The 130,025-nt window shown below is 39.5% G+C and overlaps 7 protein-coding genes across 11 annotated transcripts; 4 read left to right on the forward strand and 3 right to left on the reverse strand.

The window, feature by feature from the left end:
• Window positions 1-33,543: 33,543 nt before the first annotated feature.
• On the reverse strand, window positions 33,544-51,567 carry LOC101465444 (uncharacterized). 2 transcript variants are annotated; one of them, XM_076889811.1, is made up of 9 exons: window positions 51,348-51,567; window positions 50,463-50,823; window positions 47,991-48,148; window positions 46,541-46,797; window positions 44,926-45,013; window positions 42,336-42,448; window positions 39,616-39,765; window positions 39,417-39,504; window positions 33,544-33,798 (listed from the first exon to the last, which is right to left on the reverse strand). In XM_076889811.1, the coding sequence occupies exons 2-9, from the start codon at window positions 50,647-50,649 to the stop codon at window positions 33,760-33,762; spliced, it is 1,080 nt and encodes a 359-aa protein (XP_076745926.1). In that variant the 5' UTR covers window positions 50,650-50,823; window positions 51,348-51,567; the 3' UTR covers window positions 33,544-33,759. The 2 variants fall into 2 exon arrangements, with proteins under 2 accessions (XP_076745926.1, XP_004571183.2); XM_004571126.6 differs by having other exon boundaries at window positions 39,417-39,507; window positions 51,348-51,564.
• Window positions 51,568-52,432: 865 nt separating this feature from the next.
• LOC101466119 (leptin receptor overlapping transcript like 1) lies at window positions 52,433-59,866 on the reverse strand. The gene is made up of 4 exons (XM_004571128.5): window positions 59,721-59,866; window positions 59,012-59,087; window positions 56,881-57,067; window positions 52,433-55,286 (listed from the first exon to the last, which is right to left on the reverse strand). The coding sequence occupies exons 1-4, from the start codon at window positions 59,734-59,736 to the stop codon at window positions 55,170-55,172; spliced, it is 396 nt and encodes a 131-aa protein (XP_004571185.1). The 5' UTR covers window positions 59,737-59,866; the 3' UTR covers window positions 52,433-55,169.
• Window positions 59,867-60,253: 387 nt separating this feature from the next.
• srp72 (signal recognition particle 72) lies at window positions 60,254-69,211 on the forward strand. The gene is made up of 19 exons (XM_004571129.5): window positions 60,254-60,385; window positions 60,840-60,960; window positions 61,174-61,294; window positions 62,855-62,998; window positions 63,157-63,268; window positions 63,367-63,398; window positions 63,702-63,826; window positions 63,969-64,026; window positions 64,132-64,263; window positions 64,349-64,477; window positions 64,984-65,056; window positions 65,321-65,385; window positions 65,533-65,628; window positions 65,801-65,904; window positions 66,050-66,127; window positions 66,516-66,653; window positions 66,824-66,861; window positions 67,172-67,331; window positions 68,184-69,211. Exons 1-19 carry the CDS (start codon window positions 60,286-60,288, stop codon window positions 68,362-68,364), a joined length of 2,007 nt encoding a protein of 668 aa, XP_004571186.1. The 5' UTR covers window positions 60,254-60,285; the 3' UTR covers window positions 68,365-69,211.
• A 918-nt stretch (window positions 69,212-70,129) lies between these two features.
• On the forward strand, window positions 70,130-71,777 carry LOC143421054 (snRNA-activating protein complex subunit 1-like). Of its 3 annotated transcripts, none has more exons than XM_076889828.1 (2): window positions 70,130-70,670; window positions 70,809-71,777. In XM_076889828.1, exons 1-2 carry the CDS (start codon window positions 70,570-70,572, stop codon window positions 71,665-71,667), a joined length of 960 nt encoding a protein of 319 aa, XP_076745943.1. In that variant the 5' UTR covers window positions 70,130-70,569; the 3' UTR covers window positions 71,668-71,777. The 3 variants fall into 3 exon arrangements, with proteins under 3 accessions (XP_076745943.1, XP_076745940.1, XP_076745944.1); XM_076889829.1 differs by having other exon boundaries at window positions 70,135-70,670; window positions 70,864-71,777; XM_076889825.1 differs by having other exon boundaries at window positions 70,133-71,777.
• Window positions 71,778-73,086: 1,309 nt separating this feature from the next.
• arl9 (ADP-ribosylation factor-like 9) lies at window positions 73,087-78,626 on the forward strand. The gene is made up of 4 exons (XM_004571131.4): window positions 73,087-73,572; window positions 75,094-75,271; window positions 75,419-75,594; window positions 76,673-78,626. The coding sequence occupies exons 1-4, from the start codon at window positions 73,285-73,287 to the stop codon at window positions 76,847-76,849; spliced, it is 819 nt and encodes a 272-aa protein (XP_004571188.1). The 5' UTR covers window positions 73,087-73,284; the 3' UTR covers window positions 76,850-78,626.
• Window positions 78,627-78,691: 65 nt separating this feature from the next.
• On the forward strand, window positions 78,692-92,636 carry spmap2l (sperm microtubule associated protein 2 like). Of its 2 annotated transcripts, XM_004571132.4 has the most exons (8): window positions 78,692-79,058; window positions 79,150-79,180; window positions 80,705-80,761; window positions 81,207-81,341; window positions 84,916-85,044; window positions 88,169-88,310; window positions 88,805-88,939; window positions 89,632-92,636. In XM_004571132.4, the coding sequence occupies exons 1-8, from the start codon at window positions 79,040-79,042 to the stop codon at window positions 89,761-89,763; spliced, it is 780 nt and encodes a 259-aa protein (XP_004571189.2). In that variant the 5' UTR covers window positions 78,692-79,039; the 3' UTR covers window positions 89,764-92,636. The 2 variants fall into 2 exon arrangements, with proteins under 2 accessions (XP_004571189.2, XP_004571190.2); XM_004571133.4 differs by lacking the exon at window positions 81,207-81,341 and having other exon boundaries at window positions 78,712-79,058.
• Window positions 92,637-98,871: 6,235 nt separating this feature from the next.
• On the reverse strand, window positions 98,872-105,909 carry hopx (HOP homeobox). Its single transcript, XM_004571134.5, has 2 exons — window positions 105,596-105,909; window positions 98,872-99,154 (listed from the first exon to the last, which is right to left on the reverse strand). Exons 1-2 carry the CDS (start codon window positions 105,743-105,745, stop codon window positions 99,077-99,079), a joined length of 228 nt encoding a protein of 75 aa, XP_004571191.1. The 5' UTR covers window positions 105,746-105,909; the 3' UTR covers window positions 98,872-99,076.
• Between the last annotated feature and the right edge of the window lie 24,116 nt (window positions 105,910-130,025).

Consider the following 130,025-nt stretch of genomic DNA (forward strand, 5'->3'; position numbering starts at 1 on the left):
ACAGTACATGAAAAAAGTATCAAAATGTATTTCTGTAAAAGAATTTGGTTGCTTACACAAATTCATCTAGATCATAAAAAGTCTTTAATTTGCAAAAATATATATAATATTACAAATTATAATTTTTTCTTAAATATTTTGGAGGCATCTGTAACTCAAATATGCACCATGATTTGATATTTATATTTTCATATTTGTCGGCAACCAGATGTCGTTGATTCCCGCCCCTCCCTGACCCTGGTTCTGCTGAAGGTTTCTTTCTGTTAAAAGGGAGTTTTTCCTTCCCACTGTCGCCAAAGTGCTTTCTCATGATGGGTCATCTCACTATTGGGGTTTTCTCTGAATTATTGTAGGGTTTTTATCTTACAACAAGAGCCATAAGGCAACTGCTGTTGAGATTTGTCACTATATGAATAAAATTGAAATTGAAATTACACTTTGTAACATGAATTCTTGCTAACAGCTGGCACTCATTATTAACAAAGTTTCATGATCACCACCCTTAAGTTGTGGATTCATTTGCAGCTGATCAGTGTTGCTGACTCTGATTGCAACATGTCACTAATCTGTTTACATTTAAACATTAGATTGTGATTATTTCCAAATTTTCTGCAATCTGTCTGAGAGTTGCGATTGTTTGGAGTCAAGTTGCCTCCAACCGGGTGACCTGTGCTAAACCTCTGGGCAATCATCACCACAAGTACTTGCAATCAGTTGGTAGCAGTACAAAAAATCCGGGCAGTCACTGGATAACCAATGATTTTTTCCTGGTCACATGGAGAGTGCCTTCCTATTTTTACTCTACTGTGACTGAGCCATAATATATATATTTTTTTTTTTTTTCAAAAAACTTCTCTCTCCAACTACAAAAACTATCCGTCTTTTGCGAATCCCTGTGCTCCAATAACTCTGTTGGATTCTGGCTCGTTTGAGGTATCAAGGTTTACATGGGGATCCAGAAGGAATTATTCTACCTTCATATTAATAATTCCCTTTCTGAAGGTTCAGAGCAGAGCCTTACTTCACTTACTGGTCACACAACACAACACACAACACACAAGTTAAAAATAATTAGTATTGTTTGGTATTGTGAGCAAGAATTCTGTAAAATAGCAATCACAAATCTTTGGGGGCTTTACGCTGCAGTAGAAACAAATAACAAAGGGCTAAAGAAGACTTGTTCATGAACTTGGAAACAAATTCGATTGCGACCCAGCCTTTTGTCCTCTTGGAGGACGAACCCAAGTGCCACAGAAAATGAACAAAAATGCATTTCAAATGTTTTTCAGTGTCTACATCTCTATGTTAACCTCAGCCAAAAGTTTTTATTCTCACTTAGAGGTTCACCCCATTGAGCTCTTTCCTAACTATAACAGAGACATCACACATGTCTGAGAGCGCCAGAAACCCCAAAAACCAAAATTTGATTTGCGACATTCATCAAGTACTATACAAAAGTAGAGTTATAGAGTTATGAATTCAAGGTTAAAAAATGGAAAACCCATAAGCTGTCATCTCTCCCAGCTTCAAGCATTTTTATTTTTCATCAGACCTGCTGAAAGTTGGGATATTATCTGACTTCATTTTTCTTTAAGTTCACCACACATGAGCTAAAATTAATTCAATAATCACGGTTAAATTTATCTGCTCTCCAGTTTGTATTCCAGGGCCTTTAAATGGAAAATCTTATACCGGTTTCATACACATTGTCTCTAATGGGGGAAAATTTTACAGAGAAGGACAAGGCCACCCTAGATGAATTCTCACTCTGGCTTTATTTCATTCTCTCGTTCTTGAATTCTCTCTTCCTTATTGCACACCTCAGCTCACTCTGGTCGGCACACAAGTCGATACTTTTGCTCAGAAAACAGTGGAAGCATGTTCACCACTGCTGCTCACTAGCTGCTTTACAGCACAGCTGAATTAGTCTTTAGATTAGCATAGCACTGCTTTTCTCATTATGGTCTGGTGGTTCAGCTCATTTAATTGCTTCCGGGCTCCTGCCTTTTGTCCAGGGAGCCTTTATATATAACTGGTTTTGCAATTGCATCACCTAAAGAGGAGTTTTTCTTTTTTAATTACAGACTTTTTCAGAAATGTTTAACATATGACAAACGTCTCAGATTTGGTAACACTGTCAGCCTTTTTTCATTGTTGAGAGTGTGTATACACACACCAAGAACAAAACTTGCAGTGGTGAAACTACCAGAAATACCTGCCTTTGTTTAGTCTTGTACAGCTGACTTACTGTTTTGCTTTGTAAAAAGCTGCGAGTCAGAGTTTAGATACATTTCATGCAAGTGTTGCTTAACAACTGCAAAGATGTCATTATGTACCTGGAGAAACAATCGAGCTTATATATCGATGTTATCCTGAAATCTTATTTAATATTATTCAATGAATGGGAGGGAGTGGAGCTAGCTAAATGGTTACATTTAGCTTCTCTATAAACAACTGGAATGTAGCAATTAAAAGACTGGTGCTCTATTGTGCCCACTAAAGCATTAGTTTCCTGTTCTTAGGTGGCAGCAGTGGCACCCAGTGTGGTTTGCTGCTGCTGTAGTCCACCTGCTCCAAGTTCAATCCCTTTGCATTCAGAGATGCTCTTCTGCAATTCTTGGCTTTAATGATTTGAGTTACTGCTGCTGTCCCAACAGCTCAAACCAGTCTGGCCATTCTCCTTTGACCTCTGGCGTCAATGTCGCTCACTTGAGAGCTTCACACATTTTTCTAGAGATAACTGAGTGGGAAAATCCGAGTAGATTTGCAATTTCTGAAATTTTCAGACACCAACAACCATGACACATTCAGAATCTCTTAAATCGCCTTTCTGCCTCATCCTGTTTCATTTGAACTTCAGCAGGTCATCTTTCCCATGTCTTCATGCCCAAATACATTGAGATGCTGTCATGGACAAAATTGGCATGGAAAACTCACAAATTTTACATTTTTTAACTACAGCTGTTTGACTTTATTAAAAACCTTCAACATTTTTGGATCCATAGAATCCGAAGCCTAACAGTTGGTAACTTTATTAATAATTCATATCTATTATTCAGGCTTAGTCAGGACCTAATGGAAAATCACGATCTTTTGTTCTTTTTGCGCTGTCAAACAAGGAGTCGCATCTTCTCATTCGGCTGACATTCTGCCACAAATGCATAAATTATCCTTGACTTATGCTAACTACGGCAACACTTGTTAATGCTGCCTCAGTGTCACTGTGGTTAAAACAAAGCCTTCTAACAGAGAACGAGTAACAAGGAAGTAATTTCAGACTGAGTTTACCCAAGAAATATCACAACACCAGTTTGGATTTCATGCCAGGAAACATACCAACCAGTCTGAAAAGGCAACAGCGCAGGAAACGCTATTAACAAAAACAGATTTGAAGGGGAACATTTGGAGATTTTGCTGCCCTTGTCAGTAAGTCATTGTATGGGGTGAGTATTAAAATTCCATCTGATCACTCGCCTTACAATAGAAAGTGGAGGACAAATTTTCCACTGTTTTTCATCCTTCTCCACACTCGTTGACAGGACGTTTCCGCACTGCACCTGCCAATCAAACAGGACTGCCAATAGTCTTAAAACCTTATGTTGATTAAAAAAAAAAAAAGAAATGTAAAAAATCCCGTAGGCAGCACCGTTGACTATCACAGGTCATTTTTCTGTTCAGTGCAAATAGACTGGAAATGTTAATCACATCACTGTCTGTCAGCCAGTGCATTTTTCATGAGAGAAGCCAATCAAACATTGTGTGTTTGGAACGGCAACAATAAAAAAGCTCCCGTGAACTTGCTGTATTTTGAGTCACAATGAGTGTTATAGCAATCAGAGAGTAGCTATATATCTACATATTTATTTGAAAATGTCATAATATATAACATTCATCTGCAATCATTCACTTATTTCTCCTGAAATCTGAACTGCCTGTATTCCCATATTCACTCACAACACACACACATGCTCAGTGTCTGGCCCAGTCTCCTGAACTTTGTGTTGCAGTTCTTTTCTGCAAAAATCAGAAATGCAGTTGTTTCATTTGTTCTGGTCCTGTGGTGTATGATGTACATTTTTGGAACAAAACAATCAATAGATCATTCTAAGTTGGACAACCGTGTCTGCCAAATGAATGTAATCTGATGCAATATTATCATTTTGTCTTCGTGTTTATATTCCATTATCACCTCCAATGTTTTTATTTGGCACAAGCAAAGCAGACCCTTTGGAATTAAAAAAAAAATCAAATCAAATTGTGATATAGTACTTGTGGCATGTCCAGATGAGTCATTTGTTGAATAGATTACTGTGAAATTCATGTTCCCTGAGGATATATTTTCATTTCATTTAAAGGTATCGTCATGTCACCACTTTAATTTGTACAACGCTTTGGTTTAGCTTCAGCTGGACTTTCCACTTGAAGTTAATTAGCATCTGTTATACCTGTGGTAAAACGGCAAACTAACATAGTGAATCTAATCATTTTCTTTCTGCTAAACATTGGTATGTTAGCATTGTCATTGCCTCTTTCACCATGTCTCAAATTATATTCTTCCATACTTACATAAGTGATGCATAAGTGTCTTCCCACTGACAATTAAGGCAATATGCACTATGTGCACCTAGTCGACTCTCTGGAATCATGAGAATCAGAATCAGAATCAGAATACTTTATTGATCCCTGGGGGAAATTATTTTTTGTTACAGTGCTCCAAAGTGCTTGCTCATAGGGGTCATATGATTGTTGGGTTTTTCTCTGTATCATGAAGCGCCTTGAGGCGACTTTTGTTGTGATTTGGCGCTATATAAATAAAATTGAATTGAATTGAATAGAGAGTTTCATTTAAGACTTTTAATTGTTTTTTGGTGTAGTAAAATATCTTTCTGTAAGTATTAAGGACTTGTGCGCCAGGAGAAACTTTATGTCTTCCACATTGTGATTTCAAGCATAAAGTTAGTAGCAGCTATTTTGTAGCGGTCGTCTTCAACTACCAACACCAGCTGCTTTAATATAATTTTTTTTTTACAATCCCTTTCCCTGCCATTTTAGCTCACTTGTGACATATTATCAAAACTGCATTTGTTAAAAACATTTTTTGTTAAAAACAAAAAAAATGTAGGGTTTTTTTCTCTGGAAAAAAGTTGCAAACAATCATTTTAACCATTTAGTGCCATTCATGCCTATTCATTGAGGACTGTCTTGAGTGCACTCCTGCTGTGCACCAGCTAAATTTTAGCTAATTTCACTGAAATTAAAGGGAAGTGGAACAGCTCTCATACATCATCTCTTTTTTTTTTTCCTTTTTTTCTTTTTTTTGCCTGTCCCGTTTGGCTCTTTTGCCATCAGAATTGTTGTCTAAAGGCAAAGAAAGATGCCCAACGGATTTACTTTACCAAATTGACCATCCCAGCCTTGCCGTAATGGTCCATTTGATTCACCTTTTATTGTTTATTTTATTTTCACTTACTGAATACGGGACAGACTTGACTGGGGGAAAGAAGGGGAGAAAGAAAGAGGGAAAGAGAAACAGCTGAGAAGAGGGACGGGGGAGAAGGGCAAAAGACAAAAACCAACAGAACGGGCAGAGAAAAAAAAATGCATATATCAATCACCTGGATCACCTGCTGAGAAAGAAAAAAGAAAACAAGCAGAAGAGAACAAGAGTAATAGAATAAACAACATCACAATGATATATGGGAATATGACAGTAAATACTAAATATTAAACATTATTGTGCAGCACATAAGATCAACAGAACACAGTGTGCTTTGAGGTAGGAGCCAAAAAGGGTGTAGTTTGTGGGTGTGATCACCCGTGTGTACACCTGTGAGCATGGACGCGCTTGTTTTTTTTTTGTTTGTTTTTTTTGTTTGTTTTTTTTGTTTTGTTTTTTAAAATGTTCCTTCATGTAATGATCTGCTAGAGGGTGTGTCTTCCACATTGTGATTTCAAGTATAAAGTTAGTAGCAGCTATTTTGTAGCGGTCGTCTTCAACTACCAACACCAGCTGCTTTAATATAATTTTTTTTACAAACCCTTTCCCTGCCATTTTAGCTCACTTGTGACATATTATCAAAACTGCATTTGTTAAAAACATTTTTTGTTAAAAACAAAAAAAATGTAGGGTTTTTTTCTCTGGAAAAAAGTTGCAAACAATCATTTTAACCATTTAGTGCCATTCATGCCTATTCATTGAGGACTGTCTTGAGTGCACTCCTGCTGTGCACCAGTTAAATTTTAGCTAATTTCACTGAAATTAAAGGGAAGTGGAACAGCTCTCATACATCATCTCTATTGGAGCTCTGTACACAGAAGAGGCGGTATTGTTAGCAAATTTTCACCTGGCAGGAGGCCGGTAAATTGTCGGCACCACATGATGCTAATTAGCTAACAGAGTATTTTGATACAGGTTTGACGTTTATGTGTGGTAAGGTGTTGTCTTCACTGTATAAAAACTGTTGTATTTTGTCCTGCTAGAAACTCAACAAATTATAAATATTTGCAAAATGCAGCTGCTAGCATCACATCTGGCAAGTGTACAACTTATTAACTTGTCAAAATGTACACACTACAAAGGTAAGTGCATAGGATCCACAGTAAAAAGGTTTTAAAAATCATGAGAACAATTAATAGTAAGCCTTTAAAAATTCCGTAATACAATGCTGTGGTCTCTTATTTTGTATGACTTTAGTTTAAATAGAGTTCCTTTTTTTACTTTATTTTCCTTTGTGTCACTTTTGCAGAGTATAAATATGAATCTGTTCAAATTCAGCAGTGATTCATTCTCACATGTAGCACACAGCAGGAAATGGCCCTCTTTAGGCGTGTTAGCACTTCTGGTAATACTCTTTGTGGTTCAGGTGAAGTAGCTGCCAGGACACATCACAGCCACTCACTAGCAGTACATGCATCAGAATATTAACTGTGCTATTTGCACATCACCCCAGTCAGCTATCACTTGGTGTTTGGACTTTCTCACTAGCAGGTAAAAGACTGGCTGGTGTCCAATCTGACTGCACTGGACATTTGCGTTCTCACAGGTTGCTCTGTTAGGTAATGTCTCGAAAAGTTCAGGGCTGCTCTACATGTTTGAAAACATCTTTATTGAGTTCATTGGGTTCAACGTGCTCCCGACACATCGGACCTGTTAAAAGCAGAGGAGTAGAATTGGTCAGATACATATACAGAGAGAGATATTAGTTGCAAATGAATGATTTGGACCCAAAAATATAAATATAACATAGATATCAAATGTGAGTGCTGCATCATCTCCAAGCATTTGTGCCAAAACATTCCTGTGTCATTTGATTTTTCCCACTGACTTTTAGATTTGAACTAATGATCTTCAGCTACTTTACATTGTCCTACCAGCCTTCTGTTCCTGTAGTCCAACTATAATCAAAACATTTTCTGTTTTTTTTATTCCTGTTCTAGCATGGTATAGGTTTGTGAAACCAACAACGCAGATGTGCTCGTCATAGAGGTCACGTCATATTTTGGAGTGCTGTCATGCCTAAATCCCCTCCAATCCAAGTTGCATCAAAGCAGCATGTCCTCTCCCTCTCACCAGTGTACAGTATGCTGCAGTATGTGCTGGCCTTTATTCAAACCCCAATAATTACCTCACTAATTAACTTAGTGGGGATGGTCTGTTGTTTGAAAACACTTGTTTCTTTGGCAACTGTGTAAGCAATGTATGGTGTGTGCTAAAATAAACTACACACAACCCACTGATCGATGAACAACTGTAGATTACAGATTGTAGGAGAGATTGTGGAAATTGCATTCTGTGCTTATGGCTTTGTAATCTGATTTGAGTTCAGTTCAGTGTGTTTTTTCAGCAAAAATGCTCCTTGAAGGGTTTTGGAAGGAGTCCAAGTGGAGTACAATTGGAGTTCATTGCCAGAATGAGAATATTAATGTTATCAGTACAGTTCTCACAGAATCTCACGATGAAACACAGATTATAAAGTCCTGCACATCTAAGAACATGAAAGCAGAGCTATCATGGTTACCATGAAAGAACAATGTACTTTATCTGCATTTTTTGTTTGTTTTTGTTTTCCTGTGCTGAAATAAAAGTTTACACTGCTGTTTATTTCTTTTAGGTCTGCAAAAATACCTCAAAATTTTAAAAAAAACCTTTAAAGCAGCGGTCCCCAACCCCCCGACCTCGGACTGGTACCGGTCCGTGAGTCGTTTGGTACCAGGCCGCGAGAGTTGAGGCTCAGGTATGAAATGTATGGTTTTTATCGGTTTTCAGCGTTATTTTGTTATCGTTTTTATCGTTAACTCGGTTTTCCTGGGTCTTTTCATGTGTGTTATGAATAAATCTTCTTTTTTTCGGTACCGGTACTAGTTTTATTTTGTTGTATTTATCCGCGACACCTTAAAGGCCGGTCCGTGAAAATATTGTCGGGCATAAACCGTTCCGTGGCGCAAAAAAGGTTGGAGACCGCTGCTTTAACGTACTGCCTCTGAAAAAAGAAGGACGGTATAAAAGCAGCTGTAAACTCACTTTTCAAAACCCAGAAAGTCCCAGCTCTACACCCAGACGCCTCTTCCTCTCTTTTACAGCCAGACATTCTGCAACCTGTCTGGGGTGCAGAAGTCAACCACCACCCCTTGACACCAATCCATACGGGTTAATTGACAATGAAAATATCTAGGAGGGGGGAACCGACTTTTTTTTCCAAATCAAGATTTAAACCTCACCATATAGGATTATTTAAAAAAAGGCACAAGCATGCCGCAAAGAAAAATACCTTGGTCTGCAGATGAATAGGTATTCTTTCTTCTTTTCCAATGTGCTGTTTTTCTTTGGGGAGCTTGCGGTCCTGAAGTGCTTTGGACCTCAACTCGGAGGCAATTTAATGGATGTACAGCAGCAGCACTGTGCAGAAAAGAGTATTAAAATATGTTCCTTATGTTTTGATACCAAATTCAGACTTTAGACTGGTGCACGTATTTAACTGGCATTAAACTTAACTGTTACAGTGGCATGCAGGGCAGCCTATTTGTCCACAGCAATGTGGAAAATGGGAGCCAAGCACTTGGACCAGTAGTGAGAATGGGCATACATATATCAAAATGATGAATATATTCAAAACTGTTTTATAGACTATCTAAGAAAGGTCTACATGCACTTAAGGTGACTGTATCAAGAATATTTCATCTGTTTCTTACAAACTTATAAGTGCATCAAGATGTGATTTTACCAGATCCAGAGCTCAACCAACCAATTTTTAAATGCCTAGTATTATGCAGTATGATAGTATGACATAGTATGATACTTTCCCTGTTCATGACACCTCTGCAGACGAGGACCTTTTCTTATTCATCCCCACTTTAATTGACAGGTAGTTACTAGCTATCTGTGTACATATATAGTTTGTAGATATACCCTATGTCAACCAAAACACTGGGCCAAACCAACATTACACCTACAGGAGTTGCTTGGCCATGGGACTCCCTTGCCATGAAGCTCCTGGCACACAGTTTTGTGCTGATGTTAATACCAGAGGATGCAAGGAGCACTCGCAACTTTTACAAACTATTCACCTCAGCACCTGGGGATTCTGTAAATTTACATGGCTTACTTGCTGTTGCTCCAAAATACTTCCGATTTGCAGTAATACCAATGTTGATTGTGGAATATTAAGGAGGGAAGATATTTCATGGACTAACTTATTGCAACAGTGGCATCCTCTTACAGTAGTGAGAGCTCTTTAGAATGACTCAGTCTCTGATAAATGTTTGTAAAGGCAGACTGGTGTTTTGTTTTATGCATTTGTGCCAATAGGACTAAAAAAAGAGCCGAATTCAAAGATTAACAGGTGTCGCCCAATACCACTACTATTAACAAAAAAAAATCCCAAACTGGCAGAGGTGAAATCAGTCATTTTGAGCAGAGTCCAAAACCAATGGTTTTGGTGGCTACACAGTGGCTACATCCATCCATCTATATACATCCACAGCACCAACCTTGCTGTGACCGGGGTAGCAGAGAGACGCCATCATTACCTTGCATAAATCACTGCTTTATTTATTTTACTCAGGCAGCATGTGTAATACACGTAAGGTAACTGCTAACTTTAATTTATGTCTGATTTCAGTACTGCAAATAAATCAAATTCCATAAATAAAGGACAGCAAATCACTGAAGGCTGAAGCTTTACCTTTTTACAGATTAACACTGTGTTCATGGATGAAACTGACAAACCTAACACACCCACAGACACACCCATAAAGTGATGTAGAAAAAGAAAGACAAACTAAACTCGTGTTTATTCTCTTCTTACTCATCTGAACCCATCTTTTAGAAGATGGATAAACACAATCTAAATATGTCACTAAATTACATCTATTCGCTGTCATGAGATTCTTCAGTGTCACAAACTGGTGAATGACACTACACCACTATCATGTTAAGCGTATACACAAACAGTATATCAAACATCACCAAAAGGGTTAAACATGAACTGTCTATTAGATTAGATTAGATTAGATTAGATAGAACTTTATTAATCCCTCGGGTGGGTTCCTCTGGGAAATTCGATTTCCAAAAAAGCACAGCACCGACAGAAGTTACAGAGTTACAGAATATTATATATATATATATATATATATATATATATATATATAATACACACACACACACACACACACACACACATATATATATAAATACAGAGACAATATAAATAAAATATACGAAGGGGATAAATAGAATAAATAGGAATAAAAATAAAAATACAAGTGAATTGCACATTTCAAGTATTGAGGTCTATTGCACCGTTGACTATTACAAAAGTATTGCACAAAAGGTATTGTACAGTGAGGTGCAGAGGCACTACACCTTAGTTGTTCCCCCCTCCTTTGTCCTCCTGTCTCCCCTCCCTCTCCCCTCCAGGGAGGAGTTAAACAGTCTGATGGCGTGTGGGACAAAGGAGTTTTTAAGTCTGTTAGTTCTTGTCTTGGGGAGAAGCAACCTGTCACTGAACAGACTCTTCTGGTTGTTAATGGCCGTGTGCAGAGGATGTCTGGCATTGTCCATAATGTCCATCAGTTTCTTTAATGTCCTTTTCTCTGCCACTGTCACCAGAGTGTCCAGCTTCATGCCGACCACAGAGCTAGCGACCATACATTAAATGGGGACTTGTGAAAGGGGTTTGTGAAAGAAAACGCAATGATCCCTCCCCACTTCGTCCGACGACTGGGTGGTTGGATGGAGGGCCACTGGAGATGCACGGGCCACCGCACGTCATGCGCAGTCCCCATTCCCCTTCCCCGTCTCAGTCCTCCTCCTTCTGTCCTTGAGAAGTGACCAGCTTGCCCCCAGGAGACCCTGAGACAGCACTTTTGGCCACTCCCCATTTATATGGTGCCCTTCATTTACACACTTAACCTATTGTTTAAATACTTTTCTTAGTCTGAATCCATGTTCTTTTCAATCCTTTATTATTTATTGTTACGTTTTCTTTTTATTTATTTTATTGTATTATCTTTTTATTGTCTCATTAATTTGACATTATTGTGTATTTTAATTTTTTAAGGTAATATTTAAGGACACATCATCAGTAGTGGACCTTGGAATCATTGGGTGTTTCGGCCATTATCACTAGACACCCTCTTCCAAGGAAGGCCCTCCCAAGGTTGATCACGCCTTGGAGTGTGTCATCAACTAAATAAAATAACAGTAATTAATTAATGCCTATCTGGGCTTTAATTTTTAATTTTTAATAAAGAAAACGCAATGATCCCTCCCCACTTCATCCGACGACTGGGTGGTTGGATGGAGGGCCACTGGAGATGCACGGGCCACCGCACGTCATGCGCAGTCCCCATTCCCCCCATTAACCCTTTAGAGCCGATCGGAGCGGGAACGCTCTGTTATGCGTAACTATTTTTAAATCCCAGTAGCACTGCAACCACGTAAGCTAGCGCAAAAATTTTTTTTGCATATGAAACCGGAGGAGTTGTACTTACATCTGATGCCATCAGCGTGTCCTAGGTCACGGTTTCCTTCCACATAAAGCTTTGCAAAAACTGCATAAAAAGCGCTTGCAGGAACAAAAACATAATATTCCAGAAACACGCTTTACCGATCTGATCAGCTGTTCAAAACACTTCCTATGTTGGAATAGACGTCAGCGCGAACTTTTGCATTTCCGCCATTACCTGCCCGAAACCGGAAGTGACGTCATTTTCGCGGAAATGTAGTCTTTTTTGCGATCAGGGCCTCAGGGCCTATACTGCTCTTTTTAAAAGTTATCTTTTACTTTATGACTTTCTGTGTCGTTTCTGGGATTCTTAGGACTCATATTGCACTGCTGGAAATAGTTTATTTTGATGCATATGCTGCTTTTTTGCAAATTTGCAGTATAATATTTATTTTCATTTTTCCTGCAGTGTATAAAAATTGGTGTATTTCAAAAATAAAACTATGAAGACACTCAAAATAAATTTCCTGTGGTGGGAAACTATTTTGTGCAACTTTTTTGTATTTACAGTTTTGAGGGATAAGACTCTTAAATTTCTCTAACTACAAATATATGTTAAAAAATCAAAAACGATTTTCAATTTTTTTGTAGTTTATTGCACTTTTTTGCAATTTATGTAATTACTATGCACTTAATGAATACATATTATTAAAATCTGGGCTATAATGGTTGTATTGATGTATAGCAACTTGAAATGCTCCCAAAAATGGCTCCACAGCATGTAAAAATATAATATAAGCTCTGGCGGACTTGGTTCTATGGTAGGTCTTAAAGGGTTAAAGCGACCATACAGCAGCACGCCGGTCTTTGTATCCATAACAATACTGCAGAGACGCATCACTTCCTCTGTAATCAAGGATTTACTCACAGCTGCTTGTTTTGACAGCCTTACATCAACTGTTTTGACAGCAGCTCAGCTCAGTTAAACTTTTCAACCATTCAGCTCTTTTTTAGCCATTTGCTAATGTCTCTGTGCTGCTCATCACACAACAAACACACACGTATCTTTATCATTTAAATTTTAGAGCACACGGGCAGCTCCAGAAACCCTAAACATGACACGTTTGAACTCTCAGCACAAGTTTTTTGCTTCAACTTATGTTCATTGCACTTCATAGTGTCTGTTAAATAATAATACTATAGGTGTTAAACTCAATTACTCAAAAGCCATTTTTTCACTCCACTCCACAGGGTATAAAGTTTTTGTTTGGTAGAGTTCCTCGATGTCCTGAAATACCTTGAAGAGCTGCTTTAAATGTGAAATCTCTATTCAGCAAAACAAAGAGTCCCATAGTCTGAGGACACAAAGAACATGAAGAGGGTTTGTGATAGAAACCAGAAGGACAACCTGAGTGAACATCAGGTAAGCATTTACTCAGTCGAGAGCGCTCTAGGACTTATGAGGGTTCAGAAGCTCCATTCAGTTGGCTTTATGTCCATTAGATCATTCAGCAACAAAATCTGCCTACTTGTTAGTGTACTGCAAATAAGACTGGAATGCAGTCTGTTCAAACAATGATTTTAGAGTTATCACAGATATCTACAGTTCAGTGCAGGAGAAAAGAAAATAAGGCAGATTTCACGTTCACCTCAACGGACTACAGGCAGGCCATGGTTGGAAATATTTTGGTTTTCATACTTTCACCAGTTCTTGCAGCCCAATTTGGCCTCAATATGCAGAGACCTGTTACAGCTGCACAACACCCAACGTTTTTGAATGTAAAGAAGTACATTTAAAAGAATATCAGGTGTGGTTGCATGTCTTATTGCATGTGCATTACAGTTCCATTCATTCGGTTCACAGAGCATATATAAAAGTTTTACATGGGTTTTTGGAGATTTGTTTTAACTTTATGTCATAACAGAATAGTAATCAACAATAAAGCCATCTTTATATGAACGTGCCTTTTTGCACTCTGCACAGCAGCAGCAGTTCTCCACCTGCTGCAGATTCTGCTTAAAGCATCCCTCCGGCTTGCTGTGGATCTCCAGAGTGGAACAAGGACTATCGTTCCCAGTTGGAGTTCAAAAAGGTGGCGCTGGTGTCTGTCTAGTAGCTGGATTCAAGACAGCTGAACGACATCCAGCACCGCTAAAACTGCAACTTGGTGTCCCTGCCCTCAAGATAAAACTAGATGAAAAGCTGGTTAGAAAAGACTGAGATCAACTCTGTTGTTTTGGATGGACATAGAAAGAAAAACACAAATATATGAAAAAACCCAGGCAAGTGAAAGGTCCATGTCTGAAAAACACTGCTGCATAGATGAAGAGAAACAAGTACATGCCTTGAACAACAAGAACTGATTCAAATTTAAGGCTAAACCACAGAAGCATCCTTTGCATATGGGTTAGCTGTAATGTTAAGTATTTGTGAGTCTTATGATTAAGTGTTGCTGTACTCAGTTGCAGAGGGAAAGACTGTTTTTAATTTTTCCAAGTCCTTGCTGTCCAGCGCCAAACGATAGAGCCCAGCCGCTGTGACAGTGACATGTGTAACTTCAATTTTATTGCCTTTAGCTCATTTCACTCTTCATGTTCCCCAGCTATTGTAGGCCTGCTGTGTTTCTGACAGTACTGACATGGAGACATCATGCGAACACGCGTTAAACCTGCAGTCCTGTCCTGCTCTGCAGAGGCTTCTGGTGAGGTTTTCTTTTGGTTGAGTTTCTGGAGACGAGTCACTGAAAAGAAGTTAAGATGGGTAGCTTAAAGAAAGCAGCATCTTACATCTGCCTCGTCTCATGTCGTTCTTGTTTTTTTGTTCGTCCTTCATTCTTTTGTATCGCGGTTGCCATTCCTACGGAACGTCTCGGGATCGTCTTTTCCATTCCCAGACAGCTGGAGCGAGTTACTGGCTGTTTGGCAATCGGGCCAGCGGGGGAGAAGCAGATGGTTCAATTCTCATGTCACCCCGTCTGCTTGGCAGAGATGTCGAGGAGCAAGTGGAGAAGGATTTACTCACACATACTGAACATATACTGTATATACATGCATACAGATGCACACACAAATAGGATTCAATGCATACGCGGTCACGCATGTGTGTGTTGAGAGCTTTTGCACACATTTTTTCCATTTACATTGGAGGCTTTTCCTTGACGCTCTCATCCAGAGACACTTTAACCGAGCTGCAGTTTAAGCCATCAAAATGAGAAAAAGAAAATGACTCAGAGCAATAACAACCACGCAGGACATCACAAACATACAAAAACTGGTGGAGTGGTCCCAAATGTTTATTCTAACAGTTCTGTACTTGAGGTGAAAAGCCAGACAAAAAAACAAAACAAGGAATACTTGCAGATGGATTGCTAAAAAAGAATAGTTTTCATTTACTGCTAGCTATTTTCTAACTTTATGAAAAGTTTTGTTGATAAGATGTTATAAAATGATGATTCCATGATGCTACCAATTATGCTGTCTTTAAGCTGCAGTCCAAATATTCAGTCCCTGCAAATGTGTCATTTTTAATTATTTAGGGAGCTGGGTGAGTGTTTGGCATTTTCATATTCATATTGGTTATTTTTTGTCTTATTTGTTATTCCCAAGGTTATTAGCAGTCAGTCAACCCTCATATACTGATGAATTAATTCAGTTGTTGAACTTGAAGGTTCGTTGTTGACTTTGAAAATAAGGACTTTCGGCTGCTTGATTGTTTCCCAAGGGGTTGCCACTGCAGATGGATCAGCATGTGTGATTTGGCACAGCTTTTACATCGGATGCCCTTCCTGATACAGCCCCAATATTTATCCCGGCTTGGGACTGGCACTACGACTACACTAGCTTGTGACCGCCTGAAGCTGGGTTTGTGTCTCCTCCTGATCTCGAATCAGTGTTAACAACTACGCCATGAAACCAAAATGGACCAACAGTTGAAAAAAAAAACTCGTAGCTACTGGAAATTTTTCAGAGCTTTCAGTTTACACAGGAGGTGTCAACCACCATTTTAGATGGAGTACACTTCTTGTTATTGAGGTAAAGATGTAGGAAACAATTATTTTACATTTTTTCTTGCCTTATTTTATCTGTATCTATTAAATGAATAAGCAAAGCCTTTGTTCTATGCTCTGATAGCATGAGCAGTGAGACTGTGTCAGCATGCTGTATTGAGATGCTAATTAATGCATAATTGCTCTGAAACTGCAAAGGAGTTCAAGGACAAAAAGATCTTTTAACCCTTATTTTGGGTCAAAGTCACCAGACTTTTGTCTGTTATATCCCTTTAGCTTTAGAAATGAAACATCTGGATCGTCCTGGTCATATTTTTAGGAGTTTTAAGTTAACACCTGCACCTTTGCCCAAATTTGCAGCAGAGTCAGAATCAATACAGTGTGGCTGAAGACTCCAGAAATGTATTCCTGATCCTGAAAATCCATTTACTTGCTTCACAGGTTATCCCAAAATGTACTTTTGTTTGTTTGTTTAAATGTGCAGTTTCAAAACTTAAAGGTGAAAATATTCTGAACCTCATGGCCACTTCCTGTTTTGGTCTGACAGCTAACTGATAAAGTACCCAACCCTCTACTTTGTGTGTTCACCAGCATGGGCATGCCCAGTGTAGCTGAAAGGTCATGTAACCCTTACCTCTAAACCTGTTATAAACTGTTATTAACACTGTTTTTTATTGTTTGCTTTTTAATGAGAGTATTGTAGGGTGGATGTAGCCTTATAATAAGCAAAGCCACACATCAAGTGAAAAAAACAGTACATGCACACACACTTACACCAATGCACATCTGTTTTCGGTTGGACCTTTTTTAAATGATCATCTGCACATTTGCTGTGTTGTGTTCAACCTTCACATTTTTCCATATTTTGCAGAAAATATACATTTTCTAGTAACAGTTTTGTAAATGTGAGAAATATCTGAAAGAAACTGTGATACTGTGGAAAAAGTGGAAGAAAAATTCATCTTCATCAGATGAAAGCAAAATCAGAAAATCAACTCCTTCACTCACTTTCCTACACAACTAGAACATGAGCGGGCTTACTGTTTACACAAATACACAAAAAACATCATGTACTCCCAGTCATATTAATATTTACCTCACCACAATCATATTTTTCACGTTGCTACAACATGAGTGTGCCACGCGCCACACTTGCACTTTATTCAAAACATACTGTTGGCGGTGATGTGGCTGCCTGGGAGCGATACTCTGAAAAAGCCCCAGAGCGAAAAAGAGCTTCAAAGGTGTCGTTTTCTACTTGAATAACTTCGTCTTCTCTCTTTTTCTTTTTGGCTTGTTTGTACAAAAAGTTCAATTGAGTAGTTTTTTTGTTGTCATACCTAATTTTGGTAGAAAGGCCATCAGCATTCCAGCGGTGTGCGACTCAGCCTTTGTGCTCATCAAGGTCCATCTCCGGCTGGGTAGGAGATGACTGTTGCTCTGTGTGACTGTGCGGGTTAACTGTGCTGTATCTGTAGCAAGAAGGTCCTGCTGACAGCTGCAGACAGGTGGGAAACCTTGCAATAATATCACATTAGAGTTAAGGGAATGGGTGTTTGTGAGGAAATGAGTGCATACGTGCTCCGTTCGCATTTTCACATTGAACGACAGTGTCAGACTGAATTCAGCTAGTTTCAGCTGATATCTACTCATCTAATATCTAATATGATAAAATGAGCGGATATCAGAAATGATAAAATCTGCCTCACATTTTTTTTTTGCAATTTTGAAGCTGCTGTTTGCTTCTGCATTTTTACATGTAGGGGTAAAACGCAGGAAGCTAGCTGATTGGTTGGCATCACATGTCTGACCCAACTTACCCTACCATATAGTGCGTTCCAGATTAAGCTGCAAACTGGAATTTTCAAGTTTCCCCCTCATCTTGGAAAGTCGGAGCAGCCCCGCCAACCGCTAGTTAACAATCTGAGATGGCGGCAGTGAATGTAAACAGTAATAAAACTTAAACTTTGAATCTGTTCGGCCACTGTTGTGTATTTGAGAATCGCTAAATAATCCATACGTAGAATATTGACCAGGCACACACACAAAAGTATTGCACTGTTGTTAGTGACAAAGTAGCAAAACAAATCCTGTATATCTTTGCTTTTCCAACTTTGCTACCAGAACGGACTCAACGTCACATCTGAGTTTCAACTTCCAAGGTATCTGGAATGCAGTAGTCTTCCTCATCAGGGCTGTCTTCATCCTTGACAAAACTAGAAAATCCTTTTTAAAATGGTGATCTGCAAAACCAAGTAGCAACATCTGGAGACAAAAAACAAATGAAGTACCTGTAACTGCAGTTCTTCTATTGGTCACTTGAGGCAGACTTCAAAAGTGTCACTCCAATATTAAAGTACCCACTAAAACTGAATCAAAAAGCATGTTATTGGCTCATCTAAGTAAAAGGTTTTGGCTTTTATTGATATTTCTTTTTGATTGTAACCCACTCATCCGTTTGGTTACTGGAAGCCTTTGAGGCCTGGCTGCTTCACTGATGTCTGCTAGGCCTCAACCAACTAATCTAAGTGTTTGTGCTGTTGTTTACTTTTGCATTTTTATTTAATTATCTCACCATCCAGAGGTAAACTTTGCCATTTGGATTATCTTTAGTATCAGTTGGGATGTCCAGCTCTTTTCACTGTGTATCTCTCCTCCTCTGTCTAACATCATTAGCACATGACATTACAGTTAATGGGATACATTTCCATACAGCTGCAGGACACACTATTGAAGTTACTGCTCATGCTGAATGCCACTAAAATACCACACTTTTTACTACTACAATTTCTACAAGTTTTTTTTTTTAATTAAAAAAGAACAATATCCATTATATTTTATATCCCCCTCAAAAAAAAAACCCAAAACATTTTTTGTTTAGTTTTAAAACAAGTTGCTTTTTTGTTCATCCTAAAATAGTTTATTGGTCTGGATCTCGGTGACTGGTTTTGTGTCCTATGGCTTTCCCACAGTAATGTGAACACTGAATTCTTGTAATATTTGTGGATTTAATTTGTCAAATGTGTGGATATTGAATATCAGGACCTAATATCCGTAACTGTCTTCAAAGTCACTGCTGGTCGAACCGTAAAACATGCATGTGTTTTATCCATACTCCCTGCTGCTAAAGAATCCTCACCTGTGGACCGAGTTCATCATTTTATCTTACTCCCTCATTACATGACAGCCAAGCAGCCTGTGCACAAGTATTGCAGCACCCGCCAGCCTGCACACACTGAAAGGAAAACTTCACATGCAAGATTACACAATCGTGCCAACATGAGTCATATCATCGAAACTGAAGTGAAAAATGAAAAGCTCTTAGAAGTGGCTTTTTTTGTTATCTGTGACTCTGGATCTGCTTTACAAATGTGTGCAGGACATCTATGACTGAGCTGTCCCTCGCTGGGGTTTTTATGGTGAGATAAAAGAAAACCGAGGAGGTTATCTCCAACTCAGCTGACATTCCAAGTCGGAGGATGGTGTTGACTGCAGATCGCTAATTGAAGACACATTTGAAAGATGTTGCATTGCAGGCTGAATAAGCTTTCACTGTCTTGCAATCCTGGTGCAAGAGAGACCTCCAGTGGCTGTGGCACTCACAAATGATATACTGCTGCCTGTCAAAGTATCAAATACGATGTAGAAATGACAATTATGATTGAGTGGAGTTCACAAAAGATCGAGCAGATGAACACGTACAGTAACTGTTCGGATTGTTTCAGTAAAATGTTTGGATCTGTTTATTAATAATTTATCAGAATGTGATACTTTTTACCTTTCAGTGAATGTTTTTACAGCTAAAGCACTTTGTGAATTTAGTTTGCAGTTCTTCTGTTTAAAAAGATGTACTTTAAATGCAATCATTACGTTACAATGGATCTGTTTTTGTACAAAATGCTTTTTTTGATTTAGTTTTGGAAAAAATGTTTTGAAAAATACGTAATCTGAAGGAATGAACCAGAACGTGGACCAAACAAATATGTGTAAAACTGCTGATTCTGGATCTGTGTTGCTGCGCCAACATTTTCTTCTCAGTTTTAGAAATCAAGTTTAAAACAGGTTTCATCAGGTATTCAGGTTCATCCTGATTAAAAGAGTCCCGACACAGACAACATGACACACACCCAGCAGGAGTAAAACTGTTGCTTTAAAGGCTAAACAAACAATGGCCGAAGTAAGACGTCGTTCCTTCACTAATGATGTCTGACACAAAGCTCTGAGTTTCTTGCCAGGGTCTATGACTTCTTGTCTTTTAAGGTGCCAAATGAAGGAAATACAAGAATTGGTGACGTTAAAATGGGAGAAAAAGAAGAAATAGATTGAGTTTGGAAGAAAAGTAAAAATACTCCTGCCCTGGCACACAAAAGCCATTTCAGGTCTGAGGGAAAATAGATTGCAGCTGTTGGAGCCAAAACCTGAAGAGGAAATGTTTACAACCTCGGTACACCTTGTATAGCATGTCGGTGCCAGCAACAGGACTCAAAGTCTTGCTGGTTTTACACTGAAGGAGAAAGTCGGCCCAAACAATTGTCCAAAAACGTGACAGAGGCCATTTCTCTCCTCTATGGCGTCATTTTCTCATGACATCAGATCTAAATCACACTCTGCATTCCTGAAAGGAACGGTTTGACATTTGCTTCGACATGTGTTTATTTGCTTTTTCACCGACATGACAGATACCGTTCTCATGTTTTTTGTGGTAAATACAATGCCAGGGGCAACAGACAGTTAGTTTACCACATAGAGACTGGAAACGGGGAAACAAGTCTGACTCTGTACAAATCAGGTCTCTGCAATGTGGCCAAAAAATAAAATGTCTTTATTATTTTTATTATTTCACGTTTTGCTTCCAGCAAAATACAGGAAAGCTAAACTGTGATTGAAACATCATGTTTTTCAGAACTTAATGTTTTAAACAAGCAAGCAAAGATCTGCGCTACATGCGAGGCTGTCACCCTCAAGCATGTTTTTAAAAAAATACAGTCCTGTAGTTTATCCTTCTGTAACTTAATATTTATGTATTTAATTCACTCAACATTTTGCAAGAAATACTGTATGGATTTCATTCCCCAATAAATTGGGAAAAAATTGGCAAAAGACTAAGAATATAATATACAAGAGAATAAGAATAAGTTAAACATAAATAATAGTGTGACTGACAACAATGAGATTCAGTTTTTTTCATGGAATTAAGACGCTGTTTCTTGTTATTAGGATATTTTTCTATTCGTTTTTTGTCTGTTATTCTACTTTTAAAGAGGGCTCGTTATTATTATTTTCTCTACAGATCCAGTAGGAAAGTCAGCTAATAAAGATACAGTATGTGCGCTTGTTGTTTGTGTTTCCTGACTGGTTGTACCTTGGATAATTCAAATTGCTCCCCGGCTGCATGAGCCAAGTCTTCAGGCTTCTCGAGATTTGCTTTGTTCGCAGGTTCCTGCAGCACTCGTGGTCTCCATGAGGCAACTAAACTGTAACTCACTGGTGAGTGCTGGAAGACAAGTTTGGAAACGTCCTGTCAAAGGTTTTTATAGACAACTCTTCATGATTTAGTTCTCTTGACAGTGTAGTACAAAAGACAGATGTAGCCACTGTGACATCACCCACTGGTTGATGAACTCTAAGCTTCAGGCTGAGCACCATCACCATCTTGTTGTGACAATAACAAGGATCTGACTATGAATCTGTGTCACGGTCCTGGGTCGGTAACCCAGTGTTTTGTATTTTTTTATTTATTAAATAGTTTTTGAGTTCATGATTTACCACTGCTAGTTTCTGTCTCAGTATTTCTAGCTCCATAGTTCTTTTGTATTTCCTTATTTCTAGTTTTCCGGTTTTGTTATGTGCCTTCCCTGTGTTCCGTGTTGTGTTTGCTCTTTGTCTTCCTGTCCCACGTTTCAGGTCTCTATGTTCTCTGTGTCTCCTCGGTCATTGTGTTATCTTACGTGTCTTGAGTTCAGCCTGTGTGTTTCCTGTTTTACTTTGATAGTCCTGGTCCTTTGTCAGTGTAGTCTGCTTTACTTCCTGTGTCTCGTTATGTCCGATTAATCCCAGCCGTGTCTCCCTCCTGTTGTGCATTCCTGCCTCGTTACCTGGTGTGTATACAGTTTGTGCTTTCCTTTGTTTAATGTTGGATCGTCTGTGTTTTCATCCATATTGCCTCTGTGATTCATCCCCTGCATACCTTTGTGAATCATCCTTGATATTTTCATGTCTCAGGCTCCTCATTCCTGGTTGTCGGGTTTTGCTATGTTTTCTACATTTCACTTGTTCCTTTGTTTAGCTGTTCCCAGTCTAGGCTTTGTTAGTGTTTTCAGTTCCTCATGTTGTTGTTGTTGCTTTGTAATGTTTTTTGTTGTATCTGTAAATAAACACCCACTTACAGTTTAACCTCCGTTTGTCTGTGTTTGGGTCCACTCTCCATCATCTCCACATGCTTTGCCTCACAAACTGTGATAATCTGCACTCTCATCAGCTAAAGATGTCTGTATAGATTTTCAGTTATCCAGGTCATAGTAGTTTGAGTTGAAGGTAAATTGTCTTTTAGGTTCTTGAGATGTTTTATCACTTGTTCGAAATGCTTCTTAATTTCTGAAAGTTGATGGCATGTCAAAATACCACCAGGATGACTCGTCTCCTTAAGGTTATATACCTGAATTTGCCCATCAAGATTTCTCCAGCGACTTAAAACATCTTCAGGAGTCCAGAACGAGTCCAGCTGCCTCCAGTTCAAGCACTTTAGACACTGGCTGATAGGTGATCGACAGGTTGTTAGCTAATTAGCATATCATGGATAATCCCACTTTCTTAGACTTAGAATGATCCAAGCACAACACCAGTTCACACCAGTAATGTGAATTGGTGTTACGCAGCTGGAATCATAATTTCCCTGAGGGGACCTCCCCAAGGGGTTAATAAAATTCTATTTTATTCTAAATGTACTACTTAATTAAAATTTTTATTGAGTATGATCTGAAATATGTGACTGACCACATGTAAAATCTGAAAATTATTTGCTGACAACTTATTTTTCTTTTTTGCCCCTCAGTAAGTACTGTGGGGAGCAGGCAGTGCTCCCTGCAGACCGAAATGGAAAACTATTTCCTGTCTTCAGTTTCCATGACCGTACTTTAATTATTACGTAGATATGCAAATTGACAGAGAATCCCATGTTTTTCGCTGCTCAAGTCCAGAAGAAAAATCTGTCAACTAACACCCATAAGGTTTGTTAAACAACACTTAAATTTCAGCATAGATGAAATGTATGAAACGGATGTAAAAGTGGGACCAATCTTCTCATCTGACTCTCAGTAAGAAATTAGATAAGCCTACTTCCCAAAACTATTCCTCTACAAAGAATCACAACTTCTCCAGATTTGTATAGTCGCATGTCAAGAATAACAAAATAAACGGCTGAATGGGAATCATTCAATAATCACGTGGACTCAATAGCTGAACCTTTACCCTTGTTTTCACAATTTATGTCGCTAAGGGGCTGAAGAAAAACTTTATCTACATCATCTGTGTGTGAATGAGATCATGAAAAGTTGATTTAATAGCTGAAAATCAAATTAAAGCTTTAGCCTCCATCCATCTGGTCAACGGGTCATCCTGAAAATCTCCCTAAAAGCCATTTATTAAAATCTAGCAAGAACTCTGGCAATATCGACAGAGCAATAACAATGAGAAACAGCCACCATAATGTCAGTCAAACAGTCTTGCCAGTGTAAACACTCAATAGAGTGGAAAGAACATTTCTCAACATAAAATACATCTGTACTCCAGACCACTGATATTTAGTCTCATACGACAGCGAAGGGAGGCTGTTCCTGATCGACCTCGTCGCTGTGGTTCACCTGTGCACTCGATGGTCCCAGTGGCTTTGCCATCCATCTGGTGTTCATCGCTGCCTCCACACACGCATACACACAGAGTCACCTTTCAGTCAGTTCACGGGGTGTAAAATAAGCCACTGCCACATGCCAGATAGGGGTCAACTGCATGTCAGCGTCTTGCCTCTGTCAAGCAAGAAGACGCAGCTACACATGCTTATATTACTACACTAACGTCAAACCAGTTTCCTTCCAGCTCTACATGCAAAACCACAACTTTTACCTTAAATCTAACCCAAGTCCAAACCTGTAAATGCTACTTGAAGAACCACAAAGACCTCACCAAGGAGGGGAAAAAAACACCAACTCAGACACTGTTACACCTGACGTCACCCATAATTCGTGTGCAGAGACTCAATACAAAGGGGCATTGAGTGAGATAGTTTCCTTCTCCTGTTAAAGAAACCCCTACCTTGTCAGAAACCTCAGATACTTCACTCATTTGATATCTTTGATATTTCATACCATATTTCTACCATCCTGTCACCACATCAAGAAATCTTCAGCTCATTTATCAAAGAGCAGAGGGTGTCTTCCTGTACATTTCGCAGGGTAGCATTGCCATCTCAGGTATGCTAAATTTAAAGGACTATCATTGTCTTTTTTAAATTCTTAAGCTCTATTATTTAATTCAATTCAATTCAGTTTTATTTATACAGGGTCAAATCACAACAACAGTCATCTCAAGGCGCTTTATATTGTAAGGTAGATCCTACAATAATACATACAGAGAAAAACCCAACAATCAAATGACCCCCTATGAGCAAGCACTTTGGCGACAGTGGGAAGGAAAAACTCCCTTTCAACAGGAAGAAACCTCCAGCAGAACCAGGCTCAGGGAGGGGCGGCCATCTGCCGTGACCGGTTGGGGTGAGAGAAGGAAGACAGGATAAAAGACATGCTATGGTAGAGAGAGAGAGAGATTACTAGAGCAGTTTTCCCTGTTAAGAAATCTAAAGAATATATATGTTCTTTTAGTTATAGTGGTCCTACTGCAGGCCCCTAGTCAACGTTGCCTAAAATGTTGAACAAGTGATTTTTGGTAAGACTACCTTCCTTTTAAGTCATCTTTCTTGTGATTGGCTGCCCCTCCCAAACAGATTGTTTGAATAGCTGGTGGGCGGGGCTTCTGTGTCTCAGTTGACCATATTACGAATATTTGTTCTCCTTGATATCATACAGCGCCTAAAGTTGAGTTTTTGGTTTACTGGGACTTGCTAATACGCTGACCTCATTATTTGTGTTTAATATAAATGAATATACACTGTAACAGTATACATTTGATAATAAAATAAGTAAAAGCTTAGTAGGGCTAGCTGTTACGAAACTCAAGCCCCTTTTGATTAAAATTACAATTTTAGGTTTTGTATCATTTTAAACTATATGTAAAATGTATCTATATACCACTGTGGTAAATATAAATGTGGTTTTATAAAAAAAACTGTATAAAAAATATGAATAGACTTTACGGATCATGTGATTTCAGTATATGCCTAACGTAAGTGGCTAGTTGTTTTCATATGAACAATGTCACAGTGGTGAGTAAGCAGAGAAATATCAGCTGAATTTAAATCTACTCTCAGATTTTAAAGTGAAATGAATTAGATGTCCAAAAGCCCTGCTTTACAGTCTGGTACGTGCTCATAACCATAGACTTGGTTTAAGGTTAAAGCTAAAAGTTTAGACGTCAACTTTTAATATCAAGCGGCATTGTCGAAGACTGAAAAAACAAGTGGAGGTTCTAAAAAGTAGGGTGTAGTTCCTTTAATGGCCAGTTGGGGTTTCCTCATTGCCCATATTTTTCAATTTTAAAAATACCTGACTATAAATATGAAAAACGTGTTTATTCTCTGGTACAAAGACAGATGTGGTCTGTATAACTTTTTTAATGATTATTTTATAAAACATTTAAAGTTTTATTAGTCATCCATCTGGAATTCGTCAAGGCATGTTGACACAGGCAGCTACTAAATAGACTTTAGCTAATTGGAGTTGCTGAACTGGACCTCTTGGTCATGTTTGTTTGTTGATGCCTTTTGGGTCGTCTTTAATATATATCACACATAACACAGCCTGCTGTGAGGTAGAGACCATTACAATGATCTGTGCTCTCTCTGTGAGCTGTGTCTCTATTTTTGTTGGTTTTTCCTCATTGTGTTCTGCTCTATGGTCAGTTCTCGCTTTAAAAAACCAGAGTGTTAGCAATAAGATTTAAAGATGCCCAGTCCAGAAAGCACAAGGTGACATCAGTCATTTATTTACAGTCTATGTTTAAAATATGCCAGATTTCTACTGCTCCCAGGTGGCCAAAAAAAAGTAATTTCAAGATTAAATCTACAATCAAGACACAGACATCCTTGACTATTGCCATCTAGTCAAGGCTGTCTGTGTCTGTAGAGAACTTCTATTATGCCTCTTCTTTGCATCCATATTTGAAAACACAAAGCACACTGGTCATAAATGCCTAAAGTGTGCTGTTTGCTTTTCTTTTGCTGCCAAACTGCTAAGTAAAGACTGCCTGTTTGTTACACTGCTAGCTTTGCATCTTAGGTATTTGTTTGGTCTTTGAGGATTCCTCTCCATGTGACATCAGTGTTTCTTTAAGGCAACGATAGCTTCGTGTTTACATGACGCTTTGTGCTGCGAGGTTGCTCGCAAGTACTCGGCATTGGTTGTCAACAGCTGCCAAACAAGGCCCTCTCAAATCCCGACACCTAACCTTCATGTGCGTTTACTCACGCCACTATTAAACATTTACATACTCGTCCAAACAGTGTCAGCAGGAGAGCCGAATCATCTCGCTCTGTTTTGCATTAGCATGCGACCAAGCAGTTTGACTCTTCCTCCAAAAAGGAGTCCCAAAGCATCCATAGTAATCAATCTGAAGAAACCAAACAGCTATATACACAGAGGATACAGGGGTAAACAACTTCTAACGCCGCTGGACTCGAGTCTCATCTCCATGAGAAACGACAAAGTCGTGACTCCGTGTTGAACCAACTCTTTGTATTTTAGTTTATGCTCCAAACCGCAAACAACTTTTGTGTGTTTTGTGAGTGGAGACATTTCTCCAAATGGACCCCAGCACTCATAAATGTTTAATAAACACTTTTCTATTTGCAATAACCGAACCATTTCCAAGCCCATGTGGTGCTCTTTATAATCCACATAAGCTATGGACACCACATGCTTGTTCCCAATAATCTGTGTTTGTACAAGCAAGTGCACAGACAAAAGTCACACGTGGAAATACAAGTCTCCCGTTCTGCGTTTTAACAAGCCTCACTTTTTAATGGGTATATCCCGGTGTTAAATGTCTGTAATGTGTTTTCCCTGGCTGTGACGACGCTCGGACATAAACATGCTATTCTTGCCGCACCTATAATTGTTCTATTAATAACACGTATAACGTCTGAGTCTCGTTCTGCATGGAAGGGTGCAAGAGTATTTACTGTGTGCAAAGGCGACCCGTTTCCAGCTGCCACACGTTGTTAATCTCTGGCTACACCTCGGCCGTTCACAGCCCATTTGGGTCAGACTCTTTTAGCGCTTTGCAGTCAGAGGGCAGGCTGCTGCCGCTGCCACTGATGTCCCTCGTGGTAAAGGGCGCCACCGCAAATCCGGGGCCACACCTTTCTGACGAGACGTACGATAAATTGAGAACAGCATCACCTCGCCGGAGTTACCTATGCCCTCAGGTTTCGGTATTACAAAACCCTCCGATGTGCGCACATTGCTTTCCAGTGACATGCACATGGTTTAAGTGGCAGGGGCGCACATGGACCACCTGTACTGGTACTCGACACAGTTGAAATGTAAGAATGTGTTAAGAATTTTTGGTTTTCAGGAGAAGTTATCGAGTGTTTAAAATCAGGCTGAAGAGTACTAGTCTTTTTCTATGCATGTTTTTATTATAAATGACTGCTTGAAGGTTTGTGCTGTGAGCCACACAGACAGTAGTTTCACAAGCTGCCTGCAATTGGCTCTGACCTACAGACAGCAGGGATGTAATTGGATTATTAATGTATGACCCAATAGGTTTGTTTATTAAGCTTGAGAGCTGGCCTGTGTATACTGCCGGCAACTATCCTGAATGGATTGGGATAGATGTATTAGGGAGAACTGAATTCCAGTTACAAGATGGCTACTCATTAATTTCAGTAAAAAAAAAAAAAAACTGCTGAGTGGTGCACAGGCCAAAAAAGTTTGCAAAAAACATTCAGGTACATGATGATGAAGAGAGATTGGAGTTTCCCAGTTTTGAGCCAGAGCATGCTCATTAGCATCTTTGTCAATCACGAGAACATGTGTGAATTTGTTGCATGATTACACATAAATAAGCTTAAGTAAAACAAGAGCAGTCCAAGACCACATATCGCCGCCAAGGCTAAAAATTCCCACAAACCAGACGGTTGAGAGCAAGATTACTTCATTTCTTGATAATAATGAAGATGATGTCTTCCAATTTCTCTCATTTCATTTTAATATTTGTGAAGTTGGCACAATGTGTCCAGTGTTGGAGATCCTGTAATGGCAAAGGATCTTTCCAAAAACCTGCCATAATTAATCACAACCTGTAGTAAGATTCATAATTCACAATTTCTTAATCAAAAAAGAAACAAACTGAATAAATGTCCATCTCAGTTACAAAAGCCCAAAGACCAATCAACGACCCCAGCATCCACCAGTTGCTAGGTAAAAATCTGTATTCCCTGACTGGTTGTTTGTTCACTGTCATGGTCTGGTGACCTCGTGTTTATGTTTTGTTTATTTAGTGTTCTGTTATTTAGTGATTCTTCATGAATATGTCTTTTGCACTTCTAGATTCCTTAGTTATTCTTTAGTACTTTAGTGATTTTCCAGCCCTTAGGTTTTGTCACTGTGCCTCCCTCCCTTTCCTTGTGTTACGTCTAGTGCTCCTGGTTTTGATGTTCGTGTATTTCCTGATTTAGTTTGACAGTCTCGTGTCCTGTGTCAGTGTATTCTGTTTTGCTTCCTCCCTGTCTCGTCTCATCTAGTTAGATTCAGCTGTGTCTCCCTCCTGTTACATATTCCCTCATTGCCCTCTGCGTTTATACAGGGAGTGCAGAATTATTAGGCAAAAACAAAACAAAAACAAATCAGTGACCAATATAGCCACCTTTCTTTGCAAGGACACTCAAAAGCCTACCATCCATGGATTCTGTCAGTGTTTTGATCTGTTCACCATCAACATTGCGTGCAGCAGCAATCACAGCCTCCCAGACACTGTTCAGAGAGGTGTACTGTTTTCCCTCCTTGTAAATCTCACATTTGATGATGGACCACAGGTTCTCAATGGGGTTCAGATCAGGTGAACAAGGAGGCCATGTCATTAGTTTTTCTTCTTTTATACCCTTTCTTGCCAGCCACGCTGTGGAGTACTTGGACGCGTGTGATGGAGCATTGTCCTGCATGAAAATCATGTTTTTCCTGCAGGATGCAGACTTCTTCCTGTACCACTGCTTGAAGAAGGTGTCTTCCAGAAACTGGCAGTAGGACTGGGAGTTGAGCTTGACTCCATCCTCAACCCGAAAAGGCCCCACAAGCTCATCTTTGATGATACCAGCCCAAACCAGTACTCCACCTCCACCTTGCTGGCGTCTGAGTCGGACTGGAGCTCTCTGCCCTTTACCAATCCAGCCACGGGCCCATCCATCTGGCCCATCAAGACTCACTCTCATTTCATCAGTCCATAAAACCTTAGAAAAACCAGTCTTGAGATATTTCTTGGCCCAGTCTTGACTTTTCAGCTTGTGTGTCTTGTTCAGTGGTGGTCGTCTTTCAGCCTTTCTTACCTTGGCCATGTCTCTGAGTATTGCACACCTTGTGCTTTTGGGCACTCCAGTGATGTTGCAGCTCTGAAATATGGCCAAACTGGTGGCAAGTGGCATCTTGACAGCTGCAGGCTTGACTTTTCTCAGTTCATGGGCAGTTATTTTGCACCTTGGTTTTTCCACACGCTTCTTGCGACCCTGTTGACTATTTTGAATGAAACGCTTGATTGTTCAATGATCACGCTTCAGAAGCTTTGCAATTTTGAGACTGCTGCATCCCTCTGCAAGATATCTCACTATTTTTGACTTTTCTGAGCCTGTCAAGTCCTTCTTTTGACCCATTTTGCCAAAGGAAAGGACGTTGCCTAATAATTATGCACACCTGATATAGGGTGTTGATGTCATTAGACCACACCCCTTCTCATTACAGAGATGCACATCACCTAATATGCTTAATTGGTAGTAGGCTTTCGAGCCTATACAGCTTGGAGTAAGACAACATGCATGAAGAGGATGATGTGGACAAAATACTCATTTGCCTAATAATTCTGCACTCCCTGTAGTGCGTTTTTCCTGTGTTCCTTGTCATCTGCATGTCTTCCTCCGTGTTGCCTCTGCGTTTCCAGGTTTTTTTCTATCTATTTCTATGTCTCAGGTTTCTTGTTTAGTTTTTCTCATTTAGGTTTTTTTTTTGTTTGTTTGTTTATCTTAGTTCCCCGTCGCCTTTTGTTTTGTAGTGTTTTGTGCAGCCAACAATAAAGGCTCACTTTCTGTTAGACATCCACCTTCATCTCTCTGTTTTCTGCATTTGGGTCCAATTCATTCTCTCCACACTATCTGCCCTACACGAAATCGTGAGAGTTCACTTGCACATTGCTGCAGTTTGCCTCTAACACTCTGACTCGTCTGCAACACTTGGAAACAACAAAAAGCAGGTGACCACTGCAATCTGCTAGTGACCAAAGCAATCACTGTATATCGCTTTGCTACTAATTTCCCCTTGTGACTGTCAGCACCCACTGGCCAACCATTGAGGGAATCCACATTTTTACCTAGCAACTGGTGGTAGGAGGGTGACTGACCTGTCTCTAAACCTGTGTTACTGAAGTCAAATGGCCTTTTAAAAAACAGCCTGAAATTGAAAAACTTTTCACTATCTACTGTAGAAATTTCAAACCTTTCTCTCATATTATTGTTTCTATTACTTAGTTACTGTGGTGTAGTATTAATGGCCATCGGAGGAGTTTTTATTAGTAGGAATAGCTGCATGTACACAGTTAAAAGTCCAAAATTTATAAGCCATCCAGTGGATGAAGGAAAACTTTGACCTTGAATGCCACCATATAAGATCCTCAAATGGAAATCTGCCTAATTATCACATGGATAATAGAAAAAAAAAGACAGACTTGGCTGAAGTGTTCATAAATATTCTTTCATCATTTAAAATGACAAAAAGACTTTAATGCCTGAGCAATGAGTATCCATCGTCAGTATTCACTCCAGTATCTCCACTTTGTGTAAATGTGTTTTCACAAAAAATCTGCCACTTTGTTAGGAGTTGATTCTTTTCCTTTTCTCTGGTTTGCTTTTCATTTTTTTCAAGGTACTTCTTCGAAGATATTTACACTTTTGTGACCCATCAAACTCCTCTTTAAATCCTCACATTCCCCTGCTGTTGGGTGCTTAATAGATGTGTGACCCATCTGGCATCAGTTGGAGAGTAAATGAAGAACACAATGATTGTGATTCAACTTCATGCAAAGTCAGCCTCAGTGTACATCGACCTCAATATGCAGGATTAACTTTGGTGTGTGGTCTAATTATCACACAGGAAGAGGTGATGAAATTCAGTGTTTTGGTTGATGACTAAGATGCTGAACTAATCTTCAGACTGAAAAATAAAGAGTCAGTAGAAAGTATTTGCTTAAAAAGTTTTGGTCGGCCTCGAAGGTTAATCGTATTACATCCCCTGAAAAGGTACAAAGTGTTATCCATTATCCACACACACCCTTAAGCATTAATATAGATCTTACTTATATATGGTACTGTCTTTAGTTATCTGCCAGGTGTGTCTTGGTCCTTTCAAATTCAAACAATTACATCCAAAAAGATTACATAATATATATCTCACAAATATGTAAAAAAAAAAAAATGTAATTGAATGTTAGCAAAAGTATTTGTGATTTATTTATTTCCATAAAGCTAACCTTTTCGTAAGTTTCTAATTGACACTGATGTTATCAATATCATTATGTCAGTAGCTAAAATTTTAGTGGCAATGTTTACGTGAAACCTTAAATTGTTTCTACTCTTATATGTTGAATACACACATTTCAGTGTAGATTTTAACCTCTTAACATCCCTACATACATAACCTGCTTTGGAATAGGTTATGGTCGCAGAATAAGTTACCACCCTGGAAAGAAGTGAACCAGAAAACCCAGGGTTCCCTAAAGTTACCTGGACAAAAGAAAGTCCTGCTTCGTAGTACTGAGGTGGATGTTCAGAGGTTTATTTGCTGTCAGACAGGCTTGTAACCTGTTATAAATTCATTTTTAAAGAGCATAAGTTCATTTGGCAAAAGGAAGAATTCTATAATAGCATAAACTACCAAATAAGTCACTTCCTTTTCTGTCAGTTTGTTACCATAACAACTAAGCAAAAGAGTCAAGAAACCTTTCAATTTGGGGGTTTACAATTAAGCAAAGGCAGAGCTCCAAGATGGATGTGGTCCTGGTGTGATTTAGTTGAATATGTCCTCCAGTTCTGAAATATAGAATTTCATTTTTATAACACAATTTATAGGTTAATGCCCAACTATCTCTCCTCTGTAGTACACCATGTAAAATTTATGGTCTGATAGGCTATGGGCCAACATAACTTAATCATGTAAGTTAATCATAACTTAATCATGTAAGTTATGAACATACATACATATATATATATATATATATATATAATTTTTATTTCACATAGAGAATTAGTGATATTTCCAGGCTAAAAATTGATTACCTCAAATACTGGATCAAGCCCTGAAACCAGTAAGTACTTTAATGGTTCACTCATCATGAAGTCAGCAGGTTTTTGGTTGTGAGCTTTAAACATAAAATGTGTAGCAATATACCCAAAGTTTTAGTTGTATGTTTGATATTTGCAAACAAATGTTTGCTATTCAGCATCATCGGACTGAGTGCAGGAGCTTGGTGGTCGTGCCATTAAAGCTATGAGACTGTGGTGTAGTTTGTGTAAAGCCTGTTGAACAATGAGTCAAAACTTAAATCACACATCTTGTCCGCTGTTTGTCAAACGAACCCCTGTCATGCTAACAAAAAATGTTGTCCCAGCACCGCCGATGAAATATAATGATGCTTCCTGTATCATTAATGGTTTAGTGTTGTTAAGATTTTTTTATGCATGTTGAAAGTTTGCTGTAGTCCTGAATAAACGTGTAGCTCCTCATGTTGATTGCAGTGTAATGTTTGTGGTGTGACAGAATGCATACTTTAAATGTCTTGGCTCACCGTGTGTAAACTGCGTTTGCAATAAGCATGTATCATATGGTTCACATATGATAAAGCGTCTGAGTCACCGTGTTTAATCTGAGCCACATGCAAATTGATGAATGAAGCGATCTGCTCATCAGAGTCAAGCAGTACCAGTGGGGGGATAATCAGTATTGCTTCATTTTGGTTGAAAGAACATTTGTTGCTTCCTCTGCACGCCAGCTGCTGGTTGTCCTGCAACGTTTCATTGGCAAAACAACAAAAGAGAACATTTGCAGGTGCTTGTGCTCTTGTTAGTGGTGTTGATTACAAGGTTTGAACAATGGACAATTACTGAAAAATGTGACCAGACAGAGTCGAGGCACATGTGATGTGCATGTGTGACACCAAAAGCGGGACAGGAGCACATTGTATTTTAATTCGGTCATATATCACGATGAACAATAGTGGAAACAAAACAATGCGTGTGTGGTTTCACGGGTGTGTTTTTCCAAGGGTGTTTGGTTTTTCAAAACAATGACTGGAAGGTAAGCTAACCACAAACACATAAAACATTGCATCTCCTGGCTTGCAGAAAGTGAGAAAAGAAAGCAAAGACATCCAGGCTTCTGTCCTCATGGAGGTTTTTGGTATCCATCGATAGGGCTCCCTGCCTGAGGGCAGAAAAATAAAATGTAAGTGAAGATGACCAAAGACAATAAACATAAGAGTGCACAAGAAGGGAATTGAGAGTGAGAAAAAACCTCAAAGAAAGTAAGTACAGGTCAAAGGATGGCTGGAAATGAATGCTACAAGTGAGATTGAGGGATATTTCTATTTTAACCAGCTGTATTTTCCTGTTAATGTGACTGTCATAACTCTGTGTATTCTCCACACCGATTGTAAAAAGCAAATCTACTTGCAAGCAGCATATATTATAGCAAAAAGTGCAAGCTCTCTGCAGCTTTCCAAAACACGCAATTGTACATATAACAGGTTAGTCTGCTTTGTAATTTAATTCAAAACTCAAAATGGCACTCAGCACTTGTTCCTATGGTGTCCTAGGGGATCTCCTCCCAGATCTAGACAGGGCATCACTGAGCTCCTGAAAGTCTGAGGTGCAATCTGGTGCGTCAGATGGACAAGCATAATGTCCCAGAGGCATTCTATTAGATTTAGGTCAGATGTGCGTGGGGGTCAGTGTTATCAATTCCTTCATCTTCCAGGATCTGCTTGTAAAGTTTTGCCTCATGAGGTCGGGCTTTGTCATACATCGGGAGGAAGCCCAGGGCCCACTGCACCAGTGTATGGTCTGATAGTGGGGCCAAGGATTTCACCCCGATATTTAATGGCAGTCAGGATGCCACTTGCTGAGTCTGTAGAGGTCAGTGCATCCCTCCGTGGTCCCTCCCTGAACGATGATACAGGCAGCATAACGTTCTCCACAGCTTCTCCAGGTCCTTTCAAATCTGTCACATGTCTTCAAGGTGAAGCTGCCCTCATTTGTGAAAAGCACAGGGCACTAGTGGTGGACCTGCCAATTATGGTATTCTGTGGCAAATGCCAATCAGACTACATGGTATCAGGTATATTCTGTGATCTTGAGACTGTGCTGGGAGACACAGCAAACCTTGCAATGGCATGTATTGACGTATTGATACTGAGCAATCGGAAAAAATGGTCGGTGGCTTCCACCTGTAAAACCATTCCTGTTTTGGGGTTGTCTCATTGTTCCACATCTAGTGGACCTGTTGTAAATTTAATTAACACAAAAGAACCAGAATTTATTTAACAATCCTCTCTGTTATTCAACTGAACAGATCAATATCCCAGAATTTTAACTGAGTTGATGCCATACTCTGATTTAAAAGGGTTTCTTTTTTTAAAGGCAGAGTATCTTCTCCTATATTTCCAAAACTACCCAGAGAACCAGAGTTAGACTTATTGGTCTCTCAATAAGTTACTTAATCTAAACACTAGAAGAAGATTCACACTGATATTTAGCCAAGAATTTGAGACTTTTTTATTCACCTGTACTTCAGCAGCACCACTCTGTCTGAAATAGCACATCTCTCTATCTCTGCAGATGTCAGCCCAATGAACAGTAAGCGTCCTCCTTTTCTCTTTCTGTCATCTAACAATACTTATGTCTACACAATGTGAATCTCCCATTTGTATAAATCATGTCAGAGCTGGTAATGTGTTTTTTCATGGCTGTTTCCTCTATGACTCCGGTGCTCCCTGCTCCTCCAGCTAAATTTCTTCCCTCTCTCAGCTCAGCAAGGACTGCAAAAAAACCCCACTCTGCATCATCTGCACTCAATCAGAATAATTATCCCAAGAAATGCACTGCAGAGTCTGTGAGAGGTGAGGGGAATGAAGCACAGAGGCTATTGGCAATCACCTCCCTCCAGTCATTATTAGTCATCTCTTTGCTGCTTTGGAAAAGGACTCGAATGGCTTGGGAGGAAGCCATGTGCAGCCGACAGACAGACAGACAGTGAAAAGGTCTGATGTGAATCCGGAGCCCAAAAAATATCAGCCACCTCTGAAGTCTCTGGCAGCCTGGCAGCTCATCTGGGGGACTGGCAGCCATCCGCACACGATTATTAGCCTTATGTTCTGTCTGTCAGGCTTCCTCTTATCCCCATTTTTTAAAACACTGAACTTGTCATTCTGAAGATGTGAGGGCTTTGAAAAATCCCCAAAGTGGCCAGGCAGACACCTTCCACTATAAAAATCCTGCAGGAGGATGAAGTGTTTGAGGTCCTGTCAGGATTTGTGAGCTCTTCCTGAAGGACTTCTTTGTGAGACATCGTGGGGTTCCTATTTGATTGCAAAATGGCTTTGAAACCTCAAGTTCCTCAAAGCCCTCTAACTTTTTAAAGCATGCTGCAGACAGAAAAACAAAACACTGATTAGACTCTGGCACCCATGAAGTATCAGTTATATGAATGCTCTGGCTGTTCTGCAAGTCCACAGGGGACTGGCAGCCATCCTCGCATGACTATCGCTGTTTTGAATGTCTGTTTTGCTCTTGAGTTGTGCATTCTTCTTTTATCCAAAGATTTTAAAACATTACACTGGTCACTCTTACAGAATCCTTTCAAACAATCCCAAGGCTGCTACTATCTGCACACTGCTCTTCAAATGAATACACTCAGGAGAAATATGGTTAGTTTAGCTTAGCATAAAGACTGGAAAAACTAAACTGGAAAAACATAACGTTCTGGTTTTATGGGCATTAAGCAGAGGACTTTTCTTGGCTTGGAGCAGTGACTCACTGGTGAATCTGCTGAGTGATGGAAAACATCCCAGTAATGACATATTTGTTGTTTTCACACTGTTTATTTTATAGATTAAACAACCAATATAAAACACAATACTAAGTAAGCTGAAAAGCCAGTGGTAGATTATGCTACCTGCGCACAAAACTAGACTGTTTCCTTGTATTTCGGTTCTGAATGCTAAGCTAAGCTAACTAGTTGCTCACTCCAGCTTCATATTCAATAGAAAGAGGCTTCAATGCTTTCAACTAACCCTTGAAAATAAACCCATTAAGCTTATCTCTCAAAATGTTAAACTTTAACAAACACAACACGTCAGACATATGAATCCTCCTGAACAAGTTTCCTCTTTCAATTCAGCTTTTCAGCGATTTGCATCAAAGACATTTCAGAAAATTCAGCAAATGTGATGCCCCTATCAATGCCATCACAGCAACAACAACAGAAAACTGTGTGTACTCAGTTCTGAGTGTAGCATACTATGGATGTGTATAAATAAAATAATAAAAGCCCCAGTTATACAAAGAATTAAAAACTACTAACACAATCTAAACTGGTACTTTGATTAAATCCAATATGCAATGAACATGTCATAAACTAAGCTGCAACTTTCAGTGCATAAAAATTAGGTAGTGGGAAAGAAGAACTCCCTTCCAACAACTGGTTTGGTGATTGCATTGCATTTTTTCACATTTTGTGACCAGTTTTCAAGCAGATGTGGCAAATAACTGATCGCCCAGAGGTTGAAATGCATCATCTTCAGACTCTAGGTGACTATTGTCGATAGCAAGGCGACTGCATGGGTTGCCTGGTGGGAGGCAATTGCAGTCTGTCTCAAACTGACTACAATCACTCTGAGACAGACTGGTGAAGGTTTGAGTGAGTTTGTGTCAATGAATGCAACTTGTCTGCAATATTCAACCAAACTGGTTACCAACTGGTAACCAGTTTGTGGTTATATTCCTGTATAAATACAAGGGTACCAAGCACCTGTGCCGTGTTGAAGTTAAATTGCCGCTCTGCATCAACTATGTCACTATTTGTGGAGGAATTTCTGTTTCAAAATCTATGAGGTCTTACTGGACTCCGGTGTGTTAAGACAGTGATAAAACACCAGTGAGACAGTCTGCTGCCAACTATTTACATTCAAAGTCGGTTTGACGATAACAACTGATTGCAAGTGGTTGCACACCTGGTTCCCATCTTAAGAGCAAGTTACAAGGAGATAGCTTAGATGGTTCAACAACATCATTTAAACAAAAACAACATGGCAGTGACCAAAAACACTAAAGCTGATGGTTCAAAATGGAAAAATCCAGAAGTCAGTGGGTGAGGTCACTGTGCCTACACCATCTTTTAGATACCGCCTATAATCATAACTAATTTATTTCTATCTGTTTTCATCTGTTACATTGGTTATGCTACCCCAACTTTTTCAGATGTGTTTCACTATTGGATTCTCCAAAGACCTAAAAAGTCAACGACTGTCATCAGTTATTATTGGAAGCAGTCCTGCAGGGTGACTTTCTAAAACTTTGAATGGTTCCACTTTATGTGCTGAGTGGATATTTGTAAATCCAGTTTTTACCCAGATTGTTATTTTTTCAATGTTCTGTTTTTTGGCTTATTTAGTCCTCCTATATGCATGCAGTCTGCTGTACAGACTCGTGTGTCCATGTTTAAAAACACTGATGATACTTCAGTGCACATGAATGTTCAGAGTCTTTTGGAAAACTCTCTGGCACTGCAATGAGCCCACAGCGGACTGGCAGCTGTGACCAGATGAATATGGTTTGGATTTCTAATATTTCAACACGAGTCTGCTCTTGTTTTTGATCCAAATATTTCGAAACACTGAAAAGATGGCTGTAGAGATAGAGGTGACATTGGAGGGGGGAAAAGGGGGGGAACTACAGACTGGTTCGTGAATTCTAAGGCCAAAGGAAACAGCCGATGTTTCAGGTGTCCCAAAGAAAGCACAGCACGAGCCGATTGTTCAAACAGCCTACTTTTACGTTTAGCAGCCAACAAGAACTCCATCTATATGATTAAATTGGACCTTTTTCTGTAGTTCCATACAGAAGTGTTAAAGCAGAGATTGTTGACCTAGGAGGCAGTACATCTGACTGCCCCCACAAGGGTCCCAATACAAGGATTCAATGAAGGATGGTGCTTTGGGTTGAAATACGCTGAGTTACAGTGTATTATTAGATTAGAAAGGTCAGTAAAAGTGACAATACAAGCACACATTTACATGCACATATTATGCCAACTGTCACAGTTTCTTCATGAAGAGGACACTAGAACTGTATGTATGTAAACTTGGTTATTTGGGGAACGCGCAGCAGTTACTCACTGAATACTTGAAGACTACTCAACCATAAAAAGTAAAAAAGAAAAAAACAATTATTAGACTGTGAGTCTCCTGGATATTTGACAATTCCTTCAGGGACTGGCAGTCACATCCAGATGAATGTTAGCTCTCTTTTTTCATGTCTTCTATTTCAGTCCTGAGATCACCACCAGATTTCTTAAAATAAAGGTTCATCTGAGGGCTGCAGTGACACGCGAAGAGAGCCAGCAAGCATTCGAAACTTCGAGCTGCCACGAAACTTCAGTTTCTCATAACATTATTACAGAAAATAATCACCGCCGTGCTCCACACATGAGAAGTAACAGAGCCACACAGGTACCTTAAAGTGTGCCCTTTAGACGATCCACAGCAGAGATGTTAGACACGTTTATCCAAAGCACACTTGTAATTTCTGGAAGAACTGACAGCACGGCAGCTCCTCTGGGGACTGGCAACCATACTCGAATGAATATTGGCACTGTAATGAAGGTCTAATGTTTCACGTCCAAGGTTTCCACGTGTCATCAGAGATTTCACGAGACCGAACAGGCGTGGAGACATTTTGAGTAACCTTTAAGCTGCCGTGAGAAGATTTCTTCTGCAGCAAATTTCGATAAGAAAACCATTCAGGAAGAAAAAATTAAAGTGATACCTGGTCGAGGAGCTCTTCGCACAGCATGTTTGACTTCTCCACCTGAGACTCCAGGTTGGTCACTGTGTCTGCCTCCCATGATATTATACTGCTTTAAGAGACAGGAAGTTTAAATGTGTTATAAGGTGAGTAAAAGTTGAAAAAGACACTCAGATAATAATGAACTAGTTCCTCATTAAATCTGTTCATCTATCACTACCTGTCACAGCCCTCGGCGTCCTGAAGGGGGCAGACAAGTCTCCGTGTTGGACTGCCGTCGTGTGAACGCTTTAGTTTCTCAGCTTTCTTTTCCAACCTGCTGACCTGTCGCAGCAGAGCTTCTCTCTCCTCCATGAGGCAGTCTTTGAACCTGTAGAATATGATAACTCAGCAACTCTTCGAGCACAGCGTACATAATCTCACGAGTTTCTAAATATTTGCTAATTAATCTATAAAGGAAGCAGCAGCAGCATGTAGCCTGGCTGGAGGAGGGGGTTATAAATTGTAGGGTTGATTTCCAGACCTTCCTATCCACATGTAAAAATGTCCTAAAGCAAGATGTTGAACCCCCGTGTGCTTTCTAAATTTTAGCTGCTTTGGATACGAGTTTGCCAATGTGTCTAATGCAATGTGCATAAGCAGGGCCCAGAATATGAATTATGTGCACTACCTGTACTGATTGCATTAGAAATTTCTGGAGCGGGGCTTGTAATATATCAATGTATCAATTTGAAGTGAAAAGATAGGGGGGAAAAATGCACATTTACGCTCTCAGTCAAAATTCCTCTGATGTAAACACCAGACCAACAGAACAATACAATTTAGTTTCTTACCCTGTCCTTGACAGACTGTCATACGATCCAACTTATCCTAAACATGAAATCTGTATTAATCTTTTGGAAAGTTTAATGTGAGGAATTCTGGGGCCTAAGGCTGGGACACTAACAGGAAACATTTGGGTCACAGAGGGGAGATGTTTGAAAGCACTTAACTTTCTTCAAGAATCATCAATTTCTATTTTTTTGTATAAAGTTGATCTAGTGACTCACGAAAACAGATTTTAAGTGATTCCTTAAGGCTGCAATGTTTCTTGTTTCAGTTATAAAGGCGAAACATGGGAGATGCTTTAAAAATATCATCCAGTGTGTTAGAAGGGCCTCGGGGATTCTAGCAGAGCTTTCTGACTGATGAACAAACATTGCTGGTTAGTTTTAAAGAAACTTATGGTTACTTCTGTGACCTAAATGCATGATGATGAGTGGTATCCTACCCACATACACTATAGTACTTAGTTAATTTCTAGCAAACTCAGCTGTCAGACCTCTATCTCAACTTATTGGTCTTTCTTTAATTACAAGAGACATATAAAAGTATTAAAAAGAGGTTTTTGTGACATTTTTGGAAGCTACAACACTCTTTCCAGATCTCTTGTCCGTAACATTTTAGCACCTTTAAGCATGTTGTTTCAGTTTTACGACCTGTAGCAGCTTATGTGCTGTGGTGCACCCTCACTGCTGTTTCCAGCTGGTGCAGACAGCTGTTTTCAGCTGTGACAAACCAACCTGCATGGCAGCACAAAGATGCAGTCAGAGGCTTGTTGGGAATTGAATTTTGAAGTTTTTTTCCCCAGAGAAGATGGTGAAGACGGAGTTAAAGTAAATAAGATGGGTAGAAAGCAGACTACAAAGTCAATTAGGTCCCTCTGTGTCTGCTTATTGTGAGTATGTGTAGCTCATACTAACACAGTGCTACCAGTAACATCATAACAAGGCCAAATCATACCATGGGAATTTTAGGTAGCTTTGTAGTTCTGCCACAAAGAAACAGACAGATCAAAGATGTTAATGCTTAAAAAATAGTTTAAAAACTTTTTAAATTCATCCAAATCTCTCAAAAACAGCTATGATGTTACATCTATTGATGTCTTTGTATTGTGTTGCAGTGATATCAAGAAATCAGGATGGACTGTGCTCTCTTGTAATACCACTTTGATCCACATGATGGTGCACTGAGTGTCTAATCCAGGGGTGTCAAACTCAAATACACAGTGGGCCAAAATTCAAAACTGGAACAAATTCGCGGGCTAACATTAATATTTATTGAAATATATTTATTCCTCCAGATATAAGAATGAATCTTTTCTTATGGACTCAAACATGTTTTGCTGAAAAACTGAATATGGAACAAGCAAAGCTTAATACTAAACAATATATATATTAGCTGTATAATACCAGTAGGCCGCTCTAATAGTAATTTGGTATGGCTTCGCGGGCCAAATGTCATTAGGCTGCGGGCCAAATGTGGCCCGCGGGCCAGAGTTTGACACCTATGGTCTAATCTGATTTAAGTCCAAAAACACCCATTACAGCAGTATTCACGCAACATTTTAAAGAATTCTTGTTACTATCACACTTTTGTTGTGTTTTAGGTGGACAACTACACTAGAACCTTCTGGTAAAACACTGCCATCTTGTGGTGAAATGTTTAATGACATTTGCAGAAGGTAATTGCAAAAAGTACCTTTAATCACTGTTTAGAATAAATCAAGTATTTCTATACAAATAAAAAATAATTGTGTTTGAGTAAATGACAGTCAGTTAAACAACTGGAATAGTTTGCTTGTTTATTTTAATCACATTTGACATGCATTAACTCTGGTAGATGCTTTGTATATTATAAGAAATCAGAACTTTACTCACTTCCAGCTAGATAAAAACGCAAGTAGATAAGTCTCCTTTCCAATAATCATTTACAAATGTATTTTCTATGCAGAACCACATTATTTATATTAAGAAGGGGTTTTCAGGGTTTCGTTTACATCAACTTTGAGCATGTGTGCAGACAATAAAGACTTTAAAATCTGATCCTGTTATGTTTTTTGGTACACACAGCTGAGATATATTTAAAAACAAAGCAAAACAAAAAAAGAACCCTACTCACCTCTTCACACAAGACATCCAGTAACGCTGTTGCTGACAAAGCCACTCGAACTGCTCTGCCGTCTCCTGAAGTTTCCTCAGGCTTCCCTCATTTTCCTGCTGCAGTTCCCTCACCTCAAAAAAAAAAAATACAAATAAATAAATATATTTCTCCCAAAACCAGGATGTGACCAAGACAACAAAATTAGAAAATTATGATGTGGGCGTGTAAATATAAATCAGGAAAAGACGACATGTCATGTGGAAAGATGAGCGGGTCCAGTGGAGTCAGACTTAATCTTCTGCTCCCAGGCCTTTCACAATAATTTACAGGCCTTATCCCCTGCAAATAATTGTTCTCATGAAGTTTCTCACTGACTCTGCAGTCTGTTGTTCTCTTCTCTTGGCCTTGTGGAGATGTCTCAAAGGAAAGATAATTGTAGACCTGGATTGTTTGCTGTTTGATGGACTGGATGAAGCAGACGCCAATGCGGGAGTGAGTCTTTGAAGCCGAGTGTAAATAAATGAGGAATGTTCCGCTAATGCCTGGACCCAACACACCGACACACACCAATGCAGACCTAATGCCAGCAACATCTGAATTAGTGCTCTCACTTGGGTGGTTGTAGTTTTTAAAATTTGGACACAGTACATAAATTTGAACCGTGAGGTTTTCGGAATCCAGCGGCAGATCATTATTCACAGCTGGCACTCTGCCACACTGACCTGAACTAACCTGAGACCGCACAAACAGTGTTAATCCATTACTTCTGATTGGAGGAGCCGGCTACAGAGAAATAATCCCCGTTCACGGCAAATTCATTAAAGCTCTGTCACTCATCAACAGTTTTATTTGTGTTTCAACCCCAAAAAAAGGCCAAAGCAGTGTTTAAATAAGTGTCTGATCCTGACATCTGCTGGACAAAATCAGCACTGCAATCACTAAACTGATGATTTTATTGAACCTCCTCATTAGCCAAAGTCTTGCATTTTACACTTTTTTTCTTTTCCAGCAGCATTTGCCTTGATGAAGGGATGTCTCCCCCGGTGCTTCTGCTGAGATTTCTCCCATCATGTACAGCTAATAGGTTGTTTTAGAGGGTGGTTCTTTTCAGGGTCCAAGAATAGAGGATTTTGATGTTATATGTGATAGTCCTGAGCCCTCCTTGTTTTGCCTGCATGCTGCACCTTTCAGGTACAAATGCTTGACTGCTCTTACCTCAATAAGGAAATTACTTTACTTGCTCGATGTGCAGTTTATAGTCAATTTTGCTTATGAATTTTCCTAATTGAATGAAGTGACCCATGAGTATCTGCGTAGCAGCCATAATAAGAGCTGGTCAGAGTATATACATACTAAGGAATGTTGCTCTGATGCTTCCTTTATTACCTGCTTTACCACAAGACACACTGGCTCATCCTTTATGAAAGGAAATGCAGTAAGGCTATCTCATAAGTCGAAGTGACACACTATCTGAAGATCATTAAAAACAAACAATCAACATAACTGACAAAACCCATGAGCCTCTCAACGTTCTTTTTTTATTGTCTTGCAGTTTCTTGTTTAAGCCAGAAATGTTTGACTTTGTTAAATAAATGTTAACGTAATTAAAATTCTTGCCGCGTGGGTCCAGCATCTTTATAACATCAGAGTGAGCTTATTCACGATTTGAACCTGTGGCTTTGCGCATACCAAGCAAGATCACACTCAACAATGTCCAAACACATGGACAGTTTCACACAGGAAACTTCTTGCCTCCTTTATTATTTTATTTAAATTCAATCAGTTTAATAAAGCACTGTGTACTTTTTGTTATGATGCTATGGACAGTTTGCTTTTACCGACAGCAGTATTTACTTTATTGCTTCAGAGGCCTGATATGAGTTTGTTTCTTCAGCAGTGTTTATCTAACAGTTCTCAGATCACAGCAGAGAATCATTTTAAAATACTTTTGCTTTTTCCATAAATCCTAATCATCAGTAAGGACGCGTATCAGATCTCCAGACGCAGTGCAAACACTGCAGCTCTCTCCGCTTGGCTCATCCTGAACTACTCATCAAAAACATGGTGAAGCTGCTCAAATGTGGAACAAATTACCAAAGGAGCTCAGGCTGGTGCCGACTACTTTTAAAATAGTTTTACATTCAAAATATAGACCTGCACATTTACCAGCGATTTCAATAAAACGTACTGTATCCAGATTTCTTACAGCAGATTCCCCTCCTGACGCAAACCCCAAAGAGATTTGGCAAATGTGTAAACTGCTACACAATAAAGAGAACTAAAAGTATGGAAGGTTTTGGAAAGTATGAGTAGCTTGTTGAGTGTTACTAACGTCATGAGTGTGCAGCTTCCCCTCACTGCCCCCTCACCTGTGATATCTACTTTCAAAGAATGAAGATGACCACCCTGAAAAAGTCGATGGTTCAAAACAGGACCTCGCAACACAGTGGCTGTGTCCATCCTTTGTATACAGGCTCTGCATGACTTTTCAGAGACACTTTTTAAGTCTTTGCACCACAAATATTACACCTTCAGCCTTTTGTTTCGAATTTATATGCAGTAAACTCTGAGCTTTGACCCACGTCACTCCTAAACTCTTCCTTCTCACCTCCTTCTGATAAGTTCTGCGGAGATCCGTCAGCTCTTCTTTCAGCATCCTGTTAGTTTCTTCTAGCCTTTCCAGCTCCACTGTCTTACTGTTGATGACAATTAGAAAAATGTCTTATTTACCTGTGTCAGCACATTAAACTCTGCTTGTAGCCAGTTTAATTTTAGTATCTTTATTTGATCTTTCATCAATGTAAAGTTTACTGTAAGATAAACACTCATACTTAAAATTTACATTACTAAAGTAACTAAAATACTCACTCTTATCGTAGTGTGCTTAGATGTATTTTGTTTTTTCACACTCCATTTATTCATTTCTTTGTAGCCATCAGATAAGGAAACATGTTGGTCTTGATAAAAGTTTTAGGGTAAATATTTTGCTCTCTGCGAACGCCCAAATTTCTTTCATCTGCATTTCTGGAGTCATAATGTGATAACAAACTCTGACACTAAGCCGACACTCTGCAGGGATTTAACGTCAGCAGACTGAAGCTCGCCGCTGCTCGGAGGACTTTTCAGCTGATTTAAAGTCGCGGGTCCAGACTCGATGTTTTTGTTCAGCCTTGAAACAACAGTCTGAGACAATTTTCTTCTCTGTGCCGGGCAGCCCGTGACAGCTTTACTTGGCTTCAGTTTCCACAAGATGGTAATCAAAAGTCAACCGTTTTAATGTTTTTTCTTTTTCTGTCTGCAGCCTTATCTGGGTTAATGTTCATTGTGTATGTTTTAATGTCGATAAGGTTTTAATCAAGTCATTAACAATTCAGCAATACAGAGGACAGGCGGCTATTTTAGTTTCTCCAGAGCTATGCAATTTTTAAAAAATGGAAACTGTACACAGAAAGGTCCCAGACGGGGTTTAAAACTCTTCTTGCTGTGAGGTGACAGTGCTAACCACTGTACCACTGTGCCACCCACAGTAATTAGTGGATTAGTCCACTTTTTTTGTGTAGAATACGAAGTAAGAACACAGCATTATAATGACGGCTTTAAAGCCCAGAGTAGAGGTCCTGAGCCTCTTACATCTAAAGTCAAATGTTAGTATGTTAAAAATGGCAAAAATGACTCCAGACAACCACAAAAAGAAAATAAAGTTAAAAAGTAATCCAAGATTTCTATTAAAAATAACAACAAAGAGTTTTGAAACAATTACAAAGAGCAACAAAATGACCACAAAGAGACACAAAACGTATAAATTGTTTCAGAACTAGCTGGTGTCAGTTACAGAGAGATGCAAAACTACCACAGGAGATGCAAAATGGCCACAAAGAGATTTAAAAGTTAATACAAAGATACCTTAATATAATATAAAAATGGCACAAAGAAAATGTAACAACGTGAAAAAGACGCAAAACTACTGTCTTCATCAAACATAAGGAGGTGCTTTCATGTCTCCGAACCCCTCCACTGTCTAAATGTGCGTCTGTTTTGGAGCATGTCAGAGTATTAACTTAAAGTTAAAAAAATGTATTCCTATATTACATGAACTCATTGTGTGTTTTGCGGCTTACCTCTGCAAGTTTTTCTAAGTAAACGTAAACCAAATTGTGCTGTGTAAAGTAAAGAAAGAAAACATGATTCCGTGTTTTGTCATACTGGAGAGACTGAAGATTTACCTGCGCAGCTCTGCGTGGAGGCTCTCAGTGAGTGTAGCTCTGTGCTGGGCCTCAGCGTACAGCTCTGTCTGGAGATTTTCTGCCACCTCAGTTCTGTGTTGGGCCTCAGCCTGCAGCTCCTCCACCAGGCTCTCCAGCTTCACCTCAGAGCTCTGCAGGCAAAGCAGCTCTGCGCCGACCTGCCGCAGTAGCTCTGCATCCCGGGAGCTCGCCTCCACTAGCAGGACCACGCGCTGCCGAAGCAAGTTCACCAGGTCCTGCGGGGAAGATACGGACATACTGAGAATACTGCAGATGTGCTCACGTGAACACTTCAGCACTTCCTATCCTTTTCAAATCTCACTGGAGACATGCTATGCTCCAATACAGTCTGCATAAGTGATATCAGACACACCTTTAGGTCAAAGAGTATGGAACAAGCCTAAACCTGATACTGTCTTTGAGGGGAAAGTGAAGGAGTCAAGCTCTCCAAAACTGTAATAAATACCACTGATGTCTCTAAGAGGCCTGATAATTTGTTACTGTGCAACCTTAAAGTAGGACACAGGATAAATGCTGAGCTGTGCCCTGCTGAAAAATGACTTGTGTCTCTAAAAGCATGAAAAATAATCCTTCTGACCACTTTGATAAGCTGCTGAAACAACTTTAACCTAATTTTAGAAGTTCCAGGGAAATTAATATGACAAGAAAGCTGTTTTGATGCTCATTAGATTTCTTTAGTTCAGTGAAATGTCTCTGTGGTTCAAAACTCTTACTTCTTGTAGCTCATACTTATGCAGTTTGTAAGTAACCAATGCCAAAACATCAGCATTTTCCATGTGCAAACACATTTACTGTAAACTTAATTCCACTGTAACTAACAGACAGCAAAGATGAGCTGATTTGTTGATGTCAGAGGTACAGATTATGTGGATAAATGGAAAGTTTCCTATTCATTTCATAAGCTGTATTTATCCACTACTTCTTAAGAATATTTAAACTAGTTTAAGTCTAGTTTAAATGATTTAAACTAGACTTAAACTAGAAGCAATATATTTAAAAGAGAGAGATTTCTGTACAGAAACCAACCAATAAGAAAATCTATAGATATACACAGATGTCACTCAGCAGCAACACTCAGTGGCAGTTTAAATTTCAACCAAGTAACAAATACAATCCAACAAATACTTACATCCTGCAAAATGTAATTTATTTCCACTTCTACTGTAAAATGAGTAGCGTATGAATGAGCAAGAACTATTGGGAAGTGGCAGTGATTACAGATTCAACTAAAAGCGAATACCTCAGAGCTTTGTGCAAGTAAGATGTGAAGGTAAAACTTTACGGTGTATTTATTAGTAAATTATTAGCAACTTACTCTATTTGATCTATGTTGAATATATAAATGTAACATTTATAGCAGACAGCCTTGTTCTGTCTACATGTAAAAGATAAGTCATAATCGGTCCACCTGCTGCTGCTGGATCCTGCTGATGAGTTGGGTCTGGTTCATCCTGAGGTCCATATTGAGCTGGTCTTGCTTGAGGAGTTGGGCGGTCACAGCTTCCAGATCATTCTGCAGCCTTCTCTCCCTCTCTCGGGACACCAGAAACTCTCTGTCCAACACCGCTGAGGCCACAAAACCAAGAAGAGTTAGTTAAACTGAGCACATTAGATGTAACTGTGTGGCTGACTTTACTTAAATACTTAATGTTAAACAGTCAATTTTGTACTGCAGACATTTATCACTCCAAAGACATTAATCACTGATGGTTTCATTTCATTAACTGATTAGTGCGGGAAAAAAATAAAAAACAAAAAAGTAAGTTAACTAAAAAATAAATCATATTTTAAAAATAAAATATGAACAGTGTATCAGAACTTCTCTGTAGTTTGTATAACAGTTGCCAGTATGTCTATTATAATACTTAATGCACTTAATGTAATAAATAAATTCTGCTTAAAAACTGATACATCAGTTTTACCAAGCAGAAAATCTACTGCATAGACTACTTTTGATACTTAAAAATACCGATTCCGTCAGTTATACTTAATTAGCTCAGTTATTTAAAAGTTCTATATTTAAACCATTAAGTAAGTAAACTCTGAATTGTTGTAGTTTTATTGATGTAGCTGCTCAATAATTGTTTTTGCTGCAACAAATTATTTTTTATTCAGGATTAACATTTTCTTAAAGAATAAATGAATATAAATAAATAAAATTTAAAAACAAAGTTAAGATGTGAACTTTAACCACTGATTGTTTTAGTTTTGCTTGTACTTATTTTTGTGTGTGATATGTTTAATTAAGGAGTAAAAAGTTGTAATGTAGCACAATTTTGTAGAGTATAATACTTACATTCTGATTTTTTTCTATAGTATATTTTTCTATAATACAGTACTTGAGTAAATATACTTAGTTACATTGTTAAGTTTTTATGTCAGTACAGCTCTAAATCCTTATGATACCAAAACAATAAACACACAACCAGAAAGGCTCTCAAGTACTAACATCAGTACTAATGTAGGATTTAGCCTGTTACAATATTTTTTAATTTTATAACATGGAATAAAATTTTAATTAAACATGGAATTTAATTGAATTAAAAAAGTAGATAACACCACTGTCACCACTCGCTACTCTTACATCTTATTACAGAGGTAAATGTGCATTGTAACTCAGTATGGGCTTTAAGTAGATCAACACTGACCCAGATTGCAATAAAAACAGATAATACAAACTGTAATTATATTACATGTTAAAAAAAAACTACCAGAAATTTCTGTAAATAAACTTTGCTCTAGTCAGATACCCTGTAACTGTGACTGCATTGACTTGGAAACTGTTGCACAATGACTATAAAGTTGATTCTGTTAAAGTGTAATCTGCTGCAGGAAACATGCACTTTGTTTTCTGTTTATTAAGAACACCGGGCTCAAACTAATGCAGCGACCCTGCAATAAAGCCTGTTTTCATTAAAGATCAGTGTTTTAGTTCGTCACATTTTACTTGACAGCGTAAAGATGAAAGTATTTCTTTTCACGCAAAACATGTGTGGTTCTTCTAACAAATCTGTGACCTTCGATTGAATTTGATGTTTATTTGGCAAGCGTGTTTTTCCATTCAGGAAATTTGACCCTGGGTCAAGTGGATTCCAATGCACACACACAATGCAACAGCACATAAAGAGATATTTACATATAAATAGATGAAACAGCAGGTCAGACTGTTCCTATACATGGAATGCAGAATGTATTAATATGCATTCAGCATATGCTCTTTATCATAGTGTAAAATAAAATTAATACATTTTATAAACTGAGCTAAATTAAGTTTAGAAATTAAGCTAAACTGAAGCTAATCAATTTATATTTTGAAACATGTTTGCCATGTTTCATGTAGTTTTTCTTTCTTTTTTTCCAAGACATTTTTCAAATTATTATTACTTTATTTTTCAGATTTATTAGTAAAGTCTAACTATGGACATTTGTGACGGGCATTTGTTTATTACCTTTACTATTTTTACAAACAAAGCAATCTTTAAAAACTCATGAATCTATAAGTAAGCAGCAGCACTTCCATTTTCAACAGTCACATAATTATACTAAGCAACTTTTTCTGTGCAGGACTTTGACTTGTAGCAAAGCATGATAATAAAGCCAGCAATACTTTGACTAAAGAAAAGGATGGGAGCACTTTCTGCAGTTCTGATGACATTTTAAATATTAATTTCCATCTTATTTAAACTGTTAGCTGTATAGACATTGTGTGGTGCTCATCTGATCTACTACTTGACTATAATCTGAACGCCTCAGTGGACTCAACATTATAACCTTCCTGAAGGGAGAAGAGGGTTTTTTTTCCCTTTGTAGTAAACTAGCAGTTTTCATGTAGATAAGAGATTAACAGTCAGCTGAACCCGTCTTGACCTTTGTGACTTACCTTTGTCATGAGCTAGGCGGGTGCACTTGGCCGTCAGATACTGGATCTGACTGAAGTCCTCGTCCCGGTGTGCTCGGAAAAACCGCCTCATGATCATCTGTCTCATCTGCTCCCTGAAAGACCTAAAACCGCCTTCCCATGATCCTCGGGGCAGGGCGGGTGTGTCCCACATGGTCTGAGAGGACATAGCGTGCACATTTCCCGCAATATTTAACCTTACCTGAAGGTCTTAAAGATGACTCCTACCTGGTGCACACCTACAAGGGGCAGGTTTCAGCATTAAAACAAGCTGCTGTTGTCACAACATGGAAGCGAGTGCTGCTGCGGTGTCTCTCTGTGGATTTTCTTGCCATCTGGCCTGCTACTTGAATAAAGAGGGAAAACTAAAGTTTGCATCATGCACAAAGTAAAAGGCTGATCTTATTTTATATGCAAATTGTGTTGTGAAGTTCTCCCCCGAGGCAGTGGCTGAGCTGAAGAGGTTGGGCATGTTGTATCTAGCAGACAGGAGTCTTTATGGCAGCAGCCTCAGGTTAGTGCTTTATTATATATGACTGCATAAGAGGTTTAATAAAGGAAAATCCCATGAATGTGCATTAAAATCTAGAACTTTATCAAATGTATTCTGTTAAAGTGTCTATGTGTTGGTTTAGGTTTGATATATTGCCATGGAGATGAGCTCACTATGTTTTCAGTATTTTGTTGCTAGCAAGTAAAAAAATCCAGAGGACTGTGCAGCCTTGGTGAAGGTGAGCGTGTTCAGGTCACTGACTGTTATTTACTTTACAAACAACATGGAAAAGCCTTCTCTGTAAGTGATACACAGCTTTTCCATTTATTTGAGGTCATGTACAGGAAGTCTTGAACTTTTTAGGACAAATTTACCTTCAGCGGTGTGAGGCCACGGCGCATTGGTGCTCATAAAGGAGACGCTTTGTCTTTATTTTCCTAAATCCTTTCTCCTGCTTTATATAATAGAGCTGGACACCTCGAGAGGGGACTGTGGTTCGCTCTCGAACCTGTGGTCCAGTTTTTCTGCCACCAGAGGGAGACACACTGCCTCTAAGAGCCACTCCCCTGTGTGTACAATCGAAGACATTTTTTGGATTAGGTTTACATTCATGGATATTTAAAATGAAGACAGCCGCAAAGCTTGTTACAAGCCCAGCAAAGGAACACGAAAATAATAAATAATAAAATATTGAAATTATTTTAAAAAACATAATCAAAATAAGTTGATATTTTAATTAATTAACTGGTACTATTATTTATTTAGTTTGCTTTTTCTGGTGACAATCTGCACATTTTCCACCATAATGGAGAACCATGTCCCAAAGCAAATGTAGCAGATAGCTATGAGGCTCAGAGATCTCCATTTTGGATCTACAATCAGGCCTAAAAAGGCAGGAGAAGAACAAAGTGATCAATGTGGAGCACTGATAACCACGCATGGATCGCCATCAATCAGGATTTGATTATCTGAATGCATCTGAATAAAAAGTGAAAGTGAAACAAAAAGTTCTGCCACTATCAAAATTTGTGTTCATAACTGCAGAGCTAGAAAATTAACTGGGAGATTTTTTTTGATAAGTTATTAAAGCAAGCAGGAGATATTTACCAAACTTCTGAGGAGTGACACCTTTCTTCTTTTTATTATTTTACACAAGAGTGAACTGGATATTTGGGGGATTTTGTGCAGTAGGTTAGACAAAAATAAGACACTGGAAGACATCGGAGTCCGTGTTTCTGTGTCTTTAAAAATAACTATGGAAATGTTAAGCATATCAGAATACTATTCTTGCAACCTACAGAGGGTTTATGAGACGTTTTCGCTGTTTTTTTTCCCCTCACACTCATGAGCGTCTCTTAACAGCATCACTAACTCACTCAGTTATTCCCTCTGAAGACAAATCAGCATCTCTCCACCTGATACAGTTGTGCTAAGTGCATCTGTAGTCATTCAAATGAAGAAGACTTTCAAAAATGGCGTTTATTAAAAAAAAAGAAACCACCATGCTGACTTCCTCATCTTCAACATAACAATTGAGATAGAAAATGGCGTTGAACCTTGACACAAAGCATTCAGTCAAATAAATAAATACAACATCCTTCAAAGATCTGTGAGAGAAACCTAAGAATAATCCCACATCTTCACGCCAGACTGACAGTTCAGAATTAACGGCAGACTACAAAACAGAAAATCTGAGAACATTTAGAACACGTTTAGCTAAACGTGTCATACAGATGCGCACGTCCCAGAAACACCACGCAGAGTTACCCTGCTTGTCTGAACCACAGACAGGCTCATAGACTACATCGTGATACGCACAAATCATGTCAGTAGTACATTTTAAAGCATGTTTTTAACATAAAACAAAAATCTGCCGTCAATGTGTTGCTTTTAAAAATATTTGTATCTTTCGTAGGGCTGAACGAAGGCCGGAAATATGAGCTCTGTGATCACAAGTTCAAATTAACCCAGCAAAGGTCAGTCAGCCCATATATTTCAGCCAGAGGGTCACTCAAATGGTTCCTAATGATTTTCTTGGATGGTCTTTGACTAATGCAGGAAATACTGTAAGAGTCATACTCGAAGTCTGATTTGACAAAGCTCAAATACAGATCTAATTAATTGACCATTAAAGACTGGAACAAAGGGGTACACAGCTATAATACAGCTCTGCTAAAATACCTAAAGTTTACTTTTTAAATTGTAAGTAAAGGGAAATTAAACTAAAATACAAAATTACCAATATTTCTTAACAAAGAGTAGTTAGAGCTCAAAAACTAACTCTAAAATCACAAATAGCTTTAAACTTTAGTTGTATGGATTAAAACAAATTCAGTAAATTCTGATTAATGTTGAACTTTGGACTTGTTGACAGGCTTGGTTTTCTTTCAGAGCCCAGATGTCCTCCTGTGAAAGTTCTTATGATAAGCAATCAATCACGTCTAGCTTCATATGCAAGACATGTGAGCGAGTTCACCAAAATGCTAAACAATTCCTGTAGGACTGTTTCTGTTTTACTTGCTGGATGTGTGCTTCTAAAACCCTAAAAATACGATTTAAATATGGAAATTAAACTGATTGACGGCCAAAACGTGTGAAGATGTCCACTGGAAATTTGCATGGAAACAAAACATTGGATTCTTGTAATGGCTGGAGAAACTCAGAGATTTTCAAACAGTGCCATCTACAAAAAAACAACAAAAAAACCAAAAAGAAAAAACCCAAAGAAAGCAACAAAACACACCTGAAGCTCCATTAGTCACTGCAGTTCTTTACAGGGTAGCATTTGCTTTACTCTTTGTTTAGTCACTACTAATGCAGTTTAAATGTAACAGCAGTCTGAGGCGCTGCACCTGACTGACTGCAGGCCCTGATTATCAAGAAGCTGCAGCAGATTACATAAACCAGCATGCAGACTTTTTTTACACGACCCAGTACTTTCAAACTTTAATCATACGGTGTGTTTTTTTGTTCTTTTTTTGTTTTGCTGGTGTGAGGAAATACAGTATGTGCCAGAGCTGGAATGCAGAGCAAAGTCACTGGATTCTTTCACTTTGAGGGAGTCGCGTTCAAAAGCTTAAAGGCTGTTAAATGACTGACTGGGCCTCAGTTATAAGTAGCCTGGCTCTTAGGGTAGCTTGGCCGAGTTTCCAACAAGGCTGCTGTCCTTGAGCTAATCCAATGCTAGCTGGCGGCTGCTACTGGCTTTGCATGCTTTCTTGACCTAACAGAAAAACGCTAACTCACACAAACTGGAATACGAGCCAATTGGATGCAGAAAAACCTGGTGAATAAGCAGCCCGCCATGTTTGCACCTGGGAAATCACTAAGTCAGTTTAATTTGATCTCTGGTGTGATAGAGAGGGAGTTTAAAATGAATCCTTGCACACTGCTCCTGAACACCACCTCCTCACTTTGTGTCATGAGAAAAATTTATATCACATTTACACATAATGGAGTTCACATGTTAGGTACTGTTGGTGGCAATAACAGCCTGCTGCTTTCACAAGAACACTCAAGCTTAGTGTTGTTCACATTTTACTGACTGAAAGCTGAGAAAAGCCTGCATTATATCAGCTGAACTGTTGACACTCAAATCCAGTAAGACCTGTATGAAACAGAGACGTGTCTGATGAAATTTTGGCTCATATTGTGCAGATTTTTCCTCAATTTCCAGCTGACTTACATTAATTTCACAAAGAAGAAGCTCCTTCCAGTGTTTTTAATTGCAAAAAGAAGGCCAGACATTACTGACCGTATCCTTTTGGTCATTCATTTTGAAATCTTTTTAACACATCTTCAAAGATACTACACTGTAAAAGTTGTTCACCATCTTGTAATCCTTTAAATAAAAGTGGACACATACAAAAAGATGGAAAACAAAGACTCACAGCACAAAGTCAGAAAGAGTGAAACTTAAAAATGGGAAAAAATCCAACTGAAAGTCAGCATTTTCCATCTCACTTGTGTCAGTTCAGCATGATGTGAGTGGTAAAAAAAAAAAAAAAAAAAGTATTGCACTGGTTTGATGTGAGTCTATGGATGGGCGGTCATCATATAAATAACAACAAGAACCAAGAACGGTAATACCATAACAGTAGTAGTAATAATAATAATAATAATAATAATAATAATAATAATAATAATTGTAACGCTAATAAAAACAGTTCAGACTAAGGTCCCCTCCAGCTGCCGTTTTACCACTGCTGCCAACTGAAGTCATCGTTGGATCCAAAGACCAGGAAGAAGCCCAGGATCGTCCCAAAGATGACTACGTTACCTGTTAGCACAAGCGCACATGCTCCCCAGGCAATCTGTAAAGTGATAAAGGAAATTCAGGTGAATGCTGAATGCTACAGAGCTTATTTGGGTAACTGAGACATTTTATTTTGCTGATTTAAAGACCTGCTTTTTGTAGAATTCAGCTCTAAATCATTAACATGCAAAGTACTTTTTCAGAGTTGGACAAAAAGGAACTGACAGTTAAAGTTAGACAATCGTTCACACACCCTTGTTGCACTTTTTTCCACCTTTTACGAAACAAGGCGGTGACTCGTTGACAAGCAGTATTTAGCAGTTGCTAAATTGTCCTATCAGTTGGTGCAGTAATAATAATAATAATAATAATAATAATAATGGATTGCATTTATATAGCGCTTTCAGGGCCCTCAAAGCGCTATACAGTTCCACTATTCATTCACTCTCACATTCACACACTGGTGGAGGCAAGCTATGGTTGTAGCCACAGCTTCCCTGGGGCAGAGTGACAGAAGTGAGGCTGCCATATCGCGCCATCGGCCCCTCTGGCCATCACCAGTAGGCGGTAGGTGAAGTGTCTTGCCCAAGGACACAACGTCGGGGCTCGAACCAGCAACCTTCCAGTTACAAGACGAACTGCCAACTCTTAGAGCCACGATCGCCCCTTAACATTAACTAAGAAATCATATTTAAAAATCAGATTAAAGACTATATATGCTGTTGTGCACCCTGATCATTTCATAGCATACGTTACTGTTCTTTTAATTAATTCAACTGATTATGTTATTTAGGCCCCTTTGCTGGCTGCTTTCAGCCAGTTTAAAACCAAAATAACCCAAAATTGGTTATATTCTTTTTTTCTTTCTTTGCAACAAGCTGTGTCATGAATGCTTTAAAGCAAACTGCATATAATATGGTCTACTATCTTTTTTTTGGATGGCTGGAGAAACTACAGAGACTGCTAAGGACCAGAAAGTCAAATCAGACTTCCTCAAACTAATGACTGAGCTCCAGCACTCTACCTAAAATGTCCTAAGAAATGATGTGCTTGCATGCATGTCGCTCATAGAGAAATGCAGAACCTCTGCATTTATCTGCACAACTGATAATCATTTGAAACACTGGATGCTGTTTACAGCACCTTTGCAGTCATTTATCACTTGCTGGTGGTGAATATAATCTGTTTATAATTGGCCCTGCTGGCTGACCACACAATGAAACTGTCACTTTCATTGGGCGTAAATACTGAAAGATACAGGAAGTCTATGACCTCACAACACTATACTTGCAGTTATCTGTCAGAGTTTAGCTCTTTATTGTTTTACACTTAGATTTTTGATTAACTGAGCTCTTCTGCTTTCGCCATTTTTCCATACTTCTGTGATACTTTTGTATAGCTTTTTTTAGCCATCTTGTTTTATGTCATTGTATTTATTTTATTGAGCAAGGCACTTTTTTTTCATGTTTTGGTTGCTGTTGCTTTTAGCTTATCTTAAAACTAAGCCCTTATATAGTTGTGTGTACTTTATATAGACAAAAGTCAGAACATTTAAAGTAAGCCCAACGCAGAGGATCCAGACCCTTGGTTTGGGAACCACTGCTTAAATAACCATGCAGTACACGCTGAATTAACAGGTTTCAGTTACTTACTACTTCAGCTCTTGCAAAGACGATTGGCAGGCCGAAAGCTGAGATGACGATGCCCGTCGTGAGGAAGATGGCCAGCTCTTTGCAGGCGTTACTGGCCGAGTCTGTGTCATCGACCACTCTCCGCGAGATGCAGTAAGGGATGGGAGAGAGGATGTAGAAAAAGAGCAGGAACAAAGGCCAGTATTTGCTGCAGAGAGGCGAAAAAGCGAGAGAAACAGGGGGCATAAACACCCACATGCTATGATGACAAAGGATGCAGTGAAGTGAATCGAAGGATAAAGAAGGAATCGCTGCTGAGCACTCCACACGCCAACTTAAGGGGTTTCTTTCATAAGGCAGGAGCTACGTTTCTGTAACCTCTAGATTTGAATACAGATCAGATGCAGGCCTGCAAAAAACATATCCATCTATATTGTTTTTAACACTAGCATGTAATTTGACAAGAATCTCAAAGAGCTAGATTATTATACAGTTGCGTGAAAGCTCTGTACCTGGGGAGATATTTCACTGATGAAAAACGAACAAAAAAAATAAAACTGTAAAAATAAAACTGTGTGGAAAACATTGTGCTATATATATATATCCAAGGAATTACGCATTTTCTTGTCACTTATAGGCTGATAAATACGCATTATGCTGAAGTGAAGCTGTTATTTACTGTAAATACAATGGCTGAAATGCAAATTAGATGAAAAAAGGCCAAATATGTTGCTGTTGCTCATCCCACATACAGCAAACGAGAAACTGTCTGCACTCATTAGAATAATAACCAAGAGGTGTGATGGTGTGCACACACACAAAACTGATCAGGTTGTCTTGTAAGTAAAGAGTATAATTATCCTGCAAACTGCAAGAACTTCTATTAACCTAAAAGTGTATATAAAGTGCTATAATTCTAAAACAGGCTTTGTACTATGGCTGTGCAATTACACATCACTTAAAATTATAATACACAGATTATTATAACAATATAGCTGAGATAGATGCTTATTTATTTTTTTTCTACAGGTTTAGTTCAGTTCACATATATTTAATTAATTATTTATCTTATTAAGGTGAATTATAATTATAATTAACGTTGATGGCAAAAAGTAAGCTTGTACTTTTAAATAAAGCCACTGTTTTTCCAGAGTGTGAGTAATTCTAACAAATAACCATTTCTCATTAATGGCCAAACTAAATGTGATTTCAAAACTGAACAGCCTTACTTTTATAAAAGCATCAGTAAATCAGCCTACTTACTGGTTTAAATCGCACCTTTCGAACATTTAATACCATCAAGATTCCAGCTTCAAGAATAAGACTAAAACTGTCCTGAACACCATCGGGAAACATCTAAGCAGCACATCAATTTAATGAAAATGATACAGTTTTATTACAACATCTTCCCATCCCGAAACAATTGTGCAACATTTTTTTTTTCCAGTTTACCTTCTTATCTTTACACAGACTGCATGTGTAGAGTTTCTCCAGTCTAACAAACCACTAACTGCACTTACACTAAAAGCCACATGAACACATTAACACAGCACTTTTCCTATCACATACATCATATGTTTAACCTCTTCACTCTTCTCCACTAGGATCATTTTCTCTGTTTGTTGCCAGTGTACATTCATAGACCTGAAAAACCAGGATTATTTAATCATCAAACAGCTTCATATGACCACTACATCTGATTGGCAATGTTAGGATGAATTAAGCCACAAAAGGTAAAGATATCCTGGGTATGTTGAATTTACCTCTATTTTTTTGTTATTCTTTTTTTTAGGAGGGGGGTGACACGTGAAGATGATGTGAGTCACATTTAACCTAAAGTTATGATTGTTCAAAAAGACATGAGAAAATAAAGTAAATTTAAAAGTACCAAATTCCAGCCCACATTTATGTACTTCAAGAGCCTGTAACTCTGATAATTGCTTAATTTAATGCAATCCTGCTTTCCTCCACTAAAAGTGGTCAGGTTCTGTCACACTTCCCTGGTTTTATATGGTGTCCTTATGCTCTAGATGTTCTAAGAACGCTAATCTGGTCATGAATGCAGCTATAGTTAAAGCTGTGAAGCTGTGACGGGATCATCAAAGGTGCCAGGAAGTACTAGGCTCACATGGTCTGTGATGGTTATACTTACTCATACACAGGGAGGGCACATCCAAGCATGAGGAACATGAGGCCGATGGCCCCTCCAAAGGAAAGGCTGATGAGAGCTGCAAGAGAAGCAGAGGATAGGGGGACCCCAGTGTTAGCACAGGGTATTATCCACAGGAAATCACTAATCTCATGGTGGCTGCAGGGCCCCTGGAGATTTGGGGCTACCATGTGATGAATCAGCTGATTTCACGTGTGTGACAGCTACGTTAGCAGCATAAACCCTGCTAACATGGGTCCACGTTAAACCCAGACAGCCATAGTCCGTGCGGCCACTGGTTAAATTCTATTAAAATCCCAGCGGCTGCCTGGAATCAGTCAGCGGCTGTGGGAAGTTAAGGCGCAGCTAGCATTAGCGTTACGGTTATTTCTGCGTTGTTGTAGTATTAAACAAGAATGGCGTTAACTGTGGCGCAAGAATGCAGCACGCTGCACTGCTACATTGTTTTCATTACGAAACGCAGAAGTTGGTTTGGTTATTTTTGTTATGTTGCGGTTGCCTCTACCGAAACAGTGCAGGTTCATCACCGAGCTAATGCTAACGTCTGTCAGTACTGGCCCTGCGCTAACTCCTTCTATCGTTACTTATCTGAGCGTGACAAACGTGCCTTGTGCACATTTTGTTGAAATTATATAAACAGAGGCTGAGTTCAGAAGCTTTCTGAAGGGAATGAAAATCCCCTGCTGCTTACCTTTAATCCCGGCCATCTCTGCTGGACAAAAGCTCGCCACACAGCCCGGACGAATGACAACAGTCCCCCCTCCTTTGCTCGGTAGCCGAGTCCGACCGAAGCCAACCGAGTCTCCCCGTAGCTCCTACCCTGCCCACCGTGCTGCTTTCATATGCTGACACAAATGTAGGAATTCCGATAATTACCACTACGATCCTAAAAGCACCCAAATTAAAAGCACTGACACCGCAGAACTGTTCGTTTTAGAATTCTATAAACTCCTCCAAAAGTATTCATAAATATAATTTCCTTAATGTGTAGGCTAATAAATGTAGTTTAATATAAAGTATTATGCACTTCAATTTAACGTGTAGTAGGGTTAGCCGTGAATGCGTCAGTTGCATGCGTCATTTTGAAATTAAAAACTACATGCCCCCCAAATAGTAGGCTTTTATTAACATTGGAAGAGCGTCCCAATTTATGACTACGTTTCATTTATTCCGCACAGAAATTATTTAAAAATTAATAAACGTCCCGGATGTAAACACATTCTGTTTCCGGCACCGAGAGCGTCCACTCAGCGGAGATGGCGAGTGGAGGAGTATCTGTGGCTTCTCTTTGGACCGATGTCAACCGCTGCGGGCAGAATGGAGACTACACCAGAGCCCTCAAAGCTCTTACTAAAAGTAGGTATACAGGCTGACTCTGAAAACGGAACCAGAGAGCGGACACGCGGCGGATTTTCCCCTCTGCTCCCGCAGAGCAGTACCAGCTGTTAGCATGTGTCTGAGCTAACGGCAGTCAGGGTGTTAAATACACCCGTGGAGCTTCGTGTATTAAGCTCTGATTAACGATGTGTAATAAACATATATATATACCTGCTGAATTAGCTATTTGTTGTGTGACTTTGAGCCATCGTTAAATAATATTTAGCCCCCTAAATCCACTGTCTCATGACTGACGTGTCCCTAGCCAACCACGACAGCTAACCCATGATTAGCCAGGCGGCTGTCCTGGAAACGTTAAGCGGCTGCTTTACACTCCTCTGTCCTTGCACAATCACATCAGCGTCAGGGCAAAATCTTTTTTTTGTTCGTAGCGAGTGATGTTCACTGCTGTTTTCTTTCTGTCCTGTCGCAGTTTTACACGAAAACAGAGACGATGTGACGGCACTGCACTGTAAAGTGGTTTGCCATATCCAGAATGGGAGCTTCAAAGAGGCGCTAAATGTGATGAACACCCACTCAAAGGTGCTCGGCAGGTAAGCGGCACGCTGTCACTCACCTGTGCTTGACGTATAAATTACTCCTGTAGTTCACTGTTGACATTTAAGTGTCTAACGGTGTATAGTTTCACAGCAATTCTGCCATGCTCTAAGAAAAACGTACAAAAGTCTTGTAAGGTTTGTTCTTTATGGTGTGTTGCACATTTAAACCCTTTTTCGGGGGTGGATGGGGGTCTTTTTTCCACTCAGTGAGGTGGTGTTTGAGAAGGCATACTGCGAGTACCGGCTGAACAGAGTGGAGAGCTCCCTGAAGACCATCGAGAGTGCTCCTGAGCAGACAGACAAGCTGAAGGAGCTTTACGGTCAAGTGGTGAGGCTTATATTATATTATATTATTACTGTTTGTAGTCATGCAGTTGATGGAAGCTGTAGGAAAGAGTTGATGAAGCTAGGTTAAGACCTTAAGGCACTATAGAATTTTGCTTTAAGAGCGGCAGAGAAATATGTGAGGGTAGTGTAGTACATGTATGAGGACAGTAAGGAGGTGGCAATAGAGACTTGCAGGTCGACAGATGAGGTCAGGCAGGAGCCTCAGTGGACTGATGTTCACAAATAAGACTGATTTGTAGTAAGACAGAAATACAGCAAGACAGAGAAGCAAAACGGAATATATGATGTAACAGTGAAGACGCAAGGAGCAGAGGTGTATCTTGAGTAGTTTAAATATTTGTCAGTCATCCAAAGCAACACACAGTACACCAGAGAGCTTTATAAGAGAGTGTAGGCAGGGTGGAGTTAGTGTTTGCAGTGATTTGTGACAGAAAGATAGCAGCAAGAGGGAAGGGGAAGGTTCACAAGATGGTGGGGACTTCTATGATGTATGGTTTGAAGATGTTGGCGACACTGACCAAAAGAACGGAGAGCGAGCCGAAGATGTTAAAATTTTCATTGGGAGTGACCAAGATAGGAGTTAGAGAGGCAAGGCTGAGATGGTGTGGACATGTGCAGAGCAGGGATAGTGGATATATTGGACAAAGGATGATGAACAAGAAGCTGCCAGGCAGGAGGAAAAGAGAAAGACCACAGAGAAGTTTCATGGATGGTAGTGAAGGAGGGCATGCAGAGGGTTGATCTGACAGTAGAGTATGCTGGAATATGGTGAGATGGAAGCAGATGATCCCTAAAGGGAGCTGTTGATAGAAGTAGATTATATTACTGTATTTATTTATTTATTTATTTTACATTTTTTTATACAGTTTAGTGTATATTTACTGTTTGTGCTAAAGAAGTCAGTCATTGGTCATCTACTTGTTGAAAAGAGCAGCAAAGTTAGAAGAAAAGAAAGTGTTGAGGCCTTTAAAGCTGCTGATTGTTAATATGTGGCATTTTAAAATCTGATCATCTAGCATCAGAACTGCAAACAAATCATATTCAAATTAAACGGTATACAATAAATGCAAACAGCTTGCTGTTTGAATATGTGGCTTCTGTATTTGAAACATGATTGTAAAAACATTTAAATGTTGTTAAGTAACATTGTAAAAAAGCAGATAGCAAAAGTGTAATTGAGCAATTTTTCTCTGAAACGGAGACATCAGGGTTGTAGAGCGAAGCATTTTCACCTCTTAACGCCACTGCTCTATTTATGTTTGTCTTAAAGTAACTTCAGTGTTGTTAAAACTATCCCCAATATTTGTGAATATCAGCTTGTTACAATCTTTATGCAGTCTGTATGATTTACTATTATTATTTATTACAGTGAGACATTCTTTTGTTTTGGGTTTTGTTGGTTGGTGAGTGAGAATGAGAGATTTGTAATAAATGGTCAGCTTGGCAATTTCTGTGTATTTCTAACAGGATATTATTTTCGTCTTGTTGTGAGAAGAGTGACGACGTCTGCTAATCTGAACCAGCTCTTTTCTTTGTGCAGTTGTACAGACTGGAGCGCTACGATGAGTGCAAGTCTGTCTACACGGATCTGATCAGGAACTCCCAGGACGAGTACGAAGAGGAGAGGAAGACCAACCTCGCCGCTGTGGTGGCTGCAATGAGTCAGTGGGAGAAGGCTCCAATGGTAAGCATTCATTGGCACAGTTCATCAGTCAGCTTTTCATTTGAGTTTTTAAATCAAAAACTTACTCCCTCCACTTTGTTGCACAGAACTGGAGTCGGACTGTTTGAGTAGAACTAGAATAAACTCATGTTTGAACATGTTATGTTTTCCTTTTGCAGGAAGATCTGGGTCTGCCTGAGTCAACGTATGAGCTCTGCTACAATGCTACCTGTTCTCTGATTGGCCAAGGAAAGCTTACAGAGGCCCTCAATAAACTACAGCAAGCAGAAGGTCAGTTTATATTCAGTCTCTGCTATCAAGCTGGTGTTTGATGTATTTTTAAAATGATGTAATGACCTCAGACATAAACTGATCATTTCTTCTGACAGAGCTTTGCAGAGTCTCGCTGGCAGATGATTCTGTAAGTGTTTTTGAGACCTATTTCAATTTCACTTCTAGTAATTTCACCTAAACGATGGTCCAGAAGTATGTCACAAGTCTAGTGAAATTTAGTCCACTCTTAACATACTTTTAAGTCTTAAAATATTCTACATTTATGTATTATTTACATAAAAATTGTATGGGAATAACCTTGCTGTAATCATATTTTGGCCATATATGTATATTGATATGCTAAGCTTGTTCATAATTATCTTGTATTTGTAACACTTAGTTTTCACCGTTTTCCAGCTAATCACCATCATTTCTTGTTTGTCCCTTTCAGGATATGACTGAGGAGGACATCCAGTCGGAGCTGGCCGTCATCCATTCTCAGATGGCGTACGTCATGCAGTTGCAGGGTCGCACAGATGAGGCTCTGCAGCTCTACAACCAGGTCATCAAGCTCAAGTGAGTTGTGGCATCATCGCATCAAATTTAGTCTCAAAAAAGATGATGGGGATGCATTTAGACAGTTCAGAAGCATCTAGAGGCAGGCATTAAGTTGTTAAATAGATTTTCAGCTTGCTCTAATTCTTTGATTTAATTTCAGGCCATCTGACGTGGGGCTGCTTGCTGTGACTGCCAACAATATCATCACCATAAACAAGGTGGGTTTGAACCTCCCTGAAATCCACTTTCAGACGCTAAACAGGGATCATAAAACTAAAATTTCAGCCACGACGCTGGTGCTAAGGCTCGGTCTCTTTCCTCAGGACCAAAACGTGTTTGACTCAAAGAAAAAGGTGAAGCTGACGAATGCTGAAGGTGTTGAGTACAAGCTGGCAAAGAAACAGCTGCAGGCCATTGACTTCAACAAAGCCTTGCTGGCCATGTACACTAATCAGGTACGGGTGTGATTGGAGGAGGAATGAAAAATAATTAATAATAGGTAATTATTTTCACACCGATGGTGCTTTTGCCCGTTAACAGGCTGACCAGTGCAGGAAGCTGTCATCCAGTCTTCAGGCTCAAAATCCAGGACATCCACGGCCGGTCCTTATCCAGGTGGCTCAGCTGTGCAGAGAGAAGCAGCACAGCAGGGCCATAGAGCTGCTCCAGGTATTAATGATGCACACTGCTCCTTATTATGAGAACCGATACACATTCTCCTCCTTTTGTCTGATTATGAGAAAATGATCAAATGATGCACCAGTTAACCTAAAAAATCACAGTGGTGAAAGCTGATTGAATATATAGTTAATATCGCACTTTAAAAATCCTTCAATGAAAATGTTAAAAAGTATAGAAGCAGAAAAAAGTACTGAAAGATTTGCTTTTTTCAGGTTTTTTTTGTTGTTGTTTGTTTTTTAAAAGAATTCATCTACGAAATGTTTTCACTGTGGTTGTGTGGTTTTTAAAAATACTGAAAAATGTCTTCACAGTTAAAAGTGATGCTTAACTGTGAAGACGGGAATACAAAAAGGGATACAAAAAAAAGATGCCCTAAAACACTTACAACACTATTGGGTTTGGATGAAAATGTTCGTATTTTGTCCTTCAGTAATTAATAGTTTCATTAATTCTGTTAACTGATCTTTTTCTTTTCTTTCTTTTTTATTTTGCAGCAATTCTCCGATCAGAATCCAGAGAGTGCGTCTGGCATCAAACTGACAATGGCACAACTCTATTTAGTACAAGGTAGTGATCTGCATTCGAACACACACACCCCGCTCTGTCTTACTGTTTTTTTTCTCTGTGGACGTGATAGTATTTCATATTTCTAGCTTCCTAAAACAAACACGCACATTGATTATTATCGCCTGAGTACTGAAACAACAATAATTAATAAAGAAACAAACGAGTGCAACTTCAAAAGGTTTTTTACCTTTAAACTTTGAGCAGTTTAATTTTGATACATGCTCCTCATTAGGTGTTATAATCCAATGAATGTTTGGTCTTCAGGTCATGTGACAAAAGCCTGTGATGTCCTGAGGTCCATTGAAGAGTTCAAGCACAAACCAGGGATGGTAAGACTAAAGATGCTACTTTGACTTTTTTTTTTTCTTAAATTGTTGTTTTTCTTAATTAAAATGCCCCGTTAATGTCAAAATTGTTGACTTTTACGTTTTTTGTTCTCTCATATATTTATTTTGACCATGTCATCGTCTCTTCAGGTTTCAGCTCTGGTAACAATGTACTCCCATGAAGAAGACATCGACAGCGCCATCGATGTTTTCAAACAAGCTATTGAGCATTACCAGTCTGAACAGGTTTGTGTGTCACGGATGGTGGTTCGTGTTGTGCAAGTCTGAACCACTGTTTTACACTTTAATTTCTGTTGTGTGTATAGGTCAAACACTTTTTAAGTGTGCATTTTGATTTCAGTTAGCTTTCATTTTAGACGTGTGAACGTGTTCCCACTGTGTCTTTTCTCCTACACAGCCTGGATCTGCTACACATTTGGCTCTTGTAAGAGAAGCTGCCAATTTCAAGCTGAAGTATGGACGGAAAAAAGAAGCCATTAGTGATCTGGAGCAGCTGTGGAAGTGAGTTAAATCCCTGCTAAACACTCGGCTGGTTCAACATGTGTCAAGTCTTTTTAAATCTCACAGATGCTGGTTTTATTTCTTTATAAAATATACCTCAAATGTCATCAAACAGTTTTCATAAAAATCACTTTTCTCAAAACAGACAAAACACCAAGGACGTCCACACATTGGCACAACTCATCTCTGCATATTCTCTAGTGGACACGGATAAAGCCAAATCGTATCCTTTCATATTATTAAATACAACTTATGGACGCTTAAACGGTTTTGTTTTGTTTTTTTTACTAACTGGAACATATTTGGATTCTCAAATAACATTTGTTTTGTGAAAAATATCAAATATATTCTGATTTTAGCTCCTTCAATTTGAGGATTTGTTATTTTTCTCTGTGGGAAACTAATGTTTTTGTGCTTGGAAGTCAGAGAGAAAACAAAAAAGATAAAAAGACCTTCTTTAGCTCATTTTCAACAAAGCTTGGTATTATGTTGACAAAATAGTTTATTAATTTTACAAATGATCCATACCTTATTGAAGTAAATGTAACCCAGGAAGACCAGGATGTAATCTGGATGTCAGCAGTTGTTGCATCCTTAGCTTTTTTCTACAGGCTCAGCAAACACCTACCGTCTGCAGACACCATGTCTTTCAACGTGGACGTTGACGAGCTGGAGAATTCCCACGGAGCCACATACGTCAGGAAAAAAGCCGCTAAAGTCGTGGGAGAAAACCCTCCCAAAGAACAAGGGTAAATGTCTGTTACTCTCTTCTATGGCTACTTTTGTTATTTTTTTTGTTTTTGTGTTTTTGTGTTTTTTTTGGGGGGGGGGGGGGGGGGTTGTAAACAAAACATTCAAAAGAACGAGGGACACATTGACAAGTTTCTTTGTTTTTTTTCTCCTTTATTTTCTTTAAAAGCCATGGTGAAATCAAAAAGAAGAAGAAGAAAAAGAAAGGTATGTCTTTCAATCACTTGCTAAGATTTAGATTGAATCTGTTCTGGAAGTTTTTATTTACACATACAAAAGGCCATGAAATTATTTCTTCTAAATGAGCAAAAACATCTAATTGTATCTTTTTTGTTCTCCTTAGAGAAAAAGAGTTTGATTAATGATGTAGGAAATTCAAATGCACACTGAGCGGCCAAAACATTAAAACCACTGTTAGGAAAAGAGAATAATTCAATTTTTTTTTGTTTTCTCTGTTGAAGATATTTTGTCTAGTTATTGCTCATAAAGTACTCACACCATACCATCTTCCTTTTAGGAAAATTGCCCAAGAACTATGACCCCAAAGTGACCCCTGACCCCGAGAGGTGGCTTCCTATGAAGGAGCGCTCCTACTACAGAGGGAAGAAGAAGGGCAAGAAGAAGGATCAAATAGGAAAAGGCACACAAGGAGCGACGGCAGGAGCTTCAGCAGAGCTGTGAGTAAACTCCGCAGTCACACGCACAACCAGCCGAGGCGCCTGGGTGCAATTTCCTGTAATTGTAAACCCAGTTATTAACGGCACTAATGGAGGAAAAGCAACTGAGATTGTTCTTTTGTTTTCATGCCAATGAACTCTGAAATCAGATCAGAGCCGCAGCTGCTTTGCGGGAGGAAGGGCTCATCTGTTGTTGAGAACAAAATTATTCTCAGTCTCTCCTAAAGGAGAAATCCATCTGCCACCATTCATCTGAACTACCGCAGCTCCAAAACAGAACAGGGGAGAGAACGACTCCATCTACAACAGATTTTTCTGCACATACCCTCACTTTTACTTTGAAATTTCAATTGCTATTAACCAGCTACTTACAGCCCTTGAGCTTGAGTTTCCCTATTAGCAACTGAGCAGGTTACTCTTTGATGCCCTCCAGTTTCTCTTTTACAGAAGCTAAAATTATTTATTAATAATCCTAACAAAGTTTGTGCTGTTGTTACACCACCCAAGGATGTCTGAAGATGCAGATGCAACTTATTGCTCTTATTTTGAAAGTTCAGTCGCCGTTAACCAGCTGGACTTGGACCCTAATGGCAGGCTGAGCAGGTCACTGTTGAAAGTCAGTTATTCAAACATGGATGATAAACTTATCAAACATCATGCTGCTACCTGAATTTATAAATACATGAAAAGTGGAGGTGGTGGGAGACACTGTCCAACAAAAGCTTTGTTGCTAATCAAACGTTTATTTCACTCATCCACGTCACAGAAGGAAACTCAGATCCTGAATAAACAAACTCAGCGCTATAATTTTCCGGCCCTTCTAACTGCACTGTGGCTCTTTTCTCTCTTCAGGGATGCCAGTAAGACTGCCAGCAGCCCCCCTACCTCACCGAGACCAGGGTCTGCGTCCGGCTCTTCTACAGCCCCCGCCAGCGGCGTAGTTCCCCCACGACAGCAGAAACCGTCGTCCTCAGGCGCCACTCGCAAGAAAGCACCGCAAAAGAAGAAGAAAGGAGGCAAAGGAGGCTGGTAGACAGTGGGAAGCAATGTGAGGAAGAAGGCTGTTGGCATCTGAGCAGCAGAGAATTTAGAAGCTTTTTTTTTTTTCCTTCGTTTTTTTAAAATTCAGTTTTATTTTATTTTATTTTTTTTTTCTGTTCAGGTCATTTGATCAAACCAAAATCCTCCCCGCTGCTCATCGACACCATGAATCTGACTTTTTTTTACAAAGTAAAGGAGAAAAAAAAGAGTTGACGATTGAAAGGACAGTTCCACTGAAATTGACTTTTTGTTGCTCTGCAAAACCAGCGTTTGTTTTCACTGAATCAATAACACCACAGATATCCATATTCTCATTAAATGTCCATTGAATTGTCTTCTTGGCTGCATATTTCTACACCTTAACAGTTGCACTGTATTTAGCATTTTTCTTTATTTTTAAGCAAAAACAAATTCTGATCAATCAAAAATGAATTAAGTGTTTAAATCATGTATGCATTAAGGAGCTCAGTCATGTCTTTATTGCATTTTAAGCATTGTTAAGTACTCTTAAAACAGCGAGTATCCTTCATTAGAATTAGGGGCGTTATAAAACTGCTTTTGCAGAGTAACTCAAAGTTCAGAATTTAGGGTAATGGTGCTTAAACCTGTTGAGTTTCAGTATTAGCGTGTCCAGCTCCACCTGATAGTTTCACCTTTCTTTAATATTTCAATGTATTTTCAGTTAGCTACAGTAAAGTAACAGATATTTATTTTTGAATTTATTTGTCTGAATTCAAGCAAAAGGATTTTGATTCTGTCACATGCATGTGTTCAGAAAGACACTATTTTGGCCAAACAGGTTTTCATTTTGTTAAGTCTAAATAAAACTGAACAGCGATGCTCCTGCTGTGAGTTTTTTTCCTAGTATGGCTCATTTTGAGGCTTTGTGCATGAATGGAGATGTTTATAGAAGAGACTGGATGTATTTGTTGATGTTTACTGAAAATTCTCTGCTGGTCTTCTTAAAGATGGGTTGCTGTTTAAATTTTATCCATCACTCCAAAGTTCTTACTCTCACACATTAGAAAAAAAATTTCACCTTAGAAGCTTTTTTTCAGCGGCAAATTTTCCATGACAACATACCTCCTGGGGTCATTAGAGCATACACTGAACGTGTATGGAGAATAGTGGATGTGCTGGAAAAGAGGAAGACCACAGCTATGAATGTGAGATGGAGCCAAATGATCCAGATCATGATGAAGAAAAAGATCATAACTTTGACATTTAAGACTAAATGTAGCTGAAATTAAATTATGCAATGCTTTAAAATTAATGTAATATTTGGGGGGTTTTTTAATGGTTAACGCAGGTCATTTTTTATAATTTAAGTAAAGGAAGTTAAACTGCACCTTAAATTTTCTCATACTTAATAATCTCTGTTGCTCTGTGAGATATGAAGCCATCATGTGGTCACAGAGAAAAATTACATGTGTAGCCATTTATTTAAAATCTCCAAAAATCCCTTTTTTGCTTGTTATTATAGGAGGAACTTCTATTATACTGAAAATCAGATTACCGTGGTGTGCTTGTAATATTTTAATCCAGCATTTTTGAAAAAAAACAACAGAATAAACATGGATTTCACTTGCTGTAGTAGCACATAATCTAAAGGTCACTGGTGCATCATTTCTAAGTGATTAACAGCAACAAATGTCAATTTACCAACCAGCTGGTTCACTTCCTGATGCTCTTGCCTGGACTCTGCCTCGCCTCTCTAACGTTGGTCCAAATCCACTAAATCTGAGCAGTCCCTCTGATAAGCTTCTGTCTAATCTTGTCCACCCTGGTTACTCCCAGTCTTATTTTCAGTTCTGCCATGTCCAGCTCACCCTCCTGTCTTTTTGCCAGTACAACTCCATGCTGGTCCTATTCCTGCCTACCTACCTGTATGGCATGAGGTTGCCATAGCACTGCTTTACTCTTACAAAATGTCATAAAAAAGGAAATGTTAAGTTTGTCAAAATAAGCTGTTATTAAGAAAAACCCAGCCTCTCATTGTGCAAAGTCATCCCCTGGGCTAAGTTAGGGCCCAGTATGTTTGATGCACCTGGTTTAAATGGTTTTTACTTGGTACATCCTGCCACTACTGGGCGCTCTTGCTTGGTAATTTGCCATCAACGCACTACACCTGCTTTGACCACAGCTCACTTGTGGAGCAGCCAGCCTGAGTGAATCTCTGTGGGTTTTGGATGAAACGATGCCTCGTTTGCCGTGTGTTTACTCAGACTTCTTCTATGGCCCTCTGACTGAAGATGTGGAGGAGCTACTGGGGCGCTTCCAGCAGATAGACTCGGTCAGGTATGAGGATTTTTCAGCCCTCTGGAGGGAGATGGGCTTCTCTGATCTCTTCATTGGCACCATCAATGCGGGTGAACTGAAGCGGTTCTGCAGGGTGACTCTGGCCACAGCTGTAAAGTACTTCCTACCTCCATACAGCTACCAGATTCGAGTGGGGGGCTTGTACCTGATGTTTGGTTTCTACCACACGCAGCTCGCCGAACCACCTGTGATGATCCGGCTCGCTCTGAAGGACTGGACCCACGTGCAAGCCTTTCTCAAGGAATCTGTAGAATCCGGCCATCTTGATGTAGTTTATATCTACAAGAAGCTTGTGGCATCCAAAGCCATCCACTACACGGCCATGCCGCATTTTCTGACCTTCCAGAAGCAGCAGAAGCCAAAGAAGAACCATGTGTGCCCTGAGTTTCTGAGCAGGACAACCGCGGTGCGTGAGCTCATCAGTGCAGACACCCTGGAAGAGATAGCCAACCTCCAGGGCCTGTACGAGAAGCTGAAGGAGACCACCAAGGATGTGGGTTCCCAGATCACAATGACCCACAGAGACTTCACCTCACGCCTGAGAGACTGCATGTCAGAGTTCATCACCTGGCAGAACAAAACGTTCACCTCACAGCTACTCAAAGACAAGAAGGAAAGAGATGAAGAGGAGGAGGAAGAAGAAGAAGAGGAGGAAGAAGATGAGAAGGAGTCCTGCAGCAAAAGAGCGAGGCTTCTGTCCTCCATCAAGCAGAAGAGCTACAGCAATGTTCAGAAGGCGCCCAAGTCCAGGAGGCACCGGCAGGGTGAGCCAGCGGACTTGTCCAGTTTGGGGACTGAGCAGGTCCAGCGGGTCCCACAGAAAAAAAGACCACCTTCTCTCCGGGCCCGGACCTGGAAGAACCTCGGGGTGAAACAACAGGACAGCAACCTGCCACCCTGGCTGCTGAGTGCTCCTGAGCTGGAGGACGGGGTGCCAGTGAGGAGGACCAACCAGGCGGAGCCCTACAGGATGTGAAGGAGGAGGAGAGAAGATCATTAAAATAATTTAATCTACTATGTTTGTCACTGTTCAACTGGAATAAGTTAAGAAACTATAAATAAATGTTTTTGTTATAAAAATCATAATTTGAAAGGCTTCAATATATCTAAAATAATTTTTCTATACATTTTCGAATCTAACATTAGAAACCAGTTAACTGTGTTTTGTGTTAATTTCATGTTAAACTGTTGCAGGTCTGAATCCTTTTGTAATCCTTAATGAATCACTTACATGCTTTAAAGCCTCTGAAATCACCCAGAAGTGTATTTTAATACCACGGGTGGAAAGAAAGAATAATATAATAGGTACCACCTTTGCAATGGGGAAAAAAAATAAATGAGGAGGAAACTTTTATCATAGTTAAAATTAGGCTATAAGAATTGTAAAATGAAATAAATTTCGTCTTATTTATTTGATTTAGCCTGTCTTTGTGTTACTAAGCGAGATTTATTTACATTTTTAAGGACCACATTGTAACCTTTTTGAGTTTAATTTAATATAAAGTCTGAATTACCTCTGGAGTTTTCTCCTTTGATTTGTATAACAAAAACAATATAAAATAAATTCTGAGAATGCATCTAATGCCCTATCCATTTGCAAAAGAAAGGGGGGGGGGGGGGGGACTAAGAGTGTTTTTTTTTAAATATATATTTAATTAAAATGTATGGATCCTAGTCTTTAAATCACAAAATGCTTAGATGTTAAATAAGAAGGGAAGGATTTTATGTATGCGCTGTTATTCAAGCAATTAAAATGTTAAACATTTTAATTTCAGTTTTTTTTTTTTCTTGTGTATGAGTTCAGGTATCTCCACTGCAGGAATAGTAGTTCATTTTATTAATGACACTTGGGTTAAAGCCACCTAGCGGTCTGGATTCAACCCTTTTGTAGCCAATTTGATCCCCAGCTTGCTATCCCTCCTTTAACATTTTCACAATTTTTTTATTCTTGAAAATAAATATTTACTTTTTCCAACATTAAAAATAAAGAAGGTGTGACATTGGGTAAAATTACAGTTAAACTAATATTAGCACTTAGCTCAAATAAGTGATCAATAAAATAACATGGAATAATGACAAAACAATGAAAAAATATGGGGTAAAAATAAAAATACATAAAACCATCAAATATCGCAAATTAAATAAAAAATTATACTTTGACTAAGCAGGATAATTAGAACAGTTACCGCTTCTTTTTTTACTGCAGTAATTGTTCTTAAAATTTAAACTTTATATTGGCTACTAGTAATTTATATATTTTAAATGCAAGTGTATTATACAGTAGTTGGACACCCTAGCGGTCAGAGTGCGAATAACAGCGTTAAAGAAATGGTTGCATTAAAACATTTCAAGATTATTTTGCGCCATCTGGCGGCCGGTCTCAGAACTGCATCAACACCTCCGCGCACTTTATCCGGAAATATCGTTTTGAGAAGTTCCTCCGGAGCTTCCGGTCTGTTAATCCACTTGTTGAGCAGAGGAGAGGGGCGGGGAAGCGCTTACGGACTTACATTTTCACCAGAACTCCAATCATGTCGCAGGCAAACGGGTAAACGGCGCCCAGACAGAGCAGCAAAGCCGGCAGTTGAGCACCATGTTGAGTTTGAGCAGAGCTGGTATCGTCGGCGCCTCCGTCGCTGTGGCGGGAGGAGTCGCTTATCTTATCTGGAACTATGCGTCCTCCTCCGGGGAGGAGAAGCCCGAAACACGCCTGGGAGAGGTCGGTGAAAGTGACAGAGAGCAGCGGGAAGGAGAGAAGGATGAAATAAGAGAGGAAGAGACTCCGGTGATTAAAGCTCAGCAGCAGCAGACACAGTGTGCTGAGCCCACAACGGCCGTGGTTGAACCTGTAGCAGCTGCTGAAGTTCGGAACACATCACAGGTAACGTTCACCGGACACACCTGTGTGGAAATGTTCAGACTGCTGCTCCTAAAACACTACATCTGTGCCTTCACCCCAGCTGCCCCCCCCCCCCCGGGTTTTACACTTAAGACGAGACGAAGAAGCGTTTCGGTAAAATAACTTGTTTTACATGTTGCATAAAGTTGTACATATTTCAGCGGCAAATGCACGTTCTTTGGGGTTCCCACGTGGTGTTCTGGGAAATGTAGGCTGTTCCATTCAACTCAAAGGCGGTTTTCGGGACAGTTTAGTGAGGCAGCGGCTGGATTAATCTGCACATTTTATATATTAATTCATTTTTTTTTTATTTACATCCCAAGAGAAGTTATTAAATAAAATAATTAAATAAATACAAAAGTTAAAAAAAATTTCACTGAGTAAATGGACATTTTGAAATATCTAAAATAAAATATGGGATGTGTAAACCAAAAAAGAGATTTTTTTTTCTTTTAGGTTATTATTATTATTATTAGTGCATATTACATTTTACTAACTAAACTAAAATAATGTCTGAGCTCGACCTACTGGACGGAAGCTTATTATAGTTAACTTAAAAAAAATCTGTCTAATTGTATTTAACGAATATAAAAATAATAAGAAAAAAAATTGAAAAACTAAGTATTTTTTTTAAAAAAAGACCAATTAAATGTGCTAAGTTTTGTTATTTTGGTTAAGACTGGAATCAACTGCTTTCAAAAAGTTCTGTGTTTATATTGTAACATCTATAGTCAATTTCCTAAATCCTGCATCTGGCATGTACCCCAAATACAATAATACTTTAAAAGACTAAAACTCTGGCCCTGAAACTTACAAAAACTAAACTAAAACTAATCATTTTTCAGACAATAAAAATAAACTAAAATGAGCAATCACACTCTGGAAATTAACTGAAACTAAACTGAAATAAAAACAAAAGTCAAAGTGAAATAAATATAAAAACTAATCAAGAAAATACAAAACTATGATAACTCGGCCTGGAACAAGTTAAGAGACACTATTTGGCATGATTATGAATAAAGAGTAAAAAGGACCTTCCTTCCAAGATTTAACATGAGAAACAGGAAAAACTGCTTATTTCTGCACAGTTCTACACTATGTCGTATATTAGACCTATTCACAGTATTTTTAAATACTAAACAAAATCTGAAACATTAAGACAGTTGTTTGGTATATATTATCAATATTAGCTGTTCCTAAATAATATTTTTCTAAAGAATTATATACATTTTGGCGTTTCTTTGAGATTGAGAAACTGTCTACAGTACTTCTAGCCTGAGATTTATTTTTAATTACTAACCTGCAATATCAGTTCTGTCAGCTAACATCTGATTTTCTTCTTAAGATAATAATTAAACATCTTTTTTTGACTTAAATAATTTTTTTAAATAAAACTCAATTTTTACATTTACATTTCCTGAACCAATGACATCATAGAGGAAATAATCCTTTTTAATATTGGTGTGAATATCAGGCTCTGATCCAGTGTGGTCTGTGTTCCAGTCCCAGCCTGTGAAGTCAAAGGGAACACAGGTTCTGGTTCTGGGTCTCGATGGATCCGGAAAGACCAGCCTGCTGCAGTCTTTGTCCACCGGCCGCCTGGAGCAGGACATACAGCCGACACAGGGCTTCAACGCCGTCTCCATCAACAAAGATGACTGCTATATCGAGTTTCTGGAAAGTAAGCCTGAGCCCATCTTTAGTATGCTCTGTCTCATATGATCCAGTTGAAAATCACATATGTGTTGCTGTATAATGCATAAAATGTAACAGAAATAAACACGGGAGTTGTATTTGCACAGTGTGTGTTGTCTCTCTCTTTTGACAGTTGGAGGTAAAGAGGATCTGCGGCCATATTGGCAGAAATATATCCCTAAAGCACTGCTGCTGGTATTTGTAGTCGACTCGTCCAACCCGCAGCTCTTTCCAGTGGCAAAGAAACACCTACACGAGCTGCTGGCCTCTCGTCCAAGCCTGCCTTTAATGGTGCTGGCCAACAAACAGGTGGGCGTGAAAGAAACAAGTTCAATTGATTTGTTTCAGACTTGCAACTGATGCAACTAAAGTAAACACAAAATAGAACTGGCTTTTAATGTGAAGAATTGCATTTATTTATTTATTTTCTATCCTGAACTCCTATCTTGTAACATGTCAACAGCAGGAAACAACAAAATAGAGATTTTCAGATATCAAGCTAAGCTGCAGCTGCCTGAAGTTTGGAGAAGGCTGCATTAGGCTTCGATGAACACACCTCATCACAGTCTTGTGATCACTCTCACTAAGCTCCTCTGTACGACATGTTCAGCTTTTTAATAAAAGGCATGTCTGTGCCACATAAACATTTTAACATGCACCAGTGATGTTACTGGTAGATGTGTGCTCCTTCCCTCTGCACGAGCTGTGGATAGCGATCTAAAGGATAGAACACCTTGGCCAGGGTTCAAAGCGAGCTAAGTTGATCTGAAAATGTGATGTCAACAGACTCCATGCACCGATTAGCCATGAGAGCAACTTGCCCAGACGCTTGCAAAGAAAAGCGTCTGGGCTTCTTTAAGTTGCTTGAAGACATTTCACCTCTCATCCGAGAAGCTTCTTCTTTGATCCTTCTCTGAAGAAGCTTCTCGGATGAGAGGTGAAACGTCTTCAAGCAACTTAAAGAAGTCCAGACGCTTTTCTTTGCAAGCTCCTTTCACTACGATGACCTGGATGACTGAGAACCTTCACAGACAGGTGTTTTAAAACTGAATGATGTGGCAGTCTATCACTTGCATTTCCTTTTGATTTGTATCTGTTTGCATTTTCTGTCCATCTGAAAAGCACGTATGTCGATTTAGATGTCACAAAATAAAATCTGAAAGATGGCTTCCATCCTTTTCTCATTTTCATATTTTGGGTTAAAATCACTGAAGCAGCAAACCCTGCAAATTTTATTCTGCAGTAATTTGGTGGTGGATAAAATGTCAGCAAAGATTTCTCAGACATTATGCCCTTCAAATAAGTTCATCTTTATATTTTTTTTATATAATATAGGAGTATATCATCCTTATCTTACTTAATGCTCAATGTTTTTTTCTTTCTCCAGGACCTTCCAGGTTCCTGCGGCATCACTGACCTCCACGACGCTCTGTCTCTGTCCGAGCTCGGCGACCGGCGCTTGTTCCTCATCGCTACCCACGTGAAGGAGGGCGAGACGGAGCTGAGCTCTGGCGTGCAGGACGCTCAGGCCCTGATCTCCCAGTTGGTTTGTGACGGTTTATGAAACGCACTGTTAACTCCTGTCACTTAATCACATTCAGTGAGCTCTTTGCACTTTTTTTTTAACTTTACTGTTTTCACTACGTTTGTAGGCTAAACCTCTGGTATTTATTTCTGTTGGTATTTCACGTTTGTGAGGAGGAAAAAAAACCCTCACTGTTTGTTGGCCTGTTAAATTTTTTTTATTGATTTGTGTCAAACTGGGAGAACACAAAACCATTATCTCTATTTTTGTCCCAGCAGGTGATGTGTGGAGCCACAAATGTTAACATTTACAAGACTGTTACTGTGTTTTAAATTTTTAATTCCTTCTAATGTTGTTTGGAGCTGCAGTTGCAGTAGTTTTCAAATCGATCTTAATGATTTAAATGTGTCAGCGTATTTCATACTTGCATACAAATCTCAAGCTGCTTAAATTCGTCATATCAGCTGAGACAAGTGGCCCAAACTAACTTTTACTGACTGAGATCTCAAATTAAAACATAAAATTTTGTGCTTTTGGACTGTACACCACCACAGTGAACATCAAGTCCAGACTTTCAGTATTAATTCGTGGGTTTTAATAGAAGTGCTGCATAAACTGTTGAGGAATTACAGCCATTTTTATACACACCCCTCCTTCTCCATACATTTCTCTACCCATTATTCTGTTAGTTAGTCTTGGTTTAATCTGTTCAAACGTATATATATTTATATGATTTTTGACAAAGTATGATCGGGCTTTCCTGGATTGTACACTAACAGTGATTTGCCCACCTCCCTGAGAGCAGTCTTGACTGGTTAGATAGTAATGCTGTTTCGTAACCATGGAAAGAACTCTGGGATCATTCTCACTGATTTTTCCTCCCCGGTCTTCCAGGCCTTTATGTTTTGCTGAGCTGGCCGATACCGCATTATTGATTTGGCCTCTCCTCAAGTGTTTGCTGTCTCTCTGATAGGTGTAGTTTGGTTTTCAGATCAATGAAGACCTTCTCCGCTTTAATTGACACTTCTTTGGACCTCATATTGAGAAATCCAGTGAACGGCTATCAGATGCAAGTTTAACACTTGGAAGCAACTTCAAATCATTTATCTGCTTTCTATTGAAAAACGAGCAGGGAATTGTTCATCAACTGTCCAATTACTTTTGAGACTGGACTGTGTATTAAAAGGCTGTAATTCCTAAACAGTTGACATTTTTTGTTGAAGCCCTTAAATTTAAGATAAAAGTCTGTTCTTCAAACACATCTGGACTGTTTGATTTAAAATCCTCTGTGGTGGTGTATGGGAAAAGGCAAAATTACAACAACAAAAAATTCATGAAAGGTTCAACTGTTAAAATGTCTGAAAGTGACACCATTTTGCCATGTGGGGCCGCTAAAGTGCAAACTTTGACTCTGTTCTGCCGTTAATATCAAAATCTTGAAACATTTAAGCATAACGGAAAAAAACTAAAAGACATGGCTCTTTGCTGCAATACTGCTGCTTTATTTTGAGTTTATTATCGCTCAGGAGTGTTACAGCTTTAAAAACACACGTATGTAACGCGTTCATTGTTATCTTATTCATTGTGTGTCGTCTTAATGCTTTAAAAAGGAGTTTGGTTTTTTATCTTAAGAACTGAATAAAACGAAACACCTTCATATGTAACACTTTGGTGATTTAAAAGGGCGCATTACTTTTTGTTTTTTGTGACTCCTATTTTTCCAAAACCAAAACATGCATTTTACAGTAATGTGTAAACAGTTTGATGATGTCTTATTGGCCATTATTTCACATTTAAATAAACAGTTTCCACTGAATTATTCTTTTGCATTAAATCTTTAGTGTTTTGAACCACTGACCTTTCACATAGTTTTGTTTACAACAGCACAGCTCTGTGTCGTTGCTCATGTGAGCACAAAGCCTCATCACAAACATAGCGCTTGACATTTAGTCACTTCACACCATTGGAGCACATTTATATTTTGAATCGAGCTCTCCAGAATGCCACAGCAACAGTAGGCCTCCCAACTGACCTGGAAGTGTCCACTTTCCTTATAACGTTCAGCTTCTGAAGTCTTGAGTGGGCCGGATGGTTGAGTTAACCACACAGACTCCAGTTTCAGGGCGTCCTCAGGTGTGGAGCTGGTTGCTAAGGACTCCTGCTGTGGCTATGGAGAGAGTAATGTGACATCAAGCTGACGCATCCAGCTCACAGCAGCCGCAAGGGAAGATGGTGTCTGGAAAACAAGGTAAATTTATCACTTTATACATGCAAAATAGTCATCAAATATTGGGGGGTAGCCTTAACTCATTTTTTGCTTTTGTTTTTTATTCTTGCAGCTGTTCAGTCCACATTTGGTCCATCACAGAGGTGAAATGGTTTTGATCTTTATGCCTTTCTCAGAAAGTTAATCATTCTCAATAGATTTGGTGTGTTTGTGTAAAATATTGACCACTATAAGGAGATATTGTGCGTTGCAACATTCCTACCAACAGTCTGCCCCAGGGCAGCTGTGGCTACAACTGTAGCTTGCCTCCACCAGTGTGTGAATGGGTGGATGACTGGGTGTGTAAAGCGCTTTGGGGTCCCTAGGGGGGACTAGTAAAAGCGCTATACAAATACAGGCCATTTAACTATAAACTCAGGAATAAACAGCTGAAACAGCATTTTCTTGCTCAAGAGTTTTCCACCATATCGGGTGTAACAAAATGTAGGTTGTGAGGGAGGAAAAATATCCCCCGATAGGTTGGCGAAGGGAAATCGGTTGCAGAGACGATACTTTTCCAAAAAAAAAATCTCTTTGTAATTGCATTGGTTGCTTGCAGATTGCTGCAGTTGCCTATAATTTTCATAGAAGATACAAACTTGTCTGCAAACTGAGCAGTGGCGCAACTTTACTGCAAAATAAAAGTTAAAGTTTTTTATGAAGTAGAAAGGTCTCTGTTTCCAGTTTCTGGGGTGTATCACTAACACTCTGAGAGTAGTTGCAGGTAAAGTTGGTGTGTTCCATACAAACTGTGGGCGACTGCTAAAATGTTACTCGTGGACCAGTCAAGGCCTGTGTAGTTGGGGCCTTATTCTAAACATGGCGAGTGCTCATGTGAGTACAAAACCTCAATAGTAGCTAACAGTTTTAAAAAAACTCAGTGTTGAGAATAAAAAGGCTTAAGGCAGGAATGAAGTTAAAAGTAATAAAAAGTCTGGAAGAAAAATTTAGCTTCAAGTCTGGCAAAGAAATTTGAAACTTAAATGTCAGCAATAAACAGTTAAAACACCAAAACTCTTAACAGGTTAGGTAAAATCATGATAAAACCATCTAATTAACATAAAGTCATTAAGAAAGAATAGAAACATTAAGCTAAAAGTCAGGATTAAACCATTTAAAGGAGCTAAAAGTGTAACCAGCTGAAACCAACATAATGAATAAATGGGGGAAATAGTTTGCCTACAGTTTTAGATTAAGCTTTTGATGCTAATACTGATGCAAGCTTAAAACCAACACCTGAAAATTCAAAGCTATGTTGTAAAAATCCATGTTTTATATAATCAGTAACCTCTAGTAGGGAGTATTTTTGGAACATTGCAGATATTAAAGGGGTTAAATGGAGGTGGTGGTGCAAAATAGGAAACCACTGTCATGAAAATGAATGACTCACAGTCAAACTCTGGCATTCGCGTCTTTGCTTTTTGATTGGTGGTAAAGATTTAAAGTTGAAACAGAGATTTTAAAAAAATGAGCGAGACTGTTTGGGAGCCAAAATATGGAAAACCCTAAACAGAGAAGGGAAACTCGCTGAGCGATTGCACAGCCCCGCTTTGGGCCCACAGTCCCTGAAATACACTCGTATTTATTGTTAGTTTTTGCTGTTTTGTGAATGCTGTGTCGTTTGACAGAATCTTGGAGTTGGCTCAACACAAAACCTCAAAAACAGTCTGGGCCACGACTCCTTGGTGAGTAGCTGACTCACACGAGCATCTTCCCCTTGATTAAAACCGAATTCTTTCTGCACACAGACTTTTTGTAACGCCACAATGGCCACTATTCATCACACGTCTGTTTTTAAAGCCCTAAACATTTTGAGCATACTTAGTTCTCTTCCAGCTGTTACATCATTTGAAAATTGACTTAAAACTGACTCCCAAGAATTCAGGAGCCTATGTGGTCAGTGTTTCCTTCTTTTGAGTGCAATTTCTCCAAAGTGCATAATTAAAGACAGATGTCTGGCACCCACTGAATGTGTGTTTAAAAGAGAAAAACAATAGAGAAATGAGAAGAATTTATGGTTTGTTGATTGAATGGATCTTTTTTTTTTTTCTTTGGGAAAATATTTATTCTGCCTCTGCACAAAGATGCTTATCATCACAGCTCCTTTTTGGAAACCTTTCCATTGATCAGTGAGAAGCTGAGCTGGGGCAACCAGGGGCCTGTATGGCCCATCTCCGCTTCAGCGCTCGGAGCCGCTCCAAGTGCAAGAATCCAATACCTATCCAGGCACAAAAGAGATTTCTCAGCAAGGGAGGACCACCGGAGGTAACTGTAGCCCGGCTGTTCCTCCAACATTATTGATGACTCTATCAAAAAGACATGAGAGGGAGGGCTGTTTGTGATCAGAGCAGTGTACACAAGCTTTTTATGTTGTGATGCATCAACATATTTGTGTGGAAATCTTCGCAGAGCTCTTTAGCACAGAGTAAAGTGATGTTCGGGACTGATGCCAGGTGATCACCCTCGAGAGCTGTCAGGCTCGATTAGTGCTAGCTACAGGTCCACAGCTCTTCTGTTTGTTGTTTCTCCTGCATCAGCTGTCGGATGAGAGGAGCAACGATGTTCAGTGTAACTCAATCAGAAACCCACGCGCAGGAAGTGCAGCTCACTGAACTGCAGTAATAATTCACTGTAACGGAAGATGACACTGATCACCTGCTGGTTTGGTGCAGACCATCAGCTATAGAGGAGCTTGATTCCCGATGCTCACTGCATACATACTGATCCTTTTTTCCCTGCCTCTGATTTGCTGTAAGCTACATCAGTTAAATGTATTTACAGGGCTATTGTATCTGATAATTAGCCTCAATGCCTAATTTAATGAGAGTGCAGGCAAGATGTCTAGTCCGCTTTGTTCATTTCTAATCTGATTATTTGGCTCTGTGGTCAAGGTTTCTTTATCAATAGTGTCACGTTAATTATTTTACTTGGCAGCTGGAACTTTTGAATTTTTCAGGCCAATTAGGTGTGCAGCTAATTATTATTATTTATTATTATTATAATCACTATTTGACTTGATGATCCCTAAATCCAGACAGATGATGTCAGTGTTAATATAAAACAAAGAAAATCAACAAATCCATATATTTGAGAAGCTTTTTTGGCATCTGTAAAGAAAAACAGCCTAAAAAGATGATAGGTAATCACTGAAAATCTTTTCAGATGTATTAGAAAATTAATATGTTAACATGTAAAATCATTAATCAAAGGTACGTTCTTTAATTACCCTTTAATTAAAGGTTTCACCACAAGGGGCAGTGTTGAAATGTGCAGCTTCTTTTTGCTCGCCCTCAGTTTTTTGCCTTTTCCGGGTCACCATTTAAGTTAAGATACCTTTCTGAAAAAAGACTACATTACTTAAATACACCATCTTGTGGTATAAATTGGTATTGCACAAAAATACAGTCCAGCCCCATTTCAACTTCAGCAAATGTCTCTCCAGCATAATACATAATACATAGACACTATGGACATGAAGTCATAGCAGTTGGTTCTTCACATTATAGTGACAACTATAACTATTTTAAGCTCAGGAATTTACAATAGTTACCTTTAACAATTAAATATTTTCTGATTTCTGCTTTTTAAGAGAAAATTGCTCAAATTTGAACTGTTGTGTGGATAAATTGTTTGTGGTGGCAATTTTGTACTTTTTACTCAGCTTTTTTAGATTAGAGGAGTGGATCGTTAGTTCAAGATAACGGCATTAACAACAAAAGAGTAAGATTTTGTATTTTTTATTGCTAGTTTTTTTTTTTTTTTTTTTCTTTTGGCCTGTCCCGTTTGGCTCTTTTGCCATCAGAATTGTTGTCTAAAGGCAAAGAAAGATGCCCAACGGATTTACTTTACCAAACTGACCATCCCAGCCTTGCCGTAATGGTCCATTTGAGTCACCTTTTATTGTTTATTTTATTTTCACTTACTGAATACGGGACAGACTTGACTGGGGGAAAGAAGGGGAGAAAGAAAGAGGGAAAGAGAAACAGCTGAGAAGAGGGACGGGGGAGAAGGGCAAAAAACAAAAACCAACAGAACGGGCAGAGAAAAAAAATGCATATATCAATCACCTGGATCACCTGCTGAGAAAGAAAAAAGAAAGCAAGCAGAAGAGAACAAGAGTAATAGAATAAACAACATCACAATGATATATGGGAATATGACAGTAAATACTAAATGTTAAACATTATTGTGCAGCACATAAGATCAACAGAACACAGTGTGCTTTGAGGTAGGAGCCAAAAAGGGTGTAGTTTGTGGGTGTGATCACCCGTGTGTACACCTGTGAGCATGGACGCGCTTGTTTTTTGTTTTTTTAAAAGGTTCCTTCATGTAATAATCTGCTAGAGGGTGTGGGGGGGCCACAGCCCCGTCCTCCAGGGCGTGAAGCAGGTGTGGAGGAGATCAAAACTCCAGACATCCAGAGGCCCCCAGAACACAAGAGACCATGGAAGACCAACAGAGGGGCAGCTGCGCCACTGTCCCAGAAAGAGCTGAGGAGAGTCCCAGATGAGGGCTCACTCAGCAGCCGCGGAGCAGAAGCCAGGGGGAGTTGCAGTGACGCGCCCGTGAGCTCCGCCGGCAGCCAGCTGCGCCTGAGTGACCGAGCCCCAGGCCGAGAGGCCGGGGGCACCCCACCTCCGAAGTGGCCCGAGCGAGCCCCAGGCTCCAGGCCCCGATAAGCGGCCGCCAAGGAGTGAGCCGGTGTGTACCTGGACGCCCATCCCTGGACACAAAGAACCACCAACGCACCGATGTCTGAGGGGGTCCGCCACTGGCAGGGGAAGTGGTGGTAGGGGGAGATAGGCCTCCAAACCTTGGAGGGCCTGAGATGTCCCCAGAGAGGTGGCGCCTGACACCCAACCTGACATATAGACACAGACATACAGGCACACACAGATACAAACATCCATTCCCACCCTCATGCTCTCATATGCACTTACTCCACACTCAACCAACGTGGAGACAGACATAAAGAGACGTTGTACACACGATCACACTCCCCAAGCGTACTCTACAAACCGGGTCTAGGTGCCCCCGCCCCTGGAGGGGGGGACTGCACCCAGACCCAGGTGGTGTTTCCCTTTTCCCTGCGGTGGGAGGAGGCAGACCGCCCCGACTCCGCAGCAGCAGGAAGGCTCCACACTCCAGACCGCAGTCGGACGGCCAACTCCTCCTCCTAGTCCTAGCCCCCCTGCTCCAGTAGGCCGCAGAGAACGGGGGTGAGAGAAGACTCCAAACCTCCCTCCACCCACTCATTGTAATGTTGATGCATGTGTGTTCTAAGGTGCATTTAAAACCCAGGAGGGCTTGGAGCTACCTGCCAGAGAGCAGCAGGTAAGCGCATGGTCCCTCCTGCTAGCCCTCAATGTCTACGTGTATTTAAAATTGAGAGGTGGGCAACGATGCCAGGGGTTTTATTGCTAGTGTCAACAAATGCCATGAAAAGTCCAAAACCAATTTGTTAATCTTTCTATGTGCCATTCGTCTTTTTTATTGATATAAAAAGTTTGATCAGATTTTTTCCTCGTTATTTGAATCAGGAAGGATTCTGCATCGGTGACACACCGTCGAGGAGCAAAACAATGCGAAGCGAGCATTTAACCTCGAGTGTCACTCCGCAGTCTCAGCTGCGTAATGAAATTTAAATGTTTTTCCGGCTGCATTTTCCACTCATTCCCCCGTCATCAGCTGAACACTGACACTTAACCATTGTTCTGAATTGCCCCTTCATCATCATCCCCTCCTCCTACTTTCTTCTTTCTGGCTCAAGACAATGTTTTGTTCCAGACACACAACACAGCACATAATGGGCACGCTAATGGCTTCCATTTTCCTGCAGGAAGGAGGAGGAGGCGACGGCGAGCCTCTTCAGGAAGACCCAGCGACCTTCCTCCAAGACGTCCCAGTACGAAAACACCCTGCGTTTGTCGACACCCAGAACCAGGACTCGAAGCTCCCAGGATGCAGGGTAAAAGACTCAGTGCATGCTAAACTTAATTCATGTGTGTTCATGTTACATGCAAACATATTATCTTTGCAGCTGGAGAGCCCTGCACAATAAGCATCTTCTACTTCTACTTCTCTATTTCAATGTGAACCATTTCCAAATGATCTGTCTGAAACAGCTGTTACATGTAACCTACAGGTCAATCAGTGACACTCAAGGGATACTATTTCCTCTGACGTCTAGGCATAAGAAGCATCAAACCCGTGCTTGGTTTAAATGTTTTTATGCAACACAAGATGGGATGGAAACGTTTTTTGTTTCTGGTCATAAAAAATGAAAACACAAAACCTTCTCCTTCACGGTTGTCTCCTTGGAGGCTATCGCCAGATCGTCCTGTTTCAGGAATACCAGGTCCATCACAGGTGACGCCTCGCACCCCACCCACCACTGACCCTGGTCAGTGCCTCAGGGCAGTCAGGTCCCACACCTCCAGACTCACAGCACCTTCTTCCCCTGAGCCATTTAGACTGTTAACAAACACTATCTCCTCACAAACCACCACTGCCCACCCACCTCACCAATCTGAGCCACGGTCTGAGTAACTCTCATCACTCATGTCACTCACATACAGACTCCATTCAGACCAAGTCTTTTCTTTGCACTACCTCCAAGCACTTTGCTCTCCAATGTGTGCCTTTCCATTGTTTTGTATATATTCCTCCAGTTTATATGTATTCCTCTAGACTGTATATATCTCTTCTGTTTGCTATTTTTTTCCTGATGTTTTTACTATTCATAAAAAATTTTTTACTCCTGCACAGTTGGCGTGGAGCACCCATAATTTCATGTTACATGTAGAATGGCAATAAAGGGCTATTCTATTCTTGATCTCCCCTCAAGTGCTTCAAACGGTTTGAAGGTGTTTGAAGGTCCCTGGTGTTTTTGCGTCATCTGCAACATCAAATTAGCACAGAGGGCAAACATCAACCACTGTATCAAACACAATGAGCGACCATGATCAACTTTCCCAGTCATGGTTTAAGTCCCAGACTATAAGGAAAAATGCCACAAAGATCACCACTGATAATCTTTTTAGTCTAGGACTAGGCTTAATCCTAGTCTGGGAAACAAACACCATAATTTTTCTTTTCAGAGATTAACAGAGAGCTAGATGTCCGATTGCAACTCCCAGGTATTTAACCTCTAGTGAGGTAGACATCTTTGCACATGACGACCCTCAGGACCACCTCGAAGGTGATAACCCCACCACAGGTTAAATACCAAGACTCATCCAAATGAAACATTTTAAAAAACCTTTTCTCCCCAAATCGTTTGGGCTATAACATCCTGACGAGTCTGAGAGAAGACATTCAACAAAAAATGGCCGTAACTGTGCACAGCACTGTTAAAATATCTTTCCTTGGTCACCACTGGAAGCTGTCCAGAGGTGCTCAAGGAGAGGGCCTCAAAGGGGCAGCAGACAAGCTGAAAGATTTTCTTTTTGCGGAGGGAATCTTTCTTTGCCTGTTATATGAGCCATGCTGCTGTTTTAGAGATTAACATGATCAGTAATACAATTTATCATATATCACACAATTAAGGACCTACCGTCTACCAGTTTTCCAGATGTGAGGTGTCTTAACATGGAGCTTACTTACCGTAGATTAGTCCTGCATTGATGCAAATAAAATCACGAGTCTTTTATTTTGTTGCAATACTTTGGCAACTCTGAGCTTTTTAAGACTAAACACTAAATCAATTGTGTAGTAAGAAGTTTATAAATAAATGCATTTTCATTAAGTAAAAGCTTATGTGACTCAGTTTGGTTTGGTGGATTTGAAATTTTACATGGTATATTTATATATTTCCCCCATTTTCCATTATGTCAAACTGCTCGTTACTGCTTCGGCGTTGAGAAGCATATAAGCAGCAGCCAGACAAACTCTTTGAGCTGTCTGTTTTAAACGATATTTCCACGGCCCCCCATCACATGTCAAACTCCAAAGCCTTTATTCTCCCTGCAGGAGCTCACATGCAAACCAAAGTCTCAAGTTTAATTCCAGCAGAATGTAACAAATCATAAAGTTAAATCTGAGAAGGCCGAGCAGAGGATCAGGCCCAACACTGTGCAGTGTGAGGAAGCCAGCGTTCGTACATCTGTTATTTCAGTGACAGACTGTGGAAGAGCGAGGAGACGAGACAATAGAGCTTATTGTCCAAGGCTCAGCACCTCTGGGACCCTCGTAGACTGCCGCGGAAGTCTTTTTATAAATCCCGAGCCCAGCGGCAGCAGCTGAACATGTAGTTGGATGGAGTGAGATGCATCCCAGGTTTTGTTTGTTTTGTTTGTTTGTTTGTTTGTTTCAAATCAGTACAAGTTGATGTCTGCATTTTTTAGGCTACAAATATCACAGTGATTGCTGTTTTAATGTCCTGTATAAGAAGTAACAATTGCCAGACTCTCATCTTGTTGCTCTAAGAGATACAGACGGATAAATGAGTGAGACAAAACAAAGCAGATAAAATCAAACCCAAAAAGGAGATTGTGAAGAAAAAAAGCGCAGAGTAAGCCAAAATGATTTGGGAGCATTTCTGTATCTGATCCTGTAGTGAAGATAAGCTGAACTACTGAGGCAATAATTATACATAAATGGAAGCACACGAAGACTGAATAATAACAAGCAAACTGGACACACGATCAGGCAATAAACTACCCAAAAAAGCTTAAATGTTGTAAATATTCTCTTTTTTTTTTGACATTTTTCCTTTATTAGGCTGTGACAGAGTTTTGTTGTACTTACATGACGCACATCTTAGTCACTTTCCCAGTAAGGTTTACTCATTTAGCTTTGTCTGTTTGTTTTCTAGCTTTTGGCCTTATCCGTGCCTTCAATGGGAATGAAAGTTTCACCATACCATAGTGTTTAGAATACTTATCAGCTTATCTTTAACATGTATTTGCATATTTTTTGAAGCTGCGTGGCAGAGAGCTGCTGGTACTGACAAGAATGATAAAGATTTTGAGGATTATTTGAGGAACACGATTGTGCGAGGCCTAATGTAAGAAGAATGTGAGAATTACGAAGCTCTGCATTATCAGGGGTTTATTTCTCACGGTATAAGATGCCGTCTGCTTGTCCCACAGGCCTCCTCACACGCCTCAGTGTGAAAAAAACTGTCCTGTGTGGCACACCGATCCCAGGGTGAAAAGTGCCGTGATCACACCTCGACTGCTGCAGCTTTCCAAACCCAAACTCGCACATCCGGACTTCCAGAGGAGCAGGGAGGTAAGAGGAGCAGAGCAGATCATTTCAGAAACAAATCCGTGCAAACATCCATGGTCTTTTTCAGTTTGGTGCCTCATGGCTTCTTGTGTAATCACAGGGAGGCTTAATCACACACGCTTTTGTGAAATATGCTTTCAATATTTTATTGGCATAGATTCAGCTTGAAAATTGTTGTTTTTTTGGTGGTGAAAGAATTTGTTTAATGGGGTTTACACTGCATTGAATTAGCTGTAATAGGAAAAAAAGAAATAAAAGCCACATATTTGTAGCTTAAAAGATAAAATCTTTTGAGGTTCGGGTAATTAGGAACTTTTCTTCCACGTAATCGTTAGCAGCCACTTTGATCTAAACTAAATGTTTTAAACCTCGGGCTCTTAAATTTTTTGCACCTAAATGTGAAGTGGTCGAGCAGATTTATAAACAAATCAGCCTTCCTCTGTCTCTGCAGGGATGTGTTGTGAAAGTAGAAACTAATACCTTCTGTTCGTCTGCAGAGCGTTGCTTCCATCGTCTCTCTCTCATCCAGAAAAGCTCGCATCTCGCAGAGACTCGTTCAGCTGTCGCTGCCCAGACTGAAGGAGAGCAACATCTGCTGCACACTTGGACGTCCAGAGGAATCCATCTGGACTGTAAGTGCTCTCACTAACACAGCATCACCCCATGTCACTAAATACTGTACTACTTTTAGTCTAGCATGCAGACTCCAAGAACAAGAAGTGTGTTCTTATTTTATCATTTCTTCATCCTCTTGGAGGCCACTTAAAAGAGCTGGTGTTGCTGGTGGCCTTATTTTACACCTTTGCAACCTCTGAAATTTCCCCAGCAAACCCTCACATACTCTGTTACAGATAGTATAACACCAACATTAGTCTAACCCCAAGTTTATGATGCCAAATAAATACCATCAGGAGGCTCAAAGACCAGTAATGTGCGGCTTTTAAGGAACACTAGAAAAGTCTTTCAGCAAAGCATAAATTAAAACTGTTTGTTAGGGTTGTGTATTCAACATCACACTGTCAATTCAAATATTTTCCAGCTGTGTGAACCAGTTGTTTTACATCATAAAAACCTTGTTTTAATGAACTGTGACACTTTCCAATAATTATAATCAGGCAAATGAATATTTAATGTCGTTCTGCCGATGGAGAAATTCTGGGACTTGTTGTTTTGCAGGATGCCTTTTATGTTTTGATGAAGGTCATAAAAATGCCGCATAATTACCAGCTTTTACCACTAGAGTTTAAATTTTTATTGCTCACTTATTCTTTTTTTCCAAGTGGCTGTGATTAATGGAATTTAATGTTTGAATCTCAATAATAAGGTTTCAAGAGCAGCGAGGAGAGCCACAGCGAGCGCTCGCATTGAGATGCTGGCAGAACCAAAGCAGCTTTCCAAGGACTACATCCCACCACGAGACCCAGAGTGGAGCCGGAAAAACGTCCAGTCCATCTGAGTGCGCGTCGCCATCGAGTCGGTGTTTCACCAGACTGAACTCTTTGTGTTTTCCACCCCAGACTAAAGCAGAAACATTTAAAGGTCGAAATTCAGATCCTGTATTCGTGTTTCTGTGCTTTATTTACATTCACAGCCTCTTTAATGGTAATTATGACAGTTATTTCGAGCGAGTTATCACAGCTTGTGAACAGAAAAAGTAGTACCAAGAATGAACCCCCAACTTACTGTGAAATTAATGACGAGCCAGAGAGATCCAACAGGGAAACACTGGAGTGTCTGTCTCTGTGTAGCTCTGTCGTCATCATCATCAGCATGTCTATGAAATCTTAAATGAGTTAGCGTTGGACTGGATATGGCTGACATGATATATTGCTGGTTTAAATCTCTGATGCCTTGGCAGATTGAGGGAGTAATGTTAAGAATAAAAACATGTCTGTGACTCTCTCTGTCTACAGTCTGCAGCTTTTGTCTGAGCCTTGGCACGATACTGCGATCCACGTGGTTTTTGCCTTTGCAGCCGAGCAGGATTCTGCATTTTATTACAACCATGTGTGTATGAATCTATAAACACTCTCAGAGTCATGTCACAAATCTCTGGATTTTTTTTTTTCAGGGTAAAGTAGAAGCTATTCAGAAGCTGCTCCTATGTCAAAGGTCATGACTTTGACATAGGGTGCCGGGACATCATCGTGAAAATCCTGCTGTTATCTTATTTACAACACTGGCTGCTGTAACTAAGCGCTTTGTAAAAAATTGCTCATCCATTATTCTAGAGTGAACCTACAACCCACTGTGAGGCTAATCAGGGATTAGCCGGCTGCAATCACGACATCCAACCGTGAGGTGTAAAGAAGGCAGAGGAGGTGGCGAGGATGGAGGCAAAGCAAATAATAAAAAGTAGAAATCCTGTTAGCTGAGAAAACGTTCTCAGAGGTGGGAATTTGACTGAGATGCAAGAGGAGTCAAAAAATCGTTTAGTTTCTCCATTTATGCTTTGCATTTAACATGATTTTAAACAGTTCCCCCTTAATTTACCTTAAACATTTATTCATGAGAATAAAGCAAAAAATAAGAATTTCCACCTCTGCAACTGTTTACATTGTTGTTTAGATCCACATCTGTCCTGATATGACCTTTGACATTTCAGATACAAAAAGGACTTGCTTTATCATTTTGTCATATTAGACACCCAAAGACAGTCTTTGGGATCGTGCTGAAAAATGAAGCTGTAGTCAATCGGATGCTTTCCAGACGATATTGCACGGTGATAATTTTCCGCATTTACAATTCAATCGCTTTTGACATGAATCCCAACACCACGGGCTGAAATGCAGCCCAAACCACAATAGAGCCACCACCATGTTTTACAGATGGCTGTAGAGACTCACTGTTGTACCTCTCCTCCTGACCTCCTCCGTGCAAGGAAATACTGCTGATGATTTAAATCAAAAACTTTTAATCTGGACTCCATGAGTCCTGATTTCATTCCAGCTCTTGTGTAATTTGGCAAAAACCTTTTCTCCCTGTTTCCCTCCCATAAGGATGTCTTCTTTCAGGCTTTAACCCTCACCCTGAAACTATTTCTGCTGAGGCTTCAGTGAACAGTAGATGAATCAACTGAAGGATCCCAGGACTGACCTGAAAATGGGTGGGATGAAACAGCAAAAGCCAGAGAAAAACACTTTCTGAAAAAGTAGCAGCAAAAGCTTCAGTAAAAAGACAGCAACTGGCTGAGGCGGGTACATTTTGCTCTCCTGAGTTGAACTATCATGCGAGTTGTACCGTGATTCCAGGTTAACAATAGTGTGCTCAAAGTAGCAAGTGTAAATATGCAAATCTTTGAGACTAAACAAGAAATATTGATAGCACGTCAGGTCCTGAAGGGTGTGAGCATTTCTTTACTCCTCTTTTTTTACAGCTTATAAACGGAGCCGTTTTAAATAAAATGATGAGTCCATTTATTTTATGTCCACGCCCACGTTTGTTTTGCCGCCGGGACTTTGTTTCTGTGTCTTTGCTGTCTTTGCGTTTCACTTCACTTTTATCTCTCACATGTGTGTTTTGCCAGCAGCCTGACACAGGATGTTTTGCTGCTGTATGGTTAGTCCACACCTTCTGCTAAATACAGGAAGCAGTTAAAGTGAGATGTTCTTAGGGTGATGATGCAGTCACTCATGGCACAATGTTCATGTTATAAAACCGTCCTGTTTTAGACCCGAGTTTAAAACTAATATTTACCAGTCCGGTTATGAAGATCCTTCAGAATTACCACAGATAAATCGTAGTATTTAAGAATTCATTTATCTCTTTCATTCCTGTTTGCATGGCATTGCTCTGCAAACAACTGTGTCAGGGTGGAGTTACAGGGACTTTCTACAAACAAAATCCCTTTGGTAAATATTTCCCAGAGCAGTGAGAACCTGGCAACCACAGCAGCAGCTCTGCCTGCTGCTTCTGTGGTTTTGAACTAATACATCTGCTGGACTTCAGTCTGCAAACTCTTTTAATCAACCACCATTTATATGCATATAAGTTGAGGTAAAAGCAGAACTTCTATATGAGTTCACTTTGGGTTATTTCTTTTGAGTAAATGTTCCAGAACCAGACAAAACAGATAAGTGAAAAATGGTCAGGAGGAGGAAAGGATGCCAGAGTGTAAATCCCAAGTGCCTGAAAGTGTGTCATAAGTCCAAGGATGTTCAAATTTTAGTTTGGAAAGCGGGTTAGAGGTCTGTCTGCGGGCCTACAAGTGTCTAAACAGGATTGTGTACTTCCTTTAACCCTTGTATGGTGTTCGGGTCTGTGAGACCCGTGTTCAGTTTTTTTCAAAAGAAAAATTAAACAATTAATTATTTTTTCACGTGTAAATGTGTTGTGTCTTTCCACTCACTCCACTTGATTATAACTGATTTATTTATAACATTTTATATAAAAGAAAAACGAGAAGCACATTAATTCATAAATGTGATCTAACAAAGGTAAAGGGAAAAAATTAACCATGTTTGCTGTTCATATGTCTTGTAATTGGGATGAAGTAAACATCTGTTGAGTAATTTAACATAAAATTGTTTGATAGTGTTAATTTGGAAAGCCAAAACTCTAGCGGGTCCACCAGACCCATGAACACTGGCTGAGTAACAAAAATACGAACACCACACAAGGGTTAATATCCCCAAGTAGTTCAGAGGTGGTTTGCCGTTAGTGTAGATGTCTTTTCGCAATCATGTAACATTGGTCAGCACTGCAAAATGCATTTTAAATATCTGTACTCAGTGTTGTTGTTGTTTTTTAGTTTTATAGCCATTTAAAAGGACAAATCTTTACAAATATAAGTGCTGATCTCTCTCTGATGTGTTGACTTTTAATATGTGGGTGAAATTTCTGAGTAAGTGAGTGGTGCTGGACCTATTAGAAAATGAGGAGTGTTCTTTCAGAAAGAACTTTGCTATTAATAGCACATAAACAATGACATGCATTAAGTCTGACACCCTGCTGAAGGTCTTTAAAGCATCACTGTGTGCGCTTGAGACTAAGTATCCCATGCTTCTGTGTGCACAGGATCACCAAGCTGACTCTTAATTTCAATGATTATCTTCAGTTAAAGCTTTTTATACAAGGTGTCGATTCTTGGATTGATGACAGATTATGGCTACCTGTGTTTTTTCTTCTGTTTGGCTTTTGAATAACATCAAGTGATGTTCAGTTTTGTTAGTTTTTATAATGCAAATGATCCAAAAATGAATTTTCAGTTATCTGTAAAGTTTGAAATCAGTTCAGTCTAAAACTAACTGCTGTTAAACTAATAAAACGTCAAGTTGGGCCTTTAAGATACAGAAAACAACTCAACCAGAAAGATTAAAACACACAGGAAGTCTCAGTCAGAGTTCAGGAAGCTAAAAGAGATTATCTATTTTGTTTTTCTGTCCTGGTGGTTAAAATGATCAGAACAGTTGCCCTTTTACTGGACCAAAAAAAAGTGAGTTGCAAACTGAGCAGTGCAGATTCCTCGCAGCTCTGCAGAGTCCTCTTAGCAACACACAAAACCAGACTCCATTCAAATTCTGCTCACACGCTCATCGGGGAGGCAGAACATCCTTTCGCTGGAGTGACTCGAGGACAGGCGCAAACATTTCCTCTGCCAAACATGATGAGAGCAAGAACATCAGCCTCACTTCCACAGCTCCATGACCTTTGACCCTTTACAACATCAGCCGAAGTCTTCATGTTTATTTCTGCAAGTGTTTGGCCCAGACCAGCAAACCTGAGCACTCGGCCCTCAAACACTTAAATTACTTTACCTGTGTACACAGCGGTGAATCCTGAATGTGAGACTTCATGAAGTGTTCGAACATATGTTTGGTGTTACAGCACCAAAACATATTTCTTAGTATTGTGAGTATTTTAATGCCAAGGAACCTATGGGCATTGTTGGGAAGGTTACTTTTCAAATGTATTCCACTACAGATTACAAAATACATGCCTCAAAATGTATTTTGTAACGTATTCCGTTACGTTACTCAATGAGAGTAACGTATTCTGAATACTTTGGATTACTTAAGTGAGGCCCATGAGGCTACATTCTTTTGAGCAATGCCTGTAACACTCTGCCTATTGCCTTCATATTAAATAATTTAAAAAATATTTCTTCACGTCATTATGAGATGCGAGATTGCAGGGATTTGAGCCTCTTAATGCGTGTTTTGTTTGGGTTTCCACCGGTATGGAATTACCAAAAATAGAGAGGGCATAGTCGAACATATGAAACAGGAAAAGACCGCCGTGTAATCCCTTTATTTCAACAAAGTAACTGTATTCTACATACCACCTTTTTAAACGGTAACTATAACGGAATACAGTTACTCATATTTTGTATTCTAAATACGTCATGACGGTGCATGTATTCTGTTACTCCCCTGGTATAACACTGGTTATGGGTGATCCGAGCATCCACCAGCCTTTTACCTTACTTCTCATATAACACTTTTTTACTCTACTTGAGCACTCAAAGCGCTTTGCACAACATGCCTCATGCCTTTTTTTCACCTAAGTGATTTCTATCTAATGTGCAGCATTCCTTTGGCTTTCCTTATTATGATCTGCAAATCCGGTCGTTAAGTGATGACGTGACGAATCCTACTTCCGGGCCTAAAGTAGTCGGCGTTTAATATGGCTTTTGTGTTGTTAACATGTTCAATGTTATGTATTTTCTTCTGTTTAATCTCAAAAAGCTCCTAAAACAGTCAGTGATCACTGTTCGCGACTTTGTTCCATTTCGAATTTTGGCCCACTGTGTATTTGAGTTTGACACCCCTGTTCTAAAGTATTGTCACCCACAAACTGACTGTTCTGCACAGCCACGGTGTGAATAGAAACAGGTGCAAGTGTCCTATTTTCAAACCATCACAATGGTTTTTTTAGAGAAAAGACAAGAAGAGAGTGAAGATTAGAGACTAAAGGAACACAAACTGATGTTGGAAACTGAACATGTGCTAAAATAAACATGGAGAAAATATCCTACAACATGCACCATACACCTTGTTCACATGGTGCCACCAACGTGTAAATAAAGTGTAGCTTTAAACACGTCTAAATTGAAACACAGACAGGCCAATTACACAGCTTAGTTTCAAGAGCAAACCCTATGAGGTAACTATGGTTAACTACTCATATTAACCCTTTAAACCTGGTGAATCTTCTAACAAACCTGCTGAACTTTTGTACTGTTATAGGCAGTAAAGAAAAGAAAAGTCAACCACATATATCTCCTGAAACCAATTTACAATTTTAAGCAATCCAAACTGTGAGATAAGATGGAGATTTATGAGGAGGCGAAGAGGAGCAGGGTCTGTGATACAATGTGTGTTTTCTACAGGGACTATAAAAAATGCGCTTGTTTTTTCTTTGGTGGGTGTGACTTTTTTCTCTTTCTTTTTACGCTTGGTTGAACAGAGGAAAACACCCCCAGGCTCAGGAAACAGACACCACCACTGTGTGTGTGTGTGTGTGTGTGTGTGTGTGTGTGTGTGTGTGTGTGTGTGTGCGTGTGTGTGTGTGTGCTTTGTATTTCTAGACAAGTCCTCTAAAGCCTCTCAATAATTGTGAATGTAAACGCTAATAGGTCATAATTCACGAGTGTGCCAGTTAAAACATCAACTATGAAAAGCAGCTGTGTTAATGAGCAGTGGAACTACCTGTTGGGTCGGTGTTGGTTTCTGCAGAAAGTTCCCACGATCAGGGTTTTTGCTCCTGGCCTCTTGGCAGGAGACCTCCTTTCCTTTTCTCTCACACCAAATTTTCAGTTCAGATAAGTTCAGAACACATTTTCATATCTAAAACGTCAGCAGCATAAGTAAGTTAATGCTCAGAGTAGACTTTAAATTTAATTTTTTTCATTGTCATTGTACTAATACATGCTCATGCTGCTGTATTGTTTTTCCTGTGCTTTTTATTACATTGTTATGTGGTTGCTGGGCAACATGATGATGTCATAATTTAGTTTACGTATAATGAAAGTTTTGTGTATATAATTGATAGAAGTTATTGTCATGAGATGAAAATGATAAGATGCCTTTCAATTCAATTTTATTTATATAGCGCCAAATCACAACAAAAGTCGCCTCAAGGCGCTTCATAGATACAGAGAAAAACCCAACAATCATATGACCCCCTATGAGCAAGCACTTTGGCAACAGTGGGAAGGAAAAACTCCCTTTTAACAGGAAGAAACCTCCGGCAGAACCAGGCTCAGGGAGGGGCGGCCATCTGCTGCGACCGGTTGGGGTGAGAGAAGGAAGACAGGATAAAAGACATGCTGTGGAAGAGAGACAGAGGTTAATAACAGATATGATTCAATGCAGAGAGGTCTATTAATACATAGTGAGTGAGAAAGGTGACTGGAAAGGAAAAACTCAATGCATCATGGGAATCCCCCGGCAGCCTACGTCTATTGCAGCATAACTAAGGGAGGATTCAGGGTCACCTGGTCCAGCCCTAACTATATGCTTTAGCAAAAAGGAAAGTTTTAAGCCTAATCTTAAAAGTAGAGATAGTGTCTTTAAAAGTTTTCTTTGCAACAAACAGGCGATTTTAACTTGTTTGTAGGAGCTTGCTAGGCAACACAATGACATCATAGCATCTGATATAGATAAGAACCTTCGGGGACCTAATGGGCACCAGTTTTGGTTGCTCATCTCCTGATCATGTAGAAGGAGCTGACGTGAGATTTCTCTGTTGTTTTTCCTCAACATTTGTTCATACAGTAGCATAGTGCATTTTCACTCGCGTCATCTCATAACTTTAACGCGCTTTCATACGATGACGAGAAAAGGTTAACGTGGTTGCATGGCATCACTATATTAAGCTTAACTACAGGCTACTGCAGAGCTGTGGCCCCCAAATGGTGTACCTTGAGACAAAGCCAGGTGTGTCACAGGATATTTTGGATATTAATGCATTATATAACTGCTTAAAAATTTACTAATTTACTGCTGCTTACTTTACAGATTAAATTCCCTTTAAGTTAAACCCTTCTGTTAAAGGGAACTGAAGTCTGTTTGCACAGTTTGCTGGATGACGGTAAATAAGATGGAATGTGAACTAAGGGAGCATCAAGGGCTCTGTTTGACAGCAAGAAGGTTAATTAGTTGTCTAATCATAATTAAATACCAGTGCAAATGACCCAACACCCAAGAAAGGAGAAAAAAAGATGCTTTCTGAAGGCAGGATCACAAAAGTTCCCTGTCCAGTTCTTTCAGTTGCAATAGGCACACCAGCCTCCCTCACCTTAAGTGCATCATCAGTCAGGAGAGGTTGGGTGTTGCTGAGTCTATGCCAAGCAAGCTAAAGAGGCACTTAAAAATCCCAACCACCCCTTCCAAGAGAAACGATCTATTTATGAGCAACAGCCAGCGATATATCACATATCACTGCTTGTGGCTAGATTTTGCCCTGCAAAGCGATGGAGTCAAGGTATGTCTGTGTGTGACATGAGTGCGGGCTCAGTCGCTTAGTCTGACAAAAAAAAATCTGAGGAAAGCTGACAGAAATACAGGTCTGCTTTCTGTTGTATGGAGGAGCCTGGGAGACGATGCTTCATGACTGTCTTCACTTATATGAATAGATACTTTACCTAAAAATCATTCATTTTGTAAACAAGAGTCGTAAAGAGCTTAAGTCCTGTGTCTTGTAAGATATTTAGGATTAGGAATGTCCGTAATTATTTCTGTCATGATGTCTGAGAACAACAACCAAAAAGATGCCCATAAAAGTAAATGACTGACAGAAAAGAAGTGAATTTGAATTCAAAGGTTTTTTAAACTAAAAATCTGCAGGGTGATCCTTTTTTTTATATAACATTCTAAAAAGCAATACCAGATTTCACTAAAAATAAAGACTAAAGATCATGATAATTATTTTAATTGTAAAAATTAATTCAGCAAAACAAAAACAAAGCAAAAAGACTTTGTGAAATCTATGTATAACAGGCTCTACAGAGAAGAACAAATTAAAAATTTATATTTTTTCAGGTAAATTAAACGTAAGTGTGTAGTACAACAACACTGATGGGGGTTTTTTTTGGCAGTGATGCCAACCGCACTGGATTTGTTTTTTTATAATGGGACTTGTTTACAGTAAGTGAAATTATATACTACTGGCAGCTTGGACCCTTTTTGAGGATTAAAGCTCCAACTTTCTGGTGAGTTTACATCCTTTTTACTGCATTTAGTTATGCGGAGGAGGTTGAACAATGAAATTACATCACCTGCATTTGTTTAGCCCACCGTGTGACTTGTTTCAGTCATGTCCTGCCCCCTCCTCTTTTCTCCTCTTTCACTAATGGAAATGTTCCATGTTTGTCCACAGAAGTTCCTGGATAGTGGCAGCTGATGCCAGCAGCATCTATTGTAAACCCAGCGCTTCCTTACATCTTTTATAGTCGAATAAACAGCTCTGCGTCCAGCTCCGGTCCCTGCTGACAGAATTGCATGTACACTAACCAAACAATGCCCCCATCCTTTTCAAACCACAGCCCACCATTATATAACCTGGCTCCCTCAGTGAATGTGACTCCCAAATGTACAATAGTTGCAAAACACACTCCAAGTCATTTTAACTTACAATAATAATATGTTTATTTCTGTAACCATGGCAGATATATTGGCAGCAACACACAAAAACCTTCACATTCTGTAAGATAAAACAGCTTCAAAGATACAAAAACGAACAGAGAGGGAAACGTGAGGAATAGGAGGGGAAGTCAGTTCGTCCAGAAGGAAGTAGCTCCCTGCATCCAAAGAGGTGGTTGGAAAATCTCAGTCCAGCACAGATCCCTGTTTAGCTGGAAGACCCTCTGACTGCCTCCACTGTGCGTTACGTAGCGTGAACCATTTCTGTAAGAAACAAACAGGACAAACACACCCATGGGTGGGGTTAGAACAGGTGGCAGGGGGTTTTGTTCACTAATGTAAAGCCTGAACACAAGATTGATGATGTAACTCTTGGACTTCTCATATTTCCAAGAATTAAATACAGGCTTCTTTAAATGCATTTTCAGCCTGAGGCTACTGGTTACAAGCCTACATGTAGACAATAACCTAACCACTACTAATACCAACTAGAGCACATTACTCTATGGGTCTCTTAAACTGGTAATCTAATCACCCAGTTTGTGTGTATTATTATCATTGTGTGTGTTCAAGTAAGACACATGAGCTAAAGAAATATGATATGTATGTGAAACTTAAACTTGACTGTTAAAAATATAGTGGTGGATCACATAATTTAATATCTTTAGAGAATAATTGTTTTTTTCTCATGAGACACTACCACCTAAATCTACTGAGCTCCTATCTGTGGATTTAGTAAGGCATTAGAGTCTGGACGTGACTAGCCTAGCTTACCATAAAGATATAGTTAGCCTGGCTTAGCATAGAAACTTAAACTGTCAATGTTTACTATCTAGCCTATTTACATTTTTAATAACACTTATTAAATTTAGCCTAATATAATGTTCAGTATTCATCATTTCAGCATGCCAACATTTTTATGTGTTGCCACATGGTGCAGAATATTACATCAGACTCTCAAGCTAGCCTAGCCAGACATAAAGCCTAAGATTAAGTGACAAAAAAAAATCTAAAGTAAAACATGCTGATATTTAACATTTGTACATGTTAATGTTAGCCTAATATATCTTTAACAATCAATAAATTTAATAAATTGTAATAAAATCAATATTTTAATATTTATCGCTTCAGCTAAAACTGGCTAGCCCGATTCTGGTCGAAATTCTTATTTTATTTTATTTTTACCATCACAGCATTTGCAAAAGTAAATTTAAAAATAAATAAATAAATAATAATAATAATAATATTTACCATCTAAAATTTTATCACGCTAACATTGACCTGGTAACGTTTTCCAAGTTAGCATAATAAAAAATATATCATTTCAGTGTGCTAATATTAGCTTGTGGCTCTTATTTAATTAAAAGAAGGGACTTTAATTAAAATTTGTAAGCTAGGCAGCATATACATGTTGTCTTTGGTCTCACAGTCAAATTAAGACATTGCTCAGTCATGTCCAGTTTCAAAACTCACAGCTTTAAAAAGGATATAACTAACAAGTGTATGATAAGGAAGCTGGTTGTTGCAGACATCTTTTATATACAGTCTATGGACAGCATCACAGGAAGCAACTTAACTCAAATTATCAGAGGTAAATATTAATTGTTATTTGCGACCAAAGCATAATCATCATACAGAATCCCCACATGGAAATATGATTAACCAACACCGAACTAAACAAAAGCCCCTTTCCATCTGACTCTCATTATCTTCACAATCACACTACAGTCACATCTTTTCAGTGCATGTTAATGTGGTCGCTGACTCATCGTGGCAGAGCAGTGACCCCACAGCAAAGTTTTTTCAGGGCAACCGCACAAAACGAATGTTTCCATCTAATTTTAACAGCATGTAGTCATGGCCCGTTTCTCTGACCCCTCTGCCAAAAACTGCTACACTAAAACTCTGACCAGAAGATGATTGCACGGAGTGCTTTCACACACACGCACACACCCGTGACCCATTGCATTGCTGTTTTAAAATTCATGTTGTCTTGGGATTCACAAGAGTGCTGATGTAATCTGGGGAGGGATGCAGACCCTCTAACATGGGCCTTAGGGTGGATGTTTGAGCCGTGTGCCTGGCGAGAGGGATGGTTTCCTCATTTTGTACTGAAAACACACAAGATTCCCATTTGGAGTCATCTGGGATTGCACTTAAACATGATCAGACTAAATAAATTCAAGAACTATTCTCTGAACTCGGCTGTACGCGCTCTATCCCGTCTGTAAAGCCAGTCCATTACAATGCAATTTTCTTCACCCACTTTTCAATGGAAGCTGTCACTTTTTGTAATCCTGCTGAACCACACAATGGTGCTTATGTCATTTTTTCCTGTTGACTTTAAGTGGATTACGTAAGACGGTCTTTCACACTTGACTCTTGGCCCTGCAGCAGTGCAAAACAAAGAAAGAGTTCACTGAAAGGAGCTCAAACATGCAGCACGGAGCCCATAACATTGTAAAGGTTAATGTGGAACAGGGAGTGGTAGCCGGGGTGAGTTCATTCAGTTAAACCTTCTCCAATGAAAGCTTTGTTAACAAATACAAAACGCTTAGGAGGGTCGACAGGAAGAGAAAGAAAGGCAGACACAAAAAAAAGATCAGCTGGAGACTGAGTCAGTACTTTTTGATGAGAGGCCAGACCTTTACATTACCCTGCCTGGACTGGGCTTCCCTGTCAGGTTGGCCAAGCACCTTTGTGTGCACTGAATGGAAATACAGAATAGCCTGATTATTAGCCTTGGCAGCAACATGTGTTTGCTGTAGTTCAACCTTTTCTTGGTTATAATTCCTTCACTTTATTTCCATAAAGGACATCTCCTAATAGATGCACAAGGATCTACTGCCAAAGTGAAACGTAGGCCATAAATCGTCCACATCTTGCAGGATGAAGCGATGGTTCGAGTTACTCTTTAGTTTTGATGTTTGTAATAAACTTTCTCGCAGACTTCTGGATCCTTGAATTACTACTGTTAGCAATAATCCTTTAAATGTGCAAAACCTAATCCTTTAAAGTGGAAGTTGGTTACAAAGGAAGACCTGTGTTTGCCTTTTCTCTGCATACTCGGAAAAAAAGATTCATATCTGGGATTTAAAAGGTAGGAGGACATTTCGACCTTTGCACTTGCATAGATTCCTGGAGTGTCTGTTTCTCCAGGCTGGGGATGTGGGTCAATGCCATTTTTTCCAAAGCTGTTGTGGTTCATTTACATACAAGGTGGAGGTGGAGTGTGTCTCTCCCAACATGTCATTAATGATGTGAAGAGGTGGATTTTAATCCAAACCACAATGTTTTCCTAAATTTACCTGATGAGTCTAGGGTGCTCTAACCTAACTGAGTAGTTTGCAGAACCTAAATCCAACCAGCAGGTGAAAAAAAGGTAAAAAGAAAAAAACCTCCTAGTCTCCTCCTGACAAACCCGCTACTCTTCCCACTATCATCACCTCCTCATGTGGCCTATGCTAAATAAAAATTACCCCCTGTATGTAACAGGAGGACGCAGGTGGGATCATTATATTCCATCCTGGGGCAAAAACACATTGGCTTTTCTGGATTACACACACAAAACCACTTACACGGCTATTGTCTTCTGCTTCTACACTGTTACCAATCATCCTGCACACCTCCAAGCTATTTGATTACTCATAACACTCTTCTCTGCTTACAGTCAAACAGAGATTGTCAAGATCTTTCATGAAGATTGCTCACCTGGTGCATTATCCAAAGATATTTACTGGCTTTTAGCATTTGATTCAAAGGACTATGAATGCTTATTAGTCTACCCTGATGGCTCCATGTTTCTGCTTGATGTCACAGCAACAACATGAGTACGGCTTTATAAACAACATTATTTAAAAAGCAGGAAAGACCAAACTGATTGTCGTGCCAACATTTTAAGTTAGTTTATTTTATAAAAAGGGCCCATGGGAATGTTTTCTTTATGTGTGATTAAATAATTGACTAATATTATTTTTCTTGCCTCTTCATATTTGTTTTACTTTTTTTCGGCACAGCAAGTAACAGAGACATTAAATGACAGCATCTTCTGGCATCACTGATTGTTGCTTTGGCTATTTGTTTTTGTCAAATTGTGTTTAAACCTAAAACTGAGTTGTGATGAGGTGGGAGTGAGAATGATCCTTGGTTTAAAAAGCTGTTTCAAATCACTTGAGTTCAGTTTGGGGGTTTTTGTTTCATTTTTTTGCTGCGCTTGTGTTACTGCAGTCCAGAAAAATCTTCTGGGACTGGTTTGTTGGGTTACAGCAGAAAAAATGGCAGGATGCACAAATCTGTCATACATGAACTGTTAATGTACATGCCATGTCTTCAGCTTTATCACTCCTGACAAACACAAACACAAACACGGGCAGAAATTTGCCTACAAAACGAAACTGATGCTGCATCAGCTCAGATGACAGAGCCACAGGTTGGGCCTCGCCTCCTGCTGAGTACAGCTAAGCAAACAGCCAGGTCATTTGCCAGCCAAATCACGAACAAGAAACTTGTTCTAAAAGGAAACATCCCACCGTTTGCAAAGTTAAAACATCATCATGGATAGCAGCTTCAGAGTGCTGCTTGCAAAGAGGAGGTGCCTGCATTACTTTAGTGCACTTTGTGTTGTTATCAGAGCACTGAAGCTTCACATCTGGCTGCAGATGTGACAGATGCTCAGACTTTACAGTAGGCTACGGCATTCCTCAGATACAGTCAAGGCGGGAGTGCGTACATGTGGAAAGGAGCAGAGACAGAGACCGAATGGAGGCAGTACCAAAAGGAAATTTTCAAGAATTCATTCAAATATTCTCTTTATTAAGCTGCTTGAATATGAAAAACAAAAACGGTGTGTGTTTTCTATTCTTAACATAATTAAGCAAAAAGTAGATTTTAACTTTGGATTTTCTGGCTATAAATAAGAGATTTGGTACCGTTACACTGAGCTCTATAGACCGGTGAGGGGTATGTATTGGCAAAATTATTAAAAATGTTGTAAGTAACAAGGTCTAGCTCAAATTTGGGGTACCTGAAGATGAAATTAAAAGATCATAAAAATATTAGACAGTAAGTTATACTGCAAAGAAATGTATAATTGATGGGTTAGGCATTATTAAAGCCCAACTTGATTTATCAATGGGCCAATACTGTGGGCCAATATTAGCTATTGTTAGTATTGATGTTTATAATGAACATTTAAAAAGTAAAGAACAGACGGGAGAAACACCCTTCAACCATGTTATCAGTGCTGATGTTGCATAGTTTGCTCACCAGAGGGCAGTGAACAGATTTATGCAGAGTGATAGTTAAATAAAAGAAAAGCTCTATAACTCTATGTCTCTATAAGAAAAAATTATCAGGCGATACATCAGAATATCAGGGGGTTTTTTTAACCAAAAATATCAGTATAGGTCTTAAAAATTCAATATCAGTCAGGCTTTAGTAATTATCCCTTAAATAACGCATTTGTTTTGTCAGTGAGGTGTCAAACATTCCTGTGAAACACCCATAGCCACTATGATATTCAGGGGGTTTTTCTACACAGCAGAAACAAATTAAAAGTAGCAAAAACCAGGAAATGGTTTGCATTTTTGTTTGAAAAGCTAACTGATTATGATTAAAGAAGATTTATATTATAAAAAGCATTTATTGACGTTGAAGCATTGATTTTAAATGTATTTTGTGCTGATATCTGAAATGTAAGCCAGAGAAGACGCATTTCTAACATCTGAACACACACGCTAATCTGGCACAGGTATGAGCAGCGACCACATCACCAGAAATGATATCATCTGAAACAGACGCAGCAGTCCCGCCCTCACTGTTTGATCCTAGGGCTCCTCTGAAAGTCACCCTGCGCAGATGAATCAGTGTTATGAGTGTTAACAATAGCTGACCCCCCTGACTCTGGGGTGACTTCATCAGGAAAGACAACTTGGAGTTGCTCCACTGCTGATCAGCTGTGGTCACTGTTGGTTTACACTCAGATGAGGATTATTTCATCACACTGTGATGTAAACAGAAACACTGAGCGCTCTGTTCGGTGTCAGCGGAGCTGCCCCACAAATTCAAAGTCTTATTTCTTAGACACTGCATGATTATTTCCTCAAAGGTCACCTGACTGAGCCTCTGACAGGATTTACTCAAACACTAGTAAAGCTGTAAAGGAAGTCAGATTTACAGACTCAACATCTCTGAGTAAAGTTAAACTTCTGAAAACCGCACAAACGGAAAGTACATTCAATAAAGTACGACTTTAATACATCTCAGAATGAAACAAAGTACTTCCTACTATAGGAAAAAGTATTATGATAAAAGACTAATGCTTTTTATCAACAGGCGTTTTTCAGCCTTGAACAGTATTTAAATATTAAAAGTACATTTTTAGTAGAAGTTGGAATGCAGGTATTTTTTATACTTTTTCCTATTAAAATGTTTCCAGTTTATGTTATAAGATAATAACTATTATTAAATGCTTGAATAACAATAATCACCACTGTCAGTCTCCACAGGCCTGTCACGGTGATCTCCATGGAGATAATAACTTAAAGGTGTCCTATGTTTGCTCAACACTATCGTTTAAACAGCTCCTTATCGATAAGCCTCCCAGATCAGTAACATCGGGAAAACTGAACTCCACACTGTTTTAAAGCATTCCCGCTCACAACGACAGTAAAGAGAGGCTGCGGGAGTTTTTTCGGTTTTACTCACTTGTGTTTCCTCCTCTGACAGTCCGCACTCCGCCGCGATCAGCATGAGCGTCGTGCCGTCCGGATGCTTGCTGACTTTGTTGAAATTCTCCTCCAGGATAGCAATCTGATCCTGAGACAGGTTCATACTGTCCATTGCGTTAGAACCCATATTCCAGTCTCCTCCTGCTCGCCAGTGGTTCCGGCGGGTTCTTGCTTCGGTCCTGATTTGGAGCTCAGATGTGCGCGCAGAGGACGCAGAGATGAAGCAGCGCGTACTTACAGCTCGGCGGGAGTCTGTGAGCAGTGTGGGTGTGTGAGTATGTGAGCGCTGGGTTTACAACTGTCAACAGAGCAGAGCCCTTCCCTGAACAAGGGAGGCGGAGAAATACAAATGTTACACCAGGGGTGTCAAACATGAGGCCCACGGGCTAGAACCCGCCTACCGGCCCACTGAATGGGCTTTGCAACATGTCAACACCAGGAAAAACAAAAAGCTTTTTCAGAATATTGTGCAAACAACACAGTTCTGGATTATAACTCTTCCCTGGCCAAAATAACATCTCTGATAGACAGAGTCTCCCACCCCATGCATGTGATTGCTGCTGAACCGCAGAGCTCCTTCAGTGACAGACTGCTGCATCCTCGATGCATGAAGGAGCGTTTCGGCAGGTCCTTCCTCCCTGCAACTGTCTGACTGTACAATCAGAACTGCTCCCAACAATCATACAGGGAGTGCAGAATTATTAGGCAAGTTGTATTTTTGAGGAATAATTTTATTATTGAACAACAACCATGTTCTCAATGAACCCAAAAAACTCATTAATATCAAAGCTGAATGTTTTTTTAGTTTTAGCTATTTTAGGGGGATATCTGTGTGTGCAGGTGACTATTACTGTGCATAATTATTAGGCAACTTAACAAAAAACAAATATATACCCATTTCAATTATTTATTTTTACCAGTGAAACCAATATAACATCTCCACATTCACAAATCTACATTTCTGACATTCAAAAACAAATCAGCGACCAATATAGCCACCTTTCTTTGCAAGGACACTCAAAAGCCTGCCATCCATGGATTCTGTCAGTGTTTTGATCTGTTCACCATCAACATTGCGTGCAGCAGCAATCACAGCCTCCCAGACACTGTTCAGAGAGGTGTACTGTTTTCCCTCCTTGTAAATCTCACATTTGATGATGGACCACAGGTTCTCAATGGGGTTCAGATCAGGTGAACAAGGTGGCCATGTCATTAGTTTTTCTTCTTTTATACCCCTTCTTGCCAGCCACGCTGTGGAGTACTTGGACGCGTGTGATGGAGCATTGTCCTGCATGAAAATCATGTTTTTCTTGAAGGATGCAGACTTCTTCCTGTACCACTGCTTGAAGAAGGTGTCTTCCAGAAACTGGCAGTAGGACTGGGAGTTGAGCTTGACTCCATCCTCAACCCGAAAAGGCCCCACAAGCTCATCTTTGATGATACCAGCCCAAACCAGTACTCCACCTCCACCTTGCTGGCGTCTGAGTCGGACTGGAGCTCTCTGCCCTTTACCAATCCAGCCACGGGCCCATCCATCTGGCCCATCAAGACTCACTCTCATTTCATCAGTCCATAAAACCTTAGAAAAACCAGTCTTGAGATATTTCTTGGCCCAGTCTTGACGTTTCAGCTTGTGTGTCTTGTTCAGTGGTGGTCGTCTTTCAGCCTTTCTTACCTTGGCCATGTCTCTGAGTATTGCACACCTTGTGCTTTTGGGCACTCCAGTGATGTTGCAGCTCTGAAATATGGCCAAACTGGTGGCAAGTGGCATCTTGGCAGCTGCACGCTTGACTTTTCTCAGTTCATGGGCAATTATTTTGCGCCTTGGTTTTTCCACACGCTTCTTGCGACCCTGTTGACTATTTTGAATGAAACGCTTGATTGTTCGATGATCACGCTTCAGAAGCTTTGCAATTTTGAGACTGCTGCATCCCTCTGCAAGATATCTCACTATTTTTGACTTTTCTGAGTGTCACGATCCTGGGTCTTATGACCCAGTGTTTTGAGTTTTAGTTCATTTTTGATGTTTTAGTTTATGTAAGCCCTTCAGGTTCCTAAGTTCATTTGTTATCATGCTTAAGTGTTTCTAGTTATTATTTCCCCCTCGTGCTTCCACCATGTTAAGTCTCCCCTGCTTTTCATGTATTTCATGTCTGTGGCTTATGTTGTCAAGTTCAGGTTGTCATGTCTATATCTCACTCTGTTTCCTGTTTTATTGTGAAGAGGTCTGGCGTTTCTATGTTCATCGTGTTCAGTTTTACTCTCCCACTGTGACGTCATTATGTTCATGTGTGCCAGCTGTTTCCCCAGGTGTTGCCACTTCCCCTAATCACCTCCTGTGTATTTAAGTCCTCTGTTTTCAGTGTGTGATTGTCAGGTCGTCTGTTGTCCACGCCATGTTTCCTATGCCATGCTTCCAAGTTTCTTGTCTAGGTTTTTCTTATTGTTTGTTTAGATTTCCCAGTTTAGGTTTGTGTTAATTTTGCTTCAGTTTGCCTCGTCCTTTGTTTGTACCTTTTTTACCAGCCATATTAAACGGCTCGCTTTTTGTTAACATTCAAGTTTTGTTCCCTGTTGCTTGGAGTCTGCATTTTGGGTCCTTTTTCAATTCATACAGTCTGCCCTCGCCAGACTGTGACACTGAGCCTGTCAAGTCCTTCTTTTGACCCATTTTGCCAAAGGAAAGGACGTTGCCTAATAATTATGCACACCTGATATAGGGTGTTGATGTCATTAGACCACACCCCTTCTCATTACAGAGATGCACATCGCCTAATATGCTTAATTGGTAGTAGGCTTTCGAGCCTATACAGCTTGGAGTAAGACAACATGCATGAAGAGGATGATGTGGACAAAATACTCATTTGCCTAATAATTCTGCACTCCCTGTAGATGTTTACATCAGCGCTGTAACTTGCACTATTTTATCAACCGATTCACACTATAACCAGGGTTGCCTCTTATCTGTATTTAATTTTATTTAATTTGATAACAGTATGGTACTCAGTTTTTGGTAACCATTGTCCTTCATGTAAATATGTAAAAATTGTGTATGTTTCTGTTGTGTCTTGTGTACTGTTTGTTTGTATATGTGTCTTTCTTGCTGCTGTTACACCCAAATTTCCCCTTGTGGGACAATTAAAGGATTATTCTATTCTCAACCAATAAGCAGTATCTGCCATGACTGTGTCAGATCTGTGATGTTTGGCCCCAACTGCATTGTTGTAAGGCTAAAACTGAGAAACTGACAGCCCTTCATGCATGTTCACATTCAAATCTAATTTAGCATCATCAGTTAAGTCAACATGAGTGTCTCTGGTCTGCAGGAGGACGTCAAAGTTGTCGGGTAGAACCCAGGCACGCAGAGGGAGAACATGGAGACTCCACTGCACTGCTGAGCTGCATGAGTGGGATTATCCAGAACCAGAACCAACCAGATCTTGTCAGAGGATGAGAAGCAACACCAGTATGTGCTGGAAGGCGTTGAGTACATCATCGCTTCCTGTATATGATAAAGACAGAGACTCACTGACTCAATATCAATCCTCAATGAACAAACTGCATCTGTGTTGCTAGTGGAAGACATCAGCACCACACCAAGGCCTGTGCTGCTCGAAAAGCTTATCTGCAATACATCGGGCGCTGTGCTGTTGATTGAAGCCTTCTACACCACATGGTTTGTGCAGCCTATTTAATTCAGCATCAACAATCATAGTGTATTGGATAATGGCTTTTTTAATAACTTTGCTTTGCTTATTGGCCGTGGGGGACTTTTGGACACTCAATTTTTCTTAGATGAGAACATTTAACACCATTCTGCAAGACATGGTTCCCAGATCTACATGCGTCACTGCTGCTATACATCCTGTACAATTTCCAATGTATTTGGAACAGGACATTAATCATTTTGAACTACAGAAAGATTTACCTCATCTTCAAAACCTTCTTGCTTTGTACAATTACAAAATTAGTTACAAAAAAATTCTGCTTTGTGTCAACATTTCACACGTCAAAATCAATAAGTACAAAGCAGAGACTTCTGATCGTCTTACTACTGCTCTTATCTGGTAATGTGCAACCTAAACCAGGCCCTGAGCTGCAGTGTAGCTAGACACCATCTGAATTTAAATCCTCACCTGGGCTGAAGATAGTTCATCTTAATGTGCGCAGTTTGTTACCCAAGATGGATATGATCAAGATCTGGGTTCAATCAACAGATGCAGATATTGTCCTCATTTCTGAAACTTGGTTGTCTAAATATATATCTGATGAACATGTTAGCATGGCTGGCTACAATATCTATCGCACCGATAGGCTTAAGAAAGGTGGTGGTGTTGCTGCTTATGTTAAGTCAAAATTTGATGCTACAATAGTTCTATCAGAATCAATTTGCAAACAATTGGAATTTTTGGCTCTGAATGTGAATGTTGCAAAGGGTCTTTGCATAACAGTTGCTTTTTGCTATCGACCCCCTTCTGCCTCCACAGAAGCTCTGCGTTCTTTAAACCTTTTGCTGTCCAGACTAAATTATGGGGAGCTTGTTCTAGCTGGTGACTTTAACTGGGATTGGCTCAAAACAGTTTCAGATGATTTTAAATCTTTTTGTGATCTTACAAGGAGGTATTTCTGTAGTCTATTGATACTAGATAGTGGAAAAGGGGTGGGATTAAATAAGCTTATGCTTCTTCCTGCTCCTTTTTGAACATGGACGTTATTTGGAGTTGTGGTTGCTCGTTTTCCTTTTGTTTGCTTTGTTCATTTGTCTCTTTTAATTCTATTTTTTTTTTTATACTTTTTCAACATGTTCAAAATAAAGATTCAATCAATCAATCAATCAATTCTATCAGTCTTACCCAGCTGGTCAATTTACCCACTCGGCCGAATCTCAAAAGCCCCGAAAAGTCTACCTTGATTGACTTGATTTTGACAAATGTTCCTCATAAATTTTCATCTTTGGGTGTCCTTTGTAACAACTTAAGTGACCACTGTGTTGTTGCTGCTATTAGAAATACTAAAGTGGCCAAGTCACAACATCGTATTATTTTTAAAAGAACTGTTAAACATTTTAATGAGCAAGCATTTTATCATGATTTGTCAAACTATGACTGGAAGAAAATAGGATTGATCCCTGATGTAGAATTAGCGTGGGCATTCTTTAGGGATGGGTTTATGCAAATTGTGAATAAACATGCTCCATTAAGAAGATATAGGATAAAAGGTCGTGAAAACCCCTGGTTCTCCCAAGAGCTGGCAGATATCATTCATGAGTGTAACCTGGCTTGGGCCAAAGCGAGGAAAACTGGCTACCCCAGTGATTGGCTTCTTTTCAGACAACTAAGAAACAGATGTACTTCCTCTATTAAGAAAGCTAAAACAGAATATTATCTGTCTGTCACCACTGAGAACCTAAATAATCCACAGAAGTTCTGGAAAATCATTAAGTCTCTTTCAGTGAGTAAAAGCTCCCACGCTTTACCCACCTATGTTTTTAAGGATTCTGTTCCTGTTTATGATAGGAAGGAGATTATGAATTGCTTTAACAAGCACTTTATATCTTCTGGCTGTTTGTTTGACTCTCTGAATCCAGTCTCTGTAAAATCTGGCACAAACCTTCCGGTGTACACTGGTCAGCCATTTAACTTTGTTCCTTTCTCTGTGCAGGAGGTCTGTAAAGCTCTTAAACTGTTAGATCCTAGAAAATCTCCAGGGCCAGACTTACTAGATCCTTACTTCTTGAAACTGGCAGCTGATTTTGTCGCAGAGCCTCTCACAACACTTTTCAACCTCACACTGGATATGAATAAAATTCCCTCAGTATGGAAATCAGCTTTTGTTGTTCCTCTATTAAAAGGGGGCGACCCAGCAGTGTTAACTAATTACAGACCAATATCTAATCTATCTGTGCTGGCCAAAGTTCTTGAAGCTCTTGTGTGTGAGCAGTTAAAGGAGTTTTTACACACCAGTGCCATTTTATCTGAATATCAATCAGGCTTTAGGAAGAATCACAGTACTATCACAGCTGCAATTAGAGTGGTAATATTACTGGGGCTTTGGAGTGGTAATGCAATATTACTATTGCACTTGATAAAAAAACAACACTGTGCATCCCTTTTTATTGATTTGTCAAAAGCATTTGACACTGTTGATCATTGTATTTTAAAACTTAGACTCTTCCAGTCAGGGCTCTGTGAGAGAGCAGTGGCATGGTTCTCAAACTACCTCAGTAACAGGACTCAGTGCATTAAATCTGACGGTCTATGTTCTGACTTTGTTACAGTGCACAACGGAGTGCCACAGGGTTCTGTATTAGGTCCCCTTCTATTTATCATTTACGTAAACAATCTTAGTCTACATGTGCCAGATGCAAACTTGCACTTCTATGCTGATGATACAGTTATTTACAGCTGTGGTTCAACTCTTGTCCAAGCCATTGACTCCTTGCAGAAAGCCTTTTCTGCTGTCCAGCACTCATTACTTCAGCTTAAACTTGTTCTCAACGCAGACAAAACAAAGCTCATGTTGTTTTCTAAATCAAGGAGACGAGCCCAAACAATCCCATCAGTAACCACTCTTGAAGGTAATAAAATAGAGTTGGTTCACACCTATAAATATCTGGGAATCTTAATTGATGACTCGCTTACCTTCAAACCACATGTAGAGAATCTTGTGAAAAACCTGAAGTTAAAACTGAGATTTTACTTTCAAAATAAGTTGTGTTTCTCTTTTAATACAAAGAAGCGGCTTGTTGCTGCAACATTCTTGCCTGTGCTGGATTATGGTGATATTCTATATATGAATGCTTCTGCTCAATGTCTTCGAATGGTTGATTCTGTGTATCATGCTTCTCTGAGGTTCATCACTAACTGTAAATTTCAGACTCACCACTGTGAGTTATACTCTCAGGTAGGATGGCCTGCTTTGGTAAGTCAGAGGAACTCTCATTTATACAGTTTTATATATAAGGCAATACTTGGGTTGCTGCCTTCTTATATATGTTCCCTGCTTATAATGAAACATGCTGGTCGGTATTCTCTTTGTCCGCATGGCTACTTGTTGCTTTTTGTTCCATTTGCCCGAACTGAACTTGGTAAAAGAGCTTTTGTCCATTTAGTACCCTTGGCCTGGAACAAACTGCAGAAGGAATGGGAAATGACTGAATTCATTTCATTAAGTGCTTTTAAATCTAAACTACGAATCCTTGAGGCCAAGTCCATAACATGCAACTGTTTCAATTAGATTGATTGTCATTTTAACTGACTTTTTTATTTTTATTTGAATTTTATTTTATATTTTATTTGTATTCTTTCACTTATTGTTGCATGTGTGTTGTTGCTGCCTGTGTTTGAGTAATTTCTGTAACTGTGAGACATCTGCTGCTGCCTATCTTGGCCAGGTCTCCCTTGAAAAAGAGGTTTTTAATCTCAATGGGATCTTCCTGGTTAAATAAAGGTTAATAAAATAAAATAACTGATAAGTGATTATTGCTGGAAACTAGAAGCAGCTGATACTTTATGGACTCTTCCTCACCAGGCAGTGTCAGTCAATGCTACAGGACTTTGGGGAAATGCCCATTTTGTTTGTGCCATCTTCAGGCAAGAAATGAAGCAGACTGAGGTGGACAAACACATGACTTTCATTTTGGAGACTAGAGCTTGTGTCCCTTCTAAAACCAAAAGCTTTTTTAAAAAATCTTAACTTACTTTATTATTAGGTTTGGTTAGAAATAAGAAAAGCTCACGGTTTGTTCACAGCTTTACCCGTGTGAAGTCAGAAAGTCCTGAAGGAGAGCTCTCCCTGCTGGGTGAAAGCCCTCTTTTTAACCCATTCATGCACAGCCTGCACCCTTCACAAACGTTTTTCATGCTTGACTCATTTAACATTTCACTTCAGTTGCAAAACTAATATCAAATATCAAATAATAGGGCAATAGCATCGTCAGCTTTTACTGAGCTTCCTCTGGCTGCAAAAAGAAATTAGATTGTGTTGAAGTTTACGAGAACATGGCCCTACTTTTTGCTTAATTTATGACATCCATAAAAGCTGTTCTGATGACCCATCGCTCATGAAGGCAAGCTTTAGAGCAACATTTTGGCGACAACCAAAAATGCGTACATTTTTGAAACATGGTGGACATCACAGTGGTTGTGTCACATGTATATTTATTATTGCGTATGGGTTCAACTGTGTTAATGACATTTGAGAGAATGGGATTAGCACACTATATATCTATAAAAATCCCTCTGCTTCACTTTTAACTCGCTGTAGTATCACAATAATATTCAAATATCTACACGATTACCAAAATCAGACAACTAAAAAGCTGTTTCATTCAACACTCACTTAACAGTCTTGACATGCAATTGAAGCTTTGAAAAACTGGAAACAATGCACCAGGGGGCTGACTAAAACCTGCTAACACAGCACAGCAAACATGGCTCGTGTCCCAACATGAATACTTTTCGAATATAAAGATGAGCTTTCATGCCAAATCCTGAAAAATAAAGAGTGAATAATTCCCACCTCTGCATCTCTACTGCAGCTTAATCTGCATGGTTATTTTCTCAAGGCTTTCCCGCTATCATTTTTCAGAACATGGTGACTGACTGCTTTGAAAGCATCTGTCCAAGCATGACTAAAACCAAGGCACTCCTAACAGAAAAAAAACTTTCCTTCTGCGTCATTATTATGTTTTTCTCTGCACTGCTGTTCTCTAATGAGCAGACACTGACTCATTTAGCAAACCAGCTATTGTGACGATCTTCCTACAAAGTAAAAACATCCTGATTTCAGATGATAGAAACTGTAAATTCAGGCCTGATAAATGCTCCCATATCCTCAACACACAGCACGCAGAGTCTCTTGCGGTTCTATTTTTGGATTTTGATTAGACCCATAATTATGTGGTACTCTCACTGAAAAGCTTGCTGGGTGACTTTCCTGCACAAATCCATGCAATCATGCAAAGCAGATCCCATTAGACTCTAAGAGTTTATATATATCCTTTAATACAGACATATATCCAGTATTCATTTAAGCTTTCTGGACATCTACAGGCATGTTCAATGTGCTTGGAGATACGGAGGCTCAGATTCACTTAAAATGAGGCTACAGGGAAAAAAAATTACTGTGAAAACATAATCTAAACCAAAGAGAGGAAGTGACCCCAATGTTCAATGTTTAACTTGCGTGAAGAAACCAAAGGAGATATCTGATAACCTGCAGGCCCTTGGGCTTAAAAGGCTGAGAAAGGCGAAATAAAGAAGGTGTTTCTTTGTTGTCTTTGTATCCATAAGATACAGATTCCAAAGAAGGATATGAGGTCTAGGAGTGAGCGTCCATGCACTGACTTCAGCTGTGCTTGTCAAGGAACTTTCAGGGTTTCCTCACAGTGTTACAGGAAGCCAAGATAATGCCAGTCAGAGGAAGTATTTGGTGATGGCACTAATGCAAACCAAAACAGCCTTCAAAACAGATTATGTACAATTAGCACTAATCTTCCATGTCTGACTTGCAATTAAAATGGATTAAATGCACTATTTATTGAAAACAGACAAGAATGTTCCATCCATGCATCTTAACAATAAAATAATTGCCTTGCTAACCCTTCAGTCAACAGCTATATATCTCTAACGTCTATTTATCTAACAAATTTTGATCTCAAACAATAACAAAACTGTATTTCGCCTTGCTTTCTGAATAGGAGTTGAATTAGGCGCTTAGTTGAGGAGCTCAATAAGATGAGGGCTGTAGAGCTGGCAGAGAAAATGGGATGTTTTTTTTCTGTTAATGGGTTCCCAACAGTACTTTAAATATGGTTAAAGATATGAAAGATATTGGAAATTAACAACAGGTTCACACCAAAACACACCATTGTGCATGGAGATACTTTGATCTTCAGATGCATCATCGGGACTCAAGTTATAGATGATCAAAAGACACAAATGAGTATTTAAAGAGGAGGATACACCTTGAACTAAACAGCTCAAAGACAGATATCCGGAAATGCACAAAGAATTCAAGGCTTTACTTGACACTGTTTACATTTGTCACACTGTTTATATCCTAAAATATTAATGAAGCTTATGTGCAAGTTCAATCACTTCCACTTTCCCATGCTGTCAGACTCAGTGTTGACTTCGAGTTTGTTGTTGCCCCCGTCCTCCGAGACAATCGGCCTCCACTCTGCGTACTTTGAATCTGTCATTCTGCATTTCATATTCTCATTAATGCAACCCAGCTCCTCCCCATCTTTGCTTTATCCTGGTCACTCAGAGCTCCATCCAACCTCCATCTTCATCTACACCACCACCAGTGTACAACTTTCCAAATTCCTATTACCCCTGGGAATCTGCTCTGTTATGATGGGTCACCACAGTCTAATCTCCAAAATGCTTAACTGAATTCTGTATCTCAATGAATCATGTTCAAAAAAAAATATGAGGAACTAAAGCATTTTTTAACACAATCGATTCATTTCAGGGACTTAAAATTAGTTGGACAAATTAAATAACTGAAAATAAAATGTTCATTTCTAATACTTGGCTGAAAACCCTTTGCTGACAAACTGAAGTCTTGAGCCCATCGTCATCAGCAGATGCTGGGTTTTCTCTTTTTTAATGCTCTGCTTTTATCTGCCTAATTAATAATGACATAACGAAGCCCATGAAATAACCTTTGAGTCAATTGTCTAATTACTTTAAGAGGGTGGCGCATGTTAAAAAGCTGAAACTCCTAAACCCTTTTTTCCAGTCTGAATGTGGATACCCTCAAATGAAAGCTCAGAGTCTACACCTTATATCCATGTCCATTATATATGTATAACTGGAATATATTTCACTAAACAGGTAACAAAACAAAACTTGTGTCAGTTTCCAATTGGACATATATATGGTACAATTCTACGGGCTCAAAGATCAATATTTAGCATGACTACCTTTATTCTTTAAACCAGCTTTCTTTAACTGGTTTTTGGGAATAGTTCTTCATGCATCTTGGAAGACATTCAAGGCTCATCTTTGGATGTTGGCTGTCTTTTTTTCTAATGTCTATCAGCAGGACCCCACCCTGCTAATGTAATGTATGGGCTCTGGGGAAGCCAATCCATGACTGATAGAAAAATAAACAGTGAAACACTATGAAGGTTGTTGTTCCTCTCTTGATCTTCTCTATCTACTGAAGACAGTTTCAACCAAACATTTCAAATTTAGATTCATGGCTAGATGTCAGGAAAACACTGCCAACCGACGGTTACTAAATGCTGAAATGTGTGCCTGAAAATGGCTTATAATTTTAACTGCTCACAACCACGTCAATATTAGAGGGTTTCATTTTAGAGTAAAAAGTATTTCCAATAAATTTACTGACTATGAAGAGGAAAATCAGAGCAGCAGTCACTGATTCCAGTGACATGTTTCATAAGTAACATACCATGAATACTTGTCTCCACCCTGTTTGCTTGCTTTACTCAGATATTACTTTACTCTTTACTTAACTGCAGATAGGGCTGAACAAAATCAAACAACACTAAAAAATAAGAAAAGCTTTTGACACTGGACAACATATAGTGAGATACAAGTGACAGCCTAATAACAGAGAACTGGATCTTTGAATTTTAAAAAAATGTATGAAAGATCTTAACAAAAGCATTACAGAATAAACACAAAGCAGCACTGAAGTATCTCCTGCACGAGACAGGCACATGTGGAAACTGTCAGATTCCTTTTAAGAAGCAGATGCATGATCCTTGATTGTTATCCTTGCCTGACAGTAAAGCATATGATAAACCTGCGAGCAAGGTTTATGGTGGACAAACAGTATACAGTTGTGTTGAAATGTCACTGTACATTATATAGTCAGAGCTGATTGGCTGCTATTGATAGTGAAGGTTGTATTCAGTGATAAGAAAAGAAAATGGCAGCAGAGAGGTCCAAAGTTCACTCTGAGTGCCTGTAAACGTGACCACCTGCCTCGGTTGTGTTTGAAAGTGATATAACCTGCAGCAGTACAAATAGTTATAAATAACAACCTTTGTCCAGTGTGATCAATTCAAGCAATTATACATGGCAACGTGTGTATAGTATCTATGACTTGTTTGAAACCACATCTTGTCGTGTGTCGGCTGTGTGCAGGCAGGATAGGAGGAATGATGGACCTGAAAGTGCACTCAAAAACAAAGATTCATTACTAAATGACAAAAACAGAATACTGGGAATACAGAAACTAAACTGGCAGGCAGCTGGACAGATGACAAAGCATGGGATGACGGTAGAGCACAACACAGACAATGGAAAACACAGGGCTTAAATACACAGAGGGAGCAATCAGTGAATGAGAGACAGAAGGGAAGCACAGCTGGGGCAAATCAGGGCTAACGAGACAGGGGAAGCAAAACCTGATACAAAAACCCGAGACACGGACTTCGAAGTAAAACAGGAAACATAACACAGAGACGCGGACTTAACAAGGGGATACAGCAGACAGGAGAAACAGAGCAACTAAGGAACACTAACAAAGAAACCAAAAGACTAGAAATGATAAATAATATCAAAATCAAAGTTCAATAATAATGCAAAAATGAAAACTCTGGGGAAAATGTCTGTAATTCCAAAACATTACATATAACACTTTTGTTAAACTCCTTGAATTAAAGCTGCAAGTCTCTACTTCACACACCTTGACTGTTTGATTTAAAATCCACAGCGATGGTGTACAAAAAATATCATTGTCCAAATACACTTGAACCAGGCTGTATCTATTTAAAATATATTTGATTAAAAGGGCAGATTTAAAAGATCTGGAAATATTTAGCACAATTTTTTTTTTTAATGGTGAATTTATGGTTTATTTATCGTTAATTTATGATCAGGCGGTAATATGCTGAGAATTTGTGGATGTTTATTTTGAAAGGCTTGAAAGTTATTTTATTAATGATGTTATCTGCATTACAGTTTTGTTTGGAAATCCAGCATTAAATTACTTAAAGACTCAAATATTTCTTTTGTAGAGCTGCATCTAATAATATCAAGCTTATATTATCTTGAAAGAGTTAATTGGACAAACAAATGTTAATAACTGTAATATGCCAATTAATAATAATTGAGCCACTCTAACTGCACCAAAGTGAACATACTCATCATCATGACTTATATTTCTATGTTAATAAAAGCTATAAATGTGAAAGAACGTATTATTTTTGTTATGTTGTTACTGTTTGATCACACAGGAGTTCATTCCCCTACAAATAAATGTCCAAAAAGTTACTGAGGGCAAACAATACGGTGTAGGATAACAGGACTTACGAAGAGCTTAAAATAGAGCAACACTGTGATAAAGTGAGTGGCTGTGAGTCTGTAACAGATATCAGACCAGCCAAAGCAAAAATATCACAGGTTGTCATGCTTTAATTTGGAGGCAGTGCAGATGACAGACAGTAGCTGTTAATGAGGGATGAACGGGTGCTGTAAAACCAAGAGCAGAAACATCAAGAGTATTTCATAAAATATTACATGCATTCACTTGGCAAGCCAAAGGTTGCTGGTTCAATTCCAGACACACAAATCCACTTTGGGGCTGCGTCAGGAAGGTTATATCCAAACCAAAACTCAGATTTTACTCAGTCTTTTTGCATAGTAAAAAGGATAACACCTGTGGTCAGCTGTTTTACAGATTTACTATCATGTACCCCTGAATTTGTTTGAGCTTAGATATTGGAAACAGTCAAAAAGTGAAGACTTGTCATTGACAACATGATAAGATCAAGACGCCAAGAGAAACTACAGCTTTAATGGATCATTGAGTTCATAGACAACCCTAAAGAGGACTAATAGGAACATGATCCCGTGAAATATACAAACAAAGAAACACTCACAGAAAGACAGAATTTTAAGGAAGTGTTTCGGAGGTTTATTTTTAAAAATTGGGTGGAAACATTTCGGGGATTTGGCAGCACGGTGGCACGGTGGTTAGCACTGTTGCCGCACAGCAAGAAGGTCCTGAGTTCAATTCCACCATCAGGCCGGGGTCTTTCTGTGTGGAGTTTGCATGTTCTCCCCGTGTTTGCGTGGGTTCCCTCCGGGTACTCTGGCTTCCTCCCACAGTCCAAAGACATGCAGCTTGTGGGGATAGGTTAATTGGATAATCCAAATTGTCACTAGGTGTGAATGGTTGTCTGTCCCTGTGTGTTGGCCCTGCGACAGACTGGCGACCTGTCCAGGGTGTACCCCGCCTCTCGCCCTATGACAGCTGGGATAGGCTCCAGCGCCCCCCGCGACCCTGAAAAGGATAAGCGGAAGCGAATGGATGGACATTTCGGGGACTGTTTGCTGGTGTAGCGGTAGGAATTAAATTAATCATAGCTAATTAAACAACATTCAAATGCTGGTTTACTTTGCACTGAGAAAGCTGTGGCAGGCTGGAGCAAAGAAGTCTTCTTGACTAACTGTCCAGATAAGGCTCTGTACAGTCCAGGCTTCACTCATCACCTGCAGATAAGAAATGTTCTGAGTTATTTAGTATCTGGAACTTTCTCTGCTTCAGAGTAGCATAACAAAGCTCAATATAAGAACATCGGAGTTGGTTTTGTGTGGGTTTAAAGCTTCCTGTTGCTTCACAGTGGGATTAGCACTAGAAAAATAAAACAAACATGATGTAATGGTGCTCGTGACAAAAGTTGAATCATGACGCTCCGGTGAGGCATTCCCGCACCGAGATGTGGGACGACCTCCTCCCACTCTGTCAGTGAGACGGCTCATCGGAATCAGACAGACATGCAGTAAAGTGTTGTTTTTACAACTTCGACACTTGTAATTAGAGTCAAACGTGTCAAGGTCCCAAAACAAATGCTTATCAAAGAGCTCCCTGATATGAGACACTGATATTCACAGCTGTTTGCTGCTGAGTCACAGGATGATGTCATCATAGAAGACAGACGACTGATTAAAGTATGATGGAGGGCATTGGAAAAAATTAATAAAGCAAAACAAAACAAAGACTTTCAAAGCTGAGAAATGGAGTATATCAGTGGTGTCAAACATAAGGCCTGGGGACCATAATTGGCCTGCCAAAAACTCCAACTGAACTGCATTGGAAAATGTGAAGGAGGGCATAAATTCTGGACTTTTTATGTGTTTTTATAAGTTTTACGGCTTTTCCTACTGAAAAACTGATTTATCATTTTATATTTTTCTAATTAATTGCTCATCGTACAACACTAAGGTGAATATAGATGAACAACTGTGATTATCTGTATTATTTATACATTTATTTCTTAACCATTTAAGCCCTGAGTCATGCTGACAGATATCTTTCATTTACCACAGGAACATCTCTTTATCATATGGAAAAAACTGAGCTGTGTTGTTGAAATTGCACTTCTTTTTCTTATATTAAAATATTTCACGGATTCAATGTGTAGCTAAGGTTCTTTAAAGCGTAGTTTCACTGGTCAAAGTTGGCTCTACGTGGCCCACCGTGTAAACTGAGTTTGTCGTACCTGCTCTAGATGGAAGTGACAGCTCCGATGTTGAATAATCATCATTTATGGAAATAAACTTGCTACGTCTAAATGATTTCTATCCAACACTCACACACCAACATTGATGAACACATCGGGAGCAACCCAGCAAAGCCAGAAGCTTCCTGTTGTGATGTAACCGAGGTTAGTGATGATGAAGGCTTTTTGTGTCAGTCTATGAGTTGTTACAGAAGGCCGTGTGCCAAATAAGGCAGCAAAAATATATTGTGCTGACTATACTGATGAATTCTGAAAATGAAACCTTTAAAAAAATAGAACCTTTTATAAATGCTGTGCAATAAAGAAAGGATTACCTTTGTGTTAATTGAATTACGACTGGAGGAAATTAAGATCATATAAGTGCACATAGTGTCAAACTTATGAATGTGTTGAAATCATGATATGGTTAACACTGGTGGATACCACTGGTTAATTAGATGCAACAAATGTAACAAATGTTTTTATTGTGGAACCACATTTGAATGAAGATCTAAACTATGGATTCTTTCATTGAATACTGAAACAGGGTACATATAGTAGCACTGTTTACACTTTAAATTCGCTTCCCTGTCAATTTTAAGCAACAAGGAGGATGTTTAGTTCACTGTGAAGAAAGGGGAAAGGGACAAACACTTAGAAACGGAACCTCATCTTAAGACAGTTAATCCACAGAGAATCAGATATGTGCCGTGGATCAATCTTCGGACCCTGTGAGAAACAGGGAAACCGATTCGCCAGTATTCTAAGCAGTCATGTCGTGTCCCAGCCTCACCTTTTGGCCCTCGTAATTCACGCTGCGTTGTTTTCATTAAAGGGAGGCTGCGAGTTATTACGGATGCTTGGAAGACAGCGTTTGTATGTAAGGCCACGTGGCCCTTACATAAGTCTGAGCTCCCACCCATTCGCTCCCTCATCAAACAGAAACATCTGGGAATAAAGAATCTAATTCACGCTGACCTGCGAGGGGCGGAAACATGGCACGTGTGCCGACGATGGATCATTAGATACACGGGGCTTGACTGATGATTTTCAGGAAATTGCACAGTTTGGGATACAAACATTTATCTGAGGAGCAAATATTTATGAAGACCATTAATCCCAACTGACAAAACACTGACATACATGCAGTGTGATGGTTCAGGACACAACAGAGCAAATATCAATAACATAACATGATTGTTAAAATAGTCATTAAAGACAAAATGCGATTACTTGCAAGTCATCTAAAGCCTAAATTCAATTAAAAGTAGCACATTTTAAAAAACCTTTTTGAATGTAAATTTCTGGTTTTGAATCTCATGCCATTGGACATGTTTAAAAATAAAAAGTTGCAACACGGGCACGTTTGCCACTGTGTTGCATCACTTATTCTTTCAACAGCTCTCTGCTAACTTCAGGGAACTGAGAAGACCAGTTTCTGTGTTGAAAGAGATATGGTTTACCATTGTTGCTTAACATAATATTTCAGCAGTTTAACAGTTCAGGGCCTCCTTTTTCATTTTTCAAAAGTAACACTCCAAATGTTTTAGCGGCTGGTTTCAGGCCTGGGTAGGAGGAAAGCTGTGATTCGGCATTAACCTGCTAAGATTAACAAGGCCTTCCCTGAAAGAGATCATCATGCTAAAAAAAAAATCTGGACATGTTTTTTAGAATTAGTGCCTGATAACAAGCAGGATGGTCCCTCTTCTTTAAAGCTCAGAGGATATAGTACCCAGCTTATCTTTAAAAAGCTTAGGCCCAGAGAAAGTAGTAATCCCATCGAATTTTGCAATCTATGGAGAATTTTAACTTGCAATTTGTGTTTTGTAGCAACAAGCTGTGCTGTAAGTTTTGTTGAGCACATACAGTGATTTCCACGACTGAAACAACCATTTCTTTTGCAGTTTTACTTTCTTCTTCTTCAGGGTATCAAAAGCCTAGTGCCAGTCCCCAGTAGGGACAACAGGAAGGGCATCTATAAACATATTTGCAAAAATTAACTCATATTTTTCCAGACAAAGCAGAATTTTCCAGTTTCAACATTATATTAAATTGAATCTTAAATTAAATACAGGTTTGTAACCAAAACAAGTGCCTAAAAGAAGGGTGAAACTCTTCTGATACAAAAGTTGGAATCTATATAAACTACACTGATAAGAGAAATTGTGACCCGTGCATATGAAAGCCATCAGCAAGCTCGTGTCTGTGCATTAACCCTCATTAGCTGCTTTGCATTGACCACTTATGGCTGAATGGGAGCATGTCAAAAGCAGGATAAAGGATAAAAGTCTGATTCACATTTCCATGTGAGCTGTGTTTTATTTTAGGGAACATTGCTTGCAGATGTGAGCATGGCTTTATAAAATGGATTATTTTTTCAGCGCATAGCTTTTAGTTTTTGTGTGGATCCTGCTTCCTTATCTGAGCTGGTTTCCAACAGAAGTTGTGGATACATTTTTAGCACTTGATTGCTGAAGCATGTCCCAAGTTGAGCATCAAGTTGAAGTCATACAGGCACATGGACGGCAACAGAGAGATTTCTATCAGGATATTTTTGGTTTGGTGCAGGGCCATTGTAGAGGAAGTGCTAAAGACATTTCAAACTGCCAGAAAGGGAAGCCAAGACATGACAGCAGGAAACAACTTCCTGAGGCAGAATGGAGATCCAACCATTACCGAGGAAGGAAAAGGCTTTGAGGAGCTGGACTTCAGGCAGAATAAGAGAAGCGCTTCTTACATAACTGGGTGGATTTTTATGTTCTACATCAAACACTGGGGGCCCTCAGTAAGTAAATACTCTAGGGAAGGGGTTGAGTTTGAAACCCAACCGGTTTCCTTGGCCAAATACAACAGTCCAAAGGAGCAGACTGAAGAACTGCCACTTTCTATGGTTGAGTATTGAAGAGCTCAACTGTACTCAAAGCTTTTAAACTGGTTTTTTGTTCATTTTGGCTGTTTTGGAAGTGCAAATCCTCTGGGAACAGAAGATTTGCTCAGTGCTGAAAGGAACAGAGACAGACAGTTATTCACACCTACGGCCAGTTTAGACTCATCCAGCCTAATCTCACAGAGTTTCCAGTGAAAATGCACGCAAGCATTGGGAGAACATATGAAGTCCCCTGCTGGCTGGTGGATAACAACATTGGTAACCACTGCCCTACTGAGCTGCCTTAAAAAACAGTGAGAGAGAGAAAGAACATCTGTGTGCTCATAAATTAATGACTGTTAATTATGCTGATTGTGAGTCAGCGGCTGCAGCAGGATATCATCACTTTCACTTTACAACACTGGACCTTTAATAAAAGTGCCAGCAATACCTCCTTTCAACATTATGATCTGTTACGACAGCTGTTTTCTGGGGGAGTTTTTTGTATTAAGTTTGGGTTTGAGCCAGCCGTTAGACGATTAGCACCACCGCCTGCCTTCCTTCACGTCTTCCTTTCCCCCCTTTGAAATCAAAACGAGATAGTCAGACACATGCGCAGCTCCGGTCTGGTGTTCTCTGAGGTTATCTGCCCGTGATATGCGGCTCAGCAGTCTCTGGGACTTTTCTGTGGGGGTGCAGTCTTGGCTTCACTCAAAAGCAGTTTCTGTGGTTGTCCTGTAAGCAAACAATGGGGTATTGTGGTACCGGATATAGTTCAGATAGACTCATTCAGGAGTCAAAATAGAGAGAAAAGTTCTTTTTGTAGTCTGTGAGGGAAAACATTGGAGTGTAAGGCCTGATAAGGACCTCAAATGCCTTGTTTTCAGTCTCCTGCTAAGAACAGAGGTTTGCTCAAATATGCCTGCACTTTGAGTCTTTTTGAGGCAGATCTGTTTGATTTTCCAACGATTTATTTAGAAGAGTTCATTTTTCACAGTTGAAGGCCAGAGGATATTACCAATAACCACCAACAAAAGCCTGCTATCATTACACCTGTCTGTAAAAGCATCATCAATATTTTCGGCTTTCAACGCGTCTTTTTATGGCCACGCCGCTTTGGGACTCACAAACACTCACTGTTTGCTCAGCTTTCCGGGAGCTTGACACACCACCGTGCCAGCCCTCTGCAGGCTATCTGTCAGGCTTCTTAGCTGTCAGGGGGAAGAAAAAGGAGTTCAGCTGAGTTTATTATGATGAGCATTCCTCCTTAGACGGATCCTCAACTTGAACCACATGCACAACGACTGAAGAGAAAATGAATACAGTCTGTTAAAGCGGGTTAGACTTTCTCTCTGACAGTGAGCCTTAAACAGGTCATCTTTGGGCCTTGAAAAATCTTTAACACAGATTTGAGATCCTAAAATCTTTAATAAGTGTTTCAAGCCAACCATGGGATATATCAGAATTGGCATAAAAACATGAAAGGGTGTATTTATCCCACCTTGTATTAACAGTTCAGGGTGGCAGTGGTGTAATGCTGTGGCAGCACACTTTGGGCTACTTAGTACCGCCGAGGATCGTTTAAACGTGCATTACCTGAGTAATGTTGCCGACCATCTCCATCCCTTTATGATCAGAGTGTACCCATCTGTTGATCGCTGCTTCCAGCAGAATAATCCATGTCACAAAGCTCAAATCACCTCATGTTTCCTTAATGTGACAGTGAGTTCACTGTACTCAAACAACCTCAACAATCAACAGATCTCAGTTCAACACCTTCGAGATCTGGTGAAATGGGGAGATTCCCATCATTGATGTGCAGCAAGTCTGAGACGCTGTCGTGTCAATATGGTCCAAAAATCAGAGAAATGTTTCCAGCAAGTTGTTAAATCTCTGCAATGAAGAACTGAGGCAGCGCTGAAGGCAAAAGGGGGGGTGGGGGAGGGGGACCAAACCAGTAGCAGAAAGATGTTGCTAATGAAGTGACCATTGAAGATATCAGAGTGGCTGTAGCTCAGGAGGTAGAGCAGGTCATCTACTAATCGAAAGGTTAGTGGCTCAATTCCTGTCTGCTCCAGTCTGCAAGTCGAACATCCTTGAGCAAGATACTAGACCCAAGTTGCTCTCCGAGGCATCGATCAGAGTATGAATGTCTGTTAAGGTTACACAGAAAGCACTTATGTAGAGAAAGCATAGATAAAAGTGAATGAGGGGAGTAGTTTAATGTGCTTTGTGTGCTCAGGTAGAATAGAGAAGCCATATATAAGAAACAGTCCATTTACCCTGTTTTTTTTTAAAGAACGTATTATTGTTAGGGATTATTCTGTCATTGCTTTTTAACCTCCCTACGTGTCATTTCTGATAATAACTACTGTAGCAAAAGTAAAGGTACAGCTGTGAGGGGAAACTGTGACTTCATGGTTTTGAATATATCAAAGAGGGTCTGTTGTAAAAAAGGTGGGATGGAGCTGAAGCGGGGTTTAGAGGGGAGTGGGGTTGGACACTTGGAGGTGGGCGTGTGAAAGGGTGGACCAGTCAAAGCTGGAGTTTAAATATAGGCATCAGAACAGCAGTCACTTGTTGTTTGGCTCTTTTTTCCCCCCCCAGCCACCAAACGGACCAGTTTGTGTTGTTGACTGGTTTAAAAACCTCTAGTTCTGAATGTTCATGGCGCAAAACAGCAAACATCTGGCATCACAAATCAAACTGCTTTTAGACTGACTAAAAAACCTATATAAAATACGGCTGCTTTGAAGTGCTCTACATGACTTTCCAATGCCCCTTTCCAGCCGGGTGTGGCCTTTTTTTCTTCTTCCCAACAAGCTTTCTCATATCTTAGACTGAACTATGTTTTTAAAAGTCAAAAACAAAAATGTGAGGCCACTTAAGACAACTTTTTCAACTTCTTCTGGTCTTAAAATATTTGAGATTTCCCGGGTCCAGTTTTCCATGAGAACAGCAGCAGTCAGACCATATGGGAGCCAGATCTGTTTGAGAACAGTTCACGGGCTGTTTGTGTGTTTGCTGCCAGCATTTCACAGCTCCGTCTAAAAGCACCTCACTTACGGAAAACAAATTCTCACACAGGGGCTGTGTTTAATGGACTGACGAGGCTAAAAAAACAAGTGAAAACTGATTTGATATTTTCCAGCTCGGGAGAATAACAGCACAAGGAAAGCAGTGTTTGCCCATTCAGGCGTAGTCTTGATTTAAATGCAGGTTTTTAACATCTCATGGGATTTACTCCAATTTCAACCCTGGTGCTGAAAATACAAAAAGACTGAAAATGGTCAAATTTAGAAACACCGAGTGCCAGCTCTTTGCATGACGTCCTTCATGTATAATAACTTTGTACATTTAATGAAGCAATGCAATATTTCACATTTATATAATTAAAATTATGTTTCAAGAGTACAGAGGTGTGAAATTAATGCTCTTCTTCAGCATTAGTTTATTAGTCCAAGACCTATTCACATGAAATTTTCAGGGTTCAAAAACACATTAAATCTCTGTTCAAAACTGCAGAAAAATGAATTTTACTCCCACTCTGAAGCTAAAATCTGTTTTTTGTTTACTTAAAGTGCACATAGATGAGGATCGACACCCTGGATGTGTGATCGGAATTCTGATTTATTAGAGAGAAAGGATCATGAAATTCCAGATAAGTTTCTGGACACATGAGCCAAAACTCAGACCAAGAAACTCTACGACCTTCCTTGAACCACTCACACAGTAGAAAACTAGAAATCACAGATGCTCAATCTGTGATTGGATGGTTGCACATCTGTAAAGGAGACTGAATGTTGTATACAAGCTTTGGGCAAACAGACAGCTTCTTACTTATTTCAGGAAGACAAAGCCAAAAATGCATCGTGCGCTTGTTCCAACAGCATGACTTCAAAGTAAAGGAACATCTAGAACTAAACTGATCAGTCTTCATTCCAGACTCGTCACCTACCAGAAAAACCTGGAGCATAATCAAAGAGGAAACCCAAGAGAGGACGCCCGGAACGGCGAAGCAGGTGAAATCATCAAGTAAGAATGGGGAAACACTCTGTTTTTCATGTTTCATGGGAGACTGAAAAGATTCGGCATGAGCCCCCGCATCCTCAGGACCTTCTATCACTGTGCCATTGAGAGCATCCTCACTGGATGCATCACCACCTGGTATGGCAACAGCACCGCCTACAACTGCAAAGCTCTCCAGCGAGTAGTGCGGTGCTCTGAACGGATAATTGGAGGTGAGCTTCCCTCCCTCCAAGACATCTACAGGAAGCGGTGCCTGAGGAAAGCGGGAAGGATCATCAAGGACTCCAGTCACCCCAGCCATAAACTGTTCAGACTGCTTCCATCAGGAAGGAGGTTCTGCAGCATCCGGTCCCGTACCAGCAGACTGAGAGACAGCTTCTTCCATCAGGCCATCAGACTGCTGAACACGTCATAGACAGCTCAGCTTCACTACTGGAACTTTAACATTATGCACTCCATACTGTATATAAATGCCACTTGTTTTGCACATATTCAACTCTGTATATTTTATATATTTTATTATTATTATTATTATTTTATTTTATTTTTTTACTATTTAATTTGTAAAAATGTGTATACACACACACACACACACACACACACACACACACACACACACACGTAGGAAAATATTTAGTATACACATCCAGAAATGCATACACTATTATATATTGTACATATATTTATTAGTTTCAGGTTGGCCATTCTTGTATTTTGCTCGTTTGTGTTGTTGTGTTTGCACATCTCTGTTGCTTGTGGGGCTCGCACACAAGAATTTCACTCGCATGTGCTGTGCCAGTGTGCCTGCACATGTGATGTGACAATAAAAAGTGATTTGATTTGATTTGATTTGTTGCAACAGAGTGTTACACTTTGATAAATTTGCACCCATCTTCTTGTTCTTTCTTAAATAAACACGTTGTTGAGCAGATATTTAAAAGGCAATCACATTTTTCACCTCTCTGATTTTATTTGTTGTTTTGCACCCAGCGTTTCAGGAAACAGAGTCCACGGCATGATGCAGAGAAGAGATAAAAACTAAAGTTACACTGTGTTAGGCACTCTGGGCATTTTGATGAAGGATGCTGCAAATAAAGCTTATAGGAAATCAAAATTAAAATGATTAAAATGTCCATCACACAGACTTGGAAGCAAACACAGTCGAGCGTAAGCGGATTTGTAGCACAGGCTGTTTCTATATCAGAGCACAAAACGGAAATTTGTATCCTGTTGGGAATGGTGAGAAAGGAAAGACAACGCCAAAGTCAACCCCAAACTTCCACAAATAGCCTCTAAACGTATTAAGAGCTTGCTGTTTTTTGCTTTCTTTTTTAGAGATGATTCAATTTTATGTTTACACGAGAGGAAATGCCCTGCTGCTCGGTGTTTGTAGCAAAAGAGTAAAATCAGTAAATACAAAAACCTGCCTCCAAACAACATTGTTTTAAAATACAAGCTTGGACACATACAGTAAACATTGACTGTAAACCACAAGTTCAAATGTCCTGAAGGAAATCCTTTCATAACTTTTCCTACAAAAACATTGCTGCTTAAATCTAACACACTCAAAAGTTGAAGATGCAGTAAGAGCAAAAACATAGAAGCAAAGCTTTTATCTGGTTACCTGCTGAAGTTTTTCCTCAGAAATATCACATCAGCCTAAACCAAGCGTGCCTCAAGAACACACTGATCCTGAAACCAATCATCCGTTTCATGACGAGCACAAAGTGATTAACTAAAAAGAACAGTCTGTGGCCATTGAGGCCATTTTGTTCACATAAGAAAATAACTATCACTCTCTTTTTCTTTTCTTTTTTTTTTAAGATACCTACGACAAAATATTACTTCCTTTGTTTCCGAATCACTTCAGCTTCACCCCAGAAATAAAAGGTGCATCTTATTTCACCCCAGTTTGGTTAAATATGTGTGTTTACTGTGTTGCTTCATTTAGATCACTTTAATAAGAGCCACTGGTGAAAAACATAACAGTGAACACAAATCTAAGTTCTTCACACGATTTAT

Source organism: Maylandia zebra, linkage group LG2 (genome assembly GCF_041146795.1).
Source record: "Maylandia zebra isolate NMK-2024a linkage group LG2, Mzebra_GT3a, whole genome shotgun sequence".
NCBI lineage: Eukaryota > Metazoa > Chordata > Actinopteri > Cichliformes > Cichlidae > Maylandia > Maylandia zebra.

Coding starts and splice junctions, on each gene's coding strand:
- LOC101465444 (XM_004571126.6), bottom strand. CDS start 50,649: ATGTCCTCTCAGACCATGTGGGACACACCCGCCCTGCCCCGAGGATCA. Junction 48,149..50,462: donor CCGCCTAGCTCATGACAAAG/GTAAGTCACAAA, acceptor TTGTGGCCTCAG/CGGTGTTGGACAGAGAGTTT. Junction 45,014..46,540: donor CTCCACGCAGAGCTGCGCAG/GTAAATCTTCAG, acceptor TGTCATCAACAG/TAAGACAGTGGAGCTGGAAA.
- LOC101466119 (XM_004571128.5), bottom strand. Junction 57,068..59,011: donor TGTGCCCTCCCTGTGTATGA/GTAAGTATAACC, acceptor GCCTCTCTGCAG/CAAATACTGGCCTTTGTTCC. Junction 55,287..56,880: donor TCTTTGCAAGAGCTGAAGTA/GTAAGTAACTGA, acceptor ATCACTTTACAG/ATTGCCTGGGGAGCATGTGC.
- srp72 (XM_004571129.5), top strand. CDS start 60,286: ATGGCGAGTGGAGGAGTATCTGTGGCTTCTCTTTGGACCGATGTCAAC. Junction 63,269..63,366: donor TAAACTACAGCAAGCAGAAG/GTCAGTTTATAT, acceptor TTCTTCTGACAG/AGCTTTGCAGAGTCTCGCTG. Junction 64,264..64,348: donor TGGCCATGTACACTAATCAG/GTACGGGTGTGA, acceptor GCCCGTTAACAG/GCTGACCAGTGCAGGAAGCT.
- LOC143421054 (XM_076889825.1), top strand. CDS start 70,570: ATGCCTCGTTTGCCGTGTGTTTACTCAGACTTCTTCTATGGCCCTCTG.
- arl9 (XM_004571131.4), top strand. CDS start 73,285: ATGTTGAGTTTGAGCAGAGCTGGTATCGTCGGCGCCTCCGTCGCTGTG. Junction 73,573..75,093: donor AAGTTCGGAACACATCACAG/GTAACGTTCACC, acceptor TCTGTGTTCCAG/TCCCAGCCTGTGAAGTCAAA. Junction 75,272..75,418: donor CTATATCGAGTTTCTGGAAA/GTAAGCCTGAGC, acceptor CTCTTTTGACAG/TTGGAGGTAAAGAGGATCTG.
- spmap2l (XM_004571132.4), top strand. Junction 79,181..80,704: donor ACATTTGGTCCATCACAGAG/GTGAAATGGTTT, acceptor GTCGTTTGACAG/AATCTTGGAGTTGGCTCAAC. Junction 80,762..81,206: donor GTCTGGGCCACGACTCCTTG/GTGAGTAGCTGA, acceptor TCCATTGATCAG/TGAGAAGCTGAGCTGGGGCA.
- hopx (XM_004571134.5), bottom strand. CDS start 105,745: ATGGGTTCTAACGCAATGGACAGTATGAACCTGTCTCAGGATCAGATT. Junction 99,155..105,595: donor TGTCAGAGGAGGAAACACAA/GTGAGTAAAACC, acceptor TGTTTCTTACAG/AAATGGTTCACGCTACGTAA.